The 144,179-nt window shown below is 40.0% G+C and overlaps 1 protein-coding gene across 1 annotated transcript; it reads right to left on the reverse strand.

The window, feature by feature from the left end:
• Positions 1-4,642: 4,642 nt before the first annotated feature.
• Positions 4,643-116,070, reverse strand: LOC306881489 (B-cell scaffold protein with ankyrin repeats-like; the record flags this gene model as incomplete). The annotated part of the gene is made up of 21 exons (XM_079435628.1): positions 4,643-4,898; positions 5,513-5,894; positions 6,078-6,138; positions 6,220-6,968; positions 7,418-7,492; positions 7,609-7,616; positions 19,511-19,539; positions 19,659-19,738; positions 20,081-20,110; positions 20,488-20,551; positions 21,803-21,984; positions 22,136-22,198; positions 31,873-32,079; positions 33,921-33,975; positions 48,946-49,130; positions 63,202-63,316; positions 83,181-83,323; positions 84,746-84,884; positions 87,582-87,706; positions 107,369-107,764; positions 115,968-116,070. 21 exons carry the CDS (start codon positions 116,068-116,070, stop codon positions 4,643-4,645), a joined length of 3,447 nt encoding a protein of 1,148 aa, XP_079291754.1.
• Positions 116,071-144,179: the final 28,109 nt, after the last annotated feature.

Genomic DNA, 144,179 nt, shown 5'->3' on the forward strand with positions numbered 1-144,179 from the left:
CTGGATGATGCGACGGCAGCCAGGGCCGGATTTACCTCGGTTTAACATCTCATCCGAAGGACGGTGCTTTTTACAGTATAGTTTCCCCGTCACTATACTGGGGCATTAGGACCCACACAGACCACAGGGTGAGCACCCCCTGCTGGCCTCACTAACACCTCTTCCGGCAGCAACCTAGTTTTTCCAAGGAGGTCTCCCATCCAGGTACTGACCAGGCTCAACCCTGCTTAGCTTTAGTGGGAAACCGGTCTTGGGCTACAGGGTGATATGGCTGCTTGCTCAAATTAACAATTTAGGCATTCTGTTCAGACCTACTTTTTTGTTCCTTGTGTCAAAAAAACCATTGGTAAAAGAGCAGACTGGAATAATTTACCTGCAGATATTCGATCTATTTCATCATTTAAGATGTTTAAGCAAACTTTATTATATTTTACTTTGGATTGTACATGTTATTTTTGAAGATGGTATTGTTTTTTTTAATATATATTTTTTGGCTTATGTTGTGATCAGATACACTGATCGATATATTTTGTACTATGTTTTGTTCCATATTTGTTACTAGTTATTTTTTCATGTTGTGGTGCTTTTTTTCCAAATTAATGTTTGTGTCTTATTGTTTGGTGTTGTTTATGGATGTAATGTTCATTTTGTGTTTTGTATTGTTTTTTTGTTACTATGTTGTGATTGTGATACATTTTGGGACCCCCTCGAAAACGAGATGGTACATCCCAAGGGGTTAATCCTAATAAATAAATTCAAATTCAAATTCAACTCAGTTTGGCCGACTTGCAGCCCTTATCGCTTAAAACAGCCCTCCTCCTAGCTCTGGCAACGGTTAAGCGAGTGGGTGAATTGTAAGCGCTGTCAGTCAGCACTTTCTGTGTTGAGTTTGGATCTCAATGATATTATGCATATTTCGCAGTGCCTGAAAGTAGTCCCCAGCTTGGTAACTAGTTATGACATAGCTGGGAACTACTTTCAGGTGCCGCATAATATTATTGCACCTGCTGCACCCATGCGGTCATCCGCAGTTGAGTATACTTTGAAAGCTGTGCGGACGTGGCTGTGCGCGAGACAGAACGGAACGCAGAATGTGAAGTATACCCGGGCCTTTACAATGCCCATAGGTGTGAGGGCCCACTCCACAAGGGGAATGGCCTCCTCCTGGGCGTGGTCCAGCGGGATTTCTATTGGTCACATTTGTGCGGCTGCCGGCTGGTCGTCACCATCCAAATTTGGCAGATTTTACAATTTGGATGTCCCTGCCCTGCAGGCACGGATTCTTTCTGTTTAATTGCCATTCTTCTCCCCTTTGGGTGAAGCTGGTCATATTTGTCGTTCTCAGCTATTAGCTTTAGCTCATGCTCTTAGGAGTCCTTATCTGAGTGCACCAAGACCGGGCTCGTAGAACAGGCAGTTCTGTATCTGCTCATAGCGCGGCGTGAATGGATGCTTTCCCCATATGCATTCAAATGCAATGGGAGAGAATATTCAATAGGGAACACTCTGGTTACTGATGTAACCACAGTTCCCTGAGATAAGGCAATGAGCGTTAGGTCACTCGCCGTGCTATAAGCTGGACGTAAATTGATGACTGTTGCAAATTATTCTGATGAAATGGCACTCTGAGCTGACTTATATAGCGGTCTGCTCTGTCATTTCTGGTGGGCTAAAGCGCCATTGGTTTGTTCAGCTACACAAACGTGAACAAATCAGGCTTCAGTACAGAGTAAAACAGTAATTTTTCCCAAATGCTTTCAAACACAACACTCGTTCCCTTATCTCAGGGAACCGAGATTACATCAATAACCAGAGCGTTTTACTATAAATCCAAAGACAATAGTTACTATTATTAAAACTACAAAGGGTAACTACAAATTAGCCATGATTTTTCTACACTAACCGTAGTTTAACCATGGAATTTTAGTAAAACTAAACACAAATGGTAATCCATTTGCCAAAAAATATAAAATAAATAATAATAATAAGAAAATAAGAAAATCGTGGTTAATTTTTGTAATGGAAGTATTAAGAGTTTTGTATTAAGATAGTTTAACAATCAAATTTTGACATTTAAGCAATTTAGAAAGTATAGTTTTGTTAAATCTTGAGTATTAAGTGTGAGATACATCAGGGCAAAACAAAGAGACTCGGCCCCAGCCTAAAGTTTTAAACTTTTTTATGTGATGGCCCTACAAAAAATAGGGTTGTCAGTGTTTCAGGATTTGTTATTGGTGTATGAGATGGTCTGGATCAGTGTGAGATTTCCTGGCCTGAATTTTTGTCCCATTCTGCCCCTGGTTGTAGCTGATGAGGAAATGAAAGGTACAGTAGATTATCTGTTCTAAATGATTGGTGTAATGAACAGAAACTGTACTTTTTCTTAGATCTAGGCTTTTCTGTTCTAATGGCCTGCACCCAGGAGCAGACCTCCTGTAAGACAACCTCTCCAGAAAGCTATGCACCAAAGTCACATCAATCATCAAAACAAATTTTAAAGCTTGAGCCTTTAAACACTAGATCACTCGCTGAAATTCTGCAGCAAAGCGATGATATATCAGTTCATTGTCTAGTCTTGTGTAAACTCCATATAGCTAAAGCTGTAAATTCAACTCCTTCTTACAAATACGGTAGAACCATCACTTCTACCACAAAGGACTGCTTTGTAAGTAATCTCTTATCTGATTTATCTAAATTCCTCAGCATATCCAACAGTGCAGAAAAACTTGATGATGTAACAGAAACTATGGGCTGCTGCTCCTTTACGCTTAAGGAAGATTAAGGAAAAGAGTCCAACACCGTGGTATAATGAGCACACTCGCGCACTAAGGAGAGCAGCCCGGAAAATGGAGCGCAGATGGAGGAAAACTAAACTAGTGGTATTTCATATTGCTTGGCGGGAAAGTACCCTATCCTACAGAAAAGCATTAAAACTGCTAGATCTGATTACTTTTCGTCTCTTCTAGAAGAAAACAAACATAACCCCCGGTATTTATTCAATACAGTCACTAAATTAACGAAAAATAAAGCATCAACAGGTGTTGGCATTCCCTAAGAGCACAGCAGTAATGATTACAGTAAAATGGTTACAGTATTATTACTGTAATTGCATTTACAGTATAATAATGGCTTTACTGTATTTTCATTTACAGTATTATTACCGTATTTTCATTTACAGGATCAGTGCTGTAATGTTTATTTTCATGTTGTTTAAAAAAAAATGTACCTGTAAAAAACAATTAAATTGTGGTGCACCCCATAAAAATCACAATAACTTGTAATAATAATAGTAATAACGAGTATTAGTTTTGATAATATTCTTTTTAATTGTTGAACATTTTCTTTTTAAAAGTACAAATTACAAGTCGTGAGCTCTAGGATGAACTAGCTGAAAAAAGTGCATCATCACAGGGGGGGTTGATCAAAAGATTGTTCAAAAGATTCATTGACCATTAAGATAAAGACATTTATAATGTTAAAAAAGATTTCTATTTCTGATAAAGGCTGTTCTTCTGAACTTTCTATTCATCAAGGAAACCTGAAAAAATTTGACTGTTTTCTGTCACGGCATGAGTGAAGAAGGACTCAGATGCAGAGTTGAGCAGGAGAAAACTTTTATTTTCGCCACCAAAACACAAAATAAGACGGGCTTGATCTTAGAAACATGGAAAACCGGGTGGGGATCTTTTTAAACTGTGGGTTAATTTGAGCCGCACCGTCACCGGACTGAGCACTTTAGAAATCATAAACGGTCCAACAAATTTGGGTCCCAGTTTACGCGAGGGAAGTCTGAAGTTGATGTCCTTAGAAGACAAACAGACCTTCTGACCACACACTTAAAGTGGGGGCTTGGTACGGTGACGGTCCGCCGACACCTTGTTCCTCTCGCCAGTCCGAGTGAGGGCTTCTCTGGCGATCCTCCAAGTACGGAGGCATCTCTGAATAAACGCATGCGCAGAAGGAACAACGGCATCGGATTCTTGAGAGGGAAATAATGGTGGCCGGTAGCCTAAACAGCACTGGAAGGGAGATAAACCCGTAGACAACACAGGGAGGGAGTTATGCGCATACTCCAACATGGTTAACCTGGAACTCCAAGATGACGGTTCGGCAGACGCCACACAGCGCAGCACACTCTCCAAGTCCTGGATGGCACGCTCAGCCTGACCATTAGTCTGCGGGTGATATCCGGAGGTTAGGCTTGCAGTCGCCCCCAGCTGTCGACAGAACTCTGTCCAAAATTTAGACACAAACTGGGGACCCCTGTCAGAAACCACGTCCACCGGGAGGCCATGAATACGGAACACGTGATCCAAGACAATAGTCGCTGTCTCCCTCGCTGAGGGGAATTTGAGGAGGGGAATAAAGTGGGTCGCCTTTGAGAACCTGTCCACCACAGTGGGGACTACCGTCTTGCCATTAGAAGGGGGCAAGCCAGTAACAAAGTCCATCGCTATGTGTGACCAGGGTCGCGAAGGGACCGACAGCGGCTGGAGTAGCCCTACTGGGGGTCGATTGGAGCCCTTACCCGCAGCGCAAATCGGACAGGCCGACACGAACCGTCGAGCATCCCACGCCACGGACAGCCACTAAAAACGCTGCTTGATTAACCTATACGTACGAGTCGCTCCAGGGTGGCACGCTAGGCTAGAGGAGTTCGGACGGCAGTTCGGACTGACTCGGGCACGAACAGCAGACTCTCTGGGCATCCAGCGGGAACAATAGCATCACGTAACGTAGTGTGGACCTTGGACTCCACCCCCCAGGTGACCGCCACCACATCCCGTTCGGGATGCAGAATAGCCACAAGGGGGGAGGGACTAGCCTTAGCCTCAAAGATCTGCAACAGCGCGTCAGGTTTACCATTCTTAGAGCCCGGGCGATACGAAATGGTAAACCTGAAACGTCCAAAAAATAATGCCCAGCGAGCCTGCCTGGAATTTATTCTTTTAGCGGTGCGGATATACTCCAGATTTTTATGGTCAGTCCAAACAATAAATGTAAACCCCGCACCCTCTAACCAGTGACGCCACTCCTCCAGTGCCAGCTTGACAGCTAGTAACTCCTTATTCCCGATGTCGTAGTTCCGTTACGTGGGGGTTAAACGATGAGAAAAAAAGGTGCAGGGATGTATTTTCTCATCTGAAGATGATCTCTGAGACAAAACTGCCCCAACCCCCACCTCGGACGCATTGACCTCCACCATAAACTGCCGAGACGGGTCAGGGTCGTTAAAATGGGAGCTGAAATAAACCGACTCTTCAAGCTCTCAAGTGCAGTTTGGGCTTGCGACAACCAACAGAATAGTTTCGTAGTGGAGGTGAGATCCGTCAAAGGAAGAGCGACCTGACTAAAGTTCCGAATGAACCGCCTGTAAAAATTGGCAAAGCCCAGAAAACGCTGGACTGCTCTACGACTATCTGGGGTGAGCCAATCAGCAACAGCTTTTACCTTGGCAAGATCCATTCGGATACCTTCAGGCTAGAGAATAAACCCCAGGAATGGAACCAACCGTGCGTGAAACTCACACTTCTCCACCTTGGCGAATAAACGATTCTCCAGCAGCCGCTGGAGCACTCGCCTGACGTGCTGGATATGATCGCGCTCATTCTGGGAGTTTGAAAGGCCAAACGGCATAACAAGGTATTCAAAATGCCCAGAATGGGTGTTAAAGGCAGTCTTCCATTTGTCCCCTTCCCTAATCCGAACCAAGTGATAAGCACTGCGGAGGTCCAACTTCATAAAAATGGTTGCCCCCTGCAAGAGTTCGAAGGCCGACGACATCAACGGCAAAGGATAACGATTCTTTACCGTGATGTCATTCAACCTCCGATAGTCTATACAGGGGCGCAGCGAACCATCCTTCTTCTCCAAGAAGAAGAACCCCGCCCCAGCTGGAGAGGAAGAGGGACGGATAAGGCCTGCTAACAGAGGATTGTGTATATATCTCTCCATGGTCTCCCTCTCTGGTCCGGACAGAGAGTAAAAGCGCCCCTTAGGTGGGGAAGTGCCAGGCAACAAGTCAATCGCACAGTCGTACGGGCGGTGTGGAGGCAGAGATGAAGCTCAGGACTTACTGAACACCGCTCTCAAGTCATGGTAAGCCTCCGGTACATTCGCCAGGCTCACCGGCTCCTCCTGCAACACAGAACAAGACATGACCGGGGAAAATGCAGCACCCAAACATTGAGCTAAACAGAAAGGGCTCCAAGCCAAAACAGAACTGCGAGCCCAATCGATATGGGGGTTGTATTTGACCAACCAGGTGTGACCCAACACCACTGGAGTGGTGGGCGAGTGAATGAGGAAACGGATCTCCTCAGCATGATTACCAGACAGTGTTAATGTGACAAACTTAGTAACATGTGTAATATTAGTCAGTAGGGTGCCACAAAGAGTTCTAGCAGAAATGGGTTCGGCCAGGGCAACAGACGAAATCCCCAGGCGTGTGGCCAATCCGGAATCCATAAAATCGCCCTCCGCTCCAGAGTCGATTAATGCAGAAATCTGGGAAACAGCTCCCCCGAACCGTAACGAAGCCTGAAACTCTAAACGACCACCAGATGGCAGTCGAGTGGCAGTCACGCTCGCCATATGCTCTCCCCTGCGTGATGAGCGTCGCCCCTCTACAGGGCACGCAGCTGCCACATGACCCACCTCCCCGCAGTAGAGAGACAGCTGATTGGCCAAGCGACGGCATCGCTCCCCCACAGTCAACCGTGCTCTTCTGACCCTCATAGGCTCCTCCTCCGGGAGGACGAGGCGTTGAGACAGCGTGTCACAAGCTGTTGTCGTCTCGGCGCCCGCGACACGCTTGCGGGGAAATCCCCCTCTTCGGTACTGGGAACAGAGAGCGATCCGGTCGTCGACTCGAATGGCGAGGTCGATCAACCCATCCAAGCCAGCAGGCAGCTCAAGGGAATAGATCTCGTCCTTCACGTGCTCTGCCAAGAAGCCGAGAAGGCACCCTGAACCGTGACATTTCAACATAATAATAATAATAGTAGTTTTTTGAGCAGCAAATCAGAATATTATAATGATTTCTAAAGGATCATGTGACACTGAAGACTGGAGTAATGATGTTAAAAATTCAGCTTTGATCACAGGAATAAATTACATTTTAAAACATATTCAAATAGAAAACTTTTATTTTAAATAGTAAAAAAAATCAAAATTGTTTTGCTGTACTTTGGATCAAATAAATGCAGGCTTGGTGAGCAGAAGAGGCTTCTTTAAAAACATAAAAAATCTTACTGTTCAAAAACTTTTGACTGGTAGCGTTAATAAAATGAAATAATACAGTAACAATTAGTTGGAGTTGTTGTGTTAAATTTCAGTAATTTTGACAGTCAAAGTTGACAAGCTCTCCGATGAGAAACAGCGGGATGGGATTCAGGCAGATCCTTTTTTTTTGAACCCTCTTTCCAGTATTCCATCTGATCTGTGACTTTCAGTGCATTTGGTGCAACAAAGATCGACTGTCTGAATGAACCTGCAAGCACAAGAAAAAAAAAAAACATTAATTTTCAAAGCAGTGTTTACAGAATTTACCTCAACTGTCAAACTCGGTGCTGTATGCACTTTGATGTTAATAAAAAGGGAACGCACCTACGCACCTACAAGGGAAGGTACATAATTAGTTGATAATCCATCACATTCAAATTATTAAAGCTCCATTTTTTACAATCCATTGTCAATCTGTAGAGCAAAGTGGTAGAATGCTGAATTAATGGGTTTGATTCCAGGGGCGGTTCTAGGGTGAGTGGATACCCAGGGCTTAGCCCAGAGACATTAATTTATGTATTAGAAAACATGGGATACAAGTCAAATAAAACAGGTTATGCTGAAAATTAACCTTTACATTGGCTAAGTGGCTTAATTTTTTTTAAAGCGACAAGTATAATTATTTATAATTTGCACTTACAAATTGCATAAATAATATTATGAAATTAATGTTTTAAATATATACCCAAAAAATAGGTAATGATAGAAAAAAATACAATGATACTTTTAAAAATGAGACTAAAATTACCAGTACGTGTCAGCAAGCCACTGTCTTAATGACTGAGCCATTGAGTCATTTATTCAATCAATTCATTAAAAACTGCTGATTCAGTCAGGAATGAAGAAACAGTTTTTATGAATGGATCAACGAATCACTGATTCAAGGCATTCAAAAAAGGTAAATTCTTTCAGTAATGAAACACTGTTGTGTGCAGAGATGACTATAGCAAAAAGACTATATTTTCTTCACGATTTAAATAACTTAATATTAACTTCTTGTTTATTGAATTCTGTAGCCCTGACACTTAGTAAAGTCTGCCACAGACCATGCTAAATGCTAACCAATCTGTTCATATAATCTAGTCATTCTAAATGTGTGCGTCCTAGAAAATCTGTGCTTATAATACCATGATTAAAAATCTATATTTGTTGCTATACAGTAACAGTAATCTAATTTTGTCAGATGGGGATATTGGTATTATGAATTTATAGGCTATAGTAAGTTAAAGATACCTGAAGCAGCTGCATTTTGCTGTTGCATTTTGCTGTTTAAGTGCTGGTTTAATATAAATAATTTTAATGCGCATGAAAACTTGATGCGCACAAAACATGGTAATAAAAACATTCGGGGTTTCAGCCCCCTTAGCCCACCCCTAGGGCCTGTTTGATTCCCAGGGAATTAATAACTTAATAAAATGTGTAGGGGAGCGCAGGTCACAAACTAACACAGGGTTAGTTGTAACACACATGGTTTAAATATTTCCACACATGCCAGCATAACCAACTTTACAGTATTTACTAGCTGCCATATCAACACTATGTAGAGAATAAAGAGCACCAAAATTCAAAACTCTTTTGAAGATGTCGCTGAATATTTAATATACCAAAGTAGAAGTAAATTTCTGGCAGAAGTAAATTTGGTCATCTCAGTTTTTAGTATTCATTTAAAATTTGACAAATCTGCTATTATTGTAATCTCCAATCTGTTATTTATCAGTTTAGATAGTTTTATAATGCTTCGCTAACTAGCAGAAGACACTTACCAGTTTTAAATTCAAGTTGCACAGACGGGGAACGTTATAACACTGCGTTACAATGTGCCCCGCTATTATTAATCTATGCTATTCTATGACATTAGCGATGCAATTTAAACAATTTATGCATTTTATTTTTTTTATTATTTAACCTTTATTTAAACAGGAATCTAATTGAGACTTAAAATCTCTTTTACAAGAGAGACCTGGCCAAGGTAGCAGCCATACAGTAAGACAATTATAAAATACAAGTACACATTACAACAATATTTAAACATATCCTCTTAACAAAAACAATCACAAGCTTCCAATACCACTCTCTTTATGATGCCTTTAAATTCACCAATAGACACACATTTATCTAGTTTTAGATCTTTTTGCAAATTATTCCATGCCCAGGGTGCCCAATATGAAAATGCAGTTTTCCCCAGTTCTGTACAAACTCAAGGTATGTTAAAAAGAAAACACTTGGAAGAGCGTAGCTGGTAATTGCCAGAACAAAGACAAAGAAGAGTACAGAGATAAGCTGGAAGTTTATCTAACATTGCTTTATGTTTTCTACATACAGCTAATGATGTCCAACCCACCATCTCATATAGAATACAATGATGAGTACAGGATATTACATTTGTAATGAAACGTAGTGAAGCATGGTATACCGAATCAAGGCTTTTTAAGATAGAAGAGGCCGCATGCATGTATAATATATCACCATGTTATGGTGAGCTTTCATTAACTTAACTAATGTTACTAAAGTAAAGTTTTAATGAGAAGCCACAAGAAGCAAGTGAATAAATACTGACAATCAATGTTTAATGTTCAGAAATTATTATTTCAAGAAATGGCTAGTTTATGTGTCTTGTGTCCTGTGTCCTGTGATAGATGTTTGTGGAGTGAGGGGAGTGTATCATTTTTGAATGCGTTTCTTCATGCTTTCCTCTGTTTTGAACTACACTGTATACCTAGCTGTATGTTGCAATCAGGGCCGTCCCAAGCATGGTTGCAGATTTCATTGTCAAACTTCAAAATTAGATTAGTTTTAATTGTTAAAAAACATCATTATTTTATTTGAAAAAGTTAATAATTTTCTTTTATTTTAGTTTGTCTTGTGTATTTTTTTCATTATATCCGATAACATTTTAAGCTGTCATATGGTTATGTTACAACGTGCTCATCACATGTTACAATGTACCCCACCTACGGGGCATGCTGTCACGAAAAATAATGAAAAACATATACATTGTAATTATGAAACAACGCAACATATTTGTACTAGACAAGTGTGAACCTAAAGTGTATAAAAAAATTATACTCGAACCCCACATGGATTTACACAAACTAAGAAAGTATAACAGTGTTAGGTTGTGCCCCGTGATCCCTTACTTTAAATACAATATAACTTGCTTTGGATAAAAGCATCTGGCAAATGCATGAATGTAAATACAATGTAAAACAAAATGTATTTTGGGTTACCTAATTCTGCCTTTCTGTAAAATGGACAGCTGGCTGTATGATGATTCTGCCCTCATATTCAGGATCCTGTTTTTGTTTGGAGAAATCTCCTGTAACAGACAGAGTCACAACACCCTTTTAGTGTTACTACAGTTTATGATCAGAAAAAAAAAAATACTGTACAGTAACAAACATTTTTAATAAAATATTTTTTTTTTTGGTAACACTTTACAATAAGGTGTCATTTGTTAACATTAGTTATGTCACGAATCTGGTCCATGCTCTCCCGGTCAACCACCACTAGAGGTCACCCGTTCACCACATTGACTTTTTCACTCACAACACACTGGACTCCATTTCCCACAATTCATTGCACTGACGACACGCACAGCTGTTCACCATTATCTCGCCCACACCTGATTATCATTTCACAATCACTCACTCACTATTTAAGTCTGGGACTTGCTATTGCTCACTGCCGAGTAATGTTAGCCTGCTACCTTACAAAGCGTTCTTAGTTTTCATAGTCTTGTCTTGCCTTGTTTTCCTTTCCGTGTCTGACCCTGCCCGAGTTCTTGGATTATTCTCTCTGCCTTGCCCTGTCTGGATTTTGTATGCCGATCGTCGACCCTCGCTTGTTCCACGGATTGCTCTGTCTTGCCTCTGCCATACCTGTTTGCTGTCTCCCGACCCTGCCTGTATGACCACGTTTTACAATAAAGCTTTGCAAATGGATCCGTACGTCTCACCTCTCGTCAGCCCTGTAACAAGTTAATGTATTAACTAATATGAACAAACAATGAACAATGCATTTATTACACTATTTATTAATCTTTGTTAATGTTAGTTAATGAAAATACAGTTGTTGTTTATTCATGTTAGTTCACAGTGCATCAACTAATGTTAACAAACACAACTTGTGATTTTAATAACGCATTAGTAAATGCTGAAATTAACACTAACTAAGATTAATAAATGCTGTAGAAGTATTGTTCATTCTTAGTTCATGTTTACTAATGTTTTTAACTAACGTCAATGTTAACTAATGAACCTTATTGTAAAGTGTTACCACACTTTTAAAATTTACTAGCAAAACTTACTATATTAATATATTGCTAGCCCATTCCTCTCTTTAAAAAGTAAACTCGTTCTGCGAGTTAGTGGAGAACAGCAGCCCGTGGCTAATTTGGCTACTTTAGTAATATTAGTTAAGTTGATGAAAGCTCACCTGTTGTTACGACGGCAATCACAGGAAAAGACACAAATACTCCTCCGATGCAGACAACATGACCACAAACTTGAAAATAAAATACAAAAGATGTACTTAACAGTGTTATTTCTTAACTCAGTTTTCCTCCGTATTTCATGTTAGCTCGCGGTTTTATTTTACGTCTCACTGAATAGGGACCGTCTCTAAAGTTACATATAACATTGGTACACAATAAATAGCATTTGAAGAGAATTACACTTCACAGGTGTACAAAAGATATTATGCTTCTCTGTGATCGTTAACTTCGGCTAACTGACATTATTATCTTACCAGTTGATGTTATCATTGATGCTATGGCATTCACAAGAAGAGGCTCCAAAAAACGGTAACACTTTATTTCGATAGTCCACTTTAGATATTCTACTAATAGTAAGTAACTTTGCAAATACATGTCAACTAGTAGTCATTAAAGTATTAGTAGACTGCCTGCTTAATATCTTTTAACACTTTATTTTGATGGATCCACAACATACTGACAATGAGAAACTTTGCAAGTATGTGTCAACTTATTCTACTAACCCTAAACCTAACCTAACAGTCTACTCTGAGAGTTAGTAAACATGTAGTTGCAAATTAATGAGAATTAGTTGACATGTAGTAGATATGTAGCTACAAGGTTACTTATAGTTAGTAGAATGTCTAAACTGGACTATCAAAATAAAGTGTAACCCAAAATACACCTCAGACGTTGTAGACGACATCTAGACTAGAAACTTGAAAAGAACAAACAAAAGAAGTACTTGAAAATACTGTTTAAAATCTCCACTGAAACAGTGGTGTTGCCTACGCACTTTAGCTCAATAACGTTATTTCATGTTAGTTAGTTAGTTAAGGTTAAGTAACGACTGACCAGATTAACTGACTTGCATTAAAGGGCAGCAGAACCTACAAACGTGTTTCTGGGTTTGACTAAGGTTTATTTTGACTAATATAGGTGACCTTAATTTACTCACCAGTCGACTTTATCACCGTTATGGCAGCGTTAATCTGGCTGTCAGTCAGAAAAAAAGGCCCCAACTCCCAACATGAAAAAATGAATAATGTTAGTTTGCTGTTAACAAGTTAAAACATCTTAAAATATCTCAGTTTTGCATAAAACAGAAACATAAATAATATACTAACCTTTTTGTCCAGTTAACAGTGCAACGTGTCTCTTTTGTCCTTTTACTGCTGCTTCCACCAAACAGCAAACAAAATAAAACCTCCCTCATTGGTCAGTTTTTCGCGGGCAAGTTCAATACTGTAAATTTACAGTAGTTTACTGTAGTGACCAAATATTTTCCCATAATCCTTCGCAGTTTACAGTAAAATACTGCATATACATTTTACAGTATCTTACTGTGCATATTACAGTAAAATACTGTTCAAATTACAAAAATCGGTTACAGTGTATTGTTAAAAGCGCTATATAAATAAAGGTGACTTGACTTGTGTTGTCCTCTGTCTATATATGCTTTCCAACTGAAGGTTCATGAGATGAGATGTACCTTTGAGCTATTACAGAGAACTGGTTTGTCATTGGTTGATCTATATTTTCTTCATTAGTGAAAGTAAAGATTCACTTGAACAATTCATGCCAAATTTATTAAAAGTTTAATAGAAATGTGTAGAAAATATGCTTGACAGTTTAAGACAACTATATCAACTATTTAGCATTTACCGTAATGACTTGTACGATGAACTAATGACTAGATGTTTTGAAGGGTAAGACTATAGCACAGAGAACTATATAATACATGTTTAGCAACATGACAATAGTAAATGATAATATAGGAAACCACAGACAAATCTACATAATCAGTTGCATGAATGTACCAAACTTGTTCAAAAGAACGAGAAACTTTTTATGATGTACACAAGTGACTAGATGATGTGGAGGTTCAACAAGTAGTTTTAAGAATTTAATTTCTGATCTGAGAAATGCACCAAAGCCACTGAGAAAACTGTAAGCTGACTTTGACCCTTTATCCATCGAAGGTTCTGATTGGTGTGTGATCAATTTTGACTCCTAGTGTTTCCACTTGGATAATTGTTTGCTTATTGAGCTAAAACTGTGCAGAGTTATGTGAACAATATTGAATGCTAGTGCTTTCTAAATGACCACATGGTGTAAACACTGAGAAATGTAGGTATTTGTGTGTAGAGTTCTGCAGTAATAGTTCACCAAATCTGACTCATGTGTTAAAGCAGGGGAATAGTCTTTATAGTTTAGGGAAATGGGTGTGCTTTTTGAAAAATGGCATTATGGTTTTGAAATTTTAGTTCAAAAGCCTGGTTATAATGTTTTAACAATTGAGAAAAACTGTAATCAACAATAAGACTGCTAAAAGAATCAGCAAAACAAAGAGAACGAGAAGGAAGGTAAAGGGTCACAAAGTCACAGATATAAAAAAGGGGCCATTCCATGCACAGCTTTGTAAGTTAAAGTGAAAGTTTTAAAATCAATACACAACTGAACAGGAATGCAGACTATAAAGAATGCCTCACGCCTGCGATATGCTGATTAAATGGAGTATAAGCGAGAACATGTGCTGCTTAATACTGGATATATTGCAGCCATTTGAAAGATTTAGGAGGTAGACCAACAAATAGTGCATTACAATTATCAATCTTGGAAGTAACAAATGCGCCAATAAGCCTTTCAGCATCAGACAGTGTGAGGAAAGTCTTACATAAAGCAAATTTTGTGATACCCTACATATGTGAAATCTAAAGTCAGATAGGCATCAGAAATCACACCAAAGTTATGAGCATGTGTAGATGGAATTATGGTACTATTGTCATAATCAAATTAAAACAACTACCTTTATAAATATCTGCTATAGATCTGATGTACAATAATCTACTGTCTCCAGAAAGTATAATTGATGGTTATTTGGCTTGTTTTTCTTCGTAAGCTAAATATTATTCTTAAAAGTGGTGAGACAGATGTGCTCAGCTGTGTTTGAACATTCAGCTTTCCCAGTACCTCTCTAAACACATCCAGACACAGGATTATGATTTCTTCTTCTTTAGGTTTGATTGATGCTGATTTGTAGATTTGTAGGTCTTTTACAAAACAAAAAAATCAGGCACTTGATAACTTGCCTATTATAATTTGCCCATTGTGGGAGTTTGGAAATATCAAGTATGTTTTATGCATTGCATTATAATGACAAGTGAAAAGTTAGGTCAGTGCCTCATACTTGATGATTTTCTCTTGCCAGTACTTCAGTGAAATTCCATGTTAAACATCTGTTAAGGAGCAGTTGGGGCTGACACACTCAAGAGGGCACCTGGCTCTTGTGTATGCTGATTAGCAATCACTCCATGCATTGTTCTTAGCAGTACAAACACTCAGCAATAAGAGGACAAACCATTAGCAACATGTTAATGGAAAGTACCATTTATTTTAATAAGACTGCGACTGTGAGCATTAGTTTACTACGCATTTGTGACTCATTTGTTTAACTCTGGAAAATCATACCAATGCATTACAGTTCCTGTCAAACACTTGCTTTAGTGTTTAAGGCAGAATGAGGACCTGTGGTGGACTCAATTCAATGGCTTGGTTCTACCCAGGCAGGAACCCTAAATCAAAGCTCTTCTTAAAAACTGGAGCTGCCCAGACAGCGGCCTTGGCCCTTGTCTGTGGAGGGTCACATATACTGTACACATGCAGGGGGATTATGGGATGAAAGAATACCACTGACTGTTAAATTGCCTGATTTCTGTTAGGTTGCAAAGGGGAAGCAGTTGTGTATAATTCTGGATATTAATCACAAAGCCTGGGACTAAAGTGCAGTTTTGTGCGCAATTGTGTTTCAGTGGACTTGAGTGTATCTGTTATGTGAACCGCAGGAGCTGCAATTTTACGTTGACTCTAAGGAGTTGCTTTTTACCAAACACATCTGGAAAGGTTAGTTAATCACATCAAATCAAGGAAATGGCTGATAAATGGCAGAGGTCTGAGATACCTCAGTCTGGGTTTCTCATTGGCTTTGCCATTGAGTGTGAGCCTCAGCTGGTTTGATCTCTATCAGTTTGTGGTATTATGAGAGCATTGTTGGTGCATTTGAATCCTAATCCTGCCCTTCACTCCCCCTCATAAAGCGCTATACTTTAGGGAAAACTTAATCCTTTGTATAGGGTTTATCATCCCTCTTCCAGTTTAATCTTGAAAGAGCTTCATGATGTGGATTTCCATAAGAGACCAAGGACTAGCGGTATCAATAATCATATTTATTTTGACAACTCACAGTGGTTAGATGCTGCTCGCTGATAATTCTCTTGCAAGTGAACTGCCTGAGATCTAACATGACACAACATCATACAGGCTGGTGGGACTTCTTTTACCCTGTATGGAATGCTATCAGAGTTGAAGAGGGAATGTTGAAGCTCGATCCAGCCCTGGATCAGAAAGCCTATCTCTTTCCCTGAGCAGCAGGTGACAGGCAAACACACGACACAAATGCCACCATGACTGTAGGAGCCGAATCATCTCTGGAGGCAAAACTGGCTCATCTAAGCACTGTGGAGTGGCAAGGCTTTAATACATATTATTCACAAAGAGCATGATTGATAATGCAAATGTGTCCAGCTGCTAGGGTTGGCAGGCAGAGCGCAGCGCTGCTCCCGGTGTTTCTCCTCGAATCGCAGAGCCACATTAGAGCCACGTCCCCTGACACTAAAGCAGCATGTGGGAAGACCTCACTCTTCTGTAGATGCTTTTTCCCAGACGTTTGTTTGTGTCCTTACTTACGATCAGCGATCCGTATGGTACTGAGAGGTCCACAGGGACAATGGGTTGTGCAGTAGCTTTGTTTTTGTCTATCAAAATGCCCATCAATACAACATAAGATATCTGAGCCAGAAAACCGATTACCATGCTTAGTAGCACAGCACCCCCTTGTGAACATTTCACAGCCAAGACTGGCATGGATTTATAAGAAATGCATGCAGGTTTTTAGATTCCCCACTGGGCTCTACTGGTTTCTTGCAGTAAATTTGCATAATGATAATAATAATAATATAGCAAGATCAGAACTTGCAATGTAACTGCAATATCTTTAAAACCATTCATCAGAAAATATTAGAAAGACATTCTCATCGAATTATGGTAAATTCTCAGGTTGAATTTTCTTTATTCGCAACATTGTAAAGAAATTGTCATCATACATTATTGTCTAAATGATTTTTGATAAATAGTGGCAGTGAAGAATACAAAAAGGATACAAATATCTGTATAAAAATGCACAACACAATCTTGAGCAGTCAGAAGAAATAGTGGGATAATGAAATAATCAATAGTGGGGCTAACACTTTAGATTAGGGCACACATATTCACTATTAGCTAAGAGTTTTCTCTCAATGAACTCCCAATTTGATGCTTATTGATAGTAGGTAAGGTAGTTGTTTGTGGTAGTTATGTTTAGATATGGGGTAGGGTTAAGGGATCTAGAAATATGGTCATGCAAACTAATGCATTCATGCAGTGCCCTACAAAAGTATTGGAACAGTAAAGACAAAATTGCTCTGTTGGCTGTGGAGTCAAGACATTTACATATATGATTAAAAGATGAATATGAGACAAAACTACAGAATGTAATTTTATTATTGGGTGATTCAACACATAGATGTTTTACCAGCTAAGAAGTTCAGCACTTTTAGTGTTTCATCCCCCTATCTGATGTGAGCATAAGTATCAGAACTTTTGTCTCACAGGTCTTTCTAAGTGTGTCCTGTTGCATTAATTTTTCAGATATTAAAAGCAGGGAATGTGTCGTATCAGTTATATCCATTACTTCTGCATTCTGAATCTTGCATTCGATGACACACACAAACCAGGATGAAGATGAGGGAGCTGACTTTGAGAGAAAAGCAAGCAATTTGGATGCTAAAAGAAAAGAGGAAGTCAATTAGTGCTATAGAAAAAACAAAGGGCATGTAGAAATCAAGAGTTTGGAAACCACAAGCAACCAACAACTACCTGATTGGCTGAGAAAACAACAGTAGTTGATGACAGACAAATCATAAAAGCTGTGAAAATGAACCCTAAAAGACATGTCTGTAAAATCACCAACAACTTCCAGAAGGCTGGGGTGATGCTCTGACAATCTACTGTCCTCAGGAGACTTTGACATAGAATAACAGAGGCTACACAGCAAGATACAAACCTCTGACCAGCTCCAAAAATAGAAAGGCAAGATTAGAGTTTGCACAAAAGCACAAAGGTGAGCCAGAAGAGTTTTGGAACGGTGTTTATGGACTGATGAGACAAAGATGAACCTTTAACTAAGTGATGGGAAAGCAAAAATGTGGAGAAAAAAAGGGAACTGCAAATGATCCCAAGAATACAGCTTCATCTGTAAAGCATGGTGGAGGTGGTGTCATGGCATGGGCATGCATGGCTGCCTCTGGAACAAGCCCTCTCAACTTTACTGATGACTTCATGTATGATGACAGTAACAGAATGAATTTGGAAGGGTACAAAACCATATTGCCTACCAATATTCAAGAAAATGCCACCAGATTCATTGGGAAGTGCTTTATGTTGCATCAGGACAATGAGCCAAAACACCCTGCCAGTTCAGTCAATGAATTTATAAGGGCAAAGAAATGAAAAGTCTTAGATTGCCCAAGTCAATCTCTAGATTTAAATCCGATTTAACATGAATTTCACCAGCTGAAGAGCAGAGTAAAGGCAGAAACTCCCCAAAACAAACGACAACTGGAATTGGCTGCAATAAAGGCTGGGAAAAGTATTTCAAAGGATGAGACCAAGAGTCTGGTGATGTCTATGGGTCACAGACTCACTGCTGTGATTGTGTGCAAGGGATCTGCAACTAAATAATAGCTTTTAATCTTTTATATCTGCCTTATGTTCAAATGTCCCAATATTTATGCTCACATCAATGAGTGGGATGAACTCTAAAAGTGCTGTTCTTTTTATTTGGTAAAACATGTATTTGTTGAAACTAATAATAAAGTGTGACATTCTGTAGTTTTGTCTCCTATTCATCTTTTAATCATATTTGCAAATGTCTTGACTCCACAGCAAACAGAGCAATTTTGTCTTCACTGTTCCAATACTTATGGAGGGCACTGTATGTTCTTTCTAAGTACTAATAACCATCCAATATGCAACTAGTTAATAGTGAATAGTATTCCCTATTCTAAATTATTACCCTAGTGGAATATGAATGAATGGAATAAAAATGAAAAATTATTTATTATTGCTCTGACACTGGTTAAACCAACCTGATTTAATGAGAAAACTTCACTATTTTAGGCACTTTCGTATGAATTCCTACAATGTGACGTATGAAAATGTATGATTTTTAGAAAAAAGTAACCATGAAGGTCCACCACTAACCCCACGCCTAAACAATCAGCAGATCATATGAACGTGTACAAATGGGATCATAAAAATCATGCAAATTACCCGCAATTTAGCATGTAAAATAGTTACAAATTGCCATGAAATTGTTGATATTAATGTACACTATATTGTATCAGTTCCTGTTTAGTGTATTTCTTTGACAGATCAGTGCTTCCACAATCAGGATGACTGCAAGAAGATGAAAATGTAATCAATAAAGGTCACAGCAGCACACAGTTAAACTTTCTTGCAATTTGTATGAAACTTTTTTTTTAATGAATTTATTTTATGTTTCTTTTATTCATGAATTAAACTTACAAAATTTGCATATTATTATTATTATTTTAAAAGTAAAAATTAAATGGTTTGTTTGTTAATACATACTCTTACTGTTTGTCTGCCTTCCTGAAGAAATTTGACTATTAAAAAAAGAACAGATGAAAAATATGACAACTGAATGGGTAAAAACATTTGCTAGAAACAAAGTATTATAGTATTCTTGAGAAACGGCAAATTCATGTGCAAAACGAAAACTCACATTCTGTCCTTTTATAGGTTTACTGTAGAACTCAGTGTCCGGTTGCTGGCTCGCTCTTAGACACTCATTTGCAGACGCAGCTACAACAGAAATAAATAAACATTCACTAAAGTATTTGACTGTTATTATGAGTAGACAGAGCTTAGTGATTGGCGGCAGACTCTAGATGTGATCTCATAAATTGCAAAAACACTCTATAGGAGTATAGGATGGTATAGTACAGACATATAGAAGGTACTATTGTATCTCAAAGTCTTGTTACACAGTTTTCCAGACAAAGGGACTAAAGTCCTTGTGTATAAGCCAACAGGTCTAACAGTTTCCCTGAGACACAAAAACTTAATTGCCACCAATAAGGAGAAGAAAATGTAACTGCAACAAATAAAATTTCTTACTTTCATAACAGGGCATTTCTTACTTACTTGGTGTGTGATGAATGATGCTGATTTTATCTGATGGAGAGAAAACGAGAAACGATGCTTGTTAGCTCACACAGATGCATTTTGTCTAGCTCATCCAAAGTCACTTTCTTTTACTCTTTCTCAAATTCTCACTGTAATCTTTACATTAAGGAATCTCACTGATCTGTGATGTGTTTTCTAAACTGATAGGGACTGAGTGCAAAGTGATTGTGTAAAATGAATAACACAAGCAGCTTTTTTCTTAGAAAAAGAGTTTTGATGCAGGTGCAACCAGAATTTCTTTTTAAAAAAACTTGAAAATGGGGCCTTTGATTTACACTTGAAATCTTTGCATACACATATAAATTAATGATTTATCTCAAATATATTTACTGATCATATATACTATATAGTATCAATAAACCTACCATAGACACTCTCATCATCCTCTCTGTTGCTGATGATACTAGCCCTCAGCTGCTGTATTTTCTCCTGGGGAAAGCAATTTGTTAAACAGGCTTTAATATGCACTTTTTAGATTTCATGTCATGAGGAATCAAAAATTGATTTGTTGGTTGTGTAAGGTAAAAATAATGAACTATTCTTTAAAAGCTACATTTTTTCAAATATGCAAAGGGATTGACTGCCTCATAACAGAAATGTTACAGTCTTGGTGCTAACTCTTTCTATCCTATCTTTTTAGTAATCATATCTATTTCACTTAGAAAACAGAATTTTTTTAAATCTTAAATCAAGAATTAAGATTGAAAGTTTCTTTAATACAGCAGCATGTACGTACTATGTTCTTACTATTGTAATTACTATAACTAGGTAATAATAGCTACTAACCCTACAACTTAAACCTAAATCTAACCTACCTGCTACTTTCTCAGGTAAGTATACTGCAAGTGTACATATTGTACTGTAAAATAATGTGCAACCTCAAAAAAAGAAAAAGAAAAGAGACAGAGATACAATAGTAAAGAAAAACCATTCTGTTTCTGCATTTTACATGTTGTTTCATATTATTAATAATATAACAAATCCCTTTGCTTATTATAAAAAATAATGCTTAATTATAGACTGTATGTATAAATAATATCTGTCACAGTCTCATGCACATATGAAATCACAGTGCTTTACACTATGGCCCATATTTACTAATAAGGGCAAATTATTGTGAGACTGCAATCCCATAAAAGTGCAGATGAAGTTCTGTGGGAGATCTACTGACAATACACAGATGCAGCCGGGTAATTGCCATAATGACCAATGCAGTCTACTAAAAGCAGCGCAAATTAGCGTAGGGTCACATACAAGCAGAGCTGATGATAAAAAGGTATGGGTAATCTACTAAGACAGGGGGGGGGATAAATAATGATACAAATACAAGTAACCTGACTATCACAAACCTTAGTAAATCACCTTAGTAAATTCCCATACATTTTGCGTCTGAAAGGGAAATTACTACAAATGCATATACAATAATTCAGCTGTAAAAATAACTATCCACACTTTTTGTTCTCATAGTTCTCATTATTTTAATGACAAAAAAAGTTATCCATTTTTATTTAAAGATGTTTACATTGTCATTTCCATCACAGAAACACAATACAAGGTTTGATATGTTGCATTTGTTAAAATATTGTTACTATATACAAACTAGTGAGAATGTAAAAAGTATCATATTAGTATTCCATTAACATTCTAAAGGAATTCTAAAGGGTCAACCATGTCCATTACCTGTTGGATGCTATCCATTCCCTTCTGAAGCCTCTGCCAGTCATTGAATCGATCCAGTGCATCATCTATACTCAGAGAGCCTATCTTCACCTCCTGCTGAAGTTTTATCAGCTCATCCAGTCCTGGTGGCTGACTGGGCACAAAGGTGTCATAAGTGGTTGAGATGCTGTCCCTCGGCCTCGCTGTCACCATGGAGACCAGAAAGCAGTTAAAATGTCAGCTGTATGATTTAACATTTGTTATTATTATTATTATTATTATTCAAAGATGAGAGCAGACTCATAACTCCATAGTGCATATAAAACTATTCAGTTTCTGACAGACAAATCTCACCCTGTCTTGTGGGAAAAGAGTACAATGTTTCAGCATCTCCTTGCGACTTTTTCTTCTGGAAAACTAAAAATCCACATAAATACAACACATCATGATTAGAGTTCCAGTTATTGCTCCTACACTGCAGTGGTACACCACACACATCTGAGAATCAGTTTGCATTATCCTGGAGAGTCCACTAGGTGGAGGCCTGTATTCAAAAACTTTAATAGTGCATTTCATGATATAAGGCATGACAATACTGGATAATAAGCAGATGCTTCCAGATAAACAAGAAACAGTCTCCCAACCCAGTGAAGGTTAAATAGTCAATTGAATGAGATACAAAGCACACAGAGATCAATGAAAGCAAGCAAAGAGATCAGTGAAAGCAAGCAAATAGAATTTAAGGGAAGGATGCACTCTGTGATTAAACTGATCATGCTTTAAATGATGTGCTGCATATTATGTTCTGCAGAGCACTGTGTCAACATTTCCCACTGTCGTGGGTTAGGGTTAATCCTCTGTTAGAGAACCTTCTCTTTTGGTCATCATTTAAGACATTACTTATAACATACTCATAAAGAGCACAATAATGTCCCAGCATTTGATCTGACAAAGATTTCCAAACTAGCTGCAATCATGTGGAATTTTATGCGGCAATCCTGCATTCTTGGGGATCCTCGTTCATTCTGTCGTCATCCCCTGAGAAAATCAGTTATGCTGTAATTTTCAGTTATCATGGGTTTTGTTACACTTGTGCAGTCCAAGTTGCTGTAGTTGTGAGTGCAAAGACACAACACACTAGCCCCTTGAGAATGGTCCTTGAGTAGGCGAAGAAATCTGATCAGTGCGTTGGCGAAAGACCCTCTGTAGGAATGAATGGAAAAACCTGGCTTTCTCTCCCTTTGTATTTCCATGCTTTGAAATAAGAGTGATGGACAACGTGTAATTCGCAGTGTTGGCCCTTCTTGGCCCCTTAAGCTGTTCTGATTGGTTGCAGATGATGTCATAGTAGTCTAACATAGTAGTCTAACATATGTGTGTACATATGTTTCAGTGAGCAGAGAAGTTATAAAACTCCATGTGACTAAGCTCAAGCTTAACCCTTATTTATTTCCATATTATAATAATGATCTGTTTGTTGTATTAATTAATTTTTGGACAAGTGAATGACAGACTTGTATCATATGCAGCTGTCATAGACCAATAGATCCTGACCTCCATCACTGCTCTGATGTAAAGACCAGCTCATTATGACACAGTATTCACAGCAGAGGGACTCACTGATGATGCACTCTTCACAACCTCTCTGAACTCTCTCGCTCTCTCTCACACACAGTCCACACTCTCAAATTGCTCACTGCAGTGCTGCCACAAAGCATAATGATAGGAGAAATATGGCTCTAAAACAGTAGCAGTTCCTACACCCCAAAGGCTTGTGGCCCTTTAACACACTGTGAACAGAGTAAAGGATGTTTCAACCACTCATGAAATTAGTTGGACTTTTTCTCAATTGCTTTAGCTCTATTTATTTATCTATCCACTCAAAACAATAAAGTGAAATCACTTTACAACAGTTACTTTCTTTTTCAGACCAGGTTTAAGCAAATTGCATGTTTGGCACGTATGGAAACAAGTACAGTTGTCTACAATATGCACAATAACTAAATGTGCATGGCTCATTGATCACAACTAAAGAGTCAATTCTCTGTGAAACTCTTAATAAATTATAAACATTCTTTCACTGTGTGAGCTATCACATGCAAAACGATCAATTCAATTCTCAAAATCTGTCAGACATGTACAGTCTAAAAATATCTATGACATGAAATGTTTGTAATGACTACTAAATTGGCAAATGACCTGCCATTGTAAATAAAATAGGAGTCTACCAATCAATCAAAAAAGTTGTTTGATTGTTCTGGTGTAACTGGTGTAAACAATCAAGAAGGTTCGTGGGAAAAACAAAACAAACAAACAAGCAAACAAACAAAAAAACAGATTGGGGCAATACCAACAACACTTGTGATGTCAAGGGTTCAGAACAAACCAATCAACCAGTCAAGTTTGGAGACATATAGGCTATGGAGTTGGCTCATTTTTGAACATGGAGAGACATCAAAACCATTAACAAAAGCTACATATACAGGTCCTTTTAAAAAAATTAGCATATTGTGATAAAGTTCATTATTTTCTGTAATGTACTGATAAACATTAGACTTTCATATATTTTAGATTCATTACAACACAACTGAAGTAGTTCAAGCCTTTTATTGTTTTAATATTGATGATTTTGGCATACAGCTCATGAAAACCCAAAATTCCTATCTCAAAAAATTTGCATATCATGAAAAGGTTCTCTAAACGAGCTATTAACCTAATCATCTGAATCAACTAATTAACTCTAAACACCTGCAAAAGATTCCTGAGGCTTTTAAAAACTCCCAGCCTGGTTCATTACTCAAAACCGCAATCATGGGTAATACTGCCGACCTGACTGCTGTCCAGAAGGCCATCATTGACACCCTCAAGCAAGAGGGTAAGACACAGAAAGAAATTTCTGAACGAATAGGCTGTTCCCAGAGTGCTGTATCAAGGCACCTCAGTGGGAAGTCTGTGGGAAGGAAAAAGTGTGGCAGAAAACGCAGCACAACGAGAAGAGGTGACCGGACCCTGAGGAAGATTGTGGAGAAGGACCGATTCCAGACCTTGGGGGACCTGCGGAAGCAGTGGACTGAGTCTGGAGTAGAAACATCCAGAGCCACCGTGTACAGGCGTGTGCAGGAAATGGGCTACAGGTGCCGCATTCCCCAGGTCAAGCCACTTTTGAACCAGAAACAGCGGCAGAAGCGCCTGACCTGGGCTACAGAGAAGCAGCACTGGACTGTTGCTCAGTGGTCCAAAGTACTTTTTTCGGATGAAAGCAAATTTTGCATGTCATTCGGAAATCAAGGTGCCAGAGTCTGGAGGAAGACTGGGGAGAGGGAAATGCAAAAATGCCTGAAGTCCAATGTCAAGTACCCACAGTCAGTGATGCTGGTGTTGGTCCACTGTGTTTTATCAAGGGCAGGGTCAATGCAGCTAGCTATCAGGAGATTTTGGAGCACTTCATGCTTCCATCTGCTGAAAAGCTTTATGGAGATGAAGATTTCATTTTTCAGCACGACCTGGCACCTGCTCACAGTGCCAAAACCACTGGTAAATGGTTTACTGACCATGGTATTACTGTGCTCAATTGGCCTGCCAACTCTCCTGACCTGAACCCCATAGAGAATCTGTGGGATATTGTGAAGAGAAAGTTGAGAGACGCAAGACCCAACACTCTGGATGAGCTTAAGGCCGCTATCGAAGCATCCTGGGCCTCCATAACACCTCAGCAGTGCCACAGGCTGATTGCCTCCATGCCACGCTGCATTGAAGCAGTCATTTCTGCAAAAGGATTCCCGACCAAGTATTGAGTGCATAACTGAACATAATTATTTGAAGGTTGACTTTTTTTTTGTATTAAAAACACTTTTCTTTTATTGGTCAGATGAAATATGCAAATTTTTTGAGATAGGAATTTTGGGTTTTCATGAGCTGTATGCCAAAATCATCAATATTAAAACAATGAAAGGCTTGAACTACTTCAGTTGTGTTGTAATGAATCTAAAATATATGAAAGTCTAATATTTATCAGTACATTACAGAAAATAATGAACTTTATCACAATATGCTAATTTTTTGAAAAGGACCTGTATGTGGACGAGCAATAAGAAGATTAGGGGTGTCCCCAACTAAGGATTTTCATAGGCGAATCGGAATTTTCGAATCTTGCCGATATTCGACTGATAGTCGAATCATATGTTTGGGGGCGTGGTCAAAATACATTACCAAGAGTCAAGTCAGACACAGTCATAATTACTGACATTAACACACAGGGAAAATGTGTAATGGACGACTTGCAGATACAAGTGGGGTAAATAACGTTTTATGTTTTGATTAAAAGATAATTAACATTAAAACGTCAGCCAAACCCTAAGAATTCACAACATTTTTTTTTTTTTACAATAGTGCTCTCATTATAACGTTATGTATATGACAGTTATTAATGTTCTGCATTTCTGTTTTGAGTTGCATGCGCTGAAGATAACCAGTAGAATGAAGCTTTTGATAGCAGGTTTTTAGTCTCGCGTAGCCAGACCTCAGACTGACGGCTGAAGGTCTGGAATGTATGGTAGCTTTCATTGGCCAAGGCCTGCCCATGAGGCCGTTTGACCGACAGTTCGTTTCGTTCAGCATCACGTTTCGGGCCGTGGAAATGTCGTCACAATAACAAACTCTCGGATGTATTTTAACGTTTCTATGCTGCGAACTTTAAATATTTCACATACTTTTGAAAATCCAGCGTTTAATTGACCTGATAAGCATTCGCCGTCACATTTGTAAACACAACAGCTTTCTTCTTTCGTGAGGGGGTTTGGCGCCACGGCATCTTTGTTTCGCGGCGGACCGAAAATAATCGTGACACTCTCGTCTCCCGGAAATCAGGTTTAATTCAACCAATCAGATGACGACTTCGACATTCCTGAAGTGTTTCCAGAAAAGTGTGCCCCATGCATCAGACGTTTAGCCAACGGTCCGTGGGCGTGATGTCTGAGGCTGAGATTAGCAGGTTTTTAATCAATGGGATTTAACTCATCATTTGTCTCATATAGAATACGCTTCGTTATTTATACAACATAACGTTATATTACGACTTATAGGCTATCTGCACAAAATGCCCCGAATGCAGAAATAAACATGTCTGCGCGGCCCTGCATGAACTCCTTTTGTGGCCGTGTTCTTCACACAACAACGTGCAGAAACACGGCACCTAAACTCTAAAACTCCACAGCATTTTATTATAATAGTGTTCTCATTATAAGGTTATGTATATGACAGTCCCAGTCATAGTTATTAATATTCTGCATTCATTGTTGTTTGTCCTGCTCTCGCTGCGCGCGCTGAAGAGATAATCACACTATACTACAAGTGCTTTACTGCAGCGTAACTCAAATGCATCTTATACGAGATAAATAATATGTACACAATATACAAATAAACCAGCTGAAAAGTTGTACCCTGATCGAAAAGAATCCAGTCTTTCACATGCCTGTGTCAATTTGAGTCTTGTTAAAGATTTAAATCCCTGCCGCCAAGATCCTCTGTCAGTCACAGTTTATGAAAAGTGAAACTTAAATCTATAGAGGTTGGTTGGATTTATTGAGGCACATTAAAATATTTATTTGAAGCTTCTTTCTTTTCAGATTCTTATTTACAGCATTATTTTAATAAGCTGTATATTCACTTTGGAGAAAACTGGTAGTTTTATGTGAAATCAAAGATTTAAGCACCCCCATTTAGCCAAAATGGCATGATCATAACACCCGCAAATATTCGATTGTGAGATTGGGATTCGAATTGGGCTCCTCCTATCGAAGCATCGAATCGTCGACTATTCAGGGTCACCCCTAAAGGAGATATAACACTATCTTTGCAAATATAAATTCTTCAGCATTTCCTCTATAGGCAGAAAAAAACAACAACAGTCAAATGACTATGAACAAGTCTACAAGGTGCCATTAGAGAGGAATAGTAGAGTGAAGGAGCTGTGGTAATAGTATGTTCAGGTAAACCATTTGTGTGCCCTTGGTATATAGTACAGGGAGCTTTACTGTCCTTCAACTACTGTCCTACTTCTTGAAGTTGTAGATATCAATAACAACAAAAACATTTACTAAATTCTATAATAATCTATGTAAAACTAACTTATATGTTGTTTCTGTTACTACATAAATAATAGAGATGGAAAGATATGAAATAACACATTTCTGTTTTTGTGGATGAGGCTGGGTTCAATTTAGCCAAAGGCATGAGACACTAACCCACAACTGGCACACCAGGCCAATGTGGGGGCAATATTGCAATGTGTGCTGCCATTTCTGAGAATGGTACGAGCACCTATACCGCATGCGTCTGACACTCAACTTCTCCTGGTCTTCCTAAAGATGCTTTACAGAGACCTAATCCCAGAACACGAAAGAAGTTTATTTAGGTCACATTTGCCAGATTATTTTGTGTTCAGTACAAGACTTTACATGTAAGGAATCTGTTAAAAACGAAAAAGCAATTGAATTTCAGTTTACATGTAACACATTTCAGTAACTATAAATGTACTGTATAAGTAAAAATTTTCATATTCTTTTTCTGTGTACTACAGTATTGACGTTTTCACAGTATTTTTTTACCTATTGTTGAAGTCTGTATTTAAAAAGCTCAGTGTCATGCACAAGCATTCATCTATCCCAGGGGTGTCAAACTCAGTTCCTGGAGGGCTGCAGCCCTGCAGAGTTTAGTTTCAACCCTGCTCCAACACACATACCATGTAGTTTTCAAATAAGTCTAAAGGACCCGATTAGCTGGACACAACTGACACAATAACTAGGTTTTGAAGCATGAATTAACTGTTTTGGATGAGCTACTATATTTTGCAGAAATGCAATTAAGTGGCGATGTTCCAGCAAACAGTTGTGACAATTGCACTTACAGTTTAGTCAAAAATGTAAAAGCTAATGATGAGCCAAAGCGATTCAGACAACAACAAAAAACTTTAATACATATGGTTTGTGGAAAATGACATGCCTTGAATTGTTTAAGCATTGTGCACACGGTAAAATGTGCTCTGATGAAAATACATGTGAAATGTATTAGGTCATTCAAACTGGTCCATGCTATTCTTTCTAAATATAGGGTACAACGGAGCTAAAGGCACACCTTAAGAAAAAAATGTGCTATTCCCTGCGCCTAAAATGTATAATTGCAGAAAAAAATATATACGTTTGTATTGAACATTAATGGAGCAACAGATTTTGTGTGAAAATAAATCATTCAAGTTGTTTATTTTTTATTAAATCTAATAAATGTATGAGGTGGTGTTGGAGATTTAAATAAATTGCTCTGAAGAGGTTTTGAAGCCAGATAAACCTTTATTAACAAGTTAACAAAAGGCTGAGTAATGTTCGAACACCACTCCAGAGTCATGTCTCTAACTCACATATATACATCCTGATGTTTTCACAACATTCCATATATGTACCGTTGTATTTTTGGACAGGTATCTTTTACAGTTCTTGAAGGATGATCAATAGCTGTCTTGTATGCACTTCTAGGTCCTGAATAGATTCTTTCCATATATGAGTGTCCCTCAAGCCCCAAATTGTTCACTCTATTCTAGACTCACTGCAACCCTTAACACACAGTTGCTTCACACAGTCAGACTAGATAATAGTAGATATTAGTAGAATACAAATAGGCATAATTCTATGTATTATATTAATTCAAGATTAATGAAAATCTTCTATAGTGGCAAGTGGGGCCTTTCACCCCACACACGGGGTAAAAGGCTCACCAGCATGGAGTAAAAGGCACATGGTATTGATACAAATACTTCAGCTAAAATAATGTTTTTTTGTTGTTGTTGTTTTTAAGAATGTCTAAGTTAATACTTGTTCAAAACAATCACTTTAGCAAAGTCTGTACTATTTTCTGCTTATTTTGAAAAGAAAATAATGAATTTTTGTTCAATAAATATACTGTCATTAAACTATGTTAATATAAAAAATATATTTTAAAATACAGAAACCAAATCATTTTAATAAGTAAAGATTCTGAAAGCATTGAAGGAGATCCCATAATAATTGAATATAGATTTATAGTAGTAACAACAAATTATATTTTATTATATGATATGATTAATATCATGTTTTTAAATATGATGGTTTCATTTTAGCATGGTGATTATCTCTAATATAGACACCCAACATAATATATGATATTTACCATCTGAATCTAACATGTCATTTCAACAAATGGAAAAGTCAGCCATCTATTAATTATCATGTTAATTACTTAATTACTGAATTATTCTTTCATTATTTAAAAACAGTTGCTTTAATTATCTTAAACAAAACTGAAAATTGTTAAGAAGTACTTTGTCTCAAAATATATGCATTAATTTTAGCGATTCTAATTTGCAACTTAAATCTACAATAGAATCAACTTTGCACTGTTGCCTGCGAACGCGTCAAGAATCAGACAAATATACATGTGCATCTTGAAAAGCGGATGTTCTGGAAAGTGCTATACCACGTTTTTGTGCCATCTAATGGTTTAGATAAAAATAATATCAAAGGCACCTTTTACCCCAGGGCGCCTTTAGCCCCGTTGTAACCTGTCACTAAATTTCAGTTTAAATCAGTAAAAACAATGAAGACTCCCTCCATGATATAAATATGAATACCCAGTGTGATGTCTTTAAAAGTACTGAAGTAGTTTCTACATCAGAGAGAAGAAATTTCAGAGAAACAGATAATAACAGTATTGCAAAAATAGAATACAACTTTGACTTCCTTTTTGTGCATCATTCCTTTATGACGAAGAGGCTTGTCAAAACTGACTTTTAATTCTCTTTATCTCTTAGTCCAAGATGAAACCTTAGGTAGGATTTTTATTTGTTAATAAAAAGGCAGTCCTCATGACTTATATATGAGATATGATGCTATATGAAATATGATGCTATTACTGATAATCTATAACATTAACATGACAAAATTAAATAGATATATAGTTATATACTATGCTACTAGGAATAATATTCGCAAGTTAAATGGTCCTTATTTGTCCAGCAGCTTGTGCCCTCCCATTTTAGATGTCACCTTATCAAAAAGGAAAATGGTTTGGTCTTGTAGTCTGGCACGTGGCAATATATTATCTATCAAAAATGTTATATTGCACCAAACAAACAGTGGCAATTAGCTTGAGACATGGCTGTGGACACCTGGTTGATGTGCCAACTTTTAGTTGCTAAGCAATAGTGCCTCTATAAGTGCCGGTCAAAGGTGATGAAGGAATTGATGTTAAAAAAATAAATAGCAATCAAACCAGGTGGTGAGATTAATATTGCAAGTGTGAATATTCTTTTCACATTTTCTCTTTTTTCTTTTTGATGCTTGCACTTTATCCTTATGCTCTGGAGGAGAAAAGCGGTTCTCACAGGTGTTTTTTTTTTTTCTTCACAAAAATAAGTAATAAGGGCTTTGTAAGATTTGTAAGAAACCTCTACCAAGGGTCTGTTACTGTTTTTCATAAGATCATGAGATTTGTCTGTCATAAGAAGCAAAAGTTATTGTGATCTAACAAGAGAACCGTTTCTTTGATGCTTTATGCATACAGCTCCAGGATGATTGTATAAATGATTTATGAAGCCCTAACAATACAAGTCTCTTGGCACCTTTCACATATTGAATTATTAATGAAACTGAAATTGAACATTTAGGATTGCTGGCTCTAATGAATGGTCCATATTTGGGTCTTTTTTTCTCCCAAGTCTATTAAAGGATTAGAAGGCAAATAGCAGTCTGAAATGTTATTAAGTATTTATAAACACTGAGAACTGACTGAATTGGGGCAACACAGCAACATCAACCATTGTAATGAGTGAAATGGAAGCTCTGTGGTTTTATTGAAGGAATAGTTTAGACCCACATCAGTTCTTGGAATTATTTTTCAATATGTTTTAATATCATATAAGGCAATGGTGTTTGTTAAAGAGCTTTCAAAGGAATTAAATAAGTGCATTTGCTGTCAGTGTCAACAGTCGATTAAAGATCCTCAGATGGCCAAATTAAAACTCAAACTGTCCACAAGTCAAAATTCCGGGAATTAAAAATTCAAACCTTGTGCGATGAAGGGAGTCTTGTCCTCTGGTGTAGGAAGGGAGTCAGGCCGAGGAGTCGGTGCAGGGGGGCGGTTCACTATTACGACAGAGCTGCTGGATGTGAGGATGGTGTCATACTCTTCCCCATCTCTACCCAGGGGAGTATAGACATTTTCATCTTCATTGTTTTGGTGTTCCTCATTAGGATCAACCAACTGAAGATTATCTGTGTAAAGAGCAAATGGATGTCGATTCCCAAAACGCCAGCATTTAGATGTAAATAATGAGGGACTGAATTAAAATACAGTTTAATATATATATATATGTATATATATATATAAAAAGTATTGGAACAGTAAAGACAAATTCCTGTGTTGGCTGTGGAGTCAAGACATTTACAAATATGATTAAAAGTTGGATATGAGACAAAACTACAGAATGTCACATTTTATTATTGGGTGATTCAACACATACATGTTTTACCAGCTAAGAAGTTCAGCACTTTTAGAGTTTCATCCCCCTATCTGATGTGAGCATAAGTATTGGAACAGTTGCCTCACAGGTCTTTCTAAGTGATCAGCTGTGTCCTGTTGCATAATTCTTCAGATATTAAAAGCAGGGAATGTGTCGTATCAGTTATATCCATTACTTCTGTATTCTGAATCTTGCATTCGATGATGACACACACAAACCAGGATGAAGATGAGGGAGCTGACTTTGAGAGAAAAGAAAGCAATTTGGATGCTAAAAGAAAAGAGGAAGTCAATTAGAGCTATAGAAAAGCGAAAAGCGAAAAGCGAAAACTGGAGGCGGCCCATTCAAACCAGCACAGATTCTGCTACATAAGGAGCTTAAAATATCATCTTGTTGTGATGTTGGGTGCCCGAATCGATGTTGTAGAGGCTCCAATTTGAAATTTTAAGGCATACCTGATGCCACTGCCAGACAAAAAAACGATGACAGCTGTGGTGAGACGAGAAAAAACAAGCAGACTGGGCAGAAACGTCCAAACGAACATGTTATGGGCGCATCTAAAGATTTATTATGCATCTCACTATGTCGTGTATGAAATAATGTCTGTGTGCATGTGTGTAAAACAACAAACTGACGATTATATAATTGTATATACATTATTGTGATTAATTGTGGCTTTGAATAATAATGTCGCTGTAAAAATTGTTGCCTGCTGAAATTGAAATATATATATATATATACATCTTCATGACTAGATAGACACTGTGAGTTTGTCTTAACTATACACGTTAGATAGGAGTCACTGAAGGGAATCCTGTCAGATCATCCATCCTTTGAGTAAAAGCGTGTGCGGGTTGGCCAATCTGGTTTCGTCTGTTAAAGTTAACCTTTTCAAATAACAATCTCGGTCCTGGACAGTGCATCTATACCTTACATATGCAGGTAAAATCTGAATTTATCCAGTTATTGTTAAAAAATAAGCTAAACAGACGTCATAGCTAGCATTAGTGAAGCGGTCAGTGGAATCTTTCTGCCTCCAGCTAAGCTCCGCCCACAGAAAAACGTCACAATGTTTACTAACAGAAAAAGGGTCTATATGGTTAGGGTTAGGATTAGGGTTTGGCTTAGGGTCACTTGCATGTAATTATGCATAATTAATTGTTATTATAATAGCAAGTACATGTAATATGCAACAAGGCTACCTTAAAATAAAGTGTTATCCACCGATTCATTTCAGAATAAAATAAATAGTGCTTCTCAATCAGAAGGCTGAATCCAAGTGAGGCTGAGTTCAGTCCTTCTAAGGCTTCTAGGCTAGACTCTTTCTCAGCATTGAACGCTAGAATTAAACAGTCTATTAAGTAATATCAGCCATTTATATCAATGGTATTCAGAGATGAAGCCAGCAATAATAATGTTGTGATATTAGAATAACAAATCCTTTTATATGTCATAGTTTACACAATACACAGTAGTGTTAATTTAGATAAAACTGATTTTCTTATATAGTACAATAAGCAGTGAGTGTTAACAAAAAGTAGAACAAAAATGAAAATTGTATATAAACTATTACCAGGGTTGACACAAACATACCTGCTCTGCCCATCAACTCATATACACTGGTGTCAATGTTGCCATCGTTGTCATCAAGTATCTATAAGAACATTATTAATAACAAATTAATGATTAATGATTATTATCAAATCAATGATAATGATAATGAATAAAGACAACACTTTTAAAGAGCATATATGTGACCGAAAAGGAAAACACAAACCTTGTTACATTTATACATCAAAGTACAGAAAAGATTCAAATGTTTGGTAAAACTGCTGATGTACAGTTGGTCTTCTGTGGCGATTTAGATATAAGTTGAAATTACCTTTAATATGACGCAGTCTGAGAAAAGACAAGATAATATGTCTAGTTTACTAATGACAGATTGTAAAGTTGTTTTATATTATTTAGACCTTGATTCAAAGCCAACAATTCAGCTATGTACATTTGTTATGACTGCTCCTAACCACTGGTGTAGCAGGAGTTGCATGTGACTATTGCAAGTTGCGTTCAGTGTTCAAGTTTTTGCTAAGCTTGCAGAATTGATTTGTAAATGCCACAAAGTTGGTCAACAGCAAAGCGATGGTTGTTGTAGAAACCACTGACATCCAGTTGTGTGGGGGCTGTTATTATACAGCTAACAATGGGCTTTTTCTAAACCAGTTTTACTCCATTCAAATAATAAATACAAAATGATGAAAGTAGGCACACTACAAAGTGTTCACTTTAGTGTAATGCATACTTCATTCTGTCTCTCTCTGTTTTTTGTTCCTTAGCAACCTGCTACATTCACTTGTAATAATAACTTATACTTCTTCCCCATCAATATTGATTATGCAAATTATGCATTCAGTGTTATGAATATATTCATTAGAGCAGAAAGGGAGAATTAACAGATAGACAAGACAAGCTAATTACGCATCACACATAGAGGGGCTGTGAGAGACAGCTGCTTTTGTGTAGGACATGAGCGTAACATCATTTTGTCCAAATGTGCTCTCTTGTTGTGATGAATAATTCAAATAGTTTTGTGCTGTCAGAGAAAGAATCTGACACATCAGTGGACTGACTGACATACAAGTTATAATAATAATAATAATAATAATAATAACAACAAGATAGGAGGAGAATGTTAAGACAACAATTGAAAATGAATGTGATTTCCCTTTAAGAGCGAGTTGCGCTCGTGCAAAGGTGGATTCGCTATTTAAACAGTGGAATTTTAAACCGCACAGATTGAACGTCTCTCCGGAGAGCAAACGGATCTGCTCATGCGCGAGCAAATAGGTAGGCTAATTCAGATACACGTAATGAATATCCATTATGACATGAATGCCATTTTTATATTTATGTAGCCTACACAATTATATTCTTTTACACTGTAATCCTTAATTTTTTTATATTTGGCATGTTTGCGTGCGTTGTGGACCCGTTTCTACTAACGCGTTCTTTAAATAACAAAAAAAAATATTGCGCCATTGACGCAGTTGCGCCATTGCAGTTTATTTTCAGTTCCTCAAAATAGCAACGCACCAACAATGCGCCTGAACACACCTCTTTTTTAGACCAGCACGCCCATGGGTGCAAAAATGGACCCATATGCATTTGCTATTTAAACAATGCAGAGCAGTACAGGAAAATGTGAAATGCGTCTCGCTGAATCTAGCAAAAACACTTGCACCACGCCTTGTGTGATAGGGCCCAAAGACTTTCAAATCGCATGAGCCAATATTTTATTCACAATAGAACATAGAGAACATAACAAGTGTTTAAACGGAGAAATTTTACACTTTATCCACTAAATGAGCTCATTTCAAATTTGATGCCTGCTACAGGTCTCAAAAAAAGTTGGCACGGGGGCAACAAAGGGCTGAGCAAGAAAGCAAGAAATTTTGAAAAGATTCAGCTGGGAGAACATCTAGCAACTAATTAAGTTAATTGACGTCAGGTCTGATACATGATTAGCTATAAAAGGGATGTCTTAGAGAGGCAGAGTCTCTCAGAAGTAAAGATGGGCAGAGGCTCTCCAATCTGTGAAAGAGTAAAACGATTGTGGAATACTTTAAAAACAATGTTCCTCAACGTCAATTTGCAAAGGCTTTGCAAATCTTATCATCTACAGTGCATAAGATCATCAAAAGATTCAGAGAAACTGGCGAAATCTCTGTGCGTAAGGGACAAGGCCGAAGACCTTTGTTGGATGGTGGTCTTCGGGCCCTCAGACAACACTGCATCACTCATCGGCATGATTTTGTCATTGTCATTACTGTCACGGTTCATGGATCCATGTGCTCATTTCTCTGTGTGTGTGAGTTTGTGTTTGTGTCCGCTCGTTGGCTTGTCAGCATTGTCTAATTACTGCGCACCTGACGAGGTAATCAGCGTGGTCACAGGTGTAGCTCGTCTGCACTGCCTTTATCTGGCTAGCGTTCTGGGTGTTTGTTGTCAGATCATTGTTGTTCATGTCCTGTCATGCTCTCTGTCTGATCTTCCAGCTCCCCGAGTCAGTTTTGCCTGCTTGCTGTTTCTCGATTCCCTGGAGGGTGAGAACTGGTTCGAGTTTTTCCCTGCCTGTGCTGGAGATTCTTCACTGCCGGATTATTCTACACTTCCAATGTGGCTGTGTTTTGGAGTTGTCTAATAAAGACTATCTTTTCACTCGTAATTGGATCTTGAGTTTCTGTACCATGACAATTACTAAATGGGCCCAGGAATACTTCCAGAAACCTCTGTCGGTAAACACAATTTGCTGGCGACTGACAATAACTAGTTACCTAGCTGGGGACTACTTTCAGGTGCTGCGTAATATAATTGTGCCTGCTGCACCCGTAATATCATTGCGCCTACTGCTCCCCAGAAAGAGATCGGGACAGCCCCCACCCTCTTGGCTTCCTTTAAATTTTCAGTTCGATATGACCCTCAAATGAAGCTAATTGAATAGCCCTGCTCTAATCCGTTAACATGGGTGTGGAAAAAATACGCACCACATTCGCACTGCAAACTGAGTATGTGTGAAACAGGCGTAACACGATAGCCTGCTCCATTTACCAAACCAAAATCTAAATGTTTTTTAGGGACAAAAAGATAAATCAATAAATCTGTTTGTTTGTTTCTTGTAAGTAAAGTAAAGGACAAACTAAAAACATTGTAAATATGTTTAGTCATAGTAGTAGTAATGACTGCCTATTTTTGCAAAAAGAGTTTCATGGCCGGTTAAAAAATATTTTGGCCGGTAAATTTTATCACGTCACCGGCCATTAGCATGCATGGCAAAAAGTTAGTTTTAGGCCCTGGCCGTTGGCCAACGTCGGGGCGAATGCAAGTGACAGTCGGGCTAGTTTGTTTGGTGTGTTCCACTCGCCGGCGGCAGTTTGCCCGATTCACCATGTTGAATCTGTGTCGGGACTATCAGCGAGAGGGAGAACTCTGACTGGATGTTCAGTTTAACGAGTCAGTGCCCGAGAATTACAGTGAAAGTGATGAAAACAAGCACGTAAACAAAGGCGGAACAGACAGAAGGCTGTTTAAATGTTACGTGATCTTTCCCAATCATTCTAATATGGGAATGTTTTCATAACATGAGCCGCTTAAAATGATTAAAGTTATCAACATTACTGATATTCAGAATGGTAAGCAAGCGCTGATTTGTTTACGTTTCGTATAACTGCGTTTATCTCGTATATCTTTGTTTCGGTTTCTACTTTTGAATGATGAATATATACTATTGATAACTGCTGATACAGAAAGTTAATTCATTTCAGGCATGCGCAGAATGTATGTGTTAGTTTGCCGTCGGCTGTAGTCTGTGCGGTGTGTTCGCGTGCAGCTTTTTGGTCCGACGCTGCTGACTCGAGGCGACAACACCGTCGGCTTTCGTCGCCTCTAGTTCTTTGAAGTCGGCTTGTTGTGTCCCGGCCTATAGTGAACTTTTATCATTAAATGCATCATCAAACTAAAAAAACGTCAAAGATGACCACAAACTCTTCAGCAGCTGGAAACCTATATCAGGCACGAATGGGACCAAATTCCAAAACCAAAACCCCAGAAACTCATAACTTCGATGCCCAGACATCATCAAACAGTTTTGAAAAGATGAGGAGATGCTACACCATGGTAAACATGCCCCCGTCCTAACTATTTTGAGACCTGTAGCGGGCATCACATTTGAAATGACCATTTTGTGCATGCATTTTTAAAATTTCTCATTTTAAACATTTGTTATGTTATCTATGTTCTATTGTGAATCAAATAGTGGCTCATGTGATTTGAAAGTCTTTTAGTTTTCATTTTATTCAAATTTAAAAAAACATTTCCGGAATTCAGGTTATAGAGTGATAACAGAGCTCCTCCAGCCACTTTACCGTTTGTATCATATATCACTCTGCTTGCCGTATTTCTCAGTGAGTGTCATGGCAGATGCCCAAATCCACAATAATTTCAGAATAATACTGTTTTTATGTCACGGAATGTAGTTTTAAGAGCTTTTTAGGCAAGAATGTACTTGTTTGGACTTCAAATATGCGGTTTGTTAATAAAGATAATGTCTATTTGAAAATTTGCGTCACGATATCAGCAGCCGGTCAGCGCTCATAAACCCGCCGAGAGCACCTCACCTCGGCCAGATCTTCTGGAATTTATCGCTAGCTCTGGTGTCTTTATAGTGGTTAAACATGAGATATATTTCATTTTGGTTAAATCTAATGGGCCGTCTTTGGTCTCATTAATCTATTATTTCTTCCAGAGTAAATAGTTTTAGCAAAATCTCACCATGTTTACGTAACTTCAGTGCTGTATATCAGAGCACTGCCTTTTTACTTTTGACTGAATTGCCTAACAACATTTGTGATGGCTGTTGTTGTTGTTGTTTATTAAATATTATTATTCAATAAATAATATTTTTTATAAATAATAGTAGCATTTAGTATTAGGAAACTTTGTGTGCATGTGTGTGTGTGTCTGTGATGGTGATTTTAGTTACATTGTTCTGCCATTAGATGCGACAAGAGACTGTTTTACGAGTCAGCAGTAAAGACTTAATTGAAAAATACTAAAGTGCAGTTTTGAACAAGGAATTATTATTTTTTCTTTCAAAACGCTTGTAGACTGTTATCAAGAATCACCCTTAACAGGATAGTACGAGCCTATCAGACATTCAAACAAATGTGTTGGTGACAATATGAGATTGATCTGAAGAATGAATGCTGGATCAGATGCAGGTAATAGGTTTGTTTGAGATTAGCAAAATCTGCGCAGAACCAATCACCAGTGATCACCGCAAGATGCATGCCGGTTAGAAAAGTGTACGAGTTATGTCATTCTGATGTATGCCAAAAAACTCTTGCGATGGCGAGGCAGCTGTGTCGGATTGTGCAGTCGAGCGCATGTTGCTCTCCACCGACTGCGAAGATCAAAAGCATGATGGAAAATGAATGACTGACGGCACAGCTTAATGATCATTTGTTCAGTTAACTGTGATGTTCCTTTCTCTTCTAAAAATTATTTATTTATTTTGATCTGATTTCATGCGATTATGTATTTAAATTATTCATGAGTATTTCCAAACACTATAACAGTGCGATCTCTGTGTGAGATATGTAATTGTTGTCATATTTCTATAAAAATCTAAAATATGTTTGTATTAAAGTAAAACTTTATGATAAATACGCCTTTCGTATGGAATTAAATAGCAAGCACTTTGAGTGTCTTGTTCATCATATTTATTTTCATATAAAGCAACAGAACTGAAATTATATCATGTTTATAAGCAGCATTTTTGAGAATAACATGATATCCGCCTTTGATCTTGTAGGTATCTGTTGCACTTCGAGAGGTCAGACCTGTTCATCTTGACTGCGCTTATTTCACGCCTCCCCTCACTGCAGCCACCTACTCTCGCCTACATTTCAGGCATCTCAAACAAGCCTAATCTCATTTATAATACTCTAATATACATAATACACTCCTTTTACTACAGTAATACAATAAGCTTTTAATGAAGCAACTCAACATTCCTTCATTACTAGTTCTAAAGTGACATTTTGGAATTAGTAATGGAGGCTTGGGTGCAGCTGTCAACTTTAGATTGGAATCTGTGGTGGAAGAAAGTAGTTCTGCACAAAGGGAGCTTATATCAAACCCCTTTGAAAAATCTTTGAATAATCAAAATACTGAATAATCTTTGGTTTGATGTGAAACTATAATAAGATATTTAAATTCAGTTTTAAAGAAGGGATACATCAGTTCCAAATGCATAAAGAAATGTAAATGTTGGCTAAATTCAAGAATTTACACCAAGTGCAAATAGCATATTTTTTTAGTGACAGATGCTATTTACACTAAGTGCAAATAGCGATGTATTCTATTTACACTAAGTGCAAATAGCAATAGATGCTATTTACACTCAGTGTAGGGAGGGCTTTATTTTCCCAATAAGGTGGCATCCATTTAATAAATTTGAATTAAAATTATAATTTACACTCAGTACGTTATTATTGCGTACTGTTTTATAATGTACTACAATACTGAGGTGCAGATAATTGCCACTATTTGCAATAAGTAGTATAAATAGCAGAAAATCTTGCTATTTTAACATAGTGTAAATAGAATCTATAGCTATTTGCACTTAGTGTAAATAGCATATTGTTAAAAAATACTGCTATTTACACTGAGTGTAAATAGCATCTATTGCTATTTGCACTTAGTGTAAATAGAATCCATCGCTATTTGCACTTAGTGTAAATAGAATCCATCGCTATTTGCACTTAGTGTAAATAGCATGTCACTAAAAAAAATGCTATTTGCACTTGGTGTAAATAGTGTCTATCGCTATTTACACTTAGTGCAAATAGCCGCTGCCTATTTTTTAACGATATGCTATTTACAGCTGGAGCAAATGCAGTCTAGAGCATGTAATCGCTCTGAGGACACGCTGATAATAACGGACATTGAACAGGTTAAATGAAATAAGCATTCTTGTGTATGCATTTCAATGGGGGTTCGCCATATACATCAGCATTATCTCAGTGTTCACATTTGTTATTCTAAGGTTGATATTTTTATTGTGATGGGTGTGTGGTTGAATTGTGATGGGTGTGTGGTTGACAGTGTTGCCCCTCACTGCAGAACAAAGATCCAGGGGGCGGGGTTGGATCCACATCCAGGGGGTGGAGTTGGTAGGTTTAGGGGTGGGGATGGGTGGGCTTAGGGATCAGTGGGTGGAGACAGGTAGGTTTAGGTATATGTAAGGTGGGAGGAGTTGGATCTAGATCCAACCACACCCCCTGGATCTTGTGTTCTGCAGTGAGGACCATCTCGTAAAGAGTTATCACTGAAGATCACTATCTACGGCTGTTGTAGTCCCGAGTGAAATACATTATGGGTAGTTTATTTCAGAGAAATGTATTCGTGTGACGTGTGCTCTTGCTGTGCTGTGTAGTTTAGAAAACAGAGAAAGAACATTTATATTCTGCTTTCATTTCAGTTAATTCAGGTCAGTCCACCCAGGGGTTTTTGTGCACTGTAACTCTGACAACTCTTATCTGCACGAGAGAGTAAAATGGCATGCATCGGCTAACTTTGTCCGTCTCATAAATGCAGTGTTGGGGAGTAGTTAACTACAAGTAGCGACGCTACTAACTTAACTACATTTTTCAGTAGCTTGGCAGTAGCTCAGTTGCTTTTTAAACAGTGTAGCTTTTCCAGTAGCTAACTACTTTTTGCAGCAAGTAGCGGTGTAGCGCGAGCAAAAGCTACATTGCGTTTTGTCGAGCCTGCGCGAATCAGCGCGATGCAAGGATATTCTTCTTGTTTGATTACAAACTCATTTTTTGCCATTACCGCCACCTGTTGTTTAATCACGCATCTTGCGGCTAACAGTTCACTGACGTACAGAAGTGGGTTGACACACCCATATTATCCATGATGGAGCAAGACGTGGCGGCAGATTTGGAGGATGGAGAAACAACTAACGTTAATTACCCATGGCCTTATTTGTCCAAGTTCATGTCTCTCAAAGAAACGACAAGTAAAGGTTACACTTTTTGTAACAGTCTGAGATATTTGAGTGTTGTGTGTAATAAAACAATACTCTTTGAAATCATAATTGTATTGCATTGTTTTAAACACTAAATATTTTACTTAAAACATTCCTCAGACACTTATTCAGTTATTTATAATATACGTTGTTCAAAAAAATCAAAAGTAGTTTCAATGTAGCTAGCTACTTTTTGATAGTAACTTGTAGTGTAGCTAACTACTTTTCCAAAAGGGTAGCTTGACTGTAGTTTAACTACTTTAACTTACGAGTAGCTTGTAGCTTGTCAAACTACAGTTTCAGAGTAGCTTCCCCAACACTGTATAAATGCACAAACATGAATTAATGAGCTGTTACGCTGCCGCTGGGACTGATGAGGTGGAGAAAGTAACAGCAGTTATCAAATGACTAAATTATGATATTTGCTCAGGTGGGTGCTGAGGTCTTATCTATCGGATTGCAATGTATATCCATTTTGTAAATTAACATCAGTGGCAGCTCGTCAGGGGTAATTTAAAGGTAATTTAAAGACCTTATTATGGTTTCACATCAAACCAAATGTTATTCAGTATTATTTATGTTTTCATTGGACAGAACTATATAAATAAAAAGTTTTTCTGTTTCTCAGTGTCATGAATGCAACTTGCTTGACTGGTAATGGAAAAGATATCACAATAAATAAACAGTAATATGCATTAGCATGTAGAAAAGGTCACATTCTAAATCACAAAGCATCAAAAGCCCATTGCTGAATTGTGACAAGGCTATATTATTTGTCTGTTTCGTGAATATACCATTGATTTGGAAACTGTCAATAATGATACTTTAAAGAAAGCCAAATGTGCTTTCAGGGAAGTGCGTGAGGCTGATTTGACTATTTTACACCAACTGAAAGCACCCACTGTTAAAAATTACTGTGAAAGACACTGTGAGGATATTATTCAAATATCAAACAAATCTCAGTGCCACGCCAGTATCCAGCTGATAATAGTGTATTCAATGACACTGCTGAAGTGTAACTAAAAACATTATGAAATTTAATTGCTGTTTGACAAAGGATCATTAGCAGAGATGAGATGCACTGAGGATGTTCAAAGGTCATGGGATACTGATCTATCTCTGAGAAAGTGGAGGCAAGGACAACCTTTTCAAGATTTACTTTTCTAATTTAAAGTGGAATTTCATCATTGCACTCAGTAACCTCCTAACTTCTAATTAATAGCACATGACTGGAATTGAAAGCCTACACTAGTTAGGATACTGATATCGGTCAGGATTACGTTTTCTTTCAGGGCACAAACAGTACAATGTTGTCAAACTCAATTTATTAAGGACCTTAAAAAATCTATACAGCACTCTGATCAATAAACCATGATCATTAAGCAGTTTCCCTCCTCTCCATTTGGTGTTCGACAGGGGCATTGCTAGTCTTCATCAGTACTGGGGCACTGGTGCAATAAAGAGCTGCTTTGTCATTGCCAAACAACAGAATACAAGTTTTGTTTCCAACAAGGGATTGTAGGTAAATATCCACCTCATCCAGCATTCTTTTTGTTTCTGATCTTATGAAATATCCCATGTGAGAAACCGCTGCAAATGATCCAGTGTGTGAGTGAACTGTCCAAATGAATCAAACTGGATTGAGAGCACTTTCAGACCTTTTTGTAAACAAGTTTGATCGATTAGTTAAAGGGGTGTTTGGTTGTGATTTCACTTTTTAAATTTTAGTTAGTGTGTAATGTTGCTGTTTGAGCATAAACAATATCTGCAAAGTTATGATGCTAAAAGTTCAATGCAAACTGAGATATTGTCTTTTAAAAAGCTCCTAGGGACTACAACGAGCTACTATCCAGGTTGGTGACATCACAAACCCAGAAATTTACATAAACCCCACCCCTGGGAACATGTAACAAAGAGGGTGAGGCAATATTGCGCTGCTTCAGAGAAGAGGAAGAGTTTATGCCATGCCATCAAAACTAGGGGTGCATGAAAAAATCTATTCATATATGAATCATGATTCTGTCTTCTAACGATTCTAATGGATTCACAAGATTCAAAATCAATGTTCGAAAGCAGCGGTTGTTAATCCTGTTCCTCGCGTCTCCCTGCTCTGCACACACTCTGCTCTGTATCTCTCTCTCTCATTCAGATCATCAGCTCATCTCAGCTCCATCAATGAACTGTGTTCCAATTATGCACTTTATGTATACACTTTATTTGTATAGACAGACAGATATTTTTCACGTAGCAACGAGACACATTAAGCACACGGTTGACGTGGTACACGCACTAGGTGGTTTAGCGAATCACAACAGTCAATGTCTTTTGGTTTTTTAATTGTATACCTATTATTGAATGAGAAGGGACTTACAAACATCACTGTGCTTTAGACACTGATCATCTCAATAACATGGCAGTCATAGTGGATTTGCCTATATGTGTTGTGTAAACATATTGTTGTCTAGTATATTTTAATGGGATTATGTATTAAGACAGCCCATCATAAAAATGGCCTCTGGGTTCGGCTAATGGATTCCTAGATACACATTAGGATACATATTAAAAGAGGGTTGTTTGAAGTATCTTTGTTCCCTGTCGATTGTTCCCTGGGAACAACTTCATTGCTGCTTCACTCGTACTGCATCTTGCTAAAGACAGAAAAAGCCTGTTTTTCTCCTGAACTGAAGCCTTATTTTCAATCACACTCCATGCAAATATATTCCTTCTTGCTTTCATCTTAGTCATAAATAGAGGGTTGAACAAAAACAAGAATTCTGCATATTGGCATAGTGATGGAGGGAGAAAAAAAAATAATAGAGTAAAATAATAATAATAGTAATAAAGTAAATAATAAAATAAAATACTTTAGTGAAGGGAAACTAAGAATTAGCATTTTCCCGAAACCCCCCTCTGACCCTTGTAACCCTCTGGGGTCTGAGGTGATTTTGGGGCCCTTGAGATGTTTTGATATGCCCTGACATTTGTGCTTATTTCAGCTACTTATACTATTGGTCAACATGTTTTTTTGTTTTGTTTTTTTTTTTTGTATTCAGCACAAACCGTGCTACAGTAATATGTAAACAAGTTTTTAGAAAAAAAAAAAAAAAGATTATGCATGGTTACTAAGTTTTGGGGAAAACAATGTAGCTGAAATAAGGACATAAAACCCATACTGAATAGCTCTGAATAAGACTTTTGAGTAATCAATCTTGTAGGCTAGAATATTTATATCAAAATGATGTGAAAATCATTCTGCTCACTCATTTGCAGAGAACAATATATTTTAATTTTATTAATATCACATAATATATATGTGTGTGTATATATATATATATATATATATATATATATATGTGTGTGTATGTATGTATGTATGCATGCATGTATGTTTATGTATATGTATATGTATATGTATATAATAATAATAATAATAAATTTTATTTGAAGGCGCCTTTCTCGGCACTCAAGGACACCGTACAAAGATACATAATACATTTAAAACAGCGCAGAATAAGAAATATAGAAAATAAAACAATATTAAGAACAATTAAAAGAGGCAGAGCATGTTACAGTACATTAGATATGATAAGCAGTTTTAAACAGATGCGTTTTAAGTTGAAGTTTAAAGTGAGAGAACGAATCAATGTTTCTGAGTTGTGGTGGTAGTGCGTTCCATAGTCGGGGAGCAGATTGACTGAAAGCTCTGCTCCCCATAGTGGTGAGACGGGCACGGGGGACAGAGAGGTGTATGGAGGAGGATGACCTTAGTAAGCGGGAGGTGGTTGTAACCTGGAGGAGATCAGACAGATATGGGGGGGACAGGTTGTGAATGGCTTTGAATGTTAATAAAAGAACTTTGAAATGGATACGAAACTGAACCGGAAGCCAGTGAAGCTGTTGAAGAACAGGGGTGATGTGATGAATGGAAGGTGTTTGTGTTATTATGCGAGCAGCTGAATTCTGAACCAATTGAAGTTTATGAAGGGATTTATGAGGGAGACCGAACAGGAGAGAGTTGCAGTAGTCAAGACGTGAAGTGACGAGGCTGTGGACAAGGATGCAGGCTGTGTGGGGGGTAAGGGAGGGGCGGAGACGATTAATATTTCTTAAGTGGAAATAGGCAGACCGGGTAATATTATTGATGTGAGATTGAAAAGATAATGTGGTGTCAAGGATGACACCCAGACTCTTAACCTGAGGGGAGGGTGAAACGGAGGAACTATCAATAGTGAGAGAAAAGCCGTTGGATTTAGATAAAGTAGATGTAGTGCCAATGAGGAGAACCTCGGTTTTATTGCTATTTAATTTGAGAAAATTCTGTGTAAACCAAATTTTTATTTCTGAGATGCAGTCAGTAAGGGATGTGGGTGGGAGAGTAGATGAGGGTTTGGTCGAAAGGTAGAGCTGGGTGTCATCAGCATAACAGTGAAACTGAATGTTAAATTTACGGAAAATACTACCCAAATACTACTCGATGGATATATCTCGGGCGAGGCTGGAAGGCGATGTCCGGATGAAGGTGGAGAGCCGCAGGCGCAGGTCCAGGCAAGTGACAGCGCAGCCGGAGAAGATCAATGGCCGAATACTGGAACAAGCCCATCACTAACAGGTGAACAGGCAATAGAAAGAGCCAGACACCGACGAGCAGAAAGTATTTCCTACCAGCCCGCATTGTACTTTGGGCAGCATCGGCGGCCAGAAAAAACGGCGGATGAGGCAGAAGCCAGGACAGAACAGGTGAGCTAACGGCAAGCAGCGGCAGCAGGTTGCGCCAGCGTTCACTTCCGGGAAGCCGTATCAGGAGTATATGTATATATATATGTATATGTATATATTAGGGCTGTCAATCATTAAAAATTTTAATCACGATTAATCGCATGATTGTCATGTTAACTCGTCATATATAGATGTGGTGTGATTTCAGCTATACTTGCATGTAAAATTAGAGAAGCAGCATAATATCTGTGTTTAACTGAAAGCGCTGCTCCTCTCTGTCGCTTGCTGAACAATGCAGACGCACAAAGACAGAGAGAGAGAAGTGTGTGTGCGCGCGCTGGGACATCAAGACCTCGCACTCGCATGGCAGTACTGGCGAGTCGCTAGGAAAAGATTTGTCGCTAGGCGCTTTTTTGAAGAGGGGGAAAAAGGTCGCTAAAGGGGTGTGCAAAGTCGCTAAATTGGCAACACTGTGCATCTCCATTTCTCCAACTATGGGCTAGACTATGCGTTAATAAAACTAATGCCGTTGAAATTAATTTGTGTTAATGTGTTATTAATGTGTTAACTTTGACAGCACTAATTCTTGTTCTGTTCTGAATACCGTTACATTTAAATGATTTGTTCTGGAGCACAGACCCCCCACCTAATACACATACTGGTGCTGATATGTCTGTCAATGACTCCAGGCCCCTGGTTTCATGGCAACCCATCTGATAACATTTGTTTTATTGCTCAATGGAATGCGGGTAGAGCAGCACTTCCTCTTAGGAAAGACACATTACATCATAAAATGGAATCTTCTCTAATTAATTCATAGAAAAACCTTTCTTTGAATGAACACAAATCTTCAGGTCATTGTGTATATGATTACTGTTCTTGTATATGTTTTTGTGTATTGTACACCATTTTATGCATGCTTATGATAGATCACGAGTTAATATCACTCTAGCTGTGTCATGTTTAGTCTCTATCAATTCGTCTTCGGATGTTCTAATTGAGAGTGAATATTACATGTTGATACCTATGCAGCATATTAGTGTCTTAACCTGTTAACCTTCGCCCCCATTTGGGGCCTCACATGTGAAAATAACCTACCTAAATTAAAATGATAACAGTTTGTGACAAAGTGAGGCTACACAAACAAATTAGGTATCTTTGGAAAGAAGACACTCTTGGCTTTACTATCCATCATCCAGAGTTGATCTGAATACAATTGTTTGAATGCTCAAAAAGATAAAAAGTTATAGACACTTACGTGCCTTGAAAACATGTTTCCACACTGAATGTTTTTTTTATTTCATATACAAATACATGAAATAAGTCCTGGAGCAATCCAGAAAAGTAATGGATTGAAAGCCACATATCTCATGAGTTCATATTTCAAATTTGAAGAAGATACCATGAAAAATGAGATTCCTGCAATATTTTTTCTGAAACTATTTATAGTCCCCCCACCCCCCTGTTTGAGGAAAAATAACCACCAAATGGATTGCAGAATTATACAAGCTATTTTAGTCATTATACATGTTCCTGCATAGTTTTTCAATTATAAAATAATAGACAGATTTATTTGAGCACTAAAAAATACAAAAATAATTATTTGAGTAATAAAAAAGGAAACAAAAATAGGGAAAAAATGCTTTGTATATAGTATGTATACTGAAGTATTCTGATTGCCAGACATGAAGTGATATTGGCAGACATGGTCATAGAGTCAGTAATCACACGCTGATGTGCTTCCATTCAGATGATAATCATACAGATGGGCCATATAATCAATAATAGCTGATCAATGAATCACAATGATAGCCGTCATAGAGTCGGTAATAAACACGCTGATGTGCGTCCACACAGATTATAATCATGCAGATACGGCCACATTCCCCACACAATACACACACACACATATATAAAAAATGTTGAAGAAAAAAATGTTTTTTCCATTTTTTTATGGATAAAGCAGATCGCTAAGTTACGCCCCCCTCAGATGACAGTTGCGTCACAGAAGCGTCACTGCTGGCTGGAGGGAACGCCAAATTCAAATAATCTATATTCCGCTTTTCTGAGACTTTTTTTCCGTGGATGATCTCATTCTGTTTGTAAAACTGTATGCTACAGCACCGTGTTGTTGTTTTTTACTACCAAGACGCTGTTTTTGAGTATATTTTAATGGGATTATGTATTAAGACAGCCCATCATAAAAATGGCCTCTGGGTTCGGCTAATGGATTCCTAGATACACATTAGGATACATATTAAAAGAGGGTTGTTCGAAGTATCAAAATAATTATGCTTCAGAACTTTCACTCACCAATGACTCTTGTAGGAGGATGTAGAGCTGGTTGTGTCCATGTATGTGTGCAAGATCCAGTGGTGTGTGTCCATGGCTATTGTGGATCTTAAGGGCCTGCAGGGATCCAGGACACTGCAGCAAAGCACTGGCCAGATCTCGCAATCCATGCTGGGCCACAAAATGCAGGAGAGTAGGAATGTCCTCTGAATAACAGACAACAAGACAAATAACATATTGAAATAAAAATATTTTAAAAATTTCTACTTAAAAATGTAAATTATGTGCAAGTAGAAAGTAAGTACTGCACCAGAGAAAGTGATTTTCAATCAGTACATTTTCATGTTTTACAGTGTAGATCTTATTAAAAGAGGTCAATTTAAATGAGTTGACTTTAAATTGAGCATTAATTAAATACAATGGGAAAGTTTAGCATACTTCATGATCTTAATATCTCCATCTGTACTTCGACCCAGTGAGTAGGTTAAACACCGTGCAACGTTCATGTTTTGAGTGAGCATCTAAAACAAATGGGATTATAGTGCTAGAAAATTTGTAGAAACTAAATAAAACAAGAATATTAAACTGCATCATTTGCTAGGTAGAACTGCAACTTCATATATCCGAGGTCTTTAGAGATTTGAAAGCTTGCTTAGTAAATTAACGGTTTAAGCATTTCCATATTAATGGTAAGCCAACTTAGAATTGTCACGAATCCGGTTTATGAACTTCTGTTCACTTACCACCAGAGGTCACCCCCTCACCACATGGACTCTTGCACTACACCTACTGTTGCACTTCACCCTGGACTAAAGTTCCCATCATCAATTGCACTGATGACACACACACAGCTGAATGCACTAATTACACAGCAAAGTATTGTTTAGGACATATCACTCTTTTAGCGATAGCTACTTTACGGAGCCAGTCTAGTTTTCCAGTCATAGTTACTATTCTAGTCTTGTGTTCGCCTGTTACCTGTTTCTCGCCTGTGTACCTTGGATTAACCCTTTGCCTTGCCGTTTGGATTCTGTTTGCCCCTGTCTGGACTATTGTTTGAGTTTACGGATTACCCCTCTTCTCAAGCCCTCTGGATATCATCTGCTGATTGAAAACCCACACTTGTTCTAGGTTTACTCTTCATCTTGCCTCTTCTATTACTGTTTGCTATTTATCAACCCATGCTTGTTTCATGACCACGCCTTTTAATAAAAGCCTTGCAAATGGATCTGCACGTCTCTTTGTCTCATTGATCTCGTAACAAGAATGATAGATGTTTTTCATTTTTCTCATCTTTTAGGGCAAACACAGGCATAGGAACTGGGATACATTAGGCAAAGGAAGTATGGGGACTCGTCAATATCCCTCATTACTTTAAGAATAATGAGAAAAATACAAACACATATGCTTAAATAACAATACATAATATGGTTGCACAAGATTTAAGACAATCAAATTATCTAATCTGCATGCGTATAGCAGACTGGAATGAAGACCAGATTAAAAGATTTAAAAGAAAGTTTAAGGGGATTCAGAGGAGTTGTTTCAGATGAAAGATAATACAAAATCAGAATCAAAGGTCAATTTAAAACTGACATTATGAAGAAAATAAATATAAAAGGATGGATGCAATGCTGGCTATTTTATAATATAGAAATTTACAGAGGTCTGCTAACAAAAATAGAAACAAACAATTTAAAGAAATTCACTTTACCAGTCTTCATTAAGCATACTGTTTGCGGCTGGACCAATCAGACACACAATTAATTATTCATTATACTTATTATGAATAATCCAAAAGACCTGCCACCCCATTATGATCATGCAAATGAGACAGTTTGCAAACAAAGAAACCTTTTCCAGTTTGAAATTATAACTTTTGCATTGGTCAAACCAAACTCGTGAGTTATGACTTCTGCAGAAATTAAAAGCCAGTTTCTCTAGACTCCAAGTGTAAAAGGGAGAAATGGAGACATCCGGTTAAATCTTGACACTGCAGGACTTCATTTTGGAGAGATAGCATGTCCATGCTGCAGGACAGCAACTACAACACCCATGTTGTGAAATTTTCACCCAGGACAAAGGACTCTCCCAACAACAACTGATTTAGATTAACATCCCTGAAGTTCTTCATTCTCCATTCATTGTACTGTACATTTAACTAAACAGAGGTATAGTATAAACTGTAGACCCATTTGGTACAAATGTGCTGATGGTTCTGTTCAGGTGGTTAACTGACTCCTTTTTCATAGTTTCATTCCCTTGTTTATGTATTGCTTTTATTCAACTAGAGACAGGTGTGGAACATAACTATGGCAATCAAAGAGAACATGCTATAAATGGAAACATGGAAAACAGGAACTAAATACAGGAACTGAGAAAACAGGCACACTGCAGACCATCGATGGGTCGCCGATGGGTCATGAGTCCCCGGATGCCATGGTGGCCGTGGGTGATTAGTGTCAGCTCTAGGGAGGACCTGGCTGCAGGATTTAGCTCCTGGATGGATTTGTTGGCAGGCTGTAACTCCAGGGCAGCATTAACCTCTGATTTAGGGCCCGTGGTGTGTGTGGGCACTAGCTCGGTGTCTGTGGCAGGTGTAAATACTGGCTTTGGGTCTATGGCGTGCATAGGAACTGCCATGTGTAGTCCTTGATGAATTGTTCCCCCTTTTCAAAGAGGAGGATCTAGACTGCTGGAAGATCCATCTTTATAGGTTGGTTATTCTGTTGTAAGAAATTAGCTCCTTTTCAGAGGGAATTGAATCTAAAGATTCGGGATCAACTTGATTAAAATTTATTCAAAATTTATAGCTTACACTTTATCAACTATTCGTCCAGCGTTTAGTAGAACTTGACATACCTTACCAATTCCGTTTGTATTACTCTGTGGCCAACATAATAATAATACAAAACTAGTATTTGGTTAAATATTAGCAAGGTAACAAAGACCGACAGCTCAAGACAATAACTTATAACACATAACTAATAACACTTATAAACACAGAACACTGCTCTTTAAAATGAAACACAAATTTTAATGAGCTACTCTAATAATACATTAACTAAACACACACACACACACACACATATACAGTTTAGGAAATGAGAATAACGGTTTTGTGGAGTTCCCAAAATTCTAGTATTCGCTACTAGGTCCTAAATCGCAACCTGAGAAAATCACAAAAGCCTAGATTTGACTTATCTTTAATGCTTAAGATCAATTCAGCACCAGTTCAGCGACAGAGGAAACTTTGTTTGTTTTACTTGCGTTTGGTTAAAATGGGGTTTTCATCGTCGGCTTGTCACAGGGAAACACAGTGCCTTTGATTGGTCGGTGATCTTCTGTGGATGACAACTTTGGGATTCACTGGCTGGTGAATGGATGTTTCCCTTGGTTGCCTTAGCTACGGATGTTGACGCGCTTGAAGTTGAGAGTCTGAGTTGCACGGCTCTAAAGGCTTTGAAGATTTCTGGCAGGGTCATGAAGCTTCAACGGAGTGGTTGAGAGTTCTGGATGACAAGAATACTAGTCATGTGTTGGGCGTAAGCATTTCAGCGGTTTGAGCTGTTTGGGCGGATCCAGCAGTTCAAGCAATGAGTTCCTTTGATTATTTGGTTTTAAGCGAGCCGATTTGGTCCATCCCACAACGCAGTCTTCCAATCAACTTGTTACAAGGCAGGGCCACGCCTGTACCGTTCCTTTTTCATGATGCTTAGTCTTCCATGTGGGGAAATATATTTGCAGGTTTTGTTAATAACTTCTATAAAGTGTCATACAACGAACACTGTTTATAATACCAACTTTTCATTCACACCAAGGTTCTGCAAATAAAACAAGCTTTCCTTCAACATCAGATATCGGTATCTTGCAAACGCATTAATAACCTTATCTACTAAAAAATGTTATACAACGTCAATTAAACTTCACCAATTACATAAAACACATCAAGCATATGAAAAGGCACATAACACATTATTTGTGGATATATTTTTAATACGTATAATGATTTTTAAATGATTGTCTTTTGAAAATTGTCCATGTAAGCTTCTGTGTTTCTTTGTCTGCAAAGAAAAGAGCGGCGTTTATTGGAATGTAAAGAAGAGGGGGAGGAGGTCAAGGAAGTCACACTGCGGAGCACTGGTGAGCTTTTGCAGACCGGAGGGCCTCAGTAAATTAGCCTTTTCCTGTGCCTATACTATAGTTCCATGCATAGCGATCACGAGGTATCTCTCAACCATATGTTGTGTGAAAGAACTTTTTAGTCCTTGATACAAAAGATCTCTGTTGTCTCCTGATTGGATTAGTTTTTTATCACTCTTCCAATTCTTCTGAGGAGATAACGACAAGGCGTTGACATGAAATCGACCCAGGAGAGCGAAAGTGAGCACGTCACTGTTAAGCGGACTGATAAGAAGAGATCAGAGAAGTCGCGAGTGAGCGAGATGGAGAAAAGAGGACAGCTGAGCTGATGAGAAATAGCAGGAAAATAAAAGGAGGTGACAATGGATGAACCGTCGCTGATGCCTCTAGGCAAGTTTGATTTCAGTGATATGAGTGAATGGCCCAAATGGATGCAACGTTTTGAGCGTTATAGAATTGCGTCCAGCTTAGACAAGCAGTCACAAGAATATCAAGTTAATACATTTATGTATACCATCGGTGACGAAGCTGAGGATATACTGAATGTTCTTCCCCTGAATGAAGAGGAGACAAATTCATATGAGACAGTGAATACGGCATTCACACAGCATTGTGTAAGCAAACGTAACATGATTTTTGAACGTTATCAGACGTAATCAAGAAGCAGGAGAGAGTATAGAAGTGTTCATCAATGCTATACATGCACTGGTAGAACATTGTGAGTTTGGAGCCTTAAGAGATGAACTGATAAGAGACAGAATTGTCGTTGGCATACAAGATACAAGATTGTCTGAAAGTTTGCAACTTGATTCTGAGCTCACACTGGGAAAAAAAGCCATGATTAAAGTGAGGCAAAGTGAGTGTGTGAAGAGACAGCAGCCCATCCTGCATGGAAGTTCACATGAAGTGCAAATAACAGGGGATGTTCATGCTCCAAGTTCAAAACTAAAACAGTCACAAAAGAAAGAGAAATGGCGAAAACAAAAGGGACCCAGTAAAGTGGATGAAGACAGTAAATCAACTGAGTGTGGAAAATGTGGAAACATAAAGAGACACAAATGGAGAGAGTGCCCTGCACGTGAAGCGGAATGCCGTAAATGCCACAAAAAGGGACATTTTGCAAAGCAGTGTTTTGTCAGCTGGAACAGTTAATGACATCACACAGGAGAGAGAAGAAAATGAAAGAGAAGTGAGTTCGATAGAGACTAGTGAGTGGATTGAACTGTTCAGATTGAATGGTCAAAACACTGAGTTTAAGATGGACACTGGTGCAGCGGTTACTGCAATCCCAGAAAGCGTTTTTTCGGCAAACATTCATGGCAAGCTCCACCCACCCAACAAAGTTCCGTATGGGCCCGGAAATAAATAAATAAATAAATAACTAAACAGGACATTTACGCAGTGAAAGGATTGTCCAAAGCACTGTTGGGACTTCCAGCAATAGAGGCTTTGCATCTGGTTACACGACTACACGACGCTTTGATTACAACATAATCCATGTGCCTGGAAAGCAGCTGATCACAGCGGATGTGCTGTCAAGAGCGCCTATTAAGCACACGCTCTCAGAATGGGAGATGGAGCAGGAGGCTGATCTGAAGGTGTTCATTGATTCAGTTGTGCAAGGCTTGCTAGCCACAGAAACCAGGCTGAAACAAATAGTTGAAGAACAAAAAGCTGAATCAGTTTGTGGGAAAATCCGCCAGTCCTGCCAGTCTGGGTGGCCAGAAAAAAGTCACCTGCAGAAAGACATGTAGCCATATTTGCAAGAACGAGGGCATTTTTCCATAGTTGGAGACCTCCTTTTTGAGAGGACAAAGGATTGTCATACCCACTTCTATGAGGCAAGAGATGCTGAAGATTCTTCATAAGGGCCACCAAGGGATTGTAAAATGCAGGGCCAGAGTTGCTCAGACGGCCTGGTATGTCAGTACATATCAGCCAGCTGGTGGAACGATGTAGCATCTGTGCTCAACACAGAAATGCGTGGAGTGAGCCATTCTTGACAACGCCCATTCCAGAAATACCATGGCAACGTGTTGGTACTGATCTGTTCTTCTGGGAGAAAGAGAACTATCTGCTTGTCATTGACTATTTTTCTCGGTACATTGAGGTGGCAAGACTTAAAGTATCTACCTCGAGTACAATCATATCCGCTCTGAAAGAGGTGTTCTGTTGACATGGCATTCCAGAAACAGTGGTGTCGGACAATGGACCTCAGTACAGTTCAGTTCTCTTTCAGGCCTTTGCAGCTGAGTACGGATTAAATTATATGAAAAGCAGCCTATTGTTTCCACAGGCAAATGGAGAAGCAGAGCGTGCAGTGGGTACTGTTAAAGGCCTGTGGAAAGGAGGAGGAGATAAAGGAAAAGCACTCCTGACATATCGTTCTGAATGAATTGTTTTAGTGACAGAAGCTCCACAGTGCGACAGAATGACAGTGACAAGACAAGACAGATAATACTATAAAAATATACAAAATAGAAAATTTGCAAAATAGCAAAAACACAATATACAAAATAGACAATTTAGTATGTACAGGTATGGTAGGTGCAAATTTGAAATGTAAATAAATATGTGTTAAATAAATGAATGTATAATAGTGTTGTGTGTTCCACGTTTATTGTCAAGTGTTCATGAGATGGATTGCCTGAGGGAAGAAACTGTTCCTGTGCCTGGCTGTTCTGGTGCTTAGTGCTCTGTAGCGTCGACCAGATGGCAACAGTTCAAAGAGGGAGTGTGCTGGATGTGAGGGGTCCAGAGTGATTTTGCTAGCCCTTTTGCTCACTCTGGATATGTACAGTTCTTGGAGAGTAGGGAGGGTTGTACCAATGATTCCTTCTGCTGTCCGGACTATCCGACGTAGTCTTCTGAGGTCAGATTTGATAGCTGAGCTGAACCAGACCGTTATTGAAGTGCAGAGGACAGATTCAATCAGGGCCACTGCTGGCCAAATAGGAGCCCTAAGCAGAATTGTATTGTAGTGCCCCCTCCCCCAAATATTATGGATGTAAAAAAAAAAAAAAAAAAAACACCCACTATAGGGGTCAAAATAGAACTTTAATAAAATATAAACAAACAAATATAAAATTACAATTTTAGCTCTAGACAGTTACCTACAACTATTATTTTATTAATACAGTTGTCTGATTGATTTTATAGTCTCAAGCATTCAGAAATCACACAAAAGAAAATTGAGCAGTTTTACTACGATAAAACCGTGGTTAATTTTTGTAAGGGCTGTGATGTCCACATGTTTTGAAGATAGAGGCTATAGCATTTCTATCGCAAAAAGGTGGCCAAAAATAAAAAATTAAGTGGATATTTGAATTAGCCTAAATGTTTGGTCAATATTAAAGGACTTGATCATTCTGTAAGTGTATTACCAGGCCAAATATTTAAATTGTTCATTTTGTATTACATTATGTATTTTAACAGTGTTTTTCAATGAACCCATTTAATTATTAAGCAATCATTATTGCCTCATTGTTTTTATATAATGCATTTTAAATCATTTTAAAGGCTGTTGTTGGCTTAGGTCTTTATAACCAAACAAATAATAATACTTAATACTTGTTTGTAAACTATTATTTGAAGTACCAAAACCATGGTTAATTTGTGGTTACCATGGCTACAAGAACCATGATTTTTGGTTTTATTCATAGCAAAACCATTGCTAGTTTTTGTAAGAGAACATGGAATGTCAGAGAGAATATTATATGCGTTGTTGGTGGATAAATTATTACCGACATTAAAACACGTTATTAACGTCAACAGCCAAAAAAGTTTCACAGGATTAGGAATGTAGGCTACCTAAAAATTATGCACGGGCTTCGTCTTTTTTTCTTTTTCTTTTCTTGGTGCCAGTTTGCTGATATCTTTTCACGGGCATAGCTGTCCATCAATTATGATCATTTGCTTTCAGCCGCAAACATGAGGTGTGAGTGGTCGCGGGTGCAGGAATGCTGCATCACGTATGATTGGCCTACTGTGTCTGCGTTCACCATAAAAACCAAATTTCTTTATAATATATTATATATATATATATATATATATATATTAGGGATGTAACGGTATGAAAATTTCTAATCACGATTATAGTGACCAAAATTATCACGGTTATCAGTATTATCACGGTATTGTTAAAATGTGCTGGAGATGTTCAAAAAGTACCAAAACATAAATCACTTCACCAAGTTTCATACTTAAAAATCAACAAACAGCAAATAAAATGACTTTTTGTTTGCATAATCACTAAAACAATAACAGTACCAATGAGGTCTGGATTTTAAATGACAATTTGACTGACAACAGTTTAATAGCATGCTCAAATAAATAATGTAAATGTTCAAATAAAGCTTTGAAAAAGTTTAACATAAAGGTAGACCACACATTTCAGCCTTTAAAGAAAAGGGTTAAATTAAAATGATAATTAATAAATGATTATATGTATTTTATCTGCTCCATAAATAATTCTATATAGCATATCTGAATTGTTTAAATGTACATAAGTTTGTTTTTCATCAACCGGTTAAAATTTACAGCAGGTCATGCAAATTTGGTCAATTTCTTGGCCAGACAGAAACTGCACACTGACTGAATGTAAATAAGTGTCTGTAAATCCACTCTCTGGCAGCAGGTGGCGCTTTATACGGAAAAGCTGAATTACAGCTGATTCCTGTGAACTCCGCGAACACTTCCTGTAGGTATTACATGGAGCAAAGATGAGAACAAAATGCCATCAAATCGTTTCTGAAGACAGTCCGAACCTTCAGAGGTACATTCATATAATTAATTCATTTATATATTAATTTGTATAATTCCCTTAGCAGTCTTTTAAAACCTCCCAGCTTTTCCGCCCTGTTTTCACTCAGAACGAAACTACTGTGCGCACGTGAGACTGTTACTGAAAACTCTGCTTTATGCCGGACAGTATTTATTTATCGCGAGTTGTTTAAATCACGGTAATCGAATACGGTTTAAATGATAATTAAAATATGAAACGGTAATACTAACCGCGGGGAATTTTATCATGATTTATCGTCAAACCGGTAATCGTTACATCCCTAATATATATATATATATATATATATATATATATATATATATATATATATATATATATATATATATATATATAATATATTATAAAAAAATGTGGTTTATGTGAACGCAGAACGCATATATATATATATATATATATATATATATATATATATATTAGTGCTGTCAATCGATTAAAAAATTTAATCGCGTTAATCACAGTCCTGGACTATGATTAATCACGATTAATCGCAAATTTAAAATACTAGGATTTACCTGTAAATGTGTTGAAATAAAGGAATGCATGACAAACTACTTTAAGGAAACATAATCTTTCACATCTCCGCCAGATATGAGACAATCCTTATTATTCTTTTATTTTAATTCAGCCATTATCAGCCTTTATTCTGTCAATAAAACGTTTACCAAGCCAAATCGCTTCAATCCCAGGACACATTTACCCAACTATTATCAAAAGTATTTCTAAATAAATACAACAAAACATTTTCTTGCAACCTTACATGAAGTATTATGACAAAATGCATTATGAAGAAGAATTGGACCTGTTCTGAAGGTGCATTAGAGCTAACATTAGCATCATGCTGCATAAGACAATTTATGAGATTAATAGTACACTTTTGCTCAGAACTCACTTTAAACCACTATCGAGTGTTTGTAATAACTTCCTTTTGCGATCACATGTGTATATATACACTTTGGGCGGCCGCGGTACATTATAAAAATAGCCCAATAAACCGCAACCCACGGCTCTGTAATTTTTCCCGTGACTGTATTTTCAAAATAGCCCAATTGTGTGGGAAAACCGCGATCCTGGCAACACTGGTTCGCTGTACCCTTATATCACATATGAGTATACATATCTCTCGTGCACTGTCGTTCTCTCTCTCTCTCGGATACTCGCTCTCTCGTGCTGCGTTGGCTTCACTTTTGTTGAGCCCGACGCCTCATAATCACACAACCCCTGCATCCCAATGTGCATACTATACACCCTATCTGCCCTAAATAGTATTGAAAATGACTAATATCACATAGAATTTAGGACGGATAGCGTGCAAATTGGGACGCAGGCAATGATTTCCTTCCACGCTGCGATGACGGCAAAAAGTTGGGGTCAAACCTTATCAAACGATTAATTTGCATTAAAAAAATATTAACTCGTTAAAAATTTTAGATTAATCACATGCGTTACCGCGTTAAGGTTGACAGCCCTAATATATATATATATATATATATATATGTTAATATTTAGATTTTTATTAATGTATATGTATATGTTAATTGTAATACTAATATAGAACGAAAGGGTTTTTTTTAAGCAACTGGGATGGTGCCCCCCTGGGAGTTGGTGCCTTATGCAAACTGCGTACTCTGCGTATAGGGAGTGGCATTACAGGTTCAATGATGGCAAAGTAGAACTGTTTCAGCAGCTCCTGTGGCAGGTTGAACTTATTCAGTTGGCGAAGGAAGTATAGCCTCTGCTGGGCCTTTTCCACAATGGAGTCTATGTGAATGTCCCACTTCAGGTCCTGAGAGATGGTGTTGCCCAGGAACCTGAATGACTTCACTATTGTTACAGTGCTGTCCATGATGGTGAGTGGAAGGGGGGGTTCTCCTGAATTCCACGATCATCTCCACTGTTTTTTTTTTTGTTATCAACATTTTTTTTTTTTTTTTTTTTTTTTTTATCTCCACTGTTTTGAGCATGTTGAGCTCTAGGTTGTTAAGACTGCACCAGGCAGCCAGCTGCTCAACCTCATGTCTGTAAGCAGACTCGTTTCCGTCCTGAATGAGGCCAATGCGTGTGGTGTCGTCTGCAAACTTTAGGAGCTTGACAGAGGGGTCTTTAGATGTACAGTCATTGGTGTACAGGGAGAAGAGCAGTGGGGAGAGAACGCAGCCCTGAGGAGCTCCAGTGCTGATCGTATGGGTGCTGGATGAGAATTTTCCCAGCTTTACTAGCTGCTGCCTGTCTGTCAAGAAGCTGGTGGTCCACTGACAGACGGAGGTGGGCACGGAGAGCTGAAGTCCACAAAGAGGATCCATACATAAGTCCCTGGTCTGTTGAGATGCTGCAGGATGTAGTGCAATCCCATGTTGACTGCATCGTCCACAGACCTGTTTGCTCTGTAGGCAAACAGCAGGGGGTCCAGTGATGTCCTTCAGATAAGCCAGCACCAGTTTTTCAAATGACATCATGGCCACAGATGTAAGAGCTACAGGTCTGTAGTCATTAAGTCCAGTAATTTTGGGTTTCTTTGGTATAGGGATGATGGTGGAACGTTTGAAGCAGGAAGGAACTTCGCACAGCTCCAGTGATCTGTTGAAGATCTGTGAGAAGATGGGGGCCAGCTGGTCAGCAAAAGGTTTTCAGACAGGCTGGTTCGTCACCGTCTGGGCCTGGTGCTTTTCTTCTCTGGTTCTTTCTGAAGACCTGACGCACATCATCTTCACTAATCTGAAGTGCAGGAGTGGTGAAGAGGGGGTTGCTGGAGGTGTTAATGGTGTTTATTCAAACCTAAAATAAAACTCATTCAGATCGTCTACCAGTTGTTGAGTCTCCATATTGCTGGGGGATGGTGTTGTTGGTGATGCCTTTCAGACCTTTCCACACTGATGCAGAGTCACTGGAAGAGAATTGGTTCCTTAACTTTTCAGAATAATTCCTCTTTGCCACTCTGATCTCCTTTTCCAGTGTATATTTGGGTAACACTTTATTTTGATGGTCCCTTTTGAACATTCTATTGACACTAGGTAATGTTGCAACTACATGTCAACAAACTCTCATTAAAGTATTAGTAGACTGTCTGCTTCATATCTGCTAACTCTTTATTGTGATGGTCTCCCAACAGATACTCTATACTGACTGTAAGTAACTTTGCAAGTACGTCAACTTATTCTAACCCTAACCCTACCAGTCTACAAATACTCTACTAACACTCTTATGAGAGTTAGTAGAAATGTAATGTTAATGTTACGTATAGTCAACAGAATGTGTTAAAGGGGCCATCAAAATAAAGTGAAACCTATATTTGGCCTGTTTATACAAGACTCTGTTCCCGTTCCTGGAAGCATCTTCTTTGGCCTGACAGAGCTGTCTGAGTTTTGCAGTGAACCGTGGTTTGTCATTGTTGTATGTTAAACAGGTCCTAGTAGGAATGCACATATCTTCACAGAACAACCCTCTACAGACACCTTGGCAATTGAATCGCCATTGGCTAGTACATTTTTTTGTTTACTCACCAGACTGATATACTAGGCCATATATATATATATATATATATATATATATAAATGGGCTCCTGATATATCTAAATAAAGTGAATGGGGGCAGCTATTGAAAATAATGTCTTTAAAGGTTTTAGAATGTCTAGTGCAGGGGTTTTCAACCTTTTAGGACATGAAGATTTGAAAGCTCGTATTCATAAATCTTCAAGGCAATGTCTCTGAATTAATTGATGCTCGCGCCCCTCTTGACAGGTGCTGGCGCCCCCCTGGGTTGAAATCCGCTGGTCTAGTGTAGCGTGATCAGGGGAAAATAAGGTCACGGTGTGGGGAACATTTTTGCTCTCACTCAAAAATCCCAATTCATGCAGATTTCTACTGAAATGACTGTGCCCACAATATTGTTCTGAGCAATAATAAATGTGACTGCACCTAAAGAATGACAAAATTCTGAACATTCATTTAACATCATTCTGTTTTTCAGTGAAGGTTGCAGATAGGGATGTAACGATTACCGGTTTGACGATAAATCATGATAAAATTCCCCGCGGTTAGTATTACCGTTTCATATTTTAATTATCATTAAAACCGTATTCGATTACCGTGATTTAAACAACTCGCGATAAATAAATACTGTCCGGCATAAAGCAGAGTTTTCAGTAACAGTCTCACGTGCGCACAGTAGTTTCGTTCTGAGTGAAAACAGGGCGGAAAAGCTGGGAGGTTTTAAAAGACTGCTAAGGGAATTATACAAATTAATATATAAATGAATTAATTATATGAATGTACCTCTGAAGGTTCGGACTGTCTTCAGAAACGATTTGATGGCATTTTGTTCTCATCTTTGCTCCATGTAATACCTACAGGAAGTGTTCGCGGAGTTCACAGGAATCAGCTGTAATTCAGCTTTTCCGTATAAAGCGCCACCTGCTGCCAGAGAGTGGATTTACAGACACTTATTTACATTCAGTCAGTGTGCAGTTTCTGTCTGGCCAAAAAATTGACCAAATTTGCATGACCTGCTGTAAATTTTAACCGGTTGATGAAAAACAAACTTATGTACATTTAAACAATTCAGATATGCTATATAGAATTATTTATGGAGCAGATAAAATACATATAATCATTTATTAATTATCATTTTAATTTAACCCTTTTCTTTAAAGGCTGAAATGTGTGGTCTACCTTTATGTTAAACTTTTTCAAAGCTTTATTTGAACATTTACATTATTTATTTGAGCATGCTATTAAACTGTTGTCAGTCAAATTGTCATTTAAAATCCAGACCTCATTGGTAATGTTATTGTTTTAGTGATTATGCAAACAAAAAGTCATTTTATTTGCTGTTTGTTGATTTTTAAGTATGAAACTTGGTGAAGTGATTTATGTTTCGGTACTTTTTGAACATCTCCAGCACATTTTAACAATACCGTGATAATACTGATAACCGTGATAATTTTGGTCACTATAATCGTGATTAGAAATTTTCATACCGTTACATCCCTAGTTGCAGATAAAGTTATACTTTCTTAACTACATCAACTAAGTTTTTATCGAGCATTGGTATGAAGACTATATTTTGTGTGTATGCACAATAACATTTTGACTATTCCTCTGTGTTAAACTGCATTGGATATGGGTCATACTGTCATACTAAGTGGGCAGGAAAGCACACAAAGGAAGAAGTGCACAGTAATGCACTTCCCTTCATAATTTATTCATGTCTATAACAGCCTGTAAAATAAAGTGCTGGTAGCATTAATTGTTTTGTGCTCCTCTAGATTTGGTTATCTGAAAAGATTGGACCTAAAATGGGTTAAGAGTGCTATTCAGAACTAGAGAAGCCCTTACCTCCAGCAGGAGACTGATCACACTGCAGGCCCTGGAAACCTCCTGTCGGCATTTTCCGCATTAAACAAGAAGCCAGAGTTTGATCCAGCTTCTCCAAGGAAGACACCTGAAAAGCCTTCAAAACATAAGAAATAGAACAAACCTTAAGAAAGTATTTAATGCTGAAGAGTGTGCCACTATCATCACTAAACCAAATTGTAAACATGAAGAAAGGTTTTCCAAACTCTTCTCCATCTTCCATTGGTCAGACAATGATATGGCTCTGTCGGAAAAGTCACTCCGTTGGTTGAATTATTGCTGGCATGTCAGTATGGCCAGGATGCTTAGACAAGTTTTGATAGCACCTCAGAGCCACTTTTCAGGGGAATTAACCCATAGTTCAAATGACTTCGACTTATAGTTGTGTCTACATATGCAGCTGGGATATTTTAACATTGACTACATGATACACTTGTATCAATACACACTTGTATACACTATATATATACATATAGCGAGAGAGAGAGAGAGGGATCATCTGTTGTGAGTTAAAGTAAACACCCAGAATTTGAATAAACAAAATAAAAATGTAAATGTAAGTTACTTCATCAGCCAGTACAGCCTAATATGCTTTACCATCTTTTAAAAGTATCCAAAATGTGTCTGTATTGCATATATTCAAATGTGCAGTTAATTGGGAGGATGAAAAAGGTGTATTATCACAGTTGGTTGCAACAAATAGAGTAAAAGCGTAATCGAGTAATCAGAATTAGAAATGATTAATCAGTAATTAGAGTAATCGCGTTTGGTCTCGTACTGTATCGCGTATCTTGTCAGTGTCTGCGCTTGCTTGGCCATTTGTTATGATAAACAGGAAAGTGTGTTCAAGCACCAGCAGAAGACAGTGTAAAGAAATAGTCTTTGAGAGAAGCAGTCTATCAGCTGAAGTTAAAAGCAGCTCGTAAGTGTATTTACTTGTCTCATTAGTGTTTAGCGCAGTTGCCGTTGCTAGGAAATGCTTGTTTTGTTTACTGTGTTGAGACTTGCTAAAATCGCGTTTGGTCTCATACTGTATCGCGTATCTTGTCGTGTCTGTGCTTGCTTGGCCATTTGTTCTGATAAACAGGAAAGTGTGTCCAGCTGAATTCAAATAGTGATTTGTTAGACGGGTATAAAAAAGGTAATTATACCACGACAGCGGTCGCAGCAGCCGTCGTGTGAAGCCCTCCTTGTGTAAAGACAGAAGAGTGTAAAGACTATCGACTCTACCGTGCGACTCCACCGGGCAGGGACACCTTATATCCGGCAAGGGATATAAGTATCGCTTTTTATTTATCCTCTTTCCTACTACTTGTTTCACTTCTGTTTTAGTTTTTATAACCAATTCTTACTATGTGTTTTCAGATCAATACTATCACTACCACTCGCAAACCATGCATCACACACTTTAGACAGCGCAATCCTAACAACCTGCGCACTTTGCCTATGTCTGCTAATACATTACTTTCTTTTTCTATTGGTCTCTGGAATTGTCAGTCTGCTGTCAACAAAGCTGATTTCATTACTTCCATTACTAGTCATTCAAGGCTAAACCTCATGGCCCTGACAGAGACCTAAATCAAACCAGAGGACAATGCTACACCTGCAGCACTTTCCAATAATTTCTCCTTTTCCCACACGCCCCGTTTGACTGGAAGAGGTAGAGGTACTGGTCTGCTCATCTCTAATAATTGGAAATTTACTCCTTTACAATCTCTCAGTATCAACAGCTCCTTTGAATCACATTCGGTTACTATTACCTACCCTCTAAAAATCCATTTTGTAGTTGTTTATCGTCCTCCAGGACCACTAGGAAACTTTGTGGAAGAATTAGATTTGTTTCTCTCAACCTTTCCTGAGGATGGTACTCCCTTAGTTATACTTGGAGACTTCAACCACCACCACCGCCTCTTTTGATCTCAAGAGAGTGTTAACTACGGCTACTCACAAATCAGGCTACCAACTGGACCTTATTTACACACAACACTGCTACACAGATCATGTGCTGGTTACTCCACTGCACACCTCTGATCACTTCCTCCTCACTCTTAGCCTCAACATGATTCCTGACACATCACTTACCCCTCCACGTCACTTTTCGACGTAACTTACACTCACTCTCACCCTCCCGGCTATGCTAACAGTGCTGCTGTTACTTTCTGTTCCACTCTGACGTCTTGTTTAGATACTTTCTGCCCCTTATCTTCCAGGCCAGCCTGTACCACCCCTACTGCCCACATTCTTCATTAATAAAATGACAAACCTCACTGCACAATTTACCCCTCACCACAATCTGTCAAACACATCTTATCAGCAAACATACACTCGTTCACATCCTTCTCTCCACTCTCTGATGCAGAAGTCTCTAAGCTCATCCTTTCCAGTCATCCTACTACTTGTCAGCTTGATCCTATTCCATCTCATCTGCATCAAGCCGTTTCTCCTGCTGTTGCATTTGCACTCACTCACATCGTTAAAACATCCCTTCACACTGGTGTTTTTTCCTCAGCATTTAAACGGGCTCGTATAACCCCACTTCTTAAAAAACCCACTCTTAACTCAACTCTTTTAGGGAATTATAGATCGGTTTTCCATCTACCTTTCATTGCAAAAACACTTGAACGAGTTGTGTTCAACCAAGTTTCTGCCTTTCTCACACAGATCAACCTCCTGGACAGTAACCAATCTGGCTTCAGAAGTGGACATTCGATTGAAACTGCCTTGCTCTCAGTTGTTGAAGCCCTAAAACTTGCAAGAGCAGCTTCCTAGTTTTCATTACTTATCTTGCTGGATCTGTCTGCTGCTTTTGATACGGTCAACCACCAGATCCTCCTGTCAACCCTACTGAGAAAGGGCATCTCAGAAACCACAAGTTGCAACATCTAACTACTGGGGTGCCTCAGGGCTCAGTTCTTGGACCACATGGCTTTTCATATAACTGTTATGCTGATGACACTCAGCTCTACCTCTCATTCCATCCTGATGATCCGACCATAGCTGCTCGCATCTCAGCATGTCTAACAGACATTTCTTGCTGGATGAAGGACCATCACCTTCAACTCAACCTAGCCAAGACAGAACTCTTGTAGTTTCAGCAGACCCATCTCTTCATCACAATTTCACTTTCCAGTTAGGCTCATCAACCATAACTCCTTCAAAAACAGCCAGAAACCTTGGAGTTGTGATTGATGATAAGGCAAGGCAAGTTTATTTATATAGCACATTTCATACACAATGGTAATTCAAAGTGCTTTACATGAAAGAAAGTAAAAATAGTCATAAAAAAACAATAATATTGATCACAGCAATAAAAATAAGGAGTTGGAAAAAAAATGTAATAATAATAATAAAAACAAGACACTTAAAAACAAATATTCTCAAGCTTTGTTCAATCTCTTCCGCAATAAGTGAACGGGAAAAAAACTTCCAAAACACCTAACTAATTTCACTACTTCATCCCCTACTTACTTTGATCATCGTATCTGACCTATTCGCTCAAACTCGGGGCGTGCCCCTGTCTGTAATGGTAGGAATTTAGAGTTGGTAGAGCGATTCACGACTAGAACCTCCCTTCTAGCGTCTCACATTCTCTCTGTATTTATACCTTCAAATGCACTAATTGCCTCTAGAGCTCTTAGTGCCTTTGTGAATGCATTTTGTCCCTCCTGGACTGTGCACATCTCTCAATCTATAGATGTGCACACGTACACCTTTACACTTACATGTGTACGTAAATTATGACACCAGTTTTAAGATGAATTTCTCAGACCACATTGCTAAAACTGCCCGGTCCTGCAGATTTGCATTATACAATATTAAGAAGATCAGGCCCTTTCTCTCAGAACATGCAACACAACTCCTTGTTCAGGCTCTTGTTCCGTCCAGACTTGACTATCGCATTGCTCTCTTGGCAGGTCTTCAAGCCAATTCCATCAAATCTCTACAATTAATCCAAAATGCCGCTGCAAGATTAATCTTTAATGAGCCGAAAAGAACGCATGTCACACCTCTGTTCATCAATTCGCACTGGCTACCAATATATGCTCGCATTAAATTCAAGGCATTAACGTTTGCCTACAGAACAACCACTGGCTCTGCAACCCTTTACCTAAATTCATTACTTCAGACTTATGTGCCCTCTAGAAGCTTGCGTTATGCAAGTGAGCGACGCATTATTGTGCCATCCCAAAGAGGCACAAAATCACTTTCAGACTTTTTCATTAACTGTTCCCATCTGGTGGAATGACCTGCCCAACTCAATCAGAGCAACTGAATCCTTACCCATCTTCAAGAAACGGCTAAAAACATATCTCTTCCATCTTTATTTGACCCTCTAACTCTAGCACTCTCTATTCTAATTTTATTTTATCTATCTGTCTACTTTTTATAAAAAAAATAAAAAAAAACACACATTTGACCCGCTATCAATTGCATATTTATTCTCAAACTGCTAGCTTTTCTTGGAAAACTAACACTAGCTTTCTTTTTTCTATTCTATGTACTTGTTTATTATAAAATAAAAACAACAAAAAAACACTAGGTTTCTTTTTTTCTATATTCTATCTACTCGTTTTCTTTAAAAAACAAAACAAAAAAAAACCTTTCTACGTGTACTGCATTAGGCTAACCAAGACTTGTAATAGCACTTGCATGTTGTAGCTCTTTTGTTGGTTTTGATTGCTTCTAATGTCCTCATTTGTAAATGGCTTTGGATAAAAGCGTCTGTTCAATTACTAAATGTAAATGTAAAATCAGGAGCTATTTGCAGGGCTAAACAAAAATACAGGTCGAATGGACTGGAGGAGTCCAACGGGGAGCCAGCAGATAAAGAGACCACAGGGAAGCCGATGGATGCGTGCAGTTGCTTTCCTTTATGATGCCAATGGTATGGACTCCTAGGGACTACTGGGTGGGGATGAGCAAGGTAGAGCCAGGAGAATGTGCGACCAAGGCAGAGTCAGGGCGGCTGGAGAACCACGCAAAAGGAGGGAGGGACAGGGTGACTCTACAGGGACGGTGAGCTTAGATGGAGCCAGGGGATCCAAGGTGGAGCTGGGGCTTGGGAAGCTTGAGCCAACAGCCTCAAGCTCTGTTGTCCATTCTGAGGAGTGTGGACAGTAGAGCCACCAGAAGGATGGAGGTGCCCAATGAGGCCACAGGACTGCAGCACCCAGGTGTAGCAACAAGCCTGGAAGTCCAAAGTGAAGCCAGAGGGACTGGAACCATGAATGTACTGAGGTGGCAACAGTGGGACAAGGGACTCCAGTGGATTCACAGAGATGACCAGCCACGGTGGAGCCGATGGACTGCATGGCTGAAGCAGAGTCTTTGGTCTCACAGGAGACCAAGGTCGATGCAGGTGAACCAAGAGCCAAATCAGAGCTGGAAGCTGGGAAACCCAAGGCTGAGCCTATGAATAAAGCAGAGCCAAGCAAGTAAGGAGCCAAGGAGCTTAACAGTAACAGTTAGGACAACAGGGCCATTAAGCCAGCTTGAACCAATGGAGGGGCGGAGTCAAAAAGCTGGGCAAAGCTGGCAGGGACAAAAGAGCTTGTATGCTCAGCAGGGCCAGCTGAGGAGGAAGGGTCAGGGAACAGATTGCAACCAGAGAGTCAGATGTGACAGAGAGGCAGATGTGGTCGGCAAAGGGAGGAGGAGTTCAAGGGTGAAGGGTGGAGACAGGGTCTGTGTCCTCCAGATCAATGGACCATTCCTCACCCTCTGGGAAGGGACCAAGCAGTGCTCCGGGAAGGACCAGAAGGCTCTGGCTCAGGGAATGGCTTTGTCTCTGGCTCAGGCCTTAAGGTACATGGTGGGCATGGGATCTCGCTCCCTTGCACGCTCAGGCTCAGGTTCCATGGAGGATTTGCATGCTGACCTGGGGAGGACTGAAGTAGACAGTTGCACATGGGAAGTGGCTGGATGGTCTCTGGCGTGTTTTTCTTTTATCTTCCCCACAAAATATCTGAACAACTCAGCCAGAGAACATAACTGACCCTTTGCAAAAGAGCTCAATTGACAGACTCTCTCTGACCAATCATAATACTGAATCCTCCATCTTGTCTGACAATCAAATCAGACAAAAGAGTAGATTAACTTTGGTGGTGTGTATGTTCATTCATGTTTATTTTGTGCTTTAAGAAAATATCGAAAAGACGATTGGTTCACATGTGCTGCTTGAACAGGCAATACAGTGACCTGTCACTACACATCAAAGAGCCAAAAAACGGTATTTATTGTTTGAATTTCTTTAAAAAATGACCAAATTGTAAAGCTGAAACCTATACTAGAAGTGACCAGTGGCCTGTAGCATGAGGCCGGTTGCAGTTTTTACCCAGGTAAGTTTGAGTTTAGTTTGATCAAACGCTGTTTTCGGGCTCAAGAAGGTGGGTTGGTTTTGAGCGTATTTCGTCACCATAGTAACTTACGCTACACAGCTATCCTGCTCTGGGGCAGGTTTTATTCTGGATTAGAGATCGCAAACCCAAACTGGACCAATCAGCTGTGAGCAAAGTGACATATATCAGATGAAAGCCACTCCCCATATCTCTCACTTCAAATTAAAGCAGTTTAGAATAGAAGAATTCCAGAGACAAAACTGACTGAATTTTAGAGACAAAATTGTCTTTTGCTGCCAATTATTTATTATACTAATATCATATGAATTATAATTATATAAAATATTTTAAAATATATTATACGAGCTGGCAATTAATATTAAATTTGCATTTAAATTAATTTAAATATATACATTGCCTATAAATAAGTTTCAATATATAAAGCTTTTAAAATGACTAAAGATTATGTATTTTCTTTTAAGCTCTTTGTGAAAGTATATCAAATTATTAAATTCGGCTTATTCTTTTGCACAGTCATATATTTTCTTTCTGCTGCCTCTTGAAGCTTTTGCTGCAGCAGAAGTGTTCATTCCTGCCTGCTAAAAGCATTTAAACTCATTTTTAATAACGACATCTCTTAATCTTGTGCAGAAAAGTGAATTGTGCCAACTCTCGCGAGAAGTGAATCCAGCTGATGCTTTGCTGACACTCTCCATGTTCCGTGTGATTGGCTGTTTGCTGAACGTGTCACACTTTCAGGTGCATGTGCTCCAGAATTTATCACAAATTCTAGTTCAAACTCTGAGTTGACAGAGAATGTTTATATCGAGCTTTGTGAGCCCGGTGAACCTCATCTAAACCAGGTCGGTTTTGTCAACTCTAAACCTACCCTAAAACTCAGAGTTTGTGAGAGACTAATCTCCCTTCGTGCTACAGGCCACTGCTCTGTCTTGTCTGTCGGCACTTTGTCAGTTTACTCTTTGCTCCGCTTTTCTTTTTTTATTACTGTGTGAGAACATGATGTGTAGTGTAAGAGCGGCATGGCTTGTTGGAGATAGCAACAGTAACTAAGGAAAAACAGTAACTTTTTCGAATGTCAGTTGACGTATTGGGCTACTGTACTGCTATCCTTTATCATTAGGAGGAAGATGTACAAATAATCATGCAGACCCTCCTGAAAACATTCTTTGAGCATGTGTCTACTCCAGAGGACTTGATGGTATCCATCATAACCTCCAGGTGGTGACCATTTTGCTAGTGGTTTTAGTAGCTTCTGAACTGCTGTTAAATCCATGTACGTTAAGTCCATCCTTCTGTAACAATTGGTTGCAGTAAGGAGAGTGGGAGCAGGATATTTTTACAGCATACACATTTATTTACAATAAATCAAAACAAACCATGTAGGAGGAATAGGCAAACACAGAATATACAGCAAACTAACACAATAATTACAGGAACAGATAATGATCAACTGAAACCGAGGGATAAATAATGGATAAATATTTTCCAGATGGTGTTTTGAAAGCCTGGACAGCAAAAAATAAAAAGAAAAAAAGAAAAAAAAAACATAAAATCGTTGTTGTTGTTTTTTACAGTTGCATCTCAGTCTGGACACTCAAATCAGATTTCAGGGCCTGAGGGCCTGAAAATGCAAACATTGAAAATGTTTCAAAGTGCAGCTTTTTAAAAAGATACCATTATCGTAGTGTAGCATAGTGTTTCTTTACAAAGTGAAATTGCCAACTACTGTCCTTGCATGTATGGAAGAAAAAAAAAAAAAGCAAATGTCTTTGAAATAAAAAAGCATGTTGAATTGCACTTACTGAAAAAATTATGCATTGCATTAACAGTGCTTGCATTTTAATGCCTTGTATTTTCTGGGCTTTCAGTTCACTTGCGAAATATTCAATCTGTTAAAAAAATATAAATTTTATTTCACTTAACAAAATTGCTTCCACAAATTTATTGGTTAAAATTCAGCAGAAAATTCAGCAATGCACATCCGAGAACTGAAGAAATAGTAGCAGAGTACAGATGCATGATCTCCATCCGATCTCCAATAAATCAAACATGAGTCACGTCATGCCGAGGTGCTCATTCCAGCTGCTGTCCCAATTAACCTGCCCACCCCAGGGGAGTGATTATTTGTTATTATTATTATGAAAGATTATTTGTTATCAACTGCAATCAGCTATATAATATCTAATGGAAATTAGAAAAATCAAATACTGAGAATTTACTTGCCAAGGTCTCTGGAAGAGGTTTGGATAAGTGATAGTTCTCAGTGGCAGTCCAGTAGCAATGACTTCATCCACTGGTTGTGCTGGTAACAATGCAGTGGGGAAAGGAGCAGGAATCCATTTCAACAGCCTTGAACATGAAGCACTGATTTCCTAGAGCAACAAAGGGTCCTAAAATGTGGAACATACAGATGTGGCCCTGGAGTAGGTGCAGAAGGTCCTTAGACTGGAACAAGCAAAAGTACCTTGAAGTGAAGGTTTGCTCGCTGGAACATAACCTTGTGGCAAATGTCTGTATGCCTCCTGCCTCTCTGGGCTAGAGACTCAGAACTTGATCAATCTGCTTTGTCTCTCTAGGATAGAGACTCAGGACATGCTGCATCTGTTGTTGTCTCGTTGGATGAAGATTCTAAACATAGAATATCTCTTTCCTCACAGGCTGGAGGCTCAGAATGTTGGTGATCTGTTAGTGTCTCACTGGACGTGCTGGAGACTCAGAACAAGTGTATCTGCTAGTGTCTCACCCTTGCAGGACCGAGACTCAGAACAAGTGTATCTGCTAGTGTCTCACCCTTGCAGGACCGAGACTCAGAACGGGTATCGGTTACAATTTCTCTGGACAAAAGACTTAGAACGGTGTATCTGTTAGTCTCTCCAACCATGCAGGCCGGATACTCAGAACAAGGAGTGTCTTTTGGAAGGGTACCTGTATCCCTTTCTGATGAGGAGGAGATTGCAATTTTGCACTTCTCCATTTCCATGCTGTGACCGGCCATTTCCATCAGAGTGGGAGGACACAGTGTGGCCCACCCTTCTTTCCTCCTGAGGAACTTATTTGCATAGCCCAAGTGTTACAAATTTTTTATCTGTTCATTATTCACTTACCAAACCACAACCAGAGGTCATAAACTGGGCCCGCCATAAACTGGGCCTTGGAATGTGCTGTCCACTACAAGGGGACATGGTAGTCAGCCATATAGACATGCTACTTCGTCAATTGGATTCCCTTGCAGAAATATGCAGAAAAACATTCTCGTCCCGAGTCAGTCTATAACATATCTGTGAGTGTGTTTCAACTCAGTGGAGATGCGAACCCGCCTCTTTTAAAGTGGCCATTTTGTCTACCCTGCGCCATTTTAGACTGGGCAGCTCTGTTCACTTGAAAAAAATTTCAGAGGCTGCTGGGACTTATGCTATCTGTTTGTGCCATCTGGGTTTACTACAGATGGCACATTATGGCTAAAATCCTGAGTCCTGTAGAGAGCATGGATTTCGGGTCGCTTTTGCATCGCAGTCACCCACAGCTGCATTAAAGCTCTGAAGCTGTGGTGCAACCTGGATGCCACGATTGCAAACTGTGGCAAAACGAGGAACAAGGAGACGAGGATGAACTCAACATAAACAGTCTTTAATCCACAACTGTTGGATTAAACAACAGGTTAACACAAGAGAGACTCACAGGAAAACAACATCGGCATTAATACTGGACGCTGGACAGTGGAAAACACAGGGTTTAAGTAACAGAAACTAAATGAGGTAATTAATCAAACACAGGTGGAACTGAATTAACTAAATCGGGACTTAACAGGAACAGGAACAAAAAAAAACAAATATGGTCATAAGGGAACACGAGGGAGAACAAAATCATAGGGAGCACAAAGACAGAAAACACTCACAGACAGTCCTAAGGCGTGACTAACTGGGGAGTTACCCTGGGTTTGGTGACATCATGTGTTGCGATTACGACAGACGCATCGACACTGGGCTGGGGAGAAGTGTGCGATGGGCATGCTGTCATAGGCCTTTGGTCAGAGCCTCAAGGTTGGAGGAAGATAAACTGCCTGTTGCTGGAAGCGGTGTCCGTAACTCTTGGATATTTGTGCTGCAGCTGGAGCAGTGCCATGTGTTGATTCCCACCAACAACATGTCTGTGGTTTCATACATAAATCACCAAGGCAGCATGTGTTCCAGCAGTCTTTACAAGCAAGCAGCGAGTCTCCAGTTATAGGCGGATCATCACTTTCTCTCCATCAGAGCAGCGCACATCCCCAATCTCTTGAACCATGGAGCGGACATGCTTTCGAGGAAAGGGATTCCTCAAGGAGAGTGGAGGCAACATCCCGAATCAGTTCAGAAGATTTGGAGTCGCTATAGGAGAGTGAAGGTGGATCTGTTCGCGACAAGCGAGAATGTGCATTGCCCACTGTTCTCGCTGTCACACTCCCCATCAGTGTTGTAATGTAACAAAATAATAATACTTCGCTACAGTACTTAAGTATTTTTTGGGAGTATCTGTACTTTACTTGAGTTTTTATATTTCAGCCAACTTTTACTTGTACTTCACTGCATTTCCTAATTAAAATGTATACTTTTACTCCGATACATTTCCCCTAAGCATAATCGTTACTTACTACCAAATAAAGTCAGAAGTCAGAAGAACACGGACTGCAAGAAAGCAGGTTTGACGAATCAGTGGTCTGGTGCTTGCAAGTTAGAGTCCTAAAAAAACACCATTGATAAAACACCTTTGTTTTTTTAAAGCTTAAATTCTTCTAGACAGGCCAACAGCAAATGTAGGCCGTTTTTATCATTGTGCTTTAAAGAAAAGTAGATCTGAGTATCATCATCATATAGATGAAAGGATACTTTATATTTGAAAATGGAAGCCAGAGGTAGCATATACAGGGTAAACAATACCCTGTATATTGTTTAGGGTCCAAGGATTGATCCCTGTGGCACTCCACAATTAAGAGGTATACTAGAGGAAGACTGATGACCAATACAAACATTAAAACTTCTTTTGGTCAGATAAGAACGGAACCACTGTAAGACTGTGCCACGCAGGCCCACAGATGTCTCCAAATGTGTCAACAGGACCTCATGATCAACCAAATCAAAAGCAGCACTCGGATCTAATAAAACTAAAGCCATGGATTTCCCAGAGTCAGTTTCTGTAAAGATATCACTTGAGACTCTTAAAAGGGCAGATTCAGTACTGTGTAAAGCTTTAACCCCAGCCATCTGCTCTGACTGAGCTAATATCAACCAACTGTCGATGTAATTCAGAATGCGGATGCCCTGGAGTCGCAACGGAGCCAAGGCAGCATCCACACACTTTGTGGAAGTGTAGGGTGAGAGTGACAGGCCGAACGGAAGAACCCGATACTGGTATGCTTCGCCCCCAAAGGAAATATCAGGAACTTCCTGTGTTGAGGAAGGATGGATACATGGAAGTATGCGTCCTTGAGATCTATCGTGACAAACCAGTCCTCGGACCTGATTTGAGACACGATCTGTTTGATAGTAAGAATCTTGAACCAAAATCTTTTGATAGCATGGTTCAGTAGACGCAGATCTATGATCAGATGCAACCCCCCATCCTTTTTCAGAATGATGAAGTAACGGCTGTAGAACTCTGATTCCCTCTCAAGAGGAGGAACACGTTCTATGGCCTCCTTCCTCAAGAGAGTTACTATTTCTTGTGCCAATACCAAAGCCTGCTCAGGGCCCACTAGTATAGGAATAACCCCTTTGAGGCGAGGTGGGCGAGAACCAAACTGAATTCTGTAACCTCTCTTTACAGTGTGCAGGACCCATTGTGAGACATTTGGCAGAAGTTTCCACGCTGTCAGAAAGTCTAGTAAGGGAACCAGTCTCTCGAGACTGGCCTCTGGTGTCACTACAGGAGCCGCTTCGGTGCCCTGAAGCAAATGACTAGCAGGGAACGACCAACCTGACTGCTCTAGTGCCCTCAAATGAGGGGACAAGATTTCCTGTGCCGTACCATCGACCGGGCGGCAGCTGGGAAATTCGCTCATCGGAGCTCACTGAGCCCTGAAGCACCGGGGTGGCAGGGGTATCAGTGATGCCACTGAGGAGGATCGGGGACTGTATGCCGAGGTGTGTACCTCTCCTCCCCAGGGTGGGCTGCCCTCAGGGTCCTGACAATGGTATTGTCAGGACTGCTTGGACGAGGTTCTCTTAGACATAATAACGGTCTGCAGATCCGTTTTCTGGTTTGAGGACCCCGACCGAGAGCGCCGCCCCACCCCCTGGTTTTTCTGCGGGGGAGTTCGGGTCGCTCTGTTTCTGGGTCTGGCCATATGAGGAGCTGGACGGCTGGGAGTGCTCCCGCTCAGCAGTCCCAAAGACTTGGGAACAGTGAGGGAGGAAGAGCTGGAATGCCGCCGCTTGCTTCTTCGCCTTCTGAAACCTCTCAACGACAGTATCGACTGCACCGCCGAAGAGGCCAGAAGGCAATAGCGGGGCATCCAGCAGGAAGAATCTGACCTTATCTTGTAATTCAGACAGATTCAACCACAGGTGCCGCTACAATGCTACCATTGAACGGCTGATGGCTCTGGTCATTTCTTTAGTGGCCCGAAGCGACAGATCTGTGGCTCGCCGTAGTTCGGTGACTACGTCAGATTCCTCTTCCTCTCTATCATCCAGGGCCCGTATTCCTAAAGATTCTAAGAATCCTTTTAGAGAGCTCCTAATTTAGCTTGAAAATTTCTAACTAAGTGTCTTAGCTTAAAAGTGATTCAGGACCAGTCTGACAGCAATTCTGAGCGAGGAAAAGACAAAAACCTTTATCTTAGTGAGGAGGCGGGGTTGACCCCGTTGCTAGCTTTGACACATTCTTTTGAAGACTGTGATTGGTTGGTTGTCAAGAAGGAAATAAAAGAGCGCTTTTAAGAGTAGGGTATATTATAAGCCTTCACTTTGAAATTACATGAGGAATTTTTCCTGTTTTATCATACTCACTCTCTCTCTCTCTTTCTCATACACACACACATACACATTATACAGGTCCTTTTCAAAAAATTAGCATATTGTGATAAAGTTCATTATTTTCTGTAATGTACTGATAAACTAATTAGACTTTCATATATTTTAGATTCATTACAACACAACTGAAGTAGTTCAAGCCTTTTATTGTTGTAATATTGATGATTTTGGCATACAGCTCATGAAAACCCAAAATTCCTATCTCAAAAAATTAGCATATCATGAAAAGGTTCTCTAAACGAGCTATTAACCTAATCATCTGAATCAACTAATTAACTCTAAACACCTGCAAAAGATTCCTGAGGCTTTTAAAAACTCCCAGCCTGGTTCATTACTCAAAACCGCAATCATGGGTAAGACTGCCGACCTGACTGCTGTCCAGAAGGCCATCATTGACACCCTCAAGCAAGAGGGTAAGACACAGAAAGAAATTTCTGAACGAATAGGCTGTTCCCAGAGTGCTGTATCAAGGCACCTCAGTGGGAAGTCTGTGGGAAGGAAAAAGTGTGGCAGAAAACGCAGCACAACGAGAAGAGGTGACCGGACCCTGAGGAAGATTGTGGAGAAGGACCGATTCCAGACCTTGGGGGACCTGCGGAAGCAGTGGACTGAGTCTGGAGTAGAAACATCCAGAGCCACCGTGTACAGGCGTGTGCAGGAAATGGGCTACAGGTGCCGCATTCCCCAGGTCAAGCCACTTTTGAACCAGAAACAGCGGCAGAAGCGCCTGACCTGGGCTACAGAGAAGCAGCACTGGACTGTTGCTCAGTGGTCCAAAGTACTTTTTTCGGATGAAAGCAAATTTTGCATGTCATTCGGAAATCAAGGTGCCAGAGTCTGGAGGAAGACTGGGGAGAGGGAAATGCCAAAATGCCTGAAGTCCAGTGTCAAGTACCCACAGTCAGTGATGCTGGTGTTGGTCCACTGTGTTTTATCAAGGGCAGGGTCAATGCAGCTAGCTATCAGGAGATTTTGGAGCACTTCATGCTTCCATCTGCTGAAAAGCTTTATGGAGATGAAGATTTAATTTTTCAGCACGACCTGGCACCTGCTCACAGTGCCAAAACCACTGGTAAATGGTTTACTGACCATGGTATTACCAGTGGTTAATAAACCAGTATTACTGTGCTCAATTGGCCTGCCAACTCTCCTGACCTGACCCCCATAGAGAATCTGTGGGATATTGTGAAGAGAAAGTTGAGCGACGCAAGACCCAACACTCTGGATGAGCTTAAGGCCGCTATCGAAGCATCCTGGGCCTCCATAACACCTCAGCAGTGCCACAGGCTGATTGCCTCCATGCCACGCCGCATTGAAGCAGTCATTTCTGCAAAAGGATTCCCGACCAAGTATTGAGTGCATAACTGAACATAATTATTTGAAGGTTGACTTTTTTTTTGTATTAAAAACACTTTTCTTTTATTGGTCGGATGAAATATGCTAATTTTTTGAGATAGGAATTTTGGGTTTTCATGAGCTGTATGCCAAAATCATCAATATTAAAACAATAAAAGGCTTGAACTACTTCAGTTGTGTTGTAATGAATCTAAAATATATGAAAGTCTAATTAGTTTATCAGTACATTACATTACGTTTATAAGTTTATCAGTACATTACAGAAAATAATGAACTTTATCACAATATGCTAATTTTTTGAGAAGGACCTGTATATATAAAAAAAAAAAAATTATGATAAAGCAAAAAATGATAAATTCTGTGAAAAAAATCAGTCAGGACTTGATTTACAGCTAGTTTACAGAAAATGTTGAGGACAAAGAACAAACTCTATAGAAAATATAGCTGCAAGCAGCAATTGCGGGGCCAAGCACTCCAGCGGCAAAATGAGCAGCTAAGCATAGCATGGAGCATCAGACCAAATGCAACCAGTACTAAAAGCAATTTTAGGTTGATTTAAATTGAAATGGCTGAAAAATCATAAATACAACCTCTAGTAATATGATTAAATGGCTGGTCACTTTTGACCAACAGGTGGCGCTGCAATCAAATAATTTTGGTGTGTTCAAAGTTTGTTGTCATTATGCCGAAGCTTTGCAGAGATATAGCCTCAGAGCACCATGCCTAAAATTTGTAGCAGCGCTGTACGAAAATGGTTTTGTCTATCAACACGAAATCCATAACTTGTTGTCAGCACAGTCTGAAGATGATCTGTTTCGACTTTGGTGAAAATCGGACCAACGTTTGAGGAGGAGTTTGAAAAAGTATGTTTTCAACATAAATCTTAATGGCAGACAGGAACTTCGGCTTACTATGGCATAATTGGTATGTATGTTGTCAGCATAACTCAAGGAATATTTTGAGACTAGTTTCATTAGAATATGTTAAATCAATCAAATGTTATTAGCATTTTTGGAAATTTCATTATTAATGGTTAATGATCGGTTTACTACTCTTGACCAATAGGTGGCGCTGTTACCAAAATGATGTGGCCTGGTCAGTGTGAGGTGACAATAGCACAAACAAAGTTTGGTGTAAATATGTCTAGGAGGAGTTCAAAAAAGTATGTTTTCAACATGAATCAAATTGCCGGACAGGAAGTTCAGCCAATTATGGCATAATTGCTATCTGCAATCGGCTATAGTTTTGTGGTTTTTGGCCAAAACATTCAGGATTTATAAGCAAAAATAGCCATTTTTCATAACTCCTGACCACTAAGTGGCACAGCACCGAAACACTGCAGGTAGCCTCTGGTCATGCTTATTATAAAACACACAATGTTTGGTCTCAATACACCAAACCATTGCGGAGATATAGACACAGACCAATTTTTGGGTGCCAATTTTGGTGAAAATCAGACAAACCGTCTGGGACTAAGTAGTTTTTATGAACAATTAAAAATGCCAAAAAAAACTAAACCTTACGATTTTTACATTTTGGACTTCATTCGACTTGGCATGAGCCAAGGATTCAGTCGAAAAAAATATTTTTTCTTCTGTGGATTACGGTTCAAAAGTTATTAGCATAAACATGAGTGAAACTTTGGACAAGTGGTGGCGCTAGAATATTTGAGTTAGAGACTTCAAATTTGCTATGGTTGATGTTGAAACTGTCCTCTATCAGTATGCCAAATTGTACAACTTTCCCACAAGCGGTTCTATGGGCTGCAATAGACTTCCAGAGCGGAAGAAGAAGAATGATAAGAAATCTAACACATACAATAGGTGCCATAGCACCTTTGGTGCTTGGCCCCTAAATATGTTCTAAATCCTACTCCTCTCACCTATGGTGTTTATACATTTTACAGAAATAAATATAATCATTCTATTAGATTCATCATGACATTTTATTGGAAAAGTTGTATAGATATGGTTTTCATGATTTTACATATAAATGGTTGAAGCATTATATTTTTAATAGAAGACAGTTTGTTTGTTTTAAGGGTTGCTATTCTAGCAAAGCAAGTCTACTCTGTGGGGTTCCTCAGGGGGTCCATACTTGGACCATTGCTATTTCTTATTTATACAAAATGTTTCAAATATTCTTACTCCAGTAATGTTTGATGACGACACAACCTTAGTCCTTTCTCACCCAAATTTAAATTCATTGATTAAGAATGCAAATTATGGTCTAATTGCTTATGCTAATTGGATTAATTTAAACAAATTATCTTTAAATAAAAAAATAAATAAATTAAGTTTTATTATTAAGAAATTACACCTTAAAGATTTATCAAAAATTACTATTGAGTCTATCGAGGTGCCTCAAGTGTCAACTTTTTGTTTTTGTTGATGAGACTTTGAGTTGGAGGGAACAAGCTGACTATGTGAGCAGAAAATACATAAATCTACTGGTACAATAAGGAGGGTTAGCATCTTATTACTAAAGAATGTCTTCTTATGCTTTACTATAAACGCATATACTACACTTGCTTCTTTATTTCATAAACTTCAGGTTCTTACTATTTATGATATTAATATTTTTCATATATGTGTTTTCACATATAAGATATTCAAGTGAGGGTAACATTTCAGAGCAATTTAGAATGCATTTTAAAGTAAATTCACAGGTTCATTGTTATTTAGATCGTCAATTTTCAAGTTTTCAAGTTCTCACTTGTATAGGGCAATACTTGATAAGATTTAGGGGTATTAAATTATGGAATGTTTTTAAGGAACAAAAAAATTTTCCTCTTTAATATGTTATAAAAGATGATGAATGGTGTTCAATATTTCTTAGATATTAAACTACTGTAACATCTTGACTATGTAATAAATGAAGCTTTAGAGCTCTAACTCAGCACTTTGTTTACAGCTTGCACAAGGAGTGGATCTGGGGGTGGCCATTAACTGAAGTGCGCAGCCACCCCAACCTCCCACTTGAAACAGTCCCCGCCTCCAGGGAACAGAGGATTTTAACAGGGGGGAATGGAATGTGATTTTACACTCTGGACTGGTTACGGGGTCCCTATCTGGCCACCCCTATGAAAATATCCTGGCTACGCCCCTGATTTGCACAATATACATATGGGCCTACATGTCACTAGGGGCACAATATATCTTTCCAAGACAATAATAGTTTAGGCTGCCTCATAAGATTGCCAGCAACAGTAAATGTTTCCTTTAATTTGTTGTAGAAAGCCCCTCATTGGCAAGTGGAAGACTGCAACAACACTATAGCCTGAAAATAAGCACTAGACAGCTAACAACTTTTAGTTTAAGTTAATAAGTTTTCAGCTTCATAATTTGTTTGCATAACTATGATTTCCAGTTAGATATCCAAAATCGTTCACATCTGTCCCATCTGTGACAACTAAGCAGAGGTGGAAAGAGTACGAAAATGTTCTACTCAAGTAAAAGTACCATTACATTAATGAAATATTACTTAAGTACAAGTAAAAGTACCAGTCTAAAAATCTACTCAAATAAAAGTAAAAAGTAGCTCATTTAAAATTTACTCAGAGTAAAAATAAAATTTTAGCAGTGAGAGGGAGACAGAAATGGGATAGGCCAAAGATGTCAAACTCAGTTCCTTGAGGGCCACAGCCCTGCACAGTTTAGATATAACCCTAATTAAACACATCTGATCCATCTAATCTAATCATTTAGACTTATTTGAAAACTACATGGTATGTGTGTTGGAGCAGGGTTGGAGCTAAATTCTGCAGGGCTGCGGCCCTCCAGGAGCTGAGTTTGACACCCCTGGGATAGGCCTATAAATCTCAAAGTTGTTTTTAATTAAAGGAATCAGTTATTTAGAATAAGACATTTGGGCTGTTACCAGGCAAATTAAATCAGTATCAACAAAATTCATCTTTGCAATGCAGAGGAAACACATTTGAAGTGACATTTAGATGTATTTACACACTGTTTAATGCAGGCCATGAATGCATTTAACGTGCAGTGACAAATGCAGAAATAATGTTTTGATATACAAGACATAAAATGTTGAATACTCATTTGAAATTATAAAAAAATAAAATAAAATCACAAGATACTTTAAATGTGAAATTAAAACTGCCAGTGTCAGCAAGTCACTGTTAATAAGTGAGTCATTGCGATTGAACCGAATCATTTAAACGATTGATTCACTCAGGAACAAAACTATGTGCTATGGTGGCTGTTTGGAATTATTTTTGTTGTCGAAAAAGAACAAAAACAATAAAAAGCAATATGGTGTCTAAAGTCTCTTAATTAACTTGTTTATTGAACCATTGTGAAAAAAGGACTTTACATGTAATCATGCTGATTTTTGGAGAATAAACGGCACTCTTCATGTGATAATGATTAATTTAATGATACATTTTCTGCCCTTATATCTTCAATTTTGTGATCATTCTAAATGCATTTTAACAGGCTGAATCACACAGTGAAAGAACGCACTCTAGATGTTTTGTTTGGTTTTTGACAAAATATTGATAATGTAAAATCGCACATCGGTTAAACAAGAATTACGATATTATCGCAGACTATATATATCGCACACCCTACACCACTGTCTTTTTGGCTAATTTGCGCATAACCTTTTGCTAAACCGACAAAGCTTCATTTTAACCATCACTAATGCAACTACGCAAGTATCTACAGTACTTTACCTCTACATGCTTGCGAAGGGTTGATGTCGGGATTTTATAAGATGCTAGTTTGGTCTCCCTAGGCAAACACATAATGCCTGTCTTGTCGGTCTGCATCTTTCTTGTGATTTAAGTCCCAGTTTGTTCTCCTGCCCATTATTGCAGTAGTTTCCGGGGAGCAATATTTTTTTTTTGTTATTTTATTCAGTAATTAATGTGTTTTAAAATGTAGCGAAGTACACCGCTTTAAACAAAATATACTAAGTAAAAGTACAATTAGATTAAAAACATTATTTTAAAAAAGTAGAAGTACACAAAAAAAGCTACGCAATAACAGTAACGCGAGTAAATGTAATTTGTTACTTTCCACCTCTGCACCTAAAACCCTAATAAATGCTGATTCACTTAAATGTTTTTTTGTTTTTGTTTTTTAATCAGAAATTAAAGATTACATCAAATTCACATTTGAAAATCTGAAAAGTTTTTTAGGGCAGAAGCTGAAAATTTTATTTGAAGACAATTTGTTTGAGCATGTGGGTTAAACTTAAACAGACATGTGCTTACCTGGCACATGAACTTCACAGGATCTGCAGCCTGCTGAAGGAAGTGGGCAATATCTTCCATGATGGTGTAGTATTGTAAGCAGGCATTGCCTTTCACAAGGCCATTACTGTAAAGTGTTACAATCACATGTCCAGCAGTAAAATCTGCAAACACAGAATATATTGCCACCAAATAATAAAGGTGCGTTCATGCCATGTTGTAATAACCGTAATTACTAGATACCAACTTGTAAAAAGTGTTCACATCCTCATAGAACTCGTAATTACAAATTACAAGAGTTTTCTGAGAGCTACGGCTTGTACCACGAAAAATGGCGGCGCTTTCAAAGAAAGGTATTACTGCTCTAAAAAGGGGAAAATAGATACATATGGGTAGTTGACAAATAAAAATCGGACTGTGTCCTATGGTGTGAAATAGCAAAAATGTAGAAAAAAAAAAACTTAACATACAAATAACATGAGAAAACATGTATTTTCATTCTTAGAGTTGCAAATGGCACGTGAGAGGTTTATCTTCAATGTTAGAGGTTTTTTTTTTTTTACATTTTTCCGTCACACCATAGGACACATTGATACGTCAACTACATATATAGATGCAATAATGTACTATATTATAAAAATTAAGTAATTACATATTATGTAAGTGTTCATACTGTTATTATTTTTGTTGTTGTTTGTTTAGTTTTTTGTTTGTTTGTTTGTTTTGGTGTTGTTGTTTGTTGTGAAGTGACATACTGCCAAGTATGGTGACCCATACTCGGAATTCGTGCTCTGCATTTAACCCATCCAACGTGCACACACACAGCAGTGAACACACACACACCATGAACACACACCCGGAGTAGTGGGCAGCCATTTATGCTGCGGCACCCAGGGAGCAGTTGGGTGTTCAGTGCCTTGCTCAAGGGCACCTCAGTCGTGGTATTGAGAGTGGAGAGAGCGCTGGACATTCACTCCCCCCACCTACAATCCCTGTCGGCCCTAGACTCGAACCCGCAACCTTTGGATTACGAGTCCGACTCTCTAACCATTATTAATGAACAACTTCCCCCCGTTGTTCATTAATAATAACAAACAAACAAACCTGACACGGTTTCTGTGTTCTGCAATATTTAGCAGTAGCATACAAATGTAATGTTATGTGTTTTAGAGCTGCCAGTAACATTTTTATGCTGTCACGGATTCATTTTGTTGACTGTCGCTATAGAAACGGACAATCCCAAGTCTGAGGACCAGTACTGAGTCGGAATTACGGTAATTACTACATGGCGTGAACACAGCATAATTTTATGAATAATATGTCAATTTCTTAAAGGAATGTAGTTCTCCAGAACATGGAACAAAAAATATTGAAAAATATATTGTTTTTTCTTTACAATGCAATTACAAAGAACAGCCTTAAGGTTTGAGTCAGCATTAATCAAGTTTTTTTTTTTTTTTTTTAGGGTGAGAAAATAATGACAGATCATTTTCGTGGCATGTGTTCCTTTAACATGCAACCATAACATTTTCTACACCCTTCAAGTTTTAAAATTTAAGCATCTACAGTATGTAGACCATCTTTACCAGGTGCAGTCACTTTCAGTGTGCTCTCATTCCAATTTACAGGCTTCACTCTCACTCGCTGCTTACTCCCACTGAACTCCACCTCTGCATCTTTGCTGGCCATGGCCTCCTGCAGAAGAATGAAGATCTCCATTGGATTCTGTGAAGACACACAGCATGGCAGTATTTAGTCTAACCTATACACCGTGAAGAGCTCTAGCTCAGTTAGATGGCAGTGTTAAGCATTTGCTAACATAGAGTGCTCTTTCAATTCAGGCCCAGCTTCGTGAACCTTATCTAAAGCCTCGTTCAGACTGTCAGCCCAAATCTGATTTTTGTGTAAATCCAATTGAAATCCGATCATATTTAGATAGTCTGAATGGCAACAAACTACATGAAATCTGATTTGGGCAAATCCGTTTCGAGCTACATTCGTATTTGGTTTGGAATCTTATTCAAATCACATTTCTTGAAATCCATTTCAGTCTGACCGGTCAGATCGGATTTAGCCTAGCTTTTTCACATTTTCACGCCACGTAAAACGTTAAAACGTCAGACATTTTTGTAGAAAGCATAATGAAAGTCTTTGCAGAAACAAGCTTGTGTTGTTGCGAACTGTAAGTTAAGCGGGAAAAGACAACATACTGCTAGTATATGCACCTCTTTGAGTTTTAGATGGCAGCACAGAAAAAAAGGTGCACATGCCAGCTTCCTGCGTTTCTGCCACTGCCTCATAAAGCGAAATCCATAATAATAATCAAGCGCAACGGCAACATGTTGTCATGTCGTAAGACAACATCTGTATTGCAAACTGTATTGCTGTTACTTTTGTTTTTAGCATTGGCATAACAACGCAACAGCAGTACCATAGAAACCAATGCACATTCTGTAGAAATGAAAGAGCGCTATGGACACACAAATCGTATATGAACAGTTGCGATACGCTGTGTGGACAGTAAGTTATTCGAATCAGATTCCATCCGGATATACACAAAATCGGATTTGGGCTGACCATCTGAATGAGGCTTATGGTACATAAAAATGTCATATATACCTTTCTGCTGATGCCATTTTATTGTGGTTGCCTGCTAAATGCTTAAAGGGATAGTTCACCCCAAAATTTAAATTTTACCATTATTTACTCACCCTTATTACAAACCTATGACTATCATTCACCTTTGAAACACAAATGGAGATATTCAAGGGCGTAGAATTACGGTGTGTTTCCACTACAGCATCAAATCTGCACTCAGTGCCGCTGGCAATTCTACAATGCCACTGCTTTGGGCCGTGTCAAATTTAGTGGATATGCCAGGGATTTGTCCCTACCAAGTGTGGTGTAGGGACCAGTCCTCAAAAGTGAAGCCATTGTGTTTCGACCCCCCCCCCCCCGGTATAGGTCATAAATCCCGCCCTCTAATGGGATGTGAGACAAACTAAATAATTAAATTTTACTTCAAATATTTTGTTTTCAAAAATGTTTTTTGTCATTTGATCTAGATTTTATCACGCTGATGTGATGCTATGAAAACGGGAGTGTGACATCATGATTGACAGCTGCGATCTGACAGCTTCTGAGGTGCCAACGGACTTTTTCAGGATCTTCAGGAAGACACTGGAGTTGTATTTACCCTATTTTAACACAAGCCACTTTTACGGCAATCAGCAGACAAAAATGGGAGTATTCAGGCTAATTAAAAGGGGTCAGGGGCATGTGTTTGTGATCAACTCTGCGGGAGTGTGGGCGGGACGCGGCTCCACTTCGCTCACTACTGCATAGACTGGGGTCCCAAGTTTGCTACTGCGCAGACTCTGTTTCCAAATCAGCGCAATATGGCCACGTCCTATTGGGACAATGGTGGCTTCACTTCTCTTCAATGGAAGTGAGTGAAGGTGCGTCGTCCATCTTTCTTTACAGTCTATGGTCCCTACCACTATCATTGATATTAGTCACCTAAGAAGTTCAAGTAAATATGTTTGAAACCGCAAGCTTTCAAGGCGCACATTTAATACATGATGGGCGGAGTAAGAACCTGTCGCACACCGGAGGAGAAGCTGCCTCGCGTCTACAGCTCACACTTATTGCACCCAGTTCAAGACAGCAGTCCAAAACAGTTCATAGAAAATTTCACTTCAGTTTGAATTAGTTTGAAGTACAGTGTAAAAAAACAGAGCAAACGGAAAGAGAAAGTGAAAGAGAAAACTTTGTGAGTGGCACTCTGTGGTGCAGCAGGATTTGGAACAGCGTCCAAAGTCCCAGCGATTGCAGATAGTCTTTAAATGTAACAGTGTTTTTAAAATGAATGTACAAAGCAAACTGTTAGTTGAAATATTCTCAAAAAAAAAAAAAACTGAAATAAGAGCTTGCAGTTTATCTGTCAATCAGATATGCATGAACGTTGTGTTTTTTACTATAGCAACAGTAGAGTTTTCTTTTCAGAATCATACTGGATTCAGTTCAGGTGACACGAGATTAAGACACCCAGCATTCTGATGCTGCTGTAATGTTGTTGTTCACAAAATCAAAAGAGTGTAATTATTGTCTGTTAAACGTACTAAAAAAATGTCCCCACCAATGTCAAAAGCAAACCTGGAAGATTCCTGTTCCTTGAAAATCATTTCCACCCAAACTTTCAAGCTTCGAAAGGTTTATAAAGAAACTAATTAAAAAGTAAACCATATAAATTCAGCGCTTTTATCATTTTGTATGATTTAATTTAGGTTGTTTACACAAAAGTTTAGAGTATGTGATGACAATTTTAATTTTTGGGTGAACTATCCCTTTAAGTAACAGAAAAAAAAAAATATTTTATACAGACTTGGCACATTATAAAAAAGACACTTGTGTGTGTCTCACCTCACATGGTACACGGCTGGGTAGAACCAGTAAAGACTGATTTGCAACAAGAGCACCACTAGACAGTTTCTTCTGTATTTTCAGCTCCTGGACTGATATTCCATCCACTGCTGCTGCTTGTCCACCTGGAGAAACACACTGTATTAGTGAACTACTGCTCATAAGCTGTAAGGAATTGTAGATGCTCACACAGATAGGCCTGATATATCTGGCCTGATAGACATTTAGTGTGACAGGTTATGAAATTAATTTCTGTTCATCTGAACATACTTGATTACTAAAGCTGTGTTGTGACTGGCTTGCCAAAGGGCACTATTAAAGTGCCTCTATTATGGATTTGTGAAAATTAGCATTCATGCAGTGTGTAACAGCTCTAAGTGAATGAAAACATCCTGCAAAGCTTTAAATCTGAAAGTGCACCATCAAGTCATAGCTCATTTAAAAATACAGATTGTGTCAAAGCACTTAACAGTATCAAATTGGAGGATAGAGTGTCAGTAATGTATAAAAATAAGATTAAACATTCAATTTTCAGTTAAGGCATTTCATTATTGAATTCAGAGATGTCATTGTCTAGCTCAGTTTAGTTTAAATAGAACCTGCAAAATCAAATTGACGATAATCACTAGAAATTAAGTGTCCCCAACTGAGCAAGAAGAGGCTTGCACCGTGTATAAAGTTATTGTCTCTCAAAAGAAAGAGTTGAATCTGAATCATTTAAACGAGTCGTTTTTAAAACAAATCCCAAGCAGTTTTATGTTGACCTTAACATGAAACATTAGCATATTGCCAGAGGTGGGTAGTAACGAGTTAACGTTACATTTACTTCGTTACATTTACTTGAGTACATTTTTTGGGTAACTAATACTTTTAGAGTAGCTATATTTTAAAATGGGTACTTTAACTCTTACTCAAGTATATGTTTTAGAGAAAAAACGGTACTTTTACTTCGTTACTTTGGGCGACTCTCCTCTCGTTACTGTATCTTAATGCAATACAAGTAAAAAAGTTTATTCCAAACGCGCCGTCTACTTTTCTCTGGGCAATGAACGATGGCCATTCGCGAATGATTCATTCTTTTGAGTCGATTCTGTTTAAAGGCTTTATCAAACCAGTTGGCAAACCAGTGAATCGGTTCGCGAATCAGTTTGAATGATTCGTTCAGGTCCCTGCCGCACGCGCTGAGTCTCTGAAGCGGTTCTCACTCAGATAACAAAGAGTTTAAGAACATCAAGAGCGCTGAAGACGTGGCTTTGGATCTACAGTCAGTTGAAAGCAAATCTGCAAAGGCTTGTTTGCTAGAGCTATATGAAGATCTTTTATTAGATGAACACCGCGTGTGCTGTCTACTGTTCCACAGGTATAGGCCACGATACCACTATGACATTACCAGCTTGTTGTACATGTACCTTACATTAAATACAATGTATAATTTATACATTAAATAAGCTGTCACAGAGTATGAAATGAACACCCGCGGAACCCGCGTTAGCTCTGCGCAGCGGCACGCGGCCTGTTCTAGACACAATTAATATTCATATTTATACAATATTTACGCTTGCAAAAATATAGGCTACATTTGTTTACATTTTGCAGAACAGAAGATCCGTCAATGTGCATTTGTTTCGTTATGTTCAGAGCAGTCATGTGAGGTGTTTTCAGAGGTTTCAGTGTCAGAGGTTATAGGATAATACCAGAGGTGGGTAGTAACGAGTTAAATTTACTTCGTTACATTTACTTGAGTAAATTTTTTGGGTAACTAATACTTTTAGAGTATATTTAAAAATGGGTACTTTTACTCTTACTCAAGTACATTTTTAGTGAAAAAAACGGTACTTTTACTTAGTTACTGTGGGCAACGCTCCTCTCGTTACTTTATCTTATTGCAATACGTAATAATAAAGTTAAAAATGCTTCAGTTTATTCCAAACGCGCCGTCTACTTTTCTCTGGGCAATGAACGATGCCCATTCGCGAATGATTCATTCTTTTGAGTCAATTCTGTTCGAAGGCTCGAACAAACCTGTTCGCAAACCAGTGAATCGGTTCGTGAATCAGTTTGAATGATTCGTTAAGTGTCGTCTGAAGCGGTTCTCTCTCAGATAACAGAAAGTTTAAGAACATCGAGAGCGATGAAGACGTGGCTTTGGATCTACAGTCAGGTGAAAGCAAATCTGAAAAGGCTATGGTTTGCTAGCTATGAAGATGAACAGTGCTGTCAGTTCCACAGGTATAGATTCGATTGCACTGACTACACGATACCACTATGAAATTACCAGTTAGTTATAAATGTACCTTATACATTAAATACAATCCAGAATTTATTCATTAAATAAGCTGTCACAGAGTATGAAATTAACACCCGCCAAACCCCGTGTTAGTTCCAGGAGGAATGCCTTTGCTTAGACACAATTAATATTGATATTTTCACAGTATTTACGCTTGCAGAAATAAAGGCCACATTTGTTTACATTTTGCAGAACAGACGGAAGAAGATCCATCATATGCATTTATTTAGTTATGTTCAGATGTTCTGTAGCGTTCTTGTGAGGAGATTTCTCTCTTCTCCGTGTCAGAGGTTATATACATATATAAATAATACATAATGAATAATTAATTAATAACAATTAATATACTTTAAAATATAATTTAATTCAGTGATGCAAATCTGAATCTTTATCAGCTGGTACTCCAGTTTTCAGAGTCATATGATCCTTCAGCAATCATTCTAATATATTGATTTATTATCAGTGTTGTTGAAAAAAACAGCATATGCTAGTTAGGTAAATTTTGAAGCTGGGATGCTGGTTTATGCTGGTCATGTGCTGGTCTTAAGTTGGTCAGACCATTAAACCAGCTCAAACCAGCATCCCATGCTTCAAAACATACCTATACCTGTTACGGATGCTGTGCGGAACAAGGAGCGCACGACGAGAATAGACAATAACACTTTCTTTTAATCAAGAATCCAGGAGCAGAATACATTCAAGGGAGTGCACACACATCAATAATAGAGACAATAACCGACGGTGAGACTAACAAAGACAGGAACTTATAAAGGGGCAGATAATTGGGAAGGACAGGTGTACACAATGACTAATTAAACTGAACTAGGACACAGGGGAAAACAGAAAACCCGACATGGAACAGTCACAAAAAACCCAACATGTAACATATCGCCCCCTCCCGGCAAGGCGTGGCCTCACGCCGTAACGTAACAACTGAGGAGGGCGGGTGGGGGATCTGGAGGAGGGTGTGGAACCGGAGGGTGGCAGGGAATAAACATAAGAGAGTCCAAACAATAAGTCCATGGGGGAGTGGAGGGTGGGAGGAGCCAAGGGGGAGCCAGGAACAGGAGGAGCCAGATGACGACCCAGGCCACAGTCCAGATGGTGGCCCACGGGGGAGCCGACGGAGGGAGGAGCCATGGTGGAGGAGGGACCGCCGACTCCATGGGGCCGACCAACGGCGGCGGAGCAGGTGGTGGTGGAGCCCGAGGTGGAGACAGAGAGCCGAAGAGCCAGGGTGACGCCGAAGATCCGGAGGTCCAAGGCGGAGCAGATGTCTTCGGCGACCTCGGCGCAGGCGGAGATCCGGATGGCCGCGGCGGAGCCGGAGCGACAGAGGACATAGGTGGAGCAGGAGGGAAGGAGGAGCCCAACGGAGCCGGAGGGACGAAGGGACGGGGCGCAGCCCAAGGAGAGTAGTCCTGAGGTGCAGGTAGGGGGACGACTGACCAATGCGGAGCCGGAAGGACGAGGGAGCCCGGTGGAGCTGGTGGGTAGACGGGATCCGGTGGAGCCGAGGGAGCTTGAAGGCATGGTGGAGCCGCAGGGTCGCCGGACTGAGGCGGAGTCTGGGTCTCGGAGGCTGAGGGCGGAGACGAGGGATCCTCCAGACTCAACGCCAACAGAGCTGGAGGTCGGCAGACCCGCGGCGAACCCACGCCACAGATGGTGAGCTGAGGGTGAGCAGAGGGGCTGACGAACTCAGGCGATGAGGGTGTTGGAGTAGGGACCAGGTCAATGAGAGGCGGTGGGAGAGGGAGGTTGGGTGGGATAACTTCCCAGAAATCTAACATAGGAGCTGGCTTAAGGATGATTGTGTCAGTGTGAAAGTCAATGAGGTTACCCAGGTCCAGTTCATGCTCACCCTCAGCGGTGGCGCCGTGGGCGGGGCGCTCCATAGCCCCCGCGATCTCCACAACTTTCTCCACCGTCGGATGCACTGCCGGCTCTCGCACCTGGTCAGACGTTTGGGGCTCGGGCTCCGGGACGATCGGCAGCTCTGTCGCTCCTGATGGCGATGGCTCAACGACCGCGGCAGGCTCTGGCTCTCCGTCTGCGGTGGGCTCGGGCAGCTCCGCGCTGCGGGGTGGTAGTGGACTGGGCGCTGGGTCCCGAGTGGGGCTGGTGTCATTCTCTGCGAGGTCCACGGTGAGATGCGATTTGCAAGACACCAGCACCCACTCGATAAAGGCGGCGAGGCTCTCTCGAGGACCGTCCCCGGACAACTGCCTACGTGTGGTGATATTAAGTCCAGCCTTGTAGAAGGTGCAGAGGCAGTAGTCCGGGAAGTGTGTCTTGTTGGCCAGACACAAAAAATCCTCGGTGTGGTCCTCGAGAGAGCGATCCCCCTGTTCCAACAGGAGGACGAGGACACCGGGATCCATAATAAAAAATAAAAAACTTGGCAAAAACCGGGAAAATAAAACGGGGGAAAAACGCCGCAAACTTGCTGTTTTGGTCGGTTATTATGTTACGGATGCTGTGCGGAACAAGGAGCGCACGACGAGAATAGACAATAACACTTTCTTTTAATCAAGAATCCAGGAGCAGAATACATTCAAGGGAGTGCACACACATCAATAATAGAGACAATAACCGACGGTGAGACTAACAAAGACAGGAACTTATAAAGGGGCAGATAATTGGGAAGGACAGGTGTACACAATGACTAATTAAACTGAACTAGGACACAGGGGAAAACAGAAAACCCGACATGGAACAGTCACAAAAAACCCAACATGTAACAATACCAGCATATGCTGTTTTTTTCAACAGGGATTTGCAGTTTTTTTTGGAACGTGACATTTTGTTAAGGATTTGTTTTTATGAATAGAAGGTTAAAAGAACAGCATTGATAATAAATCAACATATTGGAATAATTTCTGAAGGATTATGTGACACTGAAGACTGGCGTAAAGGCTAATAAAAATTAAGATTTGCATCACTGAAATAAACTACATAAAAAAATATATATTTTGAACGGCAGTGTGTATGTATATATATATATATATGTATATGTGTGTGTGTGTGTGTGTGTGTGTGTGTGTGAATTGTATCTAAATATCTATATATCTAAATAAAAATAGACTATATTCAGTATATGATCCGAAGTAACTAGTAACTAACTACATGATTAGTTTTTTTATCAGATACTTTTTTACTCTTACTCAAGTAACTATTCAGACTATTACTTTTACTTGAGTAAATATTTCTACAAGTACTTTTACTTTTACTTGAGTACAGTTTTTGGCTACTCTACCCACCTCTGGATAATACATAATTAATTTACTTTAAAATATAATTTAATTCAGTGATGCAAATCAGAATTTTCATCAGCTGTTACCCCAGTTTTCGGAGTCATATGATCCTTCAGAAATCATTATAATATAACGATTTATTACCAGTGTTGGAAACAGTTTTGCTGCTTAATATTTTTTGGAACCTGTGACATTTTGTTCAGTATTCTTTGATGAAAAGAAAGCTAAAAAAGAGCAGCACTGATAATAAATCAACATGATATCTGAAGGATTATGTGACTCTGAAGACTGGGGTAAAGGCTGATGAAAATTCTGATTTGCATCACTGAAATAAATTACATTAATATATATACACACAGTGTGTGTGCCTGTGTGTATGTGTGTGTGTATACACATACACTTTACATAAATGTAATCTATATATCTAAATAAAAATAGACTATATTAAGTACCTATATGATCCAAAGTAACTAGTAACTAACTACTAACTACTTAGTAGTTTTTTTATCCGATACTTTTTTACTCTTACTCAAGTAACTATTCAGACTATTACTTTTACTTTTACTTGAGTAAATATTTCTAGAAGTACTTTTACTTTTACTTGAGTACAGTTTTTGGGTACTCTACCCACCTCTGCATATTGCCCACCCACTTGTTGCACACGCAGACCTGGGAAAACTTGAACCCCCCTCCCTCAAACACCGTAGCGGATTCCTGTGGATAGCGTCATGTCGAGGAGACGCTGTGCTCTGCACTGTGAGGGTAAATCCTTTTTTTTTTTTACTGCCAAAGGACAAGGCTGTGAAGAATCAATGGTTGAAGTTCATTTTGCAGCAATACCACAGCAGTATAGCCCCAACCTTGTGTTGTATCCCTGTCATTTTACTGAAGACTGCTACAGCAACAGTATTTCCCACAGACTTACACTCTATGTGTGGCAGACTTCCCCTGTGGGATATATATACCAGTTCACATTTACAGCTCTGCATGTTTGCTGCTTAAAACTATCAGTCGATTTTCGCGTTGGTCTGAATGAAAATGCAAATTCATTCTTTGCCACTAGGTGTCGCTTTTGGAGCAGTAAAATAGCTGTTTCCCCGGTGTAATGCCTGATCAGGATACCACACATCTAGGTTCAACACATTCCTGATGCAAGGATGGATCAAAGCTCGCATTCCAGCGGAACCTATCGCTCCGAACTCCCCTTTTCTTCCTGGGATCATAAACCAGGGTCCAGCTCAGGAAATTCACGTTTTGTCATTTTGAAAGAAAACAGAACTCCCCTTCCCGGAGCCTAAACTTTACTGGCGCCATATTCCCTAAATCTCTATCCATTAAGTCGCAGTAAAGGATGACGTTTTTACGAGCGACTCGAACTAAAGACAATTCCCAGACTTTTCGAACCAAAGACCTTATGACCCGGCTATCACGCGCATTCCTGAAAACGCGCGCCTTTTCTCTGTTGCGCTCCCTAAAACAGACAAAGGAATTCAACTGGTCCATGTTGCTATTGAAACAAAGAAAGAGAACCACACCTTGGAATTAGAAATGAGTCTTAAAAGGGGAACAAAAGTTATACTCGTTTCTGCTACTGAAACAAATTATACTCGAATACAAAAGCAATATAGACAATATAGTTACAACCTGTGTGAAGAATGTTTTTCTATGTTTATAAGCTTGTTGCGTTATTTTAAACCTATGGGTGTCGTAATCTTCCAGAATGTATAAGTTTACCCGATCACTAATTGTTCATTTTCACATGATCAATATGTGTATTTAGAATTTAGGATCTGTTTATCAATGTATTTAACCCAGTAATACCCTCTGTGGTCACGTGTATTTTTGTGCATATCAAAATATAAGTGTTTGGTTTCTTTAGAAAGCTAAGTTTATGAATAGTATTATGGTGAATGGAAATGATTTGTTTACATATATTATGATTACAATAACGGATAGAAACTTGCTTTCAATAAGTTGTTATGTGATGAATAACTGGACCAGATAATGTATGCAAAACACGCAGCTACGCAGGGTGGAGCCCCGCCCACAGCTACACTTGCGATTGGACCATGCGCCCAAAAGGCGGACCCCAAATCGGCCCGTTAAAACGGATGCACAACCATGAAAGTTCGGTTGGAGTTTGAAAACAACAGGAGGCCACGCACGCCTCGCGAGTCTCTCGTTCTGCTCACGCTGCAAAGCGCTTCTGGCCGCTAACATCACGGCGAAGGCATGGCACAGCGATCAAAGTTAAACTTCTAAGACCTGAATAGACTTCCTGAAAGCTCCTCCAATCGCTGAAGAGTAACCGGGTCACGCGACCTCCCGAGAAGCCAATCCACGCGCAGTCCGTCTCTACCAAAGCAAAGGAGGAAAAAGCCTGACTTTGAACCGAAGGAAAGACTGAGTTCCATCGAAACAACTGAAAGACCAAGTAAGGCAAATCTCTTTATTGACTGAAACCGGAATATCTCTCCGTTGAGAGTAAAGATAGAATAATTCTCTGTCTATGAGTTTCCTCAGGCTAAAACGAGCATTAAGTTAGAACCTAAGATTCTCTTCAGATAGGAACAATTCATTGCAACGTATGTGTGTTTATGTCTGCTTTATGTTGTCTAGTTAATTTTGTGTTAGAATAGTGAATAAAACTTTGACTTTATTAAGAAATCTTTTGTCTGTGTTATGTGATTTAACATGTCGTAACTATTTGCCAAAAAGATCGCGTTTTACCTACGCTCAGCTAGGAGCTAACTAAGTTAACTCAATTTAACTATTTGATTTATTTTAATCGTTGGCCACGAATGAAATAAACAACGTGTTAAAAGATAACTTGCTGTTATTAATGCTTGCTGGACAAGTCGTTAACAAGGCATAAGTTGTACATCCTGATTAATAACAATTAATCATATGAAGATCAACTCTTAAGAGTGATTCCCTAAAAGCTAAATAATAAAATAAATATATTTGTAGGATTCATTCCCTACACCGGTAACGGCTGTACACAGAGCAGCACTGCGCTCACAAACGCTGCTTTATCAGGCATGATGAAATGGAAATTAAATGGACCAATCACCGCAGATCAGCATCACGCTCAAGGAGGGGTTTGGAAAAATTAATCATTGAGCGAATCGTTTGGGAGTCATTGAGGAAATAATGTAAAAATAAATGCATATTATAAGACAATAAAAGTATTTTTTGACCTTGCATGCATGTCAACCTGTTGTTGGGGACTCCCAAAACCAAAATACTGTATAAACCTTTCATAATCCATAATAGGGGCACTTTAAACACTCACAGCAATGAATTCAGATTGCAACTGTAAGAATGCTGACACATAATACACTAAGGAATTACTTTATTCTGCTATATATAAATCTCCTCACTGATGACGTGTTTCCTAAAAAAACTTAATTTAAATTTTTATAAAATTTTTAAAGGGGTCATAATGTTGCTAAAAATAACATTATATTGTGTATATGGTGTAATGCAATGTGTTTACACGGTTTGAGGTTCAAAAAACACATTATTTTCCACATACTGTACATTATTGTTGCTCCTCTATGTCCCACCTTTCTGAAACACGTAAATTTTTACAAAGCTCATCGTTCTAAGAAGCGAGGCGTGCTCTGATTGGTCAGCTATCCGGTGCATTGTGATTGGCCAAATACCTCAAGCGTGTGACGGGAATGTTATGCCCCTTCCCATGTTGTGATGTCGTGTCCCAGCCTTTTTACAGTCTATGGTCCCAACGCGATGAGACTAAAATAAAACCCGCTTAAAAGAGGCATTTGTTGCATTCAGTGAGGACATAATGACTGATTATAATGATTCATACGGCCTTTTTAAGTGTTGCGCCATGCCACGTAAACATAATACCATGTATGCATTTGTGATCGTAGATACGCCAAACAAGCACTACTCTACACTGCTCAAAACTCGCATTTGAATAGTCAGTAGCAAATTCTTTAAATATCGAAACGTACTTACAGGCTGTGAGTCAGAACCACCAGACTGTCCTTGCGACGTTGAAATTGCCCCCACTTTAATAATAATAATAATAATTTGTTACATTTATATAGCGCTTTTCTAGGCACTCAAAGCGCTTTACATAGTAAGGGGGGTATCTCCTCGTTCACCTCGTTACTTTATAGTGCTCACAGCCACTCTAGGCTACTCTCTCCTGGGATCAGGAAATAGTCCTCCGTAAAATGTGCTGCACACACTCGAATATTTGCATTGAACTGTTCTGAAACGGTGTTGTAAATATAACTTAACCACTGATTTCCAGTTGTACTTTTGCTTTCACAATGAAACACAGCGTCTCCAGGACATGGCGCCGGCAGCAGCAACAACACTACAGTGAGAATAAAAATCATGCCCCCTTTCTTTGCATGTACGTTTGGGCGGTGTTTTGCAAATCTCCCCGCACCGTGACGTAGACATGTGGGGGCGTGTTTGAATTAGCTGTTTTAGGGGGGCGTGGCAGAGTCTTATCTTTTATAAAGAATATCTCTTTGGTTTTGAGACTTTAATCTTTGCAACTTTAGGGATCTTATCTATGCACAAACAGCTTGTAATACTCCAAAGAGAAAGGAAAACTTGAAATCGCATCATATGACCCCTTTAATGTATAGAAAAGGTATCCCCATTCTACCCGATCAAATGCTTCCTCGGCATCTAATGATAAGACAGCTTCTAGGATAGAATGGGGAGATGAATTATAAATAACATTACATAATCACCTGAAGGCAACTGAAGGCAAAAATAGATTCCACACGTACTGCCAATAATTTTGATAAAAGTTTAAAATCAACATTAAGCAAACTAATAGGACGATACGAAGAACAGTCTAAAGGATCTTTATCTCTTTTTAGGATCAAAGAGATTGTGGCCTGATTAAGTGTTTGTGGAAGCTTTGACGACTTAAATGATTCATATCAGGATATTTTATTATAATATTTTGAATACTTTTGCATATATCAGACCTGTACACACATATTATGAGAAAACCAGTTTATGGCCATTTCACACACATTTTGCATAAAGAAAAAAGGTATATCAAATCATTCTGTTACAACATAGTTGAGAATCATCTTTATACAAAGTTTGGTAAAAAATGTATTGCTGATTTAATAAATCTATAGTGTAATAATGGGAGTAATAATTGACCAGATTTTCATAATAATATATATTTCTTTCCTTATTTATTGATGTACGGTGCCCAGGAGTCGTCGTCTTCGGTTCACTTAGTTTTGTCGTGGCCACGAGATATTAATTTGTGGGGATGTCATATTAACTCGTGGGAACGTGATATTATATCTGTGATATTATTACGACTTCTTATGTTGAGGGAACGACATATTTTTCTCGTGGCCACAAGTTTAATGCATAAACAAACCTACGTGACCATAGCAACCCGGGATTATCATATATGGATAAAACATTTTTATTAGCATTAAATATTTCATTTAATATTTGTATATTATTATTATTATTAGGTTATATTAACTTGTTAGAGTTATATAGTATTTAATAAATCCATATAAACGATAAATCCAGCATAGAGGAAAGTAATCGATTCACACAAAGGCAAACATTCACAATACCAGACAAAGACTAAACTGAACAGATCGGAATGCAAATACAGACCAAATGAGGAAAATTAACTACTCGTTACTCCCCGGTGTTCCTGTCTGTGTCAGTCTTGCCTTGTCTTGCCTTGATGTTATCAGTAAATACTATAATTTGAAGTTACATCCTCGTCTGCGTGTACCTGTGTCCAGGGGCGTGTCTAGAGCATTTTAAATGGGAGGGCCAGTCTGGGGTATACTGCATATTTAACAAGGACAGGAAACAAACCAAATATGGACACGAGAGGCAGGAACACATGACACACACGACAGAGGACTGACACAAATGAATGTAATTTTTTCTGCGATATGTTAAATTCAACCTTTAAACTGCATTTCCAATAGGCTATAAATTCCAGTCAGCATAATCAAATCTTTATGTCGAGCATTTACAGTAGACTTATTTACAAAACTGGTCAGAACCTTATGTAAAGAGATCGTAATGAAGGGAAAAACGAATATAAAAAATATAATAATAGGCGAATAATAATAATGTAACAATCTAATGCTCAACTTGAATGCTGTGTACGTCGCGTGCAATTGCCTAGAGTTCGGTAGACTATTGTTGAGAAGTTGTGTGTCCCTAAGCTTCAAGGTGCCAAGCATGTGCCACACCCCTCTTAGCTTGTTAATTTTCCTATTAACTTCTAGCTCCACCCACCTGATCTCAAGCCAATTAGGACACTATTAGGCTTTATGAATTGCACCTGTGCCCACAGCACCTTCATTCTGGTGCACATTGATGCACTGTGCAGAGGACTGAGTTCTTTCTCCTTTGTTTTTTCCTGCGTGTGCGTATTTGACCATGTAAGTGCTTTTGTTTGACACTTAACTATTATTCTGTATTTATACCGAATAACCCCGCCCCCCTTACCACACCAAAGAAAAAACTGTATGGAACTTGTTTTGTGCAATTCAAAGTGTGCTACACACAGGTGAGTGGGCCTGTACAAACCACCTGTAGTAACACACTCTCCTCTATGCGCACTAGACACTTTACACACACTGATGCGTGTACACAATTCCACAAATATATATATGTTTACATGCTCATGCACTACAAATCATCCTGCACTGTTCCCCAACCAGCTGCTTGACTCAAAATGTCTCTCTTTGCACATGTACAGTATTTGTGAAGCATTCGTAGTTTTTTTTTTTTTTAACCTTTATTCTTGTAGTTTGTATAGGGTAAATACTTATATATATATATATATATATATATACTTATAGTTAAATCTGTCAGTAGGTTAGTTGTGTATGGGTTTATAGTGTTTTTTACTTCATTGATGTATGTCCTGCGATGCACAACATTTCGTTCCACTGTATGTCCCCACATGTAGCGGAATGACAATAAAGCTCATCTTGACTTGACTTGATTTCTATAATTATTAAAAGAATTTCTTAATTCAAAATAAAATATTAGTGAATCCCTGATAATCCCAGGTTGCTATGGTCACGTAGGTTTGTTTACACATTAAACTCGTGGCCATGAGAAAAATATGTCGTTCCCTCAACATAGCATCTCGACATATGGATGTCGTTACTGTAACAGCGCGGCCAGGCTCTCATTCCACTCAACTCCCACGATCAGCCTCACCTGCATTCTTAATCACGCGCACCTGCACCTCATCATCACTCTCATCAAGAGCACTATAAAAGCACTCACCACAATCACTTCAGCGTCCGATCTCGTTGCTTCAACGTGGACTCCTCTACAACGCACCACAAGCCGATGAGTATACCTTCTGATTACTTACCTCTTAGACTTACCTTCTGTTCTCTGTCCTGTTGTCTCCCCTGTCTGCAGACTCGTCTCAGTTGGGAATTACCTCATCTGACTCCGGCTCTCTTCATCTGTCTCGCTCCGTCAACCTGTGAAGCAAAAGGACAGTATCAGTTCAGTTGCCTGACTCTCAGACATCAAGCCTCAAGATATAGTACTCACCTCTCATCACGATCTCCTGCACCTTCACTTTGTTATCACTTACCTTTTGTGTCCGGCTGCATCTGTGACAGAAGATCGGACCAACACCGTTAAAAAGATGAATCCCACTTTTGATCCGGAATCAGCCCTACTCTCCATCGCCCAAGAAGATCGCTCCATTGAAGAGTATGTTGAGGAATTCCTCCAACTCGCTGCTCGGGTGCGGTGGAACGATGGGACGTTAAAGGTCATATTCTGGACTGGCCTAAACGATTATCTTTATTCCGATCACCAGCTGTCACAAACCATGCCTCGCTTGCACAATTTATAAACCAGGTGCTGTTATTGGCCGACTCTCCCTTCACCGTAGGCGCGACAGTCGAGAGCCATCCAACCACTCCAATCTCCAAATCTACCCCAGTAGAGCGAACCACCATTTTGAAGTCCCACTCAAGCCAGATCGTGACCAAGCGGGTACGGCCGCCGCGGTCCGCGGCATTCCCGCGTGCCCGAAAATGGGTGTCCAACGGCGCTGGAAATCTACCCCTAGTTTCTCAAACCCGCCACCGATCGTGGCCAAAGCAAGCCCACCTGAGTTCCCGCTGGTTCCGCCCAGCTCTTCTTCGTGTCCGCTGGTTCCGCCCAGCTATCCTTCGTCTCCGCTGGTTCCGTCCAGCTCCGCGCTACATGAGCGCCCTTCTGAATCCGCGCTTTCAGAGCGCCCCCGAGAATCCAGTTCTCAAGCCACGGCCAGGAGTGCCGATCCCGATCCCCGAGAATCCAGTTCTCAAGCCACGGCCAGGAGTGCCGATCCCGAATCCCGAGAATCCAGTTCTCAAGCCACGGCCAGGAGTGCCGATCCCGAATCCCGAGAATCCAGTTCTCAAGCCACGGCCAGGAGTGCTGATCCCGAATCCAGTTCTCAAGCCACGGCCAGGAGTGCCGATCCCGAATCCAGTTCTCAAGCCACGGCCAGGACTGCCGATCCCGAGAATCCAGTTCTCTAGTCACGGCCAGGAGAGCCTATCCCGAATCCAGTTCTCAAGCCACGGCCAGGAGAGCCTATCCCGAATCCAGTTCTCAAGCCACGGCCAGGAGAGCCGATCCCGAATCCCGAGAATCCAGTCCTCAAGTCACGGCCAGGAAAGCCGATCCCGAATCCCGAGAATCCAGTCCTCAAGCCACGGCCAGGAGAGCCGATCCCGAATCCCGAGAATCCAGTTCCCAAGCCACGACCAGGAGAGCCGATCCCGAATCCAGTTCTCAAGCCACTTTCAGGAGTGCTGATCCCGAATCCAGAGAATCCAGTTCTCAAGCCACGGCCAGGAGTGCCGATCCTGAATCCAGTTCTCAAGCCACTTTCAGGAGTGCTGATCCCGAATCCAGAGAATCCAGTTCTCAAGTCACGGCCAGGAGAGCCGATCCCGAATCCAGTTCCCAAGTCACGGCCAGGAGAGCCGATCCCGAGAATCCAGTTCCCAAGTCACGGCCAGGAGAGCCGATCCTGAATCCCCGAGAATCCTGTTCTCAAGTCACGGCCAGGAGTGCCGATCCCGATCCCCGTGAATCCTGTTCTCCAGTCACGGCCAGGAGTGCCGTTCCTGATCCTCAAGTGTCCGCGCCGCGAGAGCGCCCTCCTGTGTCTCCGCTGGTCCCGTCCAGCTCTTCTTCGTCTCCGCTGGTCCCGTCCAGCTCTCCTTCGTCTCCATGCCTCCCGTGCGCCCCCAAGAGTCCGCTCCTCCAGAGCGCCCTCCAGAGCGCCCCCAAGGGTCCGCTCCTCCTGAGCGTTCCCATGAACCTGCTCCTCCAGAATGGCCGCCAGAGGGGAACGTTCCCAAAGAAATTTGGGGGGGGGGCCCCATATAGCCTCTGTGTCTGTGTGGTCAGGCCAAAGGCCAAGGCCACAAAGCTCCCCGATCCGCCATGGCGTGTTGAGTCTCCTGATCCGCCATGGTCTCCCGAGTCTCCAGATCCGCCCTGGAGGCTTCCCTTATCTCCTCCCTGGCCTGGCCTGCTCCAGCCTCCAGGACAGAACCAGCGGAGACGAAGAAGAGCTGGGCGGAACCAGCCGGAACTCAGGTGGGCTTGCTTTGGCCACGATCGGTGGCGGGTTTGAGAAACTAGGGGTAGATTTCAGCGCTGACCGGACAGATATTAAGCATGGGTCTGAAACCTTAGCCCCCAGGTCAGCGCTGTTGGACACCCATTTTCGGGCACGCGGGAATGTTTTTGCTTAAATAAGTCAAATGGTCAGAGTAGTGTTGTCAAAAGTACTGACTGCAATACCATTCGGTACCGAAATTTTAATAACATCCATTTCCCACAGACATTTTAGCGCTGTTAAGCAGATTTTTGAACAGCACTGATTGGTCATTGTGTTCACAACAGATACCATGCTCAACAGATATGACTGTGACTGCCTACAATGATCATCGCTTCACCCTCTTCACCGAGCACTCACACAGAAGCACATGGAAGTGTTTGAAAGCTGCGTCTATTAACAGATCCATCACCATCAGCGCATCCCTAATATATCTGCACATAGGATCCACCAATCAGCGCTGTATAAGAATCTGCTCAACAGTGCTCAAATGTTAGTGGGAAACGGGTGATTTTAACATTTCAGTACCAAATGGTATCGCAGTCGTTACTTTTGATAACACTAGTTCAGGGTTTAGTTTCCTATCAATAATCATGTTTGTTTTGTTTTTTTTACTATTGTTAAAAGGTAAGATGAATGTTGTGTGTTGCGCAAGCCCCCCTTTATTGTTTATAAAATATATTTTTGGTTTCTGTTAACATAGCATATAGTTTCCAAATGTAACAATGTGCACAACTCTGTGACACTATTACACTGACTAGGAGAAAACTAATTAAAGTAGCCTAAGATGCCAGCCAAAGGAAGCAGAAATTATGGAAAAATATTCCCACATGCAGTGTGTCATGAATCAGGTCCATGGACTTCCGTTTGCTCGCCACCAGAGGTCACTCCTCCATCACATTGACTTTCACATTGCACAGACTGTTTCACATTTACCCCAGACTACATTTCCCAGCGGCCATTTCACTTATCACACGCTCACACCTGAGAATTATCACACACCCTACATAAACCATGGACTTCCTTCTACAGATCGCCGAGTACTGTTCTGCGTATTGCACTCTCCTAGTGTTAGCTGCGATACGGAACCGGTTTCTGATTTTCTAGCCTGTGTTTCCTGGATCTATCATTGTCTCGCCATTTTGACTCTGTTTGTTCTTCACTTGGACTATTGCTCATGTTTCTGGATTGCCCCTCTTGTCAAGCCCTCTGGATAACATTCACTGTGGACTGACTCGTGCCTGGTTTGGATTATTCTTGTTTCTCGTCTGTGCCATACATGTTTGCTGGTGTTTTGACCCTGCCTGTGTTTTGACCACGTCTCTGTATAATACAACTTGCAAAATGGATCCGCACGTCTCTTGTCTCGTTTTTTTTTTTTTTTTTTTTTTTTTTTTTTCTCTCCCTTCTTGAAGACATCTTGTAATGTTGGTCAAGGAATCTTAAACCAAAGTTTTGTTTTGCATGACCATTTTTTCCAATCTCTACTGTAGTAGTTTACACATTTTAGGGTGAGCCAAGATGATGAATAGTTATATATGAATTAATAAATATTATAAAATACACGTATAGTAAGATTTAAAAAATTATATTAAAAGATCGGGAAACACATGTTCCACAGTTTGCTTCATGCTTGTACCATTGTAAAAGAAACTCCCGGGAATACTGAATACTTGCCGAGTCCAGAGGTGATTCGAACAAGCACGTACGCAAGTGAATTAAAGTCAATAAAAAGATTACTCCCATTTTCTCCATTTCCTCTTCTTTAAATTTCTTCAAGGAAGATATAAGGAAAATCTCCACATCAAACAATATTAATAAAAGTCATTAAAAGAACGAAACAAACAAATACAGTGTGTGTGTGTGTATATATATGTGTGTGTTATTTGTATGTTCCACAAAAGAAAGGCATATGAATTTAGAACAGCATGCTTGTGAGAATATGATGACTTTCTTTTTTTTTTCTTCTTTTTTAGGTGAATTACCACTTTAAATAAACCCTGTAAAATCCATAAAATAACACTTGATTGACTAACCACTGAAAACCTGCAGGTACATTGTGAAATTCCTTATTCCAAGTTTAAAGTCAAAATAAATTTTATTTAATGTTTAATAGTGTTGACATTTATATAAATATTACTGGTAATTTTTCAGAGCCATTTGTTACTAGAGCTACTGTCATTTTTAAATGAATCTAAAAACAAGTGTTACATGTTGCTTGTGTGTGCTCTGCTGCTGTTTGTTGTTTGGTATAATTTATTAAATTTCTGCACTTAGATCCATGTTTCTGTCTGCCTTCTCTGCCTGCTACATTACAATAAGAACTGCTAAAGAAAACCTTTTTCTCATAATAAAAGAGACTGTTTTCACAGCATAGTAAATTACTCCCAGATATCAAGATTTACATATTCAGTGATAAGTACTGAGTTTGACGCATGAGGAAGTGAATGTATTTGCATACTGTTTGCCCTGTGCTGAAGCATCCATCAGCAAAGCAGCTCTTTTCATTACATCAAACTATACCTGAATTACTGCTGAAAGAACAGAAAATGGATACACCACTGCTTTGCTGTCATTATAATCTGAACAATTATTAAGACTATATTTGTAGAGTAAATGGTATGCAAAACTACAGGTGAAACTAACCACTCTTTCTGAGGTCATTTGTATTTTACTTAAATAGCTGATTTTTGAGATGGAGATTCAAGTAGCTGTGTATGATTTAAATCCAGTGAAACTCTTGTCTCTACATTATACCTGACACAGGAAACCCTTGTTTGATAAAATAATATAAATCAAATTATTGTAGCAGATACACTATAATTTCACTCACGGCTTCTTCAACAAATGGTAATACAATGCACCGTTTCCTCATGGCAACATGTGGAAAATTTTGCACTGCTGCAGAATTAACAACAAACTGTTCATGGTTCATGATGCACTGCTATTGGGTAGACACCATAAGTACTTACATCTGCCAAGTAACAAACTGTGTGTAACACACCCTGTAATTCATAGCAATAAAGGCAGTTTAAATCAACTCTCAGTGTTTGAACTTTCAGAATCTGTCAAACAGGTTGTCCAAATTGGTTTAGCTAGACAGAAGTAAAAATGCACATGAAACAGCACTGGGCTGTCTGTGCTAGTGTCCAGTCGACTATTTGCAAAATAACTTCAGATTGTGATGTAGTTAAGGGACGATGGTAATTGGCTGTCAAGTCATGGGTAAAGATAATGAAGTCTCACGTGTGCCGGGTTCTTTCCTCGCACTATTCTATAATTAGTCTACATGACCACCAAGCAGTAGCAAAATGTAAACCTGATTAAACTTCCCCCGGTGTTACTTAACCTGTAAAAAAAAAAAAAGCTACTTGTCACAATGCAGCTTCTGCATGGGGGGTTAACACTGCTAGGATAGACCTGCAAAAATTTAAATGATCACTGTGAGCTTTCTCGGACAATTCACTATATGTCTTACTCTTACTATTGTTAAATTGGACCTCCTTGTACATCAGGGTTTCTGAATGCCACAAAATGAAAAACACTAACATGCCACATAAAAACACTAACACAGTTTATACAACAGCTCGACGACATAGTTATGTAAATAAATAAGCAGCAACCAAAGAGTGTCTTAAAAAATGTGTGCAGAACTACTTCTTTCAGCCAATAGGGTTACCTAATTCAGAACACAAAAATGTGTGTACAGTTTAATTAAAAAAAAAAAAAATAAATTAATGTCATGAAATTTTTATTTTAATGCCATCGGGCCAGGATACTGGCCCTCCAGGAGCAGGTTTGGACACCCCTGGCGTAGAATATTATGAGAGGGATTGACTGTGCAAGTATGATTAACTGTATCTGATAAAGCATTCGTTCTTCAGGTCAATCTCATATTCATAATAAAACATTAGTTTGAATCTCCAAGTGATATCTTTGTTGTAGTATCCTTTCAAAGGTTATGGAGATTTCCCGCTGGTCAATGCATTTGTTGGTTGGGTCTAAAAATATAGACAATAAACAAGTTATGAAACTTTGCCTTCAGCCAAAATTATTTGCGCTGGAACAAACAATTGATTAATCAGAACAAAGACTGCCTGTTATACCCAAAACAAATTCTATCTCATTTTTAACTACTATAGATTCAGAATCAATGGAAAATTCCAGAGGTAGAAGTAAGAAAAATGCTTGTTCTCATCATGGTACATGATTGTGAGCACACACACACACACACACACACACACACATAGTTTTAACTTTCAAATGTCAAATATATTACAAAATGCACTTTGTGGGTTTTAATTTTTTCACTCTAAAAAATATATTTTGTGTAAATGCTAAAAGTATAAATAAAATTTGAATAAATTATAAATGTATAATGTATAAAGAGTACAATTGCATACATACATTTAGAATGAAATTGTATAAATATGTATTTTAAAAAAACTATAAGGAAATACAGTGTTACTAAAACTTTTATGTAAATATGCTAAATGTTATGTAAATATTCAAACAGTTATATTAGTAAAATATTGGGGATCAAATCTACATTCTTTTTGTTGCCAATCCAATTCCAAAACTTTCTTACCTTTGTGTACAATCTCTGCCACAGCCAGTTGATAGTCCTGGGGCTCCTGCTCGCTGGAGATTTGAAGACACTGCTCACCCTCCAGTGGAACCAGCTCTAGCAGAGGATCCAAGCTTTCTACTCCACACAAGAGAATCACCACACTGGTCTCTGGTCGCAATACACGAGCCAGAAAGAACCGCCGGAGCTGGCATAGCCCCTCCAGCATGCCACGCGACAGGATAAGCAGCTTACATTTGTATCCACCAAGTCGCAGGAAGTCATCCTGGCGACTGGTCACCAAGGCAATGTCATAACAAGAGATGCCAGCCTCAGGAATGGGGCCTGCCAGATGGAAGTGCAGGTACGATGCCCACTGCTCAGCCTCTGCCTCATAGATGATCAGGAGATCTTTAGCTGAAAATGGTAAATTATCAATATTTCTCTAGTTTTGTTACATATGTACATGTGTACACAATACAGAAAACATCCAAACCAAAGTAAGAGTAACAATTTAATTGATGTTCAACAAATAAAAAACAGATATAATACAGATAGACAAATGATAAAGCTTGGCTTATTGAATATTATATCCATTTCTACAAAAGCACTTTTTGTAAATGATACGATCACTGACCATAAACTAGATGTGCTTTGTTTGACAGAAACCTGGCTAAAACCAGATGGCTACATTACTTTAAACGAGTCTACCGCCCAAGATTACTGTTACAAACATTAGCCGCGTACAAAAGGTAAAGGGGGAGGTGTTGCTACAATTTATAGCAATATTTTCAGTATTTCTGAGAGGTCAGGTTTCAAGTATAATTAGTTTGAAGTAATGCTGCTTCATATAACATTATCCAAAGAAACAGGTGTTAATGATAAATCCCCTGTGATGTTTGTACTGGCTAATGTACACAGGCCACCAGGGCACCATACAGACTTTATTAAAGAATTTGCTGATTTTCTCTCTGAGTTATTGCTGGCTGCAGATAAAGTCCTAATTGTTGGTGATTTTAATATCCATGTTGATAATGAAAAAGATTAGTTGAGATCAGCATTTAAAGACATTCTAAACTCTATTGGTGTTAAACAACACATGTCAGGATCTACTCATTGTCGAAATCATACTGTAGATCAGGGGATCCCAAACACGTTCCTGGAGCCTTCCCAATACTGCACATTTTGCATGTCTCCTTAGTCTGACACACCCATTTCAAGTCTTGGAGATGCTACTGATGAGCTGATGAGTTGAATTATGTGTGATTGATAAAGGAGAGCGATGATATCTTAGATCATTATCTAGTTTTGTGTATATTCCATATAAGCTAAAGCTGTAAAGACTCCTTGCTACAAATAAGGTAGAACCATCACTTCTACCACAAAAGACTGCTTTATAAAATAATCTTCCTGACTTATCTCAGTTGCTCAGCATATCCAATAGCTCAGAACAACTTGATAATGTAACAGAAACTATGGACTCTCTCTTTTCTAGCACGTTAGATACGATTGCTCCTTTACGCTTAAGGAAGATTAAGGAAAAGAGTCCAACACCTTGGAATAATGAGCACACTCAGGCCCTAAAGAGAGCAGTCCGGAAAATGGAGTGCAGCTGCAGAAAAACTAAATTAGAGGTATTTCGTATTGCTTGGCGAGAAAATACTCTCTCCTACAGGAAAGCCTTAAAAACTGCTAGATCTGCTTACTTTACGTCTCTTTTAGAAGAAGAAAAACACAACTCCAAGTATGTATTCAATACAGTGGCTAAATTAACAAAAAATACAACATCAGCAGGTGCAGACATTACCCAGCAGCACAGTAGTAATGACTTTATGAACTACTTTAGGGCTGCAATGATTTGTCGACAAATATTTTTTGTTGTCGAGTAGTCGTTTGATCCTATATGACCTAATGTAAGAGCTTGCAATACTGTGGTTTGACCAGAGTGCGCTGTAGCGCAAGACTGTAGTTCAGACCTCCTGGATGCAATTCAAGAGAAGAAGACACAAACAGCGCTTCAGAGAAAATTCATCCGAGCTTGAGCAGTGTTTGGTTGTTAGATATGTAAATATATATTGCGCGCTTTCCTCTCCTTAACAAAATAAACACAACTAAAACTGACAGCAGTGTGAAAGCAGCAATTAAAAATGCATCTGATTACAACGATGTGGATGTTTGCATGAGCTCTGCTTTTCAGTAACGTAACATTACTCCAGTAAAGTCTGGTCACATCATGTTTATTTATATAGTACTTTATGCAATAGCCTTAATTCAAACAGCTTTACAGTATTAAACATGAAAAACCAGAGTCAGTGTCGCTTTCAGTTAGAATTACAACTTGATTTTCTGTTCTAAAGCAGCTCTCCAGTGTGGAGCTAGCTAATGATAAAATATTTTTATTAGTGTCAGAAAAAATACTTTCATTAAAGTGACAGTTTAGTTTGCAGAGATCAAAGCTTGATCTAGCTCAGGACTGTTTTGGTTATCATAAACCTATAAGGTATTTTAAGACATTATGTTGTGAATAAAATAGTTTATCTAAAGCGTCGTATCACTTACCTTTATTTTGTTTCTTATCTATATGACTTACAAAAGGAGATGTTAGGCACAATGTGCAAGATGTTCAGTTACTTTTTCATGTAGCTAATTAAATGGTGAGATAGTGTCTCTGTCTGTCATCTCATTTTGTGTCCCAAATACATCTATTTGTATAATGAATTGGTAACACTTTACAATAAGGTATCATTTATTAACATTAGTTAATCTATTAATTAACATGAATGAACAATGCATTTATTACATTTAACTACTAACCTTTTGAGCGGTACGGTCCCACATATGGGATTTTTATTTCTGTGCCCCTGGGAGTATGGTCCCACATATGGGATTTAGAATGTTCCGTGATGTCGCATAACTGCCAAATTCAAACTGTGGTTTCGCGCGTTTGCTGGCGCTGAGCCAGAGAGAGACATGCACTGTGCTTGTCATATTATTACAACTATACAGTGTTCTTAACCACATAGTGCATATTTTAGGTTTCAGACATTTAAATACACATAAGTACTAGTAAAACAATACATTTAGAGCTTGTAAAATACACACAGATGTCTATGGAAGTAACAATAACAATCCATTCAAATTTAATTTGCCGATGTCTTTTATTCATATCAGATATACATAGTGTAAGTAACTATAAAGTTTACTCTATTCTTCTCCCAGTTCACCGGTCACTTACTTACATGTATTTCGGGAGAAATTGATGAATTCACGTGCTGTAAATCTGACTGATAGGACTCTCTGAACTGTAGCGTGAACAAACATGGCGGCGCCCATCTCACGTTACAGATCACGATCAAGATAATTTATAAAAGGTGTTTAAATTACAAAACACAGTCATTTACACATATTTGTGAACCGGAATATCAGATTGTCCATGACACGGTAAGCAAGTCTGTGAATATATTAAATAAAAAAGGAAAAAACTAAATAAAAGTGATCCATCTGTCATACAGTGTTATTGTGGCCGCAGTGTGTCACATGACAAGCATGACGCGTCGCCATCGAAGTAGGGGGAAATGTTCTAAAATAACGGTTGCCTTAAAAAAACTCACTCTGGGGGGACCGCTAGAATATTTTAAACTCACCACTAAAAGGGTTAATCTTCGTTAATAAAAAACAGTTGTTCATTGTTTGTTCATGTTAGTTCACAGTGCATTGCAATTGTATAAACTTGTTAAATCATCTAAACCAAGAACCTTTATGTTAGACCCTGTTCCATCTAAGCTCCTAAAAGAGGTGCTTCCAGAAGTAATAGATCCTCTTCTGAATATTATTAACTCATCATTGTCATTAGGATATGTCCCAAAATCCTTCAGACTGGCTGTTATTTAGCCTCTCATTAAAAAAACCACAACTTGAAGAATTAATTAATTACAGCCTGATCTCGAATCTCCTTTTCTGTCAAAGATATTAGAAAAGGTAGTATCATCACAATTATTCCAGTCAGGTTTTAGACCATATCACAGTACTGAGACTGCTCTCATTAGAGTTACAAATGACCTGCTCTTATCATCTGATCGTGGTGGTATCTCTCTATTAGTGCTACTGGATCTTAGCGCCGCGCTTGACACTGTCAACCACAACATTCTTTTAAATAGACTAGAAAATGATCCTGGCATTAGAAGCAGTGCACTGGCATGGTTCAAATCGTACTTATCTGACCTCCATCAGTTCGTGGCAGTGAATAAAGAGGTATCATACCAATCACAAGTGCAGTATGGAGTACCTCAAGGCTCAGTACTAGGCCTCTTACTTTTCACGCTTTACATGTAACCCTTCACTGTTTCACTGTTATGCTGATGATATGAGCTCTATATTTCTTCGCGACCCGATGAAACATACCAATTTGCAAAACGGAATGTATAGTTGATATCAAAAACTGGATGACTAGCAATTTCTTGCTGCTAAAATCTGAAAAGACAGAGGTGTTAATTATTGGACCAAAAACTTTTGCATGTAATAATCTAGATCACTGTCTAATACTTGATATCTGCTCTGTAAATTCTTCGTCATCAGTTAGGAACCTAGGCATACTTTTTGACAACAATCTTTCCTTTGAAAAACATGTTTCTAGCATTTGTAAAACTGCATTTCTATCATTCAAATCCGTTAAAGGATTGTTAGGCTGCATCAATTAGGTCAACCGGAACCGGGAACACTTCCCAAAACAGCCGATGAACTTGTTACATCATTAGAAGAATGGCATCTACGCTAATATTAGTCTGTTTCTTTCTTATTCCGAGGTCATCGTAGCCACCCAGATCCAGACTGTATTCAGATCAGATGGTCACTGCAGCCACCCGGATCCAGTCCGTATCCAGATCAGATGGTGGATCAGCACCTAGAGATGGCCTCTACAGCCCTGAACGTCAGCGGAGACCAGGACAGCTAGATGAGCCCCAGAGACTGATCCCTAGTGAAGACCCTGTTTCTCACTCTGCTTTAGCCTAGATTTAAACTGCTGATTTTGTCTGGCCAGAGGAGAATGACACTATTTAGACACACTATTTCCCCGTCTAAATACTGTAAAGCTGATATAAATCCACCCAGTTTTATATCAAGCTGATGTAAAGCTGCTTTGACACAATTTGAATTGTTAAAAGTGCTATACAAATAATAGTGACTTGATTTGATATGTAAAGAGAGTTTCATTTAAATTCTAAGTTTATTGTTTACTTTGTAATTATGTCAAATATTCCATCATATTGTGATTTCTGTTCTAGTTAGTGGTGCACTATAGCCTAGTTTTTCAAGACAAAACTTCAGTGCATAACTCATCCCACGCTGTTTGTCACATCTTCATGAATGGGTTGTCAAATTCTTATAAAGGAGAGGTCTGTTGTGACTTTTATAAGCCTTGGGGCCCATAGTGCCCATATTGACACAAGGATTTGGTCATTTAATTCAGGCAGCCAAGCACTCTGGAAGTATCACCCTGGCAACTGTCTTGCCAAACCCTAGCAACCGTATAGCAACATGTACAAGCCATATTTCAGCAACAAGTTTTGGGTGACATGGGTGTTGGCTCAATTGTAAACACTCATAAAAACCTAGCAACTGCTCAGTACCAAGTTTTGCCATGGCAAGCACCACTTACATTTTGTTTTCCATTTCTTCCTCATTTTCATACATTTCTTCTTCTGATTATTTTTTAAGTCACCTAGTTTAAAGTTGGCATGAAATCAAAATGGACTTTATTTACTTTACTATCGCACATTGCTAGTCTTGATGTTAACAAGTAATCCGTGCAAGTTAATCCACTGAAAAAAAATTTGTCTTGGTAATTTTTATTCAAAGTCTGAACATTTACTTTACTGGAATGGCGTTCCTTTTTGATGACGTCAGTTTGACGGCTTGGACAGAATATCCTTAAACACACCGCTCTGACCATTAGGTTTCTATGAATGAGAGGAGGAGTGCTAAAATAAAACCCTGCCCTCTATTCAATATTCCGTTTCTGCTGGAAATACGTCACTAATAAAATAAAGTCGGCAGCAACTTCTGGCTCACCTGGACTTTAAGTAAGTTATTTATATTTTATGTTTTTATAAAGGTCTTTAACTATTAGCTATTATGTAACTCACATAGACATCTAAAATAGTTAGATTCCACTGTTTTAATATAATACAATTTAAAATGTAATAAACTTTTAAAATTTACTTACAAATTACATTTAGATTTGGGAATGAGTAGTGAAGCTGTTTAATTTTAACAATTATACTTGTTTCAGCTATATCAGAGTTTAAAATATCTTCAGTTAAAGCAAATTTCACATTTACTCTTTAGTTGTAAAGCATGTACCATCTGTACAAACCATATTGTGAGTCAACACACATTTACAACATATTTTTAAAGTTTCAGTGGTAAATTAAAAGAACAGCTAACTTAAAGACTCAAACACAATAAAGAAACAAAGGTGAACTTACATGAATTACTCATCTCTCTGTTTCTGTACTGATGTGTGCTGCTTTGTCCTATGACGGGGAGGGTGTTTGATCAAACAACAGCACTTTGTCACTCCAATCTCTCCATGGTCTGCTAGTTTCCGTGTCATGTAGGCACAGGAGGCACACCTTTTACATGCATATTTATTTAAATATGGGAAGTGAAGTTAATTATTTTACTGTGCAGTTTTTATGCTAATAAATATAAATTATATTTACAAATATCATATTTTAATATTTGAATTCCATATTTGAATATTTTAAATATTCAATAGAGAGTGAATGAAGAGAGAGAAAGAGAGAGAGAGAGGGCCTTGTGGGCTCTTTGCAGACAATGGGTGCGGCTCAATCAGCTCCCTAGCTGCCGAGTTCTTGAATCAGTCGATCGTGTACATGAATTCGGGCACTGGTAAGTTTCCTGACTCACTGCACGTTGGGACAGTGATTACTCGAATTCCAGTGACATGATTACTTACAACGTCAACGGACAACATAGTAGAACGTCACCGCTTAAAATTAATAAACAACAGACAGGACAGATCTACTTTTTATATTATTTTTTATTCTCTTTAAACACATCATTCTGTTACATGTTCTTACAACTTTTCAGCCGAATTTTAATTATAAATGTTGAATAAATGTGTTCATTACCTGTCTAGCGATGTGTGTTTATGTTGAAATAGACGAGTTATGTTGAAAAAAAAACTGTTTGTCTTTTCAAATCTTCTATCGCGTGTCTTATTTATTGAGTTGGCTCGTGTGGTTTATCTTTCATGCTTCAGAAATGTGATGTTATTTCCGGCAAGGGAGTAGTGAGCTCCGGGGCTCCCTAGTTTTTGCGGTGCATTGTGCACTGGAAGGATTTCGCGATTGAGACAGCCCTTAAAATGACCGACTCCCTGATCAGTGCCCTGACTACTGTACACCTGACGCGTCTGCGGTGCGTTACGGCTCCGAAGAGGTGTTCCGTCCTCCACGCGCGTTCACACCGCCGCTGGCGAGAGCGTCAAAGTGGCCAGAAGTCATTCATTTTCAATGTGAGCCGGCGAGAGCGTCGAGGAGAGTTGAAATCAGGTCAACTTTATGGTAATGAGCTATGACGCGGTTGGGCGGCAACCAATCGGAATGTAGAAGTCCTCCGTTTGAGAGGGTTTCAGAGAACGCAGCCTTGTAAACTTTGGTCCCGACCACATTAGTTCCCAAGCAAAATGGAAGATTGATTAATTATTGCTGTGGCGGATTTCCCGATAATATTTGACGTGTTTGTGTACAGGGACAAAAATAAATAAAAATTATAGGGGACATTTTCCCGCTACAACGTTTGTTTTTCAGCGGGAATGCAATTTATTTGCTCAAAACAACACCGATTTGACCAATTGCATTAAGGCTACACTTCAATCTGGACAGTTTGCAATGTAGGCTGCACACAAATTAATGTTAATTAAAGACCAAGGCTAGTAAATGTCTCCTATAATATTGAAATTAGACTAGCACTTTGTCACGAGTCTGTTCTGTTTTTGCCTTGTTTTCCATTGACCCAGTTTCCCCGATTAGTTAATTAGCTCCTCACCTGTTTCTGTTCTCCCTTAATGATGACCTGCCTTTATAAGCCTGTGTTCACCCTTGCCATTTTGTCTGCTATTATTTGATGTTACTTATTATTAAATACCTCTTATTCTTTTGATATCCCGTTGCCCGTGTGTTTGTTCCGCCTGTCTGGAAGCACGTTCCATAACAGAATAGCAGACCGAAACAGTTTTTTTTTTTGCGGCGTTTTTCTTTTTGCTCATTTTTGTTTCTTTTTCCTCTCCCTTCCGGTATGGATCCCGCCGTCCTACTCCTTTGCCTGGAGCAGAAGGACCGTTCGCTGGTGGAACACACCATGGACTACATCAACCTGGCGCGCCTTACACACTTTGAAGACCGCTCGCTCTGTGTGTTCTACATCGCCAACCTGAGCGAGCAGTGTAAGGCACGCCTACCAGCGAACGGTCCCAGGGAGAATTTCGCCGCTTGCGTGGAGTGGGTGCTGGAAAATAATGGACTGTTTATCTTCGGTGGCCCTGCTGAGGACAGCTCCAGACCCACTCCCGATCCAGAGCCCAGCCAGCCCTCACCAACTCGCTGCACGGAGGTTTCGCCAGAGCCCACCACAGTCGCAGAGCCTGAGCCGGCCGCGAGGATAGAGCCGTCACCGCGGGAAGTGACAGAGCAGCTCATTGCCTCGGGAACCGTACTCGACGCGACTGACCAGGTGTGTGAGCCGGCAACATCGTGCGTCGTGGGAGTCTTAATGGAGAGCGAGGGAATGGAGGAATCCCCAGCCCACGCTTCCACCGCTGAGGGTGAGCAACAGCTGGTTTCTGGAAGCTATTTTGAGGAACTGTTGGACCTCTTCGAAGAAACTCTTATTGACTGGTTTGGGGAGGCATTACCCCACTCTGAATCCCCTGTGTCTCCGCTGGTTCCGTCCAGCCCTGAATCTCCGTCGTCGCCGCTGGTTCCGTCCAGCCCTGAATCTCCTGTGTCTCCGCTGGTTCCGTCCAGCTCAAGTCCTTCCGTGTTCCCTCCCAGCCTCCCTCTCCCGCCTCCTCGGTACCAGTCAGCCAGTCCTTCAGTCCTCCCTCAGCTGCATCAGGAAGGCCCCTCAGCTCATCCTCAGCACGCCATGTCCGGTGGATCGGTTGAGCTTCGGGTCTCCCTGCAATCTGCCACCTCGGGATTGGAGGATCCCCAGTCCTCGCCTCCAGCCTGCGAGACCCGGACTCCACCTCGGCCCTCCGATCCATCGGCTCCACCTTGGCTCGTGGCTCCCTCATCTCCACCGTGGCCCCTCACTCCACCAGCTCCGCCGGGCTCCCTCGTCCCTCCGGCTCCGCCTTGGTCAGTCGTCCCCCTGTCTACTCCACGGAACTCCACTCCTCCAGCTCCGTTTCGTCCCTCCATTCCTCTGGCTCCGTCGGGTTCCTCCCTCCCTCTGGCTCCACCGTTGTCCTCTGTCACTCCGGCTCCACCGCGTCACTTGGGATCCCCGCCTCCGCCTCACTCGCCTGAGCCGCCGGCTCCGCCGTGGCCCTCCGGCCCATCCGTGTCACCCTGGCTCTGCGGCTGCTCTGCTCCATCCTGGGCTCCTTCTCCACCGGCGTCATCTCTGGCAGTCGGCCCCATGGTGTCGGTGGTCCCATCCCCACCATGGCTCCTCCCGCCATCGACTCCGCCATGGGCCGCCATCCTGGCTGGCCTCTGGACTGCCATCTGGCTTCCCCTGCTCCGGGCTCCTCCCTGGCTCCTCCCACCCTCCACTCCCCCTTGGACTCATTTTTTGGACTGTTTTTGTTTTTTCCTGCTCCCTATTGCCCGGATCCCTCCTACTCCATGCCCGCCTCCTGAACCTCCACCCTCCCTCCTCTGTTGGTCTGCATTTTTCGGTGCGAGGACGCACCGTTCCGGGAGGGGGCGAACTGTCACGGGTCTGTTCTGTTTTTGCCTTGTTTTCCATTGACCCAGTTTCCCCGATTAGTTAATTAGCTCCTCACCTGTTTCTGTTCTCCCTTAATGATGACCTGCCTTTATAAGCCTGTGTTCACCCTTGCCATTTTGTCTGCTATTATTTGATGTTACTGGATGAAAGCTCTTATTATTAAATACTTCTTATTCTTTTGATATCCCGTTGCCCGTGTGTTTGTTCCGCCTGTCTGGAAGCACGTTCCATAACACACTTAACCATGAACACAAATCCACACCACACAAATGGCTTTTAATTGGTTTATTTGGTTAGCAAACATGTAACTACAATTAACTTCTTTCTATCGATCAATTTCTCACTTTCACATTTAAAATATTTCATGAGATTAATTTATACTCTACTTGTGGTCAGTCTGCACAAGATCAACCTGCTTGTTTCCTTTGCGGCTCCTTTAAATACAAGACGAGCATACGATCTACGTCAGAGCGTCAGCGAGTCCACAAATCTTTTCTACAGTGTCGCAGTCAGGGCGGCCAGGGCGAATTTGGACGCTCTCGCCGGCGGCGGTGTGAACGCACAGTCACACCAGATGCGTTTCAGAAGCGAAGCGACAGGATTCGCAAGACCACATCCATGATTTGCCTGTCAGATGTTGTTTGGTTGCTCATTGTTCTTGTAAAAAGGATTTGTGATGTCATATAACACCGTGTGTTTTTCTAACTCGAGGATGAACCTCTTGTTGTCCATTTCCAAACATAAATAATTTTACTGATTTGTGCGTGAAAATGGGCTTTTATGGAGGAACGAAACCGCATCGCAGAAAGGGGGCGCAATAATCATTTTACCTTGATTATTGCATTTTCATAATCATTGGAGACCGAAATTGAAATCGAAACTGCTTTTTGATTAATTGTATAGCCCTGCTAATTAAGCACCAAAATTCTGGCGAGAATGATTCTGATTTTATTATATTCCGTGTAAATGGCAATTAATAATGGAAACTCAACAGTAACAACAAGGTCAGGAGTTCAAAATAGTAGGCCAGTTAATACATTTTAGTACAATATTGTCAATGTTGAGTGTTTTTGCTCAATTTGATTAACATAAACTTATAAATAAAATAAACCATAAACATTGTTTTCTGTGAATTCAAACCTAATTTTAAGCTCACCAGAGCATCTTCCAGTTACTGAAATACAGTCTGAAGCTCTTTCACCAACTGTGTTATAGATGGATCGTGATTCTCTCTGAAATAGATTCTGAGCTTAGATTTTAACAGCAGATGGCACTCTAATGTCGTTTTTATGCACACACTCGAATGCTCATGAAGAAGAGTGCCCTTGTGCATTCGGCTGAGTCATGTAATGAGATTAATGTAAACACAGACCACTGTGAACACCCTTGATATTCACTTCAACCTTTTCGAATTTGATCAATGATTATTTTAGGTTCAAATGTAAGGATTTAGAAACAAGCAGAGTATGGCTGTTTCTAAAGCATGCAGTGCCATCTGCTGTTCAAAATTCTTTTTCTAGGCTCAGGTATATGAAGTTGAAATTGCTCAATATTTTATTGCACACAAGGAGGCAAAATCAATAAACTGTAGCTACTGTATCTAAGACAAGATCCAGGAAGCATTCAGCATGGACGAATGTTTACTCTGCACATGTGATGCTGTCAATCACTTGTGTTTCTGACTACCTCCAAATGTGATTTTAAATCACAAAACATTTTAGACTTACTGGTGTTCACAACTGTATTTAACCCTGGCAACTTGTAATATGACCAAAAAGGATGTCCATGCCAAGTGTAAATGTGGTCTAAACCGGATCGGATTCATACTGAAAAATGCTGAAGATTATTTAAGTTTAGACATGATCACATGCTCAGTTTCACCTATTCAGCTGTAAGAAATGAATAATAATCCTACATGTATTTATTTTATTTATTTTAGCTTTAGGGAACCACCCTTACGAGTGACGTCATATGATTAATGGATATTAATCAGAACGTCCAACTTATACCTTATCAACGACTTGTCCAGCAAGCATTAATCTCAGCAAGTTATCTCTTAACCCTTTGTTTATTTAATTCGTGGCCAACGATTAAATAACCAAATATTTAACTTAGTTCTCAGACTCATGAGCGTAGGTAAAACGCAATCTTTTGGCAAATAATTACGATATGCGAAATCCATAGCACAGACAAGAGATTTCTTAATAAAGTCAAAGTTTATTCACTAACTCTAAGTCACTACTGACTAGACAACACAAAACAGACAATTTAACATACACACAGATGGGAGCGAGTTGTTTTATATCTGAAGAGAGAGACTTAGGTTTTAATGCTCGTTTCAGCCTGAGGGAAAAATCACACGCCAGAATCCTTATCTTTACTTTTAAACAACAGGTAGATATATCACCAGTTTCCAGTAGATTCAAGAGAAGTTCATTTGCCTTACTGTACGTGTTTCTTTCGGTTCACAGAGTCTTTTCCTCGTGCTTTGCAGCGTGCGCAGAACGAGAGACGAGCGAGGCGTGCGTGAGCCTCCTTTAGTTTTCAACTCCAACACTTTTCGGTTGTGCATCTGGTTTTAACGGGCCAATTTGAGACCCGCCTTTGGCCGCGTGGTCCAATCGGATCCTTTCCTGCGGGGCGTTAGATCCAATCGCAAGTGTTTCTGTGGGCGGAGCCCCGCCCCCTACACAGTTGCGTGTTGCATACATTATCTGCGCAAGTATTTTATCACATAAAAACTTATAACAGCAAACTTCTATTCGTCTCATTAATGAAACAGATAAGATTTCATTCATACCACAATATTATTATTCATGAAATCAGCTTTCATCCGAAACCAAACAGTACATAATTTTGCATAACCAAAACACATATATCGATTCTATATCCAATTTCGTAGTTAAGGCATTGATTAAATGCTCCTGAGTTCTACATAATCACATCGGGCATGTAAAAAAAAACTCACAACTAGTGATCAGGAATATTATACATTGTGGAAAAAGATTACATAAGTTCAAAAATAACGCAACAGCTTATAAATGTCACAAACAAAAACATCCTTTAATATATATGTTTAAACTATATCGTCTATAGTGTTTTTGTTTCAGAGTATATTTTGTTTCAAATATCAGAAACCAGTATAACTTTTGTTCTTTAAAACAAAATCCTTCAGGGAGTGGCTCTCTCTTTCTCTTTGTTAGATACAGACGCACAGAAAAGGCGCGTTTTCAGGAATGTGCTTGATAGCAAGGTCATAAAGTCAGTTCTTGGGAAGCTCTGGGACTTGTCCGTTGTCAGAGTTAGCTGTAAAACCTTCTTGCACTATATTTTTGTTGAATTACTGCGACTTAATGGAGTTAGCAGTTAGGGAGGGTTTCTGTGGAGTTTCTCCAAATGACAAGGGCTCTCAAAAACCCAAAATATATGTTTTTCTGGTCCCAGGGGATAAAGATGTCCATTCCATACGGCGTCAGGATGTCTGTTGTTAGATGTGTGCGTTCAGACCACTTCTTACATATTCCCCCTTGGCTCGGTGAGGTTCCCGTTGTGAACATCGGCAGGCACTGGAACAAGAAGCAGGGAGAACAGGCACACACACGGCACAAACAACATCTCCATCACTGACTGAATCCTGGTGCAGGGTAATTTTGGAGTGAACAGGTTAGAAACTTGAGAAGACACCTGGGTTATTGGAAGTGGGGTTATTTTGATTGGTTTAGTTGTCCGGGGTTCGACGAGGCGGTATAGGCGTGATCTCAATCAGGTTGGTTGAGTTCTCCGGTTCGGGTTCTTGGTCAGTTTTATCACGTCGGAAAATGCGCGGGACGCCTGACGTGCATTTGTTGCAAGACTCTTGAACGGCGTTCACTCGTTTGTGTAGAAGGAAGGCCAGGGTCAAAGTCACAACATATCCTACAATAGTAGAGATGCAAAGCGCTGTGTCAGCGGCAGACCAAGACCGAATAATTGGCGCGCCAGCGGGCGGAAGGCGAGCGATAGCTTCTAAAGCTTTATCAACGGGGGTTAAATCAGTCAGCTGTGTTCCTTCCTCCCTGATCCTTTCTTCCAATTCTGGATCAAGGGTGAAGGAGTGAGATTTCGATTTCAGCCTGATACTCGTCGTCGGTAAGGTGGTACAACGCCAAATCGTCAATATGGAGGATCGAGCCCTTAGGGACCGTGATCCATAGAGTTTGGTTAGGTAGGATAATGCGTGTGGCGGTGTCATGTTGATCGTATGTGAGGGTAGCCGTTCGCGCTGGGGTGTTGACCAGCCATCGGTTTCCGATAATTTTGGCTTGCGTTACCTCAACTCGAGAATGTGGTGTCGCTTCGGCGGGGCAGCTAGTGTCGGGCCTTATGGATTCTAGGCCGCAGATGCCCTCAGTATTATCGCGGATAAAAGGCTTACTCGGGCAAAGGAAGTGAATGTCCTTCGTGAGAGTACACATCTTTAGGTTTGGGGCCAGATACAACTGTTCGTTGTTATCGTGATACGCAACGACTTCAGGAGTATGGATTTTGACATAGGTGTTCCCTTGCCAAAATCCCACATTCACCACATCTTTGAGCCGGTAAATGTTATTAGCGTCGATAATGGTTAAACTGAGGAGAATGGCCCGGTTACCTGGATCGGTTGACCACGGTTCTCACAACGAGTTACAACGACTTATTAAAGGGAGTCAATCTCAATTTCGGGACCTGGATTTAAGGAATTTGTAAAGGGGATTTCCTGATGAGGGGACTAGAGGAGAAGAGAATTGGATTGAGAAAAGGAAAACGGGAAAAACATAAAAGAGACACGACAAACAAAAAAGATACACAAAGAGACACAAGGACACCGAATGAGGTGAGGCCGCAAACAAGTGTCACATGTGTGGAGTAACTCCTCTCTACTAGAGGTTGGCCCTAGTAGTGCAGCTGAGGAGAGAGTGTATGTGTTGTGCTTAAGCGAGGTCGCTATATGTTTCCTAAACAACAGAAGTTATGTTAGTATGGTGTAGAGCGTATGGGTGTCGGTCTGTGTCAGTGGGTTTGATCTTCCCCCTTTGCCAGTCGGCTGGAGCTCTGGTGCCTCTTTATCTGGTTTCGATGGACCCATCGAAGTATTGGCTCGCTACGCCCTTGGCTGATTTTGATTCGGTAGGCGACAGGTGAGAGCTTGTCTACTATCTCATGGGGTCCTGTCCAGCGAGGTAAGAACTTTTTTGCCAGGAAATGGGAAGTGTTCTGCTTTGGTTGGGCAAAGCGGTAGTACCACACTTTGTCTCCGACACTGAGCTCATGGTGAGAGGCCTTTTGGTCGTAGTAGGCTTTACGACCTTCTGCGCTTCGCTGCAGTTGCTGTTGCGCGAAGGCGAAAGTCGCTCTCAGGTGCTGATGCAACTCTTCCAGGTACTGGTGAGTGGTGTAGGCGGTGACAAGGTTCAGGTCACCGGGTTGGTACAGCAGATGCAGCGGTAGCGTCATGTTTCTCCCTGTCATCAATGTGAACGGGGGTATTCCGGTGGACCGGTGAGGGGTGGCTCGAGCGGCCATCAATACTAGCGGAAGTTTGATATCCCAATCCTTTTGATTAGCGGACACATAATTCTTTAGCATGCTGACCACTGTCCGATTGGCCCGTTCCCCTTGACCTGAGGACATTGGTTGGAAACTTATATGGAGCTTGGCCTGTATGCCCAGGAGTTTCCACACTTCCTGCATGATTGCAGCAGTGAAGTGGGTTCCACGGTCAGAGTTGACCCTTAAAGGCAGTCCAAATCTTGAGAAGATGTGGTTCATTAACAGGCAGGCTGTTGTTTCTGCTGTATCGTTGGGAGCTGGGAGACATTCTATCCACTTTGTGAATTCGCAGACCACGGTAAGGAAGTACCGTTTGTTACCCCGTGTTGACCGTGGCAGGGGTCCTACCCAGTCTATTTGGAGGTCCGACCATGGGAAAGTCATTCCCTTTCTTTGCAGTGGGGCTCGGTGGTTTGGGTTTGCCGGTTGGAACTGGCAACACACCAGGCATCCTTTTACGTATTCCGCTACGTCCTGCTGCATGCCAGGCCAGTATGCTACTTGCTTGAGGGTTTCGTATGTGGCCCTGGCACCATGGTGTGTCAGGAACACCGTCTCTCAGATGCAGCATATGCTTGATTGAGTGGAGCGTGCGGAGCTCAGAGGAAGCAGTTAGGTCGGAAGTGGAAATAGGATGAGATAATGGGTCGGCTATGTGAGCCGCAATAGTTCGTAGAGTGTGATCCGCTGTTTGGAGGGTGAGCAGATCGTCAGCAGCGAACTGAGGTGATAGGGTAACGAGGGAGGAGGTGGGGGTATGAACGCCAGTGGCATGCTGGCGGCGGGTTATGGCTGTCACCGTTGGGTAGGGTGGGAGGGATTGAAATGTCCAGGACTCTCCGTGTAATGCTCCTGCTTTGGCGAGGGCATCGGCTTGGTCATTGAAGTCTTTGTCTTGTCCTGGTTGACGTGAATGACCTCGAACCTTTTTCCAATAAACGATAATGTCATGTTCAGTGACAATGGCATCGCCTGCTTGGAGTTCCTGGTGTTTGACAGGTTCGTTGTTAGCGGTCTTGAATCCATTCTGTTTCCATCCAGCTAAATGGCAGGTGAAGCTGAGACGGGCGTAGTTTGAATCGGTACAGATGAGGAGTTCTTTGATGTTGTGGGATGCGGCCATTTGCAGTGTAATGAGGATGGCTGCTATTTCAGCATATTGTGATGAGCGAGGGCCTAAGTTGAATTGTTGCGGTGGGCAAGGGTCGTTGTTGAGCCAGACCACTCCCCCTCCAGCTTGTAAATTGCCCTTGTGGTTGTAGGAGCATCCATCGACATATGCTGTGGGCATTCCTTCACACACATTCTCCTCGAAGTACCTGTGATTCGTCATTTGAGGTTGTGGTGGTTCTTTGGGTTCCGCTGGTGTGTGCAGCGTGTCCGTTAAACAGTTTTGGCAGGCTGCTAGCCCGTTGCCCAATGATGATTTGTAGTTTTGGGCGTATCGTGCCTCAACTTCCCGTCCTTGGAGTGTCATTAGCCAGGTAGCTATGCGTGCGTTGGTCACCACGTCATCTCTGATGCGTTGACTGTTGAGGAAGGTGACAGGTTGGTGACAAGTCTCGATGATGACCTTTTGTGCACCGATGTAATTCGAGAAACGCTGGATAGCCCACACAGTGCAAAGTAAAGCTTTTACGCAGTCTGAGTACTTGCATTCTGGGGAAAGCAGCGTTTTGCTGGCATAAGCGACCACTCGCTTGTCTTTGTCATGGAGCTGGTATAGGCCTGCGCTGAGGCAATGATTGGAGAATCCAGCATCCAAGTAGAATTCTTTTCCGGGGTCTGGGTAAGCTAGACACGGGGCAGAGCACAGGCGCTGTTTGAGCTGGCTCATCGCGGTGTCCTGGGCTTCCGTCCAGACGAAAGGTTCATCCTTTTTCAGGAGGGAGGTTAGTGGTCGGGCAATGTCAGCGTAGTCTTCGATGAACTGTCGCAAGTAATTGCACACTCCCAGAAAGCTTCGCAGTTCAGAGATGTTAGTCGGCGCTTTTATGCTTTGGATTGCTTGAGTGTGGTTAGACTGTGGCTCGATGCCGTTTCTTCCGACAAGCAGTCCGACATAGTTCACCTTGGTTTTGCACCACTGTCCTTTGTGAAGGGCGATTTTGGCTCCTGCCGTTGTCAGCTGGTTTAGGACGTGATCAATTTCCTTGAGGTGATCTTGAACACTTGAGCTTTTCATCAAAATATCATCGACATAAACAAGGTTGCCTCTAGCTCTGGCGTCAGGGCATGCTTTGTTTAGAAAGATGTTGAATTCAGCTGGTGAGTTGGCATAGCCGAAGGGACACCGTGTGAAGGTGTACTGTCGATTGCCAAAGGTGAATGCCAGCTTGTGTTGGTCATCGGGGTGGACAGGGATCGTCCAGAACCCGGAGGCGACGTCCAGTGTTGACAGGATCGTCGAGCCTTTGATCTTTGGGATTTCTTGATCCAATTGGGTCATAGGCCATCGTGACAGTGGTACTTGTTGATTCAACTTGCGATAGTCGATGGTGGGCCGCCATTTGCCGTTAGGTTTTAGGACTGGCCATATCGGGGCAGAGTATGTGCTGTTACAGGGCCGGATGACCCCCTTTTCCAGCATGGAGTCAACAATTTCTTGCACTGGCTCATATGACGCTATTGGAATCTTGTATTGTCGCACAAATGTGGGTGGCGCATTTGGGTTTGTCGGGATGCTCACCGTGTGGATGTTGGTCAGTCCACAATCCAGAGAATCCTTTGCGAAAGAGTCTCTGTATTTGTGCAGAATGTCTTTGAGTCCTTGGCGATCCACTTCGTTGTGAAGGGCATCGGCCTCACTCAGGATCTGCTGAATTTGTGCGTTGAACCCGGTGTAGGGTTCTTCTGCAGTTAACCCTCTGAGCCCGACAAACGCGAATACGCGTTTTGGGGCAGATTTTCCTGATAAGGCAGAAATGAGCTTGAATTACTCTGCCATTTTTGATCGTTCAGATAAGAGCAATACACCATTCGAATCTGTAAGGGGTCTTCTTTTATTTGTATACACTCATAATAACAACTAAACGTTGTGCTTTTGAAGAATAAAGAAAACAAACAGGGTGCGCTCTCTGTCTTCTCCGTCTCCGCGATCTGTTTTCAGAAATGCGTCACTAAAATGAAGTGTAACTCAGCGAATACTCAACACACAGACATGAGAGTTATCTCTATAGAAAACCTGAAGTGTCCACTTTCAAATGAAGTAAGTCATATCGAAAACAAATATTCTGTGATGAAGTAATCCGTATGAAACCAACACGATGTTCAGTCTGTCCCGTCTAACTCATTATTTTTAATGAGATCCCGCCCCCTCGCGTTCACATGCAAATAACCACGTGACCCGCGCGCGCGGAGCATAAACAAAGCGTCAGTGAAGAGTTCATCGCTGCTGCTGTTACTTTCTGGAAGAAGACGCGCTGAGTTAAGGCTGGATTTCCTCAAGAGTTTGATGAATAAGTAAGTAATGTTTATGTTTTGCATTAGTTAACGTGTTATTGTGACATAAACTTGAACACATTACTAGATGGGTTGTTCCCAAATTACAACACGATAAATGCTACGCATCTCAGAATGTTTAGACCATGTTTATTATTAATAATATCTGTTCAAAAATATATTTTAATAGCGTGCTAAACGATAACAATTAGTTCTCAGATATAAAATATATTTTTTATAGTGCAAAGTTCATCCTTTTATAGTATAAAGCATGAGTGAGTCTATGACTGCAGAATCATATCCTCTATACTATAAAATCATACATGATGTTCAGGATGGCTATATGACTACAAAATCATAGTTGGGTTTTCCCCAAACTATAATTCCTGACTAAAATGTTTGAAATCCAGTAAAACATTGTGAATATGATGGGCAATTCATTGTATTTAAATTTCTTACGGCGCGAGTATGTTTTCATGCTCTTTATAAAACAATAAAAGTAATATGAGAGTACACTGTAACATGATGAATGCTACGAGTCTAAGTATGTTTACAACATGTTTATGATTAATAGCCTACTCTGTTCAAAAATAGAGTATAATTGCATGCTAAACAATAATTTGTTTCTCAAAAATAAAATGTCTCTTTTTTTAACGATAATACAAAGCATGAATGAGTCTATGACTACAAAACCTATATATATATATAGATGCTCCTGATATAAACATGCTCACAAATGTTTTTTCTCTTTTTTGGTTGTTTGTATTTTATTGAATCAGACACCTGCACCACAGATGATGAATCCTGCTGACTTTCAGTCTCTTCAAACTGTTTTCCTCTGAGAGCGCTTCACCAACATCAGAAGTTCAGAAAACACTTAAATAACACATAAATATCAGGTATGATTTATCTGTTTCACTTGTTGAACAGAATCTGTTGCAGGAATGACTCAAAGTCTGTTCACATCTCTGTGGTTAGATCAGTGTGCACAATAATGTGTCTTTGACCCTCATTATGTATGTTTTGATTATACTGTGTTGTAAATAAAATACAAATCATTTTTTCAGTCTCCTCACACTCTCTTACCTGCCTCAGTCACAGTCACACTGATGGCCCATTAGCAGCTTTAGGGGAGGGCCCTTTGTCTCTCAGGTGAGAATCACTTAATATTCAAGACCATTACCACTCCCTCGCATTTTGGCTTTAGATCACAAAACATGTCTTTAAACATTTAAATCAATATATTGTTTTCTGTGCATGAGTAAGCTGAATGATTTTCACATAATTGTGAAGTAAATATTCTAGCCTACAAGATCTGGTTCTCAAAAGTCTTGTAAACAATTGTTCTGTATGGTGTTTTATGGTCTTATTTCAGGGACTTCAAAATTTTACTTTTTCACTAACCACGCATAAACGTTGTTTTCTCAAAAACACAATCATGTACACAAATGCTGCTAACATAACATTGTAGCCCAGTTTGTGCTGTTTACAGTGTTATTAGACTTTAGCCATTTATATTTTTATAAGCAACTGAAAAAAGCACAAATGTCAGGGCATGTCGAAAGTTCTCCAGGCCCCCAAAACACCCTCAGGGCCCAGAGGGTTAAGTCATTTGAGGGGCGTTGGACCCCGGTGTTCACCTGTGGAGGTGATTCCGTCGCAGGCTGTGTTGAGACAGCATAGACAGCGAGATGAGTGTCATCTGTTAGTTCTGATCGACAGACGCTTTCTCTGGACACCGGCAGAATGGAAGTGATGGCAATGATTCCATGAGGTTTTGTGAACGTTACGGTGTCGTCGTATTCGTATTCGTCTGGCATTAGATGTGCTGGTATAGGGCCTATGACAGGTACCATCAGTTCAAAGTCGTGGAATGTCTGGCTGATGAGCCATCCCAGGTGATTGGCTTTGGGAACGTGGATGTCTTGGGCCGTACAGTTGTTGAATAACACATACACAGCACGAGATGACACTTCGATGAGAGGTGTGGCTTCCAAGGTCAGTCCTAGTTTCAGGCAGGTCCTGGAAGGTTGGAAGAAGCTTAGCTTACTGTTGAGAGTTTGGCCAGGTCGCATGTTGAGGCGGACGCTGACACTCTTGCTGTAGGCAGGTATTATGGCTTCTTGCTCCGTGATCATAGCGCATGCATCGGGCACGGTTTGACCAGATTGGAGGTTCTTGAGGTTGACTGCAGTTGTCAGTTGGTGTGACAGAGGAGCCCATATGATGTTGTTCACAGTATCAATGTAAGCATTGAGCCGGACCATGATATCCGCTCCAATATAGATGTCATGCGGTAGATCTGGAATGACGAGGAAGTAGTGACTCAGATGTCTGCTGTTCCATCGTATGTCCAGAGCGCAGATGATCTTGGAGGTGGCCATGGTTGTCGCCCAGGGACTGAGAGGGAAGCGGCTGTGCTTAGCGACATGTGGTAGGCTCTGATGTCTTTGCTTCACTGTGCTGAATAGCTTCAGGCTGATGGCTGAGTTCTATGCCCACAGGGCTAGTGCCGCGTCGGACACTGATGTGCCTTGAACATCTATTGCAGTCATGACTCGAAGGGGGCCTGTGTTTGATTCAGGCTCCTGCAGTGAGCATAGGAGAGGGTCCTGGTCTTTGTTGCTTGTGCTTGATCCAGGTACAGGCTTTGCTACTGCATCATCAGTCGCTGGATTGAGGGTGGTGTCTGTGACTTGACACTGCGACTCGTTGGAGTCTAATGACTGGCAGGGCAGAGGCTCGCGGACTTGTGTCCACATCTTTAGGTGCTTGAAGTCTATCAGTGGTTCGAAGCGATTAAGCAGATCTTTCCCAATGAGAAGTGGATACGTTTTGAGTGGTGATATGTATACTGGATGGACGAGATCCATTGGTCCAACCGTTAGGTGGATTGGGGCCACATGTTTCAGTTGGAGGCCCGTGTGGGAATATGCTTGGAGGTCCAGCTCACATCTCTGGAGTCTGAGAGTTCTGTTAGTCCCCTTTGTTCTTTCTTGGACCTTTTCGAGGAGCTCGGTGGACATTAGAGTGATGTCGGCTCCCGTGTCAAGAAGGGCTTCGACTCTGATGTGTCGTTCAATGATGATGGAGAAGTAAAACTTTTTCGCTATACCTTTCTCAATGAGATCGCCTAGGAGTTGAGGGACTGGATTTTGGGAGGAAACGGTTAGGATATCAGGGCTGATGTGGTGTTCTTCGGAGGAGTGGCAGACGACCAAGACAGCACTTTCAGGAACTTGAGTGGTTTCATCAGCAGGTGTTTGCTGGACGCTGCTGTGATCTAGAGGCTTTAGTGTTGAGTTAGTGTCTAACTCGGTTTTCAGATGGGGTTTCGTGTCCATCTGAAGTTATTGTTCAAGTTCAAGTTCATTTTATTTGTATAGCACATATACAACAGCCAAACAGGCTGACCAAAGTGCTTTACAGAAGATACCACATACACAGAAAAACAGACCAAACAAAATTTAATATAACCCGATTTAAAAAAAATAAATAAAATAATAATAATAATAAGCCATATCACAGTAGTCAATACACTAAGGAAAACAAATACGTTTTTAGCAGGGACTTAAAAACAGACAGTGAAGGGGCCATTCTAATCTCTAGAGGCAGAGCATTCCAAAGTCGAGCCCCTTGCCACTGCAAATGCACACTCACCTCTGCGCTTAAGTCTAACGTGAGGGACTACCAACAAAGCCTGGTCACAAGATCGTAGGCTTCTGGACGGAGTGTAGGGATGAAGAAGTTCAGAGAGGTAGACAGGGGCTAAGAGATTTCACTCTCAGAGAACCGCATTGTGACTGCGGTTCTCTGAGAGTGAAATGAAGGAGTGCTGTTCTCCATGGCTGGTTGGGCCAGCTGGTCGCTGCCTTCTCGTCCGGCCGCTAGTCAGGCTGAATCTGGTTTCTCTTTCTTTTCCCATTTCCGATCTTCCTCTTTCCGTTGGAAGAATTCTTTCATCATCATTTCCATCAGTTTTTGTGAGTCGGAACATGGTGGTGACTTTTGTCCTTGCGTGGATTCAGTTTGAGCTCGGTCAGCTTGGAATCGTTGTGAATTCTTTCGGCGATTCATTGGGCTAGTCGCTCCAGGGTGACTTTGTCGTTTTCCCTTGGCGTTTCCGTTGGATTCCCATGAGTTTTTTCCTCTTGAGTTTCCAAACGAGCTTGGCTGGTTCCACGATCTTTCCCATTGACTCTCATGAGGCCTTGGCTGGTCCCATGTCTTTTCCCAATGCCGTCCAGGTGAGCGTTGACGTCCACGCAGTCCATCCCAGCGTTCATACCTCTGTTTAGATCTGGTACCGGCGTGGGAGTCTCGTTCTTTGTTGGACGAGGGTGCATTCCACTCTCTGGGTGGCGGCTTGGCACTGTCTTGGCATTGGGCGCCCTCTAGAGCCAGGCCTTGACTGTTAGTGTTGAAGTCAAGAACTGCTGGGCTTTTGCCGCTCTTTTCCGAGGCCATCTTCTGTTTGCCGTAGGCTTTCTGCGCCAAATCTCGCAACTGCTGAGCAGTCATTGTTCGTGGACATGCGAGAACGCCAAGATGGTGGCTTACGCCAGGGTGAAGGTTCCTTAGGAAGAGAGTTTTGAAGTTTAGTTCATCTTCCATGTCAGGTTCGTTACGAGTTCCAAAGTATGCTCGTCTGAGTCGGCTATAGTAGGCTTGAGGAGGTTCGTGACGTCCTTGTCTTGTCTCCAGGGCAGCCGCTAGGCCTTGTTCGGACTCAGGGTCGGAGAACTCTTTAATGAGGGTTTCTTGGAGCTGTTGGTAATCAGTCTTTGTGTAAGCAGGCTGCCTGTCCAGGAATCTGCGAACTTCAGAACTGGATGTTGTTCGGAGCAAATAGAGTCTATCTTTGTCCGTAATGTTAGGTCGCATTTCCAGATGGAAATCGATGTCTTGGAGATACGCTTGGACATTTTGGCTATTTGGCACACTCGGAGTGAATTTGCCAATGTTCCTGGCGAGCTTGTCGAGGTCTTTTAGGTCCAAGCCGTGCGATGATCTGTGGCTGGCTGCCGCAGATGCTTTTGGCTGAGGTAGAGTGAGGTAAAGTTCTCTAGAGGCAGGTGGTGAAGGTTTCCGTTCCACGCCCTCCATCTTTTTCTCACATGTCAGCCCATGAACAGGTGACCCAGTCCCGCTTGGCAGGGGTGAGGTCGGTGCGTCTCGTGTCCTTGATGGCTCACGGCGCAGTTCATAAGCATGCTTGAGTTCCTCTTGGAAACTATCAGCTTCTTCTTTGACACAGTCTAGCTGATATGTTAGACGGCTAACCTCGTTTCTTGACTCATCCAGGTGAGCTTCAAGGGCTTTAATTCTGCCATTCTTGTCCCTGAAGTCGGCCTTTGCTTTCTCCAGCAGCTGTTCCGCATACTGTAGCTTTTCGGACCGATCAGCGTAGTCTGCCTTGACTTGTTGCATTTCTTTGTTAGTAGCTGCTAGGGTTTCTTTTAGCCTTTTGATTTCCTCCTCAGCGCCTTGGTTCACCTCATCGGGTTCTTCCCGTCGTTCCTGAGCTTCCAGTTGTAGCTGCTCGATGCGCCGTTGTGCACGTGTCAACTCCTGCTGGAGCTGTGCAGCGTTCTTGTCGCTCAACTTGAGGGTCGCGATGAGTGTGTGGCTTAAGGAGCCAGTAATCTTGGCTAATTCTTTGTGACTGTAGCTTTGACTTGGGTCTTGTGCCATGAGACTTGTGATGTTTTCATCCAGCTGGTCCTGTGTCTGGTGTTTCAGTGCTTCAGCGGCTTTAGGCAGGAGGCTGTCGGTTGCAGCACTTAGCCATGTTTCCAGATCCTCCCAGTGACCGACATGTTCTGTTGCGCGAGACATGTTCTGACGGGTGAGGGAAGTTTTCCAACCGCAACTGACACAGACCTTGAAGAGAAAAACAAAACAAACCAAAACAAAAGAAACCAAACAAAACAAATCAACAAACAAAGGGATGTACATATGCACTGTTGAGTGTATACTAGTGTTGGGTGTGTACTAGAACAGGTGAGTGTGGTTCTCTGTGACTGTGATCCTCGGAGGGGGGGGGGGGGGGGGGGGGGTGCTTCTAATTCGTTGCCTCTGTGGGGAGAAATTGAGCACACACACACACAGGTAGAACAGCTAGAGAACAGATAAAAAAGGAAAAACACCAACAGAGCGAGGATCAGGGTGATAATCGGATGCTTCACCGTTTTCTTGTGAAAGAAAGCCCTTCTTTTTTTTTCAAGGGCGAAGGTTAAACTAAGCCAAAGTGAGGGAGAGGGACACAAACAAAATATATCTTTCTGATATTAGATTTCCCTTTTTTTTTTTGTTAAGTCTGATATCAGAAGGTTGCTTCTTAGTCAGAGGATTATGAAAGGAAAATTTTTTTTGTAAGTCTGTGATTGCTAATATTTTTCTCCGGGGTGAAGGAAAATAATAACAATGACAGCACTGGTCCCGTAATGGCAAGATTGACACCGCAACACCCGTTAGCGTGTTCCTCGTGTGTGTTGGAAGTCTCGCTGACGCCTACCTTTTCGTTGACCTGCTTCAACCTAGTGGGGTAGGATTTCACAAAGAGGAAGGTAAAATGAAAACAATTTTGAAACGCCGTTCTCAAGTTTCCAAATACCTGTTTGATAGCTATAGTTCTGCTTATGTTTTCCCTCAGGCAAAATCCCAGCAACCAGTAGCAGTAGTTAAATCAGAAGATAGTGGCAGGGAGAAAATAGAAAAATAAGCTTTACTCCCAATATCAAGATTAATAACAAGTATGGCAGCACGGTGGTTCTGTTGAGTCGATACGCCTAAGGGTTTGGCTTCGCTAATTTTAGTAGGATAAAATATACTGGTCTAAGTATTGAGAAAAACCTAATTATCTTTTGGAGTTTGGCTAATTAGAAGTTTAAGTTCTTATGCCCTATTGACTATTAGACCTAAGCAAAAGTATATTTAAATTAACTCCCGTGTTAATTAAGTAACTAAAGGATTGAGAATAAGGTAGACAGAACAAACTTAATTGCAATTTGACTTTAGAATTTCAAATTATAAATAGAGATTCCTACTTAAATTTTTCATGATGTCATCATTAAAATTGATAGGATCGATTCAGATTAACTTTTCAGAGGGATATAATTTGATTATAATATTCTAATATTATAATGGTCTTCCTAGTTGGCAGTTAAGTATCCAGATCTTAATGAGGTTTGTCATTAAAATTACAAGCACTATTGCAACTGAAACCAATATGAAACAGGAACTGTAATTAATTATTAAATTAAATTAGAATTTTCAAATTCGTAATTAATTATGAAATTTACAACTTCCACATCTCTAAATTTGACAGGTTACTAATTCCTTGTGTCATCAGAACCTTCAGAACAAATTAATCTTTACCATCTCAATTTATAAAAGGGAATTTAAAATTTTCAGGGCCTGAAAATCAAACACATTGATAGTTAATAACTAAGATCTTAATGTTATTGTTAAATTATCAGAGCACACATAATTATCTCAATCAGTCTATATGGAATCCGGAGCTGAAATTATTTTCAAATGAGTTTAATTTCAAATCTGGGATGAAATTAAATTATCAGTTTCAAATATTTCATAGCGATTCACCCACTGATATCCTAAAATCATGAGCGCACTTATAATTGAATTAATTATCCTTTTATCAAGGTGAATGAAGTTAAGGTCTGATATTAACTGTGTCTAACTTCAAAGGGAGGAAACCAATCCTGAATAAAATGCCTTTATTCATATAAAATTAACTGCCTTGCTTAACAATAGTTTATCGACGTCTGTATTTGTTAAAATCTTTTCAAAAGGGAGGAGAGATAGCATGAATAATGCACAAGAGAGGGAGGAATGACGTGAACACTCAGTGTGAGTTGGAGTTCAGCAGACAAAGGGTTAACTGTGTAACACACACACACACACACACACACACACTGCATTCAAACCCACGGCTACAAAATGCTGGGTGCTAACCGCTAGCCTTCAATGCTACCAGCTCGGCTAAGATTTAATGCTACCCACTAGCTTCAAATGCTATGCTATTTGTTTACAATAGCTTCAAAATGGCGCTCGCGGCTGCGCGTTAGCACTAGAACATTTCCGGGAGAGTCTTCTGATGACCTCCGGTCAGGCTGTTGCCATGGTGACACACCTAGTTTCAGGGTATCTCAGGTTTCAACCAAAACAGCCTTTACAAGCGCTATTGAGATTATTTTCTTTCTAGCACTACCATCTCAATTTATTTAGACCGAATCAAATTAACCCACAGATTAATTATCAATCTAATAGTTTGGCCACGGCGGGCCGTATTTCTGTATCACTTCACAAGAAAAACACAGTGGACTCTTTATCACACTAACAAAATCAGATACAATACTCCCTTACAGACGCGATCTGGCCACTCCTTCTGAGTGCCGCGCGCTGATTTCCCTCTTTAGTGAATTACAAATGGCAGAAAATGCATTAAGTAGCTAAGTTAATGTTTTCGCCAGGGAGATTTATTTTTCATAGGTGCATAGCAATGGGACACGCATTTGACTATCACTCTATGAACAGGCCTTTATGGAAAGAGAATTAAAGGGACACGCTTTTATTCTCTCCTTCTTACAATGTCTCACGGACACTTTTTAATTTTCTGCAGTTTTTTTTTCTCTATTTCTTAAACAACACCAATACACATTGCCACGAGTACGTGTACAGAATAGTGAAACCAACTTTGACTCTCTGTGTATGAACTATTTCTTTCCGGTTAAAAATAGAAAAATACACATTATTAATATGCTATGAATTTTCAAACCAAACTAATGCCAGCTTCTATTCTCCACCATAAAACTGTAAGAAATTAATAATAATCCTACATATATTTATTTTATTTATTTTAGCTTTAGGGAACCACCCTTACGAGTGACGTCATATGATTAATGGATATTAATCAGAACGTCCAACTTATCCCTTATCAACGACTTGTCCAGCAAGCATTAATCTCAGCAAGTTATCTCTTAACACTTTGTTTATTTAATTCGTGGCCAACGATTAAAATAAGCAAATAGTTAACTTAGTTCTCAGACTCATGAGCGTAGGTAAAACGCGATCTTTTGGCAAATAATTACGATATGCGAAATCCATAGCACAGACAAGAGATTTCTTAATAAAGTCAAAGTTTATTCACTAACTCTAAGACACTACTGACTAGACAACACAAAACAGACAATTTAACATACACACAGATGGGAGCGAGTTGTTTTATATCTGAAGAGAGAGACTTAGGTTTTAATGCTCGTTTCAGCCTGAGGGAAAAAAATCACACGCCAGAATCCTTATCTTTACTTTTAAACAACAGGTGGATATATCACCAGTTTCCAGTAGATTCAAGAGAAGTTCATTTGCCTTACTATACGTGTTTCTTTCGGTTCACAGAGTCTTTTCCTCAGGTGAATTCCGTCCTTTGTTTCGGTCGAGACGGACCACATGTGGATTGGCTGCTCGGTAGGTCGTGTGACGCGGTTACTCTTCAGTGGTTGGAGGACCTTGTTCTGACTCGATGAAGCTCTCAGGAAGTCTTTGTCAGCTCTTAGAAGTTTAACTTTGATCGCTGTGCAATGCCTCCGCCGTGATGTTAGAGGCCAGAAGTGCTTTGCAGCGTGCGCAGAACGAGAGACGAGCGAGGCGTGCGTGAGCCTCCTTTAGTTTTCAACTCCAACACTTTTCGGTTGTGCATCTGGTTTTAACGGGCCAATTTGAGACCCGCCTTTGGGCGCGTGGTCCAATCGGATCCTTTCCTGCGGGGCGTTTGATCCAATCGCAAGTGTTTCTGTGGGCGGAGCCCCGCCCCCTGCACAGTTGCGTGTTGCATACATTATCTGCGCAAGTATTTTATCACATAAAAACTTATAACAGCAAACTTCTATTCGTCTCATTAATGACACAGATAAGATTTCATTCATACCACAATATTATTATTCATGAAATCAGCTTTCATCCGAAACCAAACAGTACATAATTTTGCATAACCAAAACACATATATCGATTCTATATCCAATTTCGTAGTTAAGGCATTGATTAAATGCTCCTGAGTTCTACATAATCACATCGGGCATGTAAAAAAAAACTCACAACTAGTGATCAGGAATATTATACATTGTGGAAAAAGATTACATAAGTTCAAAAATAACGCAACAGCTTATAAATGTCACAAACAAAAACATCCTTTAATATATATGTTTAAACTATATCATCTATAGTGTATATTTTGTTTCAAATATCATAAACCAGTATAACTTTTGTTCTTTAAAACAAAATCCTTCAGGGAGTGGCTCTCTCTTTCTCTTTGTTAGATACAGACGCACAGAAAAGGCGCGTTTTCAGGAATGTGCTTGATAGCAAGGTCATAAAGTCAGTTCTTGGGAAGCTCTGGGACTTGTCCGTTGTCAGAGTTAGCTGTAAAACCTTCTTGCACTATATTTTTGTTGAATTACTGCGACTTAATGGAGTTAGCAGTTAGGGAGGGTTTCTGTGGAGTTTCTCCAAATGACAAGGGCTCTCAAAAACCCAAAATATATGTTTTTCTGGTCCCAGGAGATATAGATGTCCATTCCATACGGCGTCAGGATGTCTGTTGTTAGATGTGTGCGTTCAGACCACTTCTTACACAGCATTCCACGGATATTGTTACATGGAGACGTGAGGCGTGCGGATCCATGTGCAAACTTTTAATTATAAACACAGTCAGTACACAGGCAGGGTCAAACACCGGCAAACAGAAATGGCACGGGCAAGACACAAGCGAGATCCTAGGGCAAGCGTGGGTCGGCGATCGGCGAACAATCTCCAACAGGGCAAGGCAGAGAGATAATCCAGGTACACGAGCAGTAGTCCAAGAGAGGTACAAACAGAGTCCGAAGGGAAAGGCAAAGGGTAAATCCAGGAAACATGGGTAGAAAACAGGAAACGAGACTATAAACAAAACAAACTAAACTTAGACTTACAAAACACAGAATGGGTCGGTAAGGCAGCTAACACCTGGAGAGGGTTATACGCAGAACCAGACTCAGAGCTAGACATACACACCGAATGGCTTGGTAAGGCAGCTAACACTTGGAGAGGGTTATACGCAGAACCAGACTCAGAGCTAGACATAAACACAGAAGGGTTAACAGAATACGCAGGACAATACTCGGCAGAGAGGAAGAGGAAGTCCATGGTTTAAGTGGGGTGTGTGATTGTGTGATAGTTCTCAGGTGTGAGCGTGATTAGTGCAATCAGCTGTATATGTGTCATCAGTGCAATGGATGATGGGAATTGTAGTTCGTGGGTGAAGTGCAACAGTGGTGTGGTGCAAGAGTTAATGTGATGGAGGAGTGACCTCTGGTGGTGAGTAAACAGGAGTCCACAGACCAGATTCGTGACAGATATGCTGTCAAGCCCAATTTATACTTCTGCGTCGAACCTATGCCGTAGCCTACGGATAGACACGCAGTCTTTTTTTTTTTTTTCTTTATTGAATGCTTGAAAAAAATAACAATAACAATTTTCATCATCAAAACACAAAAACACAACAACCGTTCAGGGACATTCATTCTTTCAGTCCAAAGGAAGAGCCAAGTCCTTCAACAAAGTCATTGTTCTTATTGCTTTTATGTTTGTAGAGAACTCAATAGAATCAAAATACATTTTCATTTCATGTTTGAATCTTAAAAAAAGAGGTTTGCATTTAGAAAATTTACATTTATGAATATTGTGGCGGGAGGAGCAAACGACAGACACAGTGGGCATGGCTTCAGGCCTCGGAGAGGTTTTTATTAAACAATAAATCAACAAAAATAGTGTCCAAGGGGAAAAAGTGTCCAAAATAAACAGGGGATCTGGTGTCCTCGTCGTGCAAGGAGTACGTGAAGGAGGACAGTGTTCAGAAAGGAAGGGTCCAGGGAAGGGGCGGAGTCCGGTGGCCGCACGCGCTCCCCTCTCGGGTCCGGGAGCGAGTGGCAGCGGCTTCTTCCAGCGGCGTCATCCTACTCCTAGGCCCCCGGAGCTTCTGGGGGACTCAACGGCCCGGCATCCTGGCCCGTCAGCCGTCTAACGGGTGCGGCAGTCCTCCTACTCGACGCGCCCTTCCTGGACCCACGAGGACACCAGCGTCCATGCACGGGGAAGAGACCGGTCTCCTGAGGAGAGGCGCGCTCGGCATTTAAACGGCGGTGGTGATGAGGCTCTATTCACATCAGGTGCGCCTCATCACACGCCACCAGCCCTGGCAGTTTCAGCGCCCCTCCTCTCTCACACACCCACTCCCGTCGGGAGCCTGGTGAAGGGCGGCGAATACGGGACGGGGTGGTGATGATGATAAGGGGGGAGGCAGCCGACTCGTCACAATATGATATTTAGTTAACAGGAAAATAAGGTTTATAAAATAAGCATCACTTTCTTTTCACATTCATGAAAGCCAAAAATGACATTTCTATAAGTAAACTCAAAATTAGGATTCACATAACATTTGATAAAGTCAAGAATGTCACACCAAAATGATGTTGTGTAAGAGCAATTCCAGAATAAATGTAAAGATGTTTCATTGTTTTCTAAACAGAAAGAACAGTTGGTTTTAAATCATTATTAAGTCTTTTAAGAGAGCACTTATCTGGGTAAATTCTATGAATCAACTTAAATGCAATTTCTCTCCTTTTGTTAGTAATTAAATATTTGTGCGGTAATAACCAAACTTTCTTCCAGGGAATATCACTTACTAAACCATTCCAATAAGAGTCTTTACATAAGGCACAGAAATAGACTTCATCTGAAACAAAACTCTAATTTTCTTATTGTTTTTTGACTTGGATGACGAAAGTCACTGTTTTCCAACAAATGTTTTACAAAGATCCACTGAGTGACATGAGATTGGAAAAGAAAGACCTCTAAAAAGCATGAGAACCCCATGTGGCACTCCATCAGCAACAATTGCAAACTCTTTCGGACTAACAGGAATTCCATGCTTAGCTAAAAACTCAGAGTAATTACAGATTGAACCATTTTGATTGAAAAGTTGAGACAAAAAAATAATACAATTTTGAAACCAATTTTCAAAAAAAAATAATAGATGTGTTTATACAGTAGATTCTTGTTATTCCAGATTAGATACGAGTGAGGTGTAAAATTATGTTTAAAAATGAGGGACCAAGCCAACAACATTTGCCTATGAAAATGAGATAATTTGACAGGGATTTTCATGATGTTATAGTTACAGAAATTTAAACCACCTAGTTTGGAAAAAACAACATTAGGGATCAGATTCCATATAGATGAGGGCTTATTGATACAGTTTTTTATCCAATTTATTTTAAAGGTGTTGTTTAGAGTGGTGAAATCAAGAAAGTTTAAACCCCCTTTCTCAATGGTGTTCATAAATACAGATTTTCTAATAAAATGAGTTTTATTCTTCCAAAAAAGTTGAGAAGCATTGTATCATTTTTTTTAAGAATGGCAGTGTCAACATTCAAAGAAAGAGCAGCATATGTTAACCTTGACAAACCTTCAGCTTTGGCTAGTAAGATTCTTCCCTTCAATGAGAGATCACGTTGGAGCCACATATTCAGTTTTTTCTGAGTACTCTCAATTAATGGATTCAAATCATCTTTCTCATTAATTTTTTGTTATAATAACACCTAAATAAGATGCCTGATCTTTGATTTGAATATTACAAATTTCTGACAAATTATATTCTTTTATGGACATCAGTTCACACTTTGAGAGGTTCAAGAACAGGCCTGATGGAGAATTGCTGGATATACTTTAGTGCTAAAGGAACTTGATTAGCATCTTGCAAAAAAAGAGTGGTATCATCAGCCAGTTGACTGAGTATCTGAGATACCATGAAGACCACTATTAGAAATATAAGAAGCAAATATCTGGGAAACTAGTAAAAATAAATAAGGGGATAATGGACACCCTTGCCTAATACCACGTGACAACTAAAATCTAGGAGAAGTACCATATTTTAATTTAATTGTGCTACTACTGTTGTAATATAGAGTTCTAACCGCCTTATAAAAATATTCACCAAAACCAAATTTTTCCACTGATTTAAATAGAAATTTATGTTCAACTGAATCAAAAGCTTTATAAAAATCCAGGAAAAGAATAAAACTATTATGTTCCAGCAAATCACTATAATCCAATAAGTCTAAAACTAATCTAATATTATTCATTATATGTCGGTCCCTCATAAATCCAGACTGAGTCTCATCTGTAACAGTATCCAAACAATCTTTGTCTTTTAGCAAATATAATGGCAAAACTTTTATAGTCATTGTTAAGAAGCGTGATGGGTCGCCAGTTGTCTAAATTGGTGAGATCTTTCTTAGGTTTAGGAATTAAAGTTATGATACCTTGCATCAATGTAGGAGGTAAAGAGGTTTTCTTCTAGAGACATGCAATCAAAATTATTAGACTGGGCACTAGAGGGTGCTCTGACGGCGTGGTCACTTGGGGGCACTCTGGAAGCGCGGACTCTTGGGGGCGGTCTAGAAGCCTGGAGCTGTACGGGACCAGAAGAGACATACGAAGGCGCTCTGGAAGCGCGGGCGCTTGGGCAGCGCGAAGCTGGACGGACCAGCGGAGACAGAGCAGGGTGCTCTGGAGGCGCGGACTCTTGGGGGCGCTCAGGCAGCGCGGAGCTGGACGGGACCAGCGGAGACATAGGAGGGCCCTCTGGAAGCACGGACACTTGAGGGCGCTCTGGAGGCACGGACACTTGAGGGCGCTCTGGAGGCGCGGACACTTGAAGGCGCTCTGGAGGCGCGGAGCTGGACGGGACCTGCAGAGACATAGGAGGGCACTCTGGAAGTGTGGACACTTGGGGGTGCTTGGGCAGCGCGGAGCTGGACGGGACCAGCGGAGACATAGGAGTGCGCTCTGGAAGCGCGGACACTTGAGGGCGCTCTGGAGGCACGGACACTTGAGGGCGCTCTGGAGGCGCGGACACTTGAGGGCGTTCTGGAGGCGCGGAGCTGGACGGAACCAGCGGAGACGTAGGAGACGCAGGAAGGCTGGACGGGACCAGCGGAGACTAAGGAGAGCACTTGCGAGGCACTTCTGCCAGCGGGCTTGTCATATTTTCTGTCAGTGGGCTTGGGTTGGTTGCAAACGGCGGCGGGCTTGGGCTGGTCATGGACGCGAAACTTGCGGTGGCCGTGGACGGCAGCGTTAATTTCGCCGCGGGAGGCGGCACGGGCTTCATCGCGGGCAGCATTCCGGCTCGGGATTGGAGACTCTCCAAACACCGGATGCGTCTTGAGTTCGTCAAGCCGGAATAGCGTCTTGAGTTCGTCTCCCTCGAGGGAGCTGGCGAGGGCGAGCGGTACGAAAGCCAGTGCAAAATCCAGAGGCTCCTTGGTGGCGTGAGCCATCAAAATGAACTGGGTACGTTCATCCATATTCTTTGTCGGTCGAGTCGTCTGTTATGAGTTGCTGATTGTAGGAGGCAGGAAGACGAGGGATTCAGGAAAAACAGGTTCTTTTAATCGTGCAGACGTATTAACAACAGAAATGTCAGCATTAACATAACTTTAGTGTGAGACTCGATGAAGGCTTGAACAAAACTGAATGCTTATAAAGGAACAGGAACAAATGAGTAAACGAGATAATTAACACAAGACAGCCGAATAGAATGAATCATTAACTAAACAAGGACAGGAACTACCAAATAAGGGTAAAACAGAACTGAAAGGAAACCGACACGTGACAATTAAAGTCTCCTCCTAGAATAAAAAATGCATTAGTAAATTTATTAGACCAATATGTAAGCTTCTCATCTAATTTTTTTTTTTTTTAAATTCATTATCCAAAGAATTATTGTACCCATATATATTCCCGAGAATTACAGTTTGTTGGTTAAGTGAAATTACTAATAAATGAAAATGACCTAAGTCATCCGATTCTGACCCTAATATATCCCCACCAAATTTGTTTCTCAAAATGCTTACACCAGCTGAGTGTTCGGTGCCATGTGAACTCCAAATATCGTTACCCCACTGAGATTTCCACCATTTGTAATCATCAATAGTCGAATGACATTCCTAAAGCAAACAGAAATCAGATTTGTGTTTTTTAGAAAATAAAAAAAGAGCTTTTCGTTTGACACTATCCCTGAGGCCCTTGGCATTAAAATATATTAAAGACAATGACATGAACCACGAACAATATAGAAAAGAAACAAGAAAAGAAAAGAACTAAGTTTGAGTGAACCAAAAGAGTACACTCGTTCAATCACTATCCTCCAAAAAGAGCAACAACCACAACAACAGCTCAACCGGGAATAAGGTGTTCAGTTCAGAGAATAAGGAAGACTACGCTTAAACTTAAGCTTTCAAGTAAAGATTTAAGAGCCCAAAGTAAAAGTAAATAATTAACAATTAAAAAAAAAAAAAAATATATATATATATAAGTATAAAAATAAATAAAGAAAAATATATAAAATATTATAAAATAAATAAATAGATAAAAAAACAACAATAATTTTAATAAGTATATTAAAAAAAATTCTTATACTTATCAAGCTAATCACTTAGAAGAAATTCTTTCACTTATCTAGCTAATCATTTAGAAGAAATTCTTACACTTATTCAAGCTAATCATTTACAAGAAACAGTTGCTTGTTGAATAAGCATTGCCAACATGTTAACATCTTTAGTGGTCACTCTTTTACCCTCAATCACAGCAAATGGACCGTGAAAGCCAGCTCTCTTTACTTCCCGTCTTGCCTTCTCTACCGTCGGCCACAGGAGAGATCTTGCATCCTTGCCTTTCTGCGAAAGATCCTCGAAGATCTTGATCTTCTTTTCCCTGAGAAGGACGCGCAGGCCTGCGCCATAACCTATGCCGTACCTGACGTGCACCTCTCCAAAAATCTAACAGCGCGTCAATTCTCTGCGGACCACAAGCGCTGTGATTGGTCTGCTAGAACCCCTCCCTCTGTATGTACTTGAGATTTGTGTGCGTTTATGAACACTGTAATATAGTTTAATGTTACACCTTATTTAAAATAAAACAAAGCAAAGAACCCTCTTATTATTTATTATACTACATAGCATTATACATCTGTAGTTGTCCGCGACAAACAATGTTGATCTGCCATGGTACACGTCCTTGTAGAGATTGAAAGAATGCCATCATCTCCTGCTCTGTTGTTGTCCCCTTTTTGTAGTTTTAAATAATGATTCGGCTATGCTTCTCCGATGAGCTGCTTCTTCTTCGGCTTTTGCCGTGGTACTGCGGATTCACAAGCAACATGCCCGTGGACACTGCAGACTAGCGGTCCTGTCTTCGCACATTTGTTTTAGATAAAGGACAGCTGTCTTTCACAGCAAAGTCATATGCATTAGTGTATGTACGAGAAAGTAATGCAGAGGGACATATCTTAGCCCACTAGCTAGCCCAATGTGCATGGCTACAAAATTTTGCCAAATATTTTGTAATTACTTATCTATATAACAATGGTGATGACAATTTTTCAATTTTAAATTTAAGAAAAAAAAATATTTTACAATATTCATTATTTTTCTAATACATATTACTACAAATTTCATAATTTTTAATATGTAAATCATGTCGTCTTGGGCCTTTTTAGGGTGGAAACTGCAGAGAGCCCTTAAGCTTCTTTGTTGTCAACAGGTTTATAAATGCTTCTCTTTACAAATTGTGTAAAATTGGTAGTGCACGTTGCATCCCCAAATGCACATCACTGCTGCCCAAACTCAGAGCAGATGCAGAGATGGGGTTTGTGTGGAGCAGCAATTTCACTTGTATTTTTATTAATCATTCAGAGATAGCCTATATACAACCCAGACA

This window comes from Barbus barbus, assembly GCF_936440315.1.
Source record: "Barbus barbus genome assembly, chromosome: 2".
Taxonomy (NCBI): domain Eukaryota; kingdom Metazoa; phylum Chordata; class Actinopteri; order Cypriniformes; family Cyprinidae; genus Barbus; species Barbus barbus.